The 144,179-nt window shown below is 43.8% G+C and overlaps 1 protein-coding gene across 2 annotated transcripts; it reads left to right on the top strand.

The window, feature by feature from the left end:
- The first annotated feature begins 24,467 nt into the window (after positions 1-24,467).
- On the top strand, positions 24,468-81,823 carry NPR3 (natriuretic peptide receptor 3). Of its 2 annotated transcripts, none has more exons than XM_066616889.1 (8): positions 24,468-25,264; positions 35,269-35,391; positions 36,247-36,413; positions 60,724-60,859; positions 69,485-69,579; positions 73,919-74,051; positions 75,768-75,855; positions 77,448-81,823. In XM_066616889.1, exons 1-8 carry the CDS (start codon positions 24,583-24,585, stop codon positions 77,557-77,559), a joined length of 1,536 nt encoding a protein of 511 aa, XP_066472986.1. In that variant the 5' UTR covers positions 24,468-24,582; the 3' UTR covers positions 77,560-81,823. The 2 variants fall into 2 exon arrangements, with proteins under 2 accessions (XP_066472986.1, XP_066472987.1); XM_066616890.1 differs by having other exon boundaries at positions 24,469-25,264; positions 75,771-75,855.
- Positions 81,824-144,179: the final 62,356 nt, after the last annotated feature.

Below are 144,179 nucleotides of genomic sequence, written 5' to 3'. Positions count from 1 at the left end.
CCCCCGAGGGCCACAAATGGCCCCTGGACCAGGGTTTGGGCACCCCTGCTTATGAGGAAAGGCTACGGCATTTGGGCCTCTTCAGCCTAGAAAAGAGACGCTTGAGGGGGGACATGATTTACAAAATTATGCATGGGAAAGATAAAGTGGATAGAGAGATGCTCTTTACATTCTCACATAACACCAGAACCAGGGGACATCCACTAAAATTGAGTGTTGGGAGAGTTAGACAAAAGAAAATATTTCTTTACTCAGCGTGTGGTTGGTCTGTGGAACTCCTTGCCACAGGATGTGGTGACGGCATCTGACCTGGATGCCTTTAAAAGGGAATTGGACAAGTTTCTGGAGGAAAAATCCATTGCGGGTTACAAGCCATGATGCATATGTGCAACCTCCTGATTTTAGAAATGGGCTATGTCAGATGCAAGGGAGGGCTGCCAGGATACAGGTCTCTTGTTGTCTTGTGTGCTCCCTGGGGCATTTGGTGGGCCACTGTGAGATACAGGAAGCTGGACTAGATGGGCCTATGGCCTGATCCAGTGGGGCTGTTCTTATGTTCTTATTGATCATTCAGGATTAACAAATATGTCTCTGCTATAAACTGTATTGCCTGATTAACCCTTTCTTTTGCAGAGAGCATCTGCCCTCTTTTGGTGAAGTCTGTGGATTCCAACCATGCGTACTGCTAAACAAAACACTCATCTGACAGCCCAAGCCTATGCAAGTCTACTCAGAGGTAAGTCTTATTAGAGTCAAAGGGGCTTTATCCCAGAAAACTGTGGATAGGATTGGGCTGTGAATCCCTAATACAATTTCCTATAGGAGTCGTCATATAAGTATTCTTTATAAATAAAACTGCATCTGTTTGTTACATTGCAGAATACAAAGATCATATACTGGTATTTTAAAACAAACAAATATTTAGTGCAAAAGCCAGGAAATAAAATCTATTAAGAGAGAAACATACAATTTGTGGACTCTGGAAAGAGACCAATTTATTAACAGAACTGACAGGTATATATCAACTGTTAACCAGAAGATGGCAGCAAAATTACAAATTTCAGGGTGCAGTCTTCCATGACCTTAAATCTAGTTAATCATATGACCATTTTTCATTATAAAATTTGGGAAAGGGGGTGAACTCCCCTTGTAGTGACACTTCGCAAGAAACTAGCTATTGGAATGCACCTGACACAAATTGGAATTGTGTGTAGTCTCAAGTTTATTGAACTTATTCTGACTTGCAATCCTAATGTGTTATGAACCTGCAATGTTCAATTGATCAAGCCATGTTTAGTCAGAAGTAAAGCTTACTGATTTTAATGGAACTTTACCAAAGCAAGTATATGTAGGATTTCAAGCCTAGTGTTACACTGATTTTTGATATAACCCAACTGCAAAATATCATCTTACACAGGGGTGTCAAACGTAAGGCCTGTGGGCCAGACATGGCCCCTGAAAGCTCTTTATCCAGCTTTTGTGATAATTTGGTGCTCTCTGTGCTACCCTAAAAGGGCAGATGCTGCTACTGAGGCATCACTTCACAGACCACCTCTCAGCTGCCAAACTGTGAAGTGATGCTTCGGCAGAAGTGGCGCTGCTGAAAGGGTGGCCCACGTGATATTTGGTCTCTCCCAGTGTGATAATTGGGATCTCCCATATCTTGAAAATAAGATTCAGATTTGCATCGAGTGGGCCCTTGGTAACTGTAGGGATCCACTCCAGGACCCCCTGCAGATACTATTTCTGCAGATACTGGAGTCAGTGGAAAGACCTTAAAGGACCTCCTGGATGCAACTGGAAGGCGGTTTCGGTCACATCTGGGAGATCAAGTGATGCCCTCCAGGCTAGGTCAGCAACCAATCTGGGTCTGTGGATAACCCGTGGATAACCTGGGTCCACTTTTTTTTTTGTCATTTGCAGCTGATATGTTCCTATGTGAAAACAAAGTGCTTATTTCAGGCCATCATCTGCTTAATGATGTCACTTCCTGCTTAATGATGTCACTTCCACCCCCAGCAGATTTCATGAATGCTATTTGGCCTGCTGTATAAAATAGGTTTGACACACCTGACAGTTAAGAAAAACAATGGAGTGAATGAATTCGGTTGTATTGGTTTATTAAATGATTAAGAGCGCAATCCTAACTCCTTATGTCAGTGCTTTCCAGCACTGACATAAGGGCAATGCAGCTCTGAGGTAAGGGAACAAACATTCCCTTACTTTGAGGAGGCCTCTGTGAGTGACACCCAACTGCAGGATGCAGCACATGTCCCACTGGCACCGCTATGCCAGTGCTGGAAAGCACTGACATATGCGGTTAGGATTGTGCCCTAATTCTTTATTTCCATTTCATTCTCCAACCATTGCTATGGCACGTAGAAAAGTCCATCTGTACCTATTTCTGTCCATAGTGTTGGCATGACCAATCCTACTTGCAGAATCTGTTAAAAAGTAGCCTGACTCATTTGTCAGGCTAAAGAAGTGTTGTTGGGACAGTGCTGCATACAGGTAAATGCCTTGGGTCAAATCCTAAATGAATGTGATGTGCTATAAATATTGAAATGTGTCCATTTCCATCCCTTGACGGTCTGGTTTGTTTGGTCTCGTGTTAAATTTACTTGAAAATTGTGGTTGGAAAGATTGACTGGAATTAGAATGTTATTGAGTTCACATTCTTTTTAAAAAAGACTGTAAAGAAAGCAGCCAGGAAAATACAATCCAAGGAAATAGTGTGAAAAATGGCAACTTGTGGGCCAGAGAATGCCAAGGGCTTGAAGTGGGGCAATGGGATGTTGTAGAAATGGGGTAAGAAGCCATGATGGAAGTCAATATTACATACATAGTTTGGAAGACCCTCTCATATCAACTTTTCTGACATTCAATTTAGCTTACATCATCCTAGGAAGAGCTTCCTTTAGCTACCAGAAAAAGTGAATTTTAATGTTTGTTTTCTTTTGTAGAGACATCATCAGGAAATTCAGAACTAGAGCTTTTTGATCTCAGACCGATTTCTCAAACCCCAAAACTAGTTGGGACGTTTGTAAGACTTCACTGCCTGTGTCTATCTAGTGTTATAGAAGTTTAATCTGACAGGCATTTTTCCTTTGGTTTTAAAATATTACAAGTAGTCTAGCTGGGTTTCTGAAAAAAGACTCCGGAAAACAGATCAAGGGGCATTTGGGGTAAAAATAGAGTGCATACGAGTGTAACATTAAAACAGGAGTCACAGTGGAGTTTTCTACCAGGGCTGAACCAGTTTCCACCAGTCTTCAGAACGTAAATGAGGGAAAGACATGCCAGCCAAGGAAACACTAGTCTTTGGTCATGCCCTTCCCGTTACTCTTCATTTGGGTGGTCTGCCTTAAAAAAAAAATTGTTAGTCATGTTTTATAAACAGATATATATCTTAATTACTGATAGTATAACTAAAGCCTGGATTTTGTGATCCTGATTGTTATAATGTTTATCTCAAAAACTCAACATTCTGATTGGAAATAATAATTATTAATTTAAAGGTTCATTCACATTTTTTTTTAAATAAAACACTATTCAAAATGAGTATTATAATGGGACAGGCAACTCTGTGATGGGGAGATGCGTTTGTTACTAGCAGAACTATTTTTTTTCTAAGGTCAGCCCTGGAGAGAAAATGGTTCATTTGAACAGATTATACAGGTTGAGCCTCATTATTTGCATGGGTTCTGTTCCAAGCACTCATGCAAAAAATGCACTATAGCAAATCAATTTAAAAAACAAAGTTTCTTTGCTCCGTGATTTAAAAACAGCCTTGCTGACCTTTGTGATGTAAGATAAGAGTCATTAACAAGACAATCCATCAATCAGTTCTCCTAGCTTCACTCAGCCTTCACCAATGCAAATTGATCACCTTTCTTTCACTTGCTCAGGCAGAAGGGAGGGGTCCCCTGGAGAGAGGATTGATGGATTAGCCAGCCAGCTGCCTCTCTCTCTCTCTCTCTCTCTCTCTCTCTCTCTCTCTCTCTCTCTCTCTCATTAAGGAGGCTATTACTAAAGGACTGTTCAGTTTTTTTAACTGATTTCAAAAGGATGCATTTTTCCCCTTCTCCAGGGATCAGCACATTCTTTCTCATTTGCAGGGGCCATTTGTGTTGAGTCAAATCAGTGTATAAAAAATCTGTGTATAAATAGGCTGGACCTGTATAGTGAGCGAACTTCCAAAATGGTCCCATTGCTCAAATAATGTATGTCTGCATGAACTCTTGGTGCCATGGAAGGCTCATGTGAGGATTTGCTCCAGGGCCCTCAGCAGCCTGAAGCCTGCACTGGCTGGGACACAGCAACAATCAGGACAAGGTAATCAATGTGCTGTGCCTCAGTTTCCCCCTGAGGAATCCTGCCAAGTCTGATGCACAGTGCTTGTGCCCATTTCCCCTTCACCTCAGGACTCTATGGAGATTCTCCAGAGAAGTCATCATGGGGTAGAGTTCTAAAAGTCTGGAGATAGTATCTGGATCCAGCCTTCTTGGATAGGGGCTAGTACAACTATAGAAACTCTGGATGTCGGATAATACTGTAGTGTTAGTCAAAGCTGCCATCTTGTCATGTCAAATCCAGGGACAGGACTGGCCCTTCTCACCCAGGTAGTCACCTCCATCTCATGGATTTGAGTATTGGCAAATAGGAAGACTTGCATTCATTTCGCAGTTTGAATAGACTGCTGTTTGGGCACAGAATCCGGTATTATGTTGGCCTCCTTGGGCTTGAAATTTTCAGGCGCTGGCAGTTTTGGAAAGGAGGGTGGCAAAAGAGGGTGTGACATGGCAACTTATTTGCAAAACTCCTTTTGGTATGCGCCTGCATACCACCAGATCCCTTTAACCCTGCAGCTGGAACACAGAAGAGACTTCATGAGCTTTTGTCATGGGAATTACACAAGCATGTCCTACATTAGCTAATGTTGCTGAAATCTCCCTTCGGAAGGTTTCCAACAGGCGGCCTTATGATTGCCAGGAACGCATGGGGGGTTGCAACAAAAAGAATTCCTGGTGTGAGTATTTCTGCCAATTTGCAGTTTCTTGTAGGCCAAAGTTCTGATTCTGGAAGTGGAAAAATCTGTTAAGGATTTGATGTTACTTGGTGTCCTTTCTGCTCTTTCACCTATTCCTCCAATATCAACTAGGCCTTCCAATGGAGGAAAGCCTTCCCCCTTGCCAGCATAGCTATAGATGGAAGTCTACAGAATTTTTCATTTTACTTTTTAGAGCATAGGCCAACCATTTCTCCATCAAGCAGACACAAAGAAAAGAAAAGAAAAACTTTTAAGTAACTGGCAAGGAGAGTTTGGATTAAATTTGGTTCTATGCCAGTCATTTGTCTTTGGGCACAATTCTATCCTCCCACCACCACCACCCCCCGCCACTGGTGCAGCTGCGCCAAAAAAGGGTGCACTGTATTCATTACAAGGGGGTATATTGGGGGTATTTGGAGGGGAAAGTAAATCTCTTTTCCCTTTCATCAGCCTCCTGCTCTTCACACCTGCATCAGCTCTTTAGCTCTAGTTCAAGAAGAGAAGGGGGCAGGGAAGCTGCAAAATGAGAGGATAGGATCCGCTGTGTGCCATCACTGCTGGATCCACCCCTCCTGCAGTCTCCCTGACCCTATTCCTCCCCTTCCCCACCTCACTGTGCACTCTGTTGGCCGCCATTTTAAAACAGCGGAACTCTATTCCATTGTCAAAAATGCTTCCATGTGACAGGCCAATCTGCAATACGACTGGGCTCAAAAGTTACTGGAGTGTCCTTTACAGTGGTTTCTGTATGCACCACACTGTTCTGTCCAGAACTACAGAATCCTAAAGAGCAGGGGTGCCCAAACCCCAGCCCTGGGGCCACTTGCAGCCTTCGAGGCCTCTCAATGCGGCCCTCAGGGAGCCCCCAGTCTCCAATGAGCCTCTGGCCCTACGGAGATTTGTTGGAGCCCACACTGGCCCGACGCAACTGCTCTCAGCGTGAGGGTGACTGTTCGACCTCTTGCGTGAGCTGTGGGACGAGGGCTCCCTCCACTGCTTGTTGTTTCACATCTGTGATGCAGTAGCAGCAGCAAAGGAAAGGCCAGCCTTGCTTTGTGCAAGGCCTTTTATAGGCCGTGAGCTATTTCAAGACATTCATTCATATAAGTTCATCTTTAATATATTCATTTATGTAAACTTATGTAAATTTATTCAAATTTAAATGTAAATTAATTCTTCCCCCCCCCCCAACACAGTGTCAGAGAGACGATGTGGCCCTCCTGCCAAAAACTTTGGACACCCCTGCTATAGAGCAGCAGTTCTCAAACTCACAGGAAATTTGAGCCACAAGTAAGTCTTGGCCCGGGTGGGTGGAAGGCAGTGATGTGCTCTGCAGGATCACATCACTGCTGGTATCACAGGGGCTTTTTTCAAACTTACCCCTGCCTGCAGCAGCCTCCTGGGGGTGCAGGGAGCACCACAGAGCCCTCTGCAAGGCTCCCCATGCCTCAAGAAAAAAAATGCAATCACAACTCACTTCCGGGTTGTGATCGCAAAACCGAAAGTGGGTTGTGATTGCATTTTTTTTATTATTTTGAGGTGTGAGGAGCCTTGCAGAGGGATCCGTGGGGCTCCCTGCATCCCCAGGAGGCTGATGAGGGCAGGGGTAAGTTTGAAAAAAGACCCTGCGACCCCTACAGCGATGCGATCCTGCAGATTGGGTCGCTGCCTTCCACCCACCCCCACCCCTTGAAGTGTCTGTGGCACTTGTTCTCAAGCTGGTAGGTCACAACCCACCAGTTTAAGAACCACTGCTCTGGAGGTAGCTAGCAAATGCGCAGTTTGGCCACTCCCTTCAGCAGCAGTCTGCCATTTCCCCTCTTGTTGAGTTTCTTTACAGTCATTGTTTAAAGCAGCAACATGAAAAAAAATCTCTCAGAATTTGCCTCTACAGAGGCATTTTTGTAGATTAAATTTTCTGTCCTTGGGTTTGCAGTTTAAATAGGTTTCAACTATTCCTTCCTGAACTTTCTGAGAACTGTCTGATTCTCCACTTCTTAGATCCTTAGCCCGCCTACCCTCCCTCCATCAATCTGCCTGCACAGCTGCTCATCCTGTGTGTCCCTTATATCTTTTGCAACATATGTTTTTTTCTCACGCTATAGACAGCAATTTGGAAATTACTGCCACATGAGAACATCTTCCTTAACATTTTGGTGTCAAGTTGACAGTGTTTTCTGCGCAATTAAGATCTCCTTAGAGATGCAGCTCTATAGATAACATTGGATCAATTGCTATTCTCTTGACCTAACCTACTTTACAGGGTTGTTGTGAGGATAACATTGGGGAAAAGAGATGTGACCATGTATACCAATCTGAGTTCCATGGTGGAAAGGCAGAATAAAAACTCAGTAAATGAGAAGAGCCTTGGTTTAGTGGTACAGCACATTCTTTGCAAGCAAAAGGTTCTAGTTTCAATCCCTAGAGCCTCCATGTATTTATTTAAAAGATTTTTATCCTGCTTTTCCCATCTCAGAGCAGTGTACAACACAGTAAAACATAATTTTAAATTACGAAAAACAAAATATATAAAATAAATACAGGGGCAGGGAAAATTCCAGGGATGGGAGCTCAAGTCAGGTAACTCGAATCTGAGTCACAAACACACACATTTTTCACTGACTTGTGCAGACTCAAGTCACCTGCATTGATGACTCCGGCATTGACTCGATTCTGAGGCCACTGACCTGACCCTCAGTCCCCACACATGCAGACTCAAGTCTATCTGGGTGTGCTTGCTCACTTTTTTCATGGTGTGAAACACCTCATGGGGCCATCATGCAGAAAAGGCAAGCAGCAAGGAAGTTCCAGGCAGGAGGCAGGGAAGAATTACGGTAATGTTTAGGTTTTGCATTGAGCGGGGTGGGGAGAGTGGAAGCAGGCTCTCTTGTCCATCTCTGAAGGAACTGATGGTTACACAGGCCAACACACATTTTGCTTCCTTAAACGTTACACCAATTCCTGGGTATATTTGGGGTGCCGATTCCAAAAATGACATCCATTTTGCCCTATCACGTCTAGTTTTAGAGATATAGTATAGCCTCTTTAGTGAATGGTTCAAGCAGCTTCCTCATGAGTCGCCAAAATGCTCTGGGCAACTTGAAAAGTCTGCCAGGACTCATTTTCGAGTTGAGTTGTGGGCAGTGGAGACTCGTGATTTGACTTGAGTCAAGTCACTCTTGACTCACCCACCCGTGGAGTATTCCTGTCTGAAACTCTGGAGAACTGCTGTCATCATATTGTGACATTACTGACCTAGATTGAACGGTGGTCTGCTTTCAGTTCCCTTTGATGAGAATGAAGGCCTGACCTGTCTGAAACAGAGCCCAGTAGAACACACAGGTGGGAGCCCTTTTGCCAACACAAACTGCCAAAAAGGCATAACTCTCCCAGCTATGTACCACAACATAGTGCTCTCATGGGACAAACTAGCTGTAAATGCCTTCCTTCTACCTCCCCCCTCATTTTAAAGGAGTACTTCATCACTGCATTTTTCTTTTATTATATTTAGTTTTCCAACCAGGAACCCTTAGGAACTCTTTTTTTTTTTGTCCCCAAAACATTTTAAATTAAGAAATAAGCAATAAACAGAAAGAGAATGAGAAGAAAATATTTGTTTATTGGAAAACATCTGTTTTCCTTTACAGTAATGTACCAATGTAAAGGGGATCACTAAGCCTTCTTCGTGCCGTCTGTATTTATAGTTCTGTTTCATTTTCCATTCACGTATATGACATAAGGGATTCCGTGACAAATGCCACAACTGTGTTTATAGATGGAGTTTGTTTCCACCCTGACCTGAATTTCAGCAAGATTTAAAATAAATAAATAAATAAATAAGCAAGCCATCCACAGAATGGCACATCTGTTGAAACTGCCTGCAGACAAGTTGTTTGATAAATGCCTACATTTTCTCAGACGTGGGAACTCTGGAAAGAAGTAGGATGCCTGGTATGGCCATTTGCATGCCAGGACTCAGAGTGCTTTTTCAGCTTATAGCTACAAGATGGTTGTGCCTGAATTTTGAGGACAAAGCAAAACGTTCAGGCTTGCTTGTGTTGTGTGGGCACTGAATGGTTTTCAACAGTGTAGCCTTTTTAATGTATGGGAGGGTTACACTACTGGAGAAGCGCTCTTAAACTGGCTGCATCATTTCAAATCTATTTTGCGGATGGCCTGCCTGAAAAATCACCAGAAAGCTGGAGCTGTCGAGAACATTTTCACTAGAACAGCCACCTCCTTCCTAAGTGTGATGTGCCAGTTTGAATCAAGCCATAATCAGCTGGAATGTGCTTAGGGCTCTTGTCTGGGAGAAGGAGTCATCAGTTGCCAAACTTTAGGACTGGGAGGGACAAAAAGCCATCCACTGGAGACAGGAAAAGTACTCGGGGCCTTTTGTATTGATTGCATTTATGTTCTGTCTTTCTGCCAATTCATCCATAGTAGTTTACAATTTAAAGTACTAAAACAAAACAAAAAGATTGCAAAAGTGGAATTGTTCAGGCCCTTGGAATGGGCTTCACTTCTTTGGCCTTCACTTCTTTGGCTTCACTTCTTCGGCCACTTCTTCGGACTTTCTTCAAAAGCCATAGTTTAAATTGTGTATTTGGTAACAACTTCTAATCTGTTTGGGGAAATAGACATGAGATTCCAGAGTCCTCTGGGACTCTTGGAAATCATCACCACTTCATTTGCATTTTAGAGAGAATCATTATAAAGCACTGAATTGTTACCTTTGGGTAGCTTCTTCGGGGAGAAAGACAGGATAAAAATACTGCAAATGAATGAATGAATGAATGTATACCTCCCATCATACAAAATAGTCAATATTTATAGAACTTAAATGTCATAAGGTCACTACAAAGCAGATTTTTTTCCCCATATTTGGTGGGAATGTAAATTCTTTACTATATCTGGGAGAAAAATCCAACTGCTAGTTCCTAGCATGATTCGAGAGTGTGGAAAACAGAGATTCCTTACCTGGGAAACTGATGTTCTTGGTAGATGAAGGGAGCATTCCTTGGTAGTGGGAGTCTGGCATTCCTTGTCATGTGGTCTTCCTCATGTGGCAGCTCCAGAACCCAAACCAATTTGCAGAGCTGGAAATCTGTCTCCCTTCTTGTGATCATTTCTTGATGTCATTGCAGTATGCACAACTCATCCACTAGGAAGAAGAAATGGGGAGAGTTAGTTCAAGGCATAAACCCACCCAACACAGATGACCTTGCAGTATTGATGGAGATACAAGGGAGCCCTACCTACCTCCCCCCATATGGTCGACCACCCAGAAGAGTGGGGTGCTCAGCATGAGTCATGGGGGCAGAATGTCCTCTTTCTCTACCATGAACATCAGTTCGTCGGTAAGGAATCTCAGTTTCCTCAGGTAGAGGAAGGGGGCAGTCCTCAGTAGTGGGATGTACCACAGTAGTGCCCCAACAGAGGGTGGGTATGTGGAGCACCCCAGTTCATCTCTTTACCACCTTCTGTAACATTCTCCAGCCAAAGCTGTCACATGCAATTTGTAGTGTCTTGTGAAAGTGTTAAGGGAGGCCCAGGTCACCGCCCTACATACTTTTGGTAGGGACGATATCCTGTGAAGGCTTCTGATGTTGTAGCACTCCCCAAAGAATGCTGAAATCCTTCAGGTGGTGTTAAACCTGCTGCCTGATAGCACATGACTGTGGAACTCCTAAGCTAGCAGCTACCAAGGGTAATGAAGCCTTTCTCCCTGTAGCCTTCCTGTTTCCTAATTGGCTGAGTGAATTTAGTGTAGAAACATAAAGCTCTCCTCACATCTAAGGTGTGCAACACTTTCTCTCTAGGATGTGTAGAATTTGTACAAAATGAAGGTAAAACTGGTTCCCATTGACAATGGAACACTGAGTTTACCTTGGGAATAAAGGCTGGATCCATTCTCAGTACTATTGTATCTTTGTGAAACATTCTCAACTCTGACAGCTGCTAACACTGTGTTCCATCAGTGTTCCATCAGTTGTTAGTGTGTTTGTAGACAAGTTTAGAATCCCAAGTGATGACTGAGTGGCATATCACTTTGATAACTGAAAGGTCCCCTCATATTTTCAAACAATCATAATTAACTGATAAGAGGCATTCATTGTTCTTAGGGGGAAATAAAACAAATGTAGTTTGGGGATGTTCTCAATTCAGTGAAGGATCCCAGCTCTTCAGCCCATGTTGATCAGTTCCAGGATAAATTGAAAACAGGTTTCAAAGTCTCATATTAGAATATTGTGTTGCTCTTGAACTGTAAATCAAAATTAACATCAAAAGTGCCCTGAAAGCAAGATTTGGCTTGCTTTAATTCTGACATGACACCATATGGCATTTTAGACCACAATCCTTGTGTTCAGTGGGGCTTACTCCTAGGAAAGTTTGTATAGGATTTGCAACCTTAGACTGCAATCCTATGCACAGTTTCCTGGGAATAAGCCCCATTGATCTCAATGGGACTTACTTCTGCTCAGACATGCATAGAATTGGGCTGCTAATCTACTCAGGGCCCAATTCTATCCAACTTTCTATCGCTGATGCAGCCATATGCAGCCCCAAGGTAAGGAAACAAATGTTCCTTTATCTTAAGGAGGTCTTCTGTGACTGCCCCTTACCACCTCAGGATTAGGGTGAGATGTCATAACCACAAAAAGGGACAAGACACCCCAAAATGTAGGACATAAAAAAAACCTAGGACACGACAAAATAAAAGCTAAATACACTCATATATTGATTCATGTGATTAATTTAAACATTATATTATAGTTTTAAATGTAGCAATATTACATATATTATATATAATTGACTATATGCTGCCTGCAGGGATCCTCTGACAGGGAAAAGGAGACATAAGTTCTTTTCCAGGACACAAGGCTAAAAAAGAGGACATGCCCTGGAACAAAAGAACATCTGGTCACCCTGCCCAGGATGCAGGAACACAGCCCATGGGCACAGCTGTCCTGGTGCTGGAAAGTTGGATAGGATTGGGCCCTAACTTACAGGTACAAAATGGGACCAGGTACAGAAAGGGACCAAGTACCAGCCTGGAAAGAGCATCAGGTTCTGTTTGTGTTGGTCTGTCCTCCCCCTCCAGACATTGGGAATTCTTGTCAAATCAAATCAATCTTTATTGGCATACTAACAGACAACTCCCAGGGGAATCTTGTCCCCTCCCAGCTCAGGTTAGGCCAAGTGGAATACAGGCTCTCGGCCGAGTCCAGCAGGACCTGCACATGTGAGGCTTCCCTGCAGAGCCAGCACCATTCAGGGGACGTTTATCTGTGAGAAACCAAACCTATTTACATATTTTTCTTTCAACAAACCTTTTTGTTTAAAATCTCTGCCCTGTTCTGGGTTCAGTGGATTTGTCAGCCTCCCCGGTACTACTGTCAAATTTTTACAACCTTAAATAGCATTCTTGGGGAAGGGTTTTGCCCAGGGAACCCCTCTGGGAACCAGATCACTTGGGCTGCTGACAGCGAACTAGATCTACCAAGTCTTGTCCCACCAAACTGCACTTCCAAACTAACTAGAAAAGTGAGGGTAGGGAAGGGAGTGAATGCTTGACACTAGGCATCACTGCCCTGGATCAGCAGGTGGTGGCTAAAAGTCCCTGTTCTCTTTCATGACAGCGCCCAAAGCTGCCTCTGTCCCAAAGCCCAGCCTGAAGCTGGATTGAAAGGGATCCAGGTAATCTGTCTCATCTAGGATCCCCTGGAGCCGGTGGCATAGCTGGAGGGGGGCAGAGCAGCCAGTCTGGCAGGGAGGCTCAGCGCGGCAGGCGAGCGGCCCCTCCCTTTGGAGCCATATGGCTCTGTTTTGCTCCCCCCACTAGGAATGGCTCCAGAGGGAAGGGCCGCTCACCCGCCACGCTGAGCCTCCCTGCCAGACTGGCTACTCTGCCCCCCCTCCAGCTACGCCACCTCCTGGAGCTGAGATGCCACCACCCACTCACCTTACCCAAGAAAAGAAGATTGAAAACTGGTCAATTATTATTTAAATTGATGGAATACTCAGATGGGTTTTTGTTTTTTTTAAAGAGATGGATGCACAATTGCAGACCTTAGGATGCTAGGTAAGTCTCCCTCCTATAAAGATGAATTCACAATGGGTTCCACCTAATCGACCAGACCAGACATCCTGTGCAGACATATGACCCACCTGACTGTCCCCTCTGCAGGTCTGGCTCCAACTGTAATATCTCTCTTCGAATGTCACAATTGGAATTTAGGGGTCAGCCCTCAAAGGAACTGAGGGATTCGCCATTTTTCCTGCCTTCACACAATCTGTAAGGCATTTTCCCCACTTGAGGGCAGAACGTTTGACAAGGCTCTGAAATCTTCTGAAGTTGGCTCCGTGCATATGCAGACCTTTGCTATGTATGTCTGCACGGATAACCACTCCAAGAACTAGTGTTCAGGTAAGCAACTTGTCCTTAGTAACACACATGTAAACAGAGGCATGATTTGTGTAAGGATGGACAATGTTCCGGACTGCGAGAAAACTAGTAGGCTTGCTCTTTATTACAACCTTTTTTCTCATTGGCCTCTTGGTGGAGCTCTCTTTTCAGGTAATGTCTTAATCTAAAGCTCTGCACTCCCAACATTAAATTAAGAAAACTGAAAAATGTAGAAAAAAATGGGTCAGGTCACATCCCATTGACACGAATGACAGTATTATTTTCATATGGATTGAACTCACTGGCCTTTAGTGTGTGTGTGCATGAATATGTGGGTGCATAGGAAATCTACTAAAGACACCCTCATCCCCACCTTCCAGAAGTTGCAGCTAGCTAGAGCTAATGAGCCATGTTGTCGCACTTCACTTGATAGTGGCAACAGCTTATCAGTGCGTGTTCTGGAATGAGTCTGACAGTAAGTGGTTCATGAATTATTATGCTTTGGCAGCCTGATGAGAAAAGCATTCATTTTTAAGAAAGTCTCATTGATTTCAATAAAACGTGCCATTAGCGACATTTAAGATCTTTGCTTAAACGAGTGGTGAATGGATGGGTCAGTATTGATTCATAAGCTAAGTTAAACTGCTATAAAGAATTGTTGCATTAAAAATTGGTTCTGTAAAGAGCTAAACTTCAATTTCCTGCTGTCAAGTTACTCTGGAAGGCTTCAGTCAGTTTCAGGTCTTATATATATGATGATACTTGATAGTATTCATAACACTGGTTTTATACCACTACTGCTATCAATTTTCTTCTGCACAGAACAAATACCTTAGGGCCCAATCCTATCCAATTTTTCAGTGCTAGTGCAGCTGTGCCAATGGGGTATGCGCTGCATCTTGTGGTGGGGCAGCAGTCACAGAGGCCCCCTTAAGGTATGGGAACATTTGTTCCCTTACCTTGGGGCTGCATTGCGGTTGCACCAGTGATGGAAAATTGGATAGGATTGGACCCTAAGGGCACGATCCTATCCAACTGTCCAGCACCGGTGCAGCTGCAATGCAGTTCAGAGACAAGGGAACAAATATTTCCTTACCTTGTGGAGACCTCCATAACTACCCTCCCACCACAAGATGCAGTGCACACCCCACTGGCACAGCTACACCAAGTTTATTTACTACATTCATGTCCTGTTTCTTCAGTGGAACTCAAGCCACCATTCACAGGGTTCTCATATGGTGCCCCACTCAGGCAATTGACTATGCCTGCTTACTTTGAGGTAGGTTGCTGTACCATTGTGTCTTGAACATGCAACCATTGAAGGTTGTGTCTTGAACATGCAAATAACCATGTATCCCTAGAGATAAGAAAATATCACTATTCACATGAATATTCACTCTTCACAGAATATCACACAACCAGTTGCCACAGATTTTATACTATGTTTGGTGTTCATTTGGCACTACAAGAGCAAGTCCACCATAGAGTGTTCTCATACTAATTTTACACCTCTCTCATTGTTAATGGAGAGAAGGAAGTGAGAGGAGCATTTGTAATGCAAATTACCACTCTGGCCAGTGTAGTCTTACATTTGCATTACAAACTGAGGCAAGAATTCATTAAAGCCTCCCATGAGAAAACTTCCAGTGTCTGATATTTAGCTCCAGCATGTCAAGTAGGGAGACACTTTGCAGATTTACACATTTGAATGCACATACATGGCAAAGGAAAATCAACTCCATATGGTATTGATATGTCAACTTGTATATATCAAGATATTCATATTGCCTTTCTGCTATTATTATTAGCTGTGATTTGTATATTATTTTGATGGGTATTTATATTATAATGTTTTCTTCTGTACTGGATTTTATATAGATTTTTATTACTACTTATTAGCCTCCTTGAGCTGTAATTACAGGTACGTCAGGATGTAAATCCATAAAACAAAATAGATTTCCTTTTAAGCAATGATATTACACTGAACACATGCAGCTTGATAATCCTCCAACATAGCAGGATGAAGCTGAACTGGCAAGAGCCTGTATTTAACAGAGGAGCCAGCACTGGGCCCAATCCTTTGCTTCCTGCAAGTCTTCAGGGAAGCATGCTGATGGGCAGCCCATCAGGGAGACATTTGTCCTCTTATCCTGGGTAAATCCCCAGCCTACCCAGTGGGGCTTCTTGGATCTGCACTGTCTAAATAGCTGGCACAAGTCTGAGAAGCCCGTGTCAGGGGAAAAGGCTCAGGAAGGGGGCACAGGATATGGCGTAAGTCTGATTCCACCCCCACCGGGCCTTATCCACCCCTGCTCTGCCCTTCCCCCACCCAGAAACACCCCCTTCATGCCTCCATTCTGCCCTTTCCCATCTTTGCACTACATAGAGCAGTACCTACTTACTCTGATGGGTGCAGATTTGGATCAGTGCATGCCTTCCCATCAGTGCATTTCTAACAGCACATTTGTGACACTCTAGGCTAGGATTGCGCTTTTAGAGAGATTGACAGCTTTACAGTGCAGAGCTATCATCCTTCCCTCCTTTCCTGCCTTGTGTGTGGCACTAAAACATCCTTTTGGATAACTTCTGTGCAAGTTCTGCTGAGCCAAGAGGACAACAGAATAAGATCTATTCTGGATGTTCTGGCTCTGAAGAGGCATTTCAATGGAGCAAATAGTGCTGTTGGACTCCCTCATTTCCACAGGTCTGTTTCTGAAACACTCCTGCAGACGCATGAATCTGTAAGTGCAGTAGGGTAAGCAGAACTTGTGAAACTGGCAAATAAGAGCCACTGCCAACCTGATTCTGATGTAACTTTTTTTTGCTTTGTGGGAGAAAATGCATGGAAGAGTCAGTGGCTGACCTCCCCAGTCCCATGTTCTGGTGCAAAGGTCCATGATGGCGCCCCCGCAGGATGTCGCCATCCCCCCCACACAAATCCACCCCCCCTTCACCACAATGTTCCAGAGCCTCACATGATTCCAGAATGCACTGGGGTAGCCTCCTGAGGTTTCCCCGCACTCTTAAACTGTGCTTCCGGCAAACTGGAAGCACAATTTCCAACCATGTCAGGAGCCCCAGTGAGGCTTCCACACAGTTCTAGAGGTGTGCAAGGCTCCATGCCCGGGGCATTGGCCCCTTTCACTTAATGACAGGTCCGCCCTGGGAAGAGCGACTTAGAAAACACAATTCAATTCTCTGTACGCCAGTGTGGTTGTATGAATTGACCCTTTCTTAATAAATCTGTCATACTTCTGTTTCTTATTCTAATTTACCCACTTTTTCCAATTAAGACACTGTGGTAGAATGTAGTACTCTTCCACATATGCCCCAACCACACTATTCATCATGTGCAGAGTTACAAAGCAGACACATGGTAAGCACTCCAATGATGCTGAACTTTGCATAGGGACAATTCCAAAACTTAATGCATGTGACTGCAAGTATGCTTCATTGAAATCAATGGGACTTATTTCAACTTAATGTGAGTAGGACCAGGGTGTAAATTGGTTTCCCCAATAAATCAGTTAAATACATCAACAAGAAAATCCAGGAACCTTTTACTATTGATGGAAACAAGAAGCAGACCAAGCATTTTCTAATTTTATAATCAGAAAAATACTCTCTCTCTCTCTCTCTCTCTCTCTCTCTCTCTCTCCAGCTCAATTGAAGCACCAGATTTTAAACGGATGTAGGATGCTTCTTCTTGTCACTCATATCTGAGATGATAAAGGCAAACAGGAAATAACTCACTGAAGAGATACTTGTTCCATATCGCAGGGACTCAGAACTAATGTGGTCACAGAAGGAACTTTGTCTCCTTATATAATCTTGCTGCAGTAAAATGAGGATAATCTCCAAGCTTCTGGATGGCAAGTGAACAAAGCCTATATGAAAGTGCCCTGATCAGAAGATATTATTGACTTCAGTTCAAGAAACATTTTCCAATTTTATGATCATACACACACACACACTCTCTCTCTCTCTCTCTCTCATGTTGTGTTCATATCAGGCAGTGGTGAGAAAAATCAGTTTTAATTTAGACTGAAATCCTATGAACATTGTCACTTACATGGCAGTAAACTCCTCTGATCACAATGGGATGGACCCAATCCTAAGGGCGCCGAAATGGCCACCACTGCATCCTGCTAGGCCGGAACAGTCACTGGAGCCTCCTTGGGTTAAAGGGAACAAATATTCTCTTACCCTGTGTAAGAGCAGCTCTGCTGCCACCAATGAGTCTCCTCGGATCTGTGCCTGCTGTTTAGTGGGTGCAGAACTGAGGAAGCCCATGTCAGGCAGAGCAGCTTGGGAGGGGCCACTAGATTTGGTGGCAGACTTTGCAGCCATCCCCACCTCCCTCAGGCCTGATCCTCCCTCCAGCTCTCCCTACCTCCACCCAGTTCTGCAGTCTCCCCACCTTCTCCCTGCCCTACAAAAGCCTCTCCGCCAGTTGGTGGGGGAACTTAGTGCCAGCCACCCCAGCATCACGTGATCCTGACACTGAGGCCCAGTGTCAACTGTGTTGGGTCTGTCTGCCAGCACAATGGCCTTACTGCCGCCGGCAATATGTCCGACGGCACATTTGCAACAGCCATTGCCAGGACAGTGCACTGGCCACCAGCTCTGCCCTGATTTAGAATTCGGCCCTTACTTCCATGTAATTGTATGGATTGCATCATTGGATAGATTGGATGAGTCTGCACAGAAACATTGTTGCTGGTATGACATTTTGTGTTACATTTTTCACTATAACATCTGAACTGATAATGTATTTAGGAAAATATTGGAAATGAATTCCATTTGTTTCAGTGTTTTAGCATATTCCTAGAGGATTTTTGGAATAATCCAAAGTTTAAAATGCTGAAACTTCATTCCTCAAAGTACTTTTGACCTTTGAATTTCTACATCTTATTGTATATCTTTGTCCATTATTCCAATATTTATGATCTTACTCTATTGGGATTTCATTATGTTCTGCATATAAGAAAGCCAAATCTTTATTTGATTTAGAACTGCATTAAAATACCTTTTTGTGGTGCTTCAACTCTGTTTTGCAGCCTGATCTACTGATTTCAGTGGAAACAAGGGCCTAACTGCACATGCTTCTTCCTCCAAGATCTCTCCAAGGCATTTGCTACTATAAATCACCAAATTGTTGTGGGCCATCTGAGACTACTGGCAGTGGGGGCAGTGCTTTGCAGTGGTTCTACTTCTATCTATCAGATTTGTACCAGAAGAAAGCACTGGGTGACTACTGCTCTACCCTATATGGTGTTGTTTGCCTGTGAAATCCTGCCAGATTCCATCTAGTCCCTGGTGCTTTTTAGTGTTTGCGTGTTTGCAACTGCTGAGTGTTTGCAACCTTTTGGCAGCCTAGAGCAGGGGTGTCCAAAGTTTTTGGCAGGAGGGCCACATCGTCTCTCTGACACTGTGTTGGGGGCTGGGGGAAAAAAACTAATTTACATTTAAAAAATTGAATGAATTTACATAAGTTTACATAAATGAATATATTAAAGATAGAACTTATGTAAATGAATGAAGGTCTTGCAATAGCTCATAAAAGGCCTTGCACAAAGCAAGGCTGGCCTTTCCTTTGCTGCTGCTGCTGCATCACAGATGTGAAACAACAAGCAGTGGAGGGAAACCTCATCCACAGCTCACGTAAGACGTCAAACAGTTGCCCTCATGCTGAGAGCAGTTGCGTCGGGCCAGTGTGGGCTCCAACAAATCTCCAGAGGGCCAGAGGCTCATTGGAGACTGGGGGCTCCCTGAGGGCCACATTGAGAGGCCTCGAGGGCCGCAAGTGGCCCCAGGGCCGGGGTTTGGGCACCCCTGGCCTAGAGCATAGTGCCACCAGTATGCTCTCCTCTGTTTTTTTTTTTCATCAACTCGAGGAACAGCAGGAGATTCAGGGAATCCCCTGAGCATATACGGTACCAGTGCTAGATTAGAGCTAGCAAACTGAAGTTTAAGCCAGATTCCTAATGATGCTGGTTGGCCAATAAAAACCAGTGAGACTGTAGTTTTGACTGCCTCACAGACTGAGGCTACACTCCCCATAAAGGCCAGCGTTCACAGCTTCTGTGCTCCTGGATCCTGCATTGCTGGCTGGACCTTCAGGTTGCAGAGGGGTTGGGAGTGCCCTTTACTAGTCTAGGAAGATAGCTGTGGCCATTCCTCTCAGAAAAGGATTTGGCTGCAGTCATCAGATTTGGTCTTTGGTAACCACTTGAATGGATTATTACAGCCTGTTCTGTGCAGAGCTCCTTTTGAAAAATGTTTGCATGCTGCAGCTCACCTCTTGAAAGGGACAGGTCTCGGGAAAGCATGTTACTCTCACTGTAGTTCCTCTGCACCAGCTGTTTCTAAATCCAATCCAATGCTGCTGATTTTTTAAGCCCTCCCTACAAGATCTAGGGCAGTGGGGGAAAAGAAGAATAGGATCTACTGTTAGACTTCTGGGTGATTTGCACTAGAAACAGAAGCGTTTCTGACTTCCAGTTGTTAGGAACAATAAAATGACTGTTCACACACACACTCACACACACACACACAGAGAGAGAGAGAGAGAGAGAGAGAGAGAGAGAGAGAGAGAGAGAGAGAGAGAGACCCCTGCTTAAATTAGGTTGCTGTAACTAGGCTTGGGGGAAAAACAGGAGTGAATTGCTGTGTGACTGAATAGTGAGCTCAGTTCTGGTGCTGAAAACAAACTCCTGAGTTAATCCTTCATCCTAAGTGTAGGTCTGCTCACTATTTTTTCCTTGACTCCAGCTTGTGAACTTTGGTAAAAACGAACAACCCCCCCTCCCCACACAAGTAAATTCTACCCCTGGCACAGGTTCCTGGGAGCCTTCTGTGTGTACCTTCCTGTTCCAAGGAGGAGACTATGCTCTATGTCCCTCTTTCTCAGTAGCCAGGCTTCGTCTGTGATGGCATCCACACTGTGGAACATCCATCCAAGTGGGGCTTTTCTGATCTCTGTGTTGTAAGCTTTTTGGCACAAGGATTTGCCCGTTTCAGAAGGCATTCCTCACCAGTTAACAGGACGTTTTTGGAACAGTGGCTGTTTTAATAAGGTTGTGGAGTTTTCGATCTGCTATTTTGCAGGTGTTTAATGGATTATTGTAAAGCTGTTGCTTTAATGAATTTAGGGTATCAATTTTTGATTTGTTGTACACTTCTTTGAATGTCATTTTTTTTTCACCTGTGAATGCAGTTCACACTAAACCATTTCAGTGCAGAGAAGCATCAGGCAGGTATGCTCTTAACCCTTTCCTTATGTGCTCCTCTGCACTCCAAACTGAACTTGAAGGTGCTTCCCTTGCACAGGATTCCAAATGCATGAACTAATGACAAATTCATGATTTGATCACTTGAAGCAGAAGTCCAAACTGGTTTCATATTGGCTGTGAGGTGAGGTGACAAGAAAGCTATCAAAGTATTTGATCAGTCACTGTCACATCAACACTTGATGCTGCAGTCACCATTGGATTAAAACTGATGTGTGAACATAAGTGTCACACACTTTTTGTCTTCCATCATAAACTAGGCAATTAGCAGATCCAAATGCTCTCTTCCATTGCATTTTCACTGTTACTGCTATAATAGGAGTAGCTTTCAGAAGACCAACAGCCCAATCCTATGCACGTCTACTCAGAAGTAAGTCTCACTGAATTCAATGGGGCATACTTCCAGGAAAGCGTGCACAGGATTGTAGTTCAAATTAGTATGCTGAAAATGTGGGAGGAACAGTACGTGATTCATTTCAGAGTGCATACAGTCCTGTTTCTGGAGATTTCCTTCATGAAGTAGAAAGTATTTCTAGAGCCAATAATTTGTGTTCACTTCCCCCCATGTTCTAAAGGGGAGAAGGAGAGAATTTACTCAGGGATTTTTGGCCCATCATAGTGGAGATCTGTAACAGACTGTAGTCCTGGCACAGTGATTTGGGAAGGTTTCACTGTGACACACAACTGAGTTCAGGTGCACTTGTAAGTAGTCATTAGTCAAGCTAGCCTTAGCCACTCAATTTACTCAAGGAACAGCAAAACATTTCAAAGCTGTATATCTTCATGCACAAAGTATAACTCTTTACACAATACGACACACATACAAATGTTCTTCATTACAGATTAATAGTCAAACAACGTACTCTGAAGGAGACGGACAGATTCCAATGGTCTCCCATAGTTCTTATTTTGTGAACTGCTTCGGGCATTTTGTATAAACTGGAAAGGCTAAGGATGTGAGTAAATAAATCCATAGCCCACTATAAAAGTTGGCTATAAACTTCCTATTGTTTTCACAGTAGATTAGGACAGAAATAATACACCCTTTGAGAATTGCAGCTTGAAATGCTTACAACATTGTAGCTAAAAGTACTCCAAATTGGATGTTTTTCCTTTATGGAAAATATCGATTTAAAAATAAAACATAAGCTCTTTCAAACAGGAAAGAAACACTTGAAGACTCGTTGTGTACTGCTTTTAATTAGATACTCACTAAAAATAAATACAGAAAATGTCAATCGTGCACAATAAATACTAAGAATGTCAAAAATGGTCTTCACTCTTCATGTGTTTACTTCAGGAAATAGATCTGTTGTGCAGTGTGGTCACACCTCATTTCCCTCCCTCCCCACTGCATTCCATTGGATCTACTACTCAGAGGTGCATCTTGGAAGGAACTACTATACATATGCTTTCCATGAAATAAATTTCCATAAATTTCCATTTGTTTATACCTTTCTACCTTCAAAAAGGCAATCAAAAAGGCCTTTCTACCTTCAAAAAGGCAATCAAAGAGGTTTTTGATACATAATAATACTACCACCTTAAAACACAAAAATGATTAATCATTCTGTGGCCCACCTCCTGCCATGCAGAAGTATTTTTTATCCTCATTCCTGTACTTGTAACATTTGGAATTGGACTATTGTTGGTCCATAATTGTTATAACTTCATTTACACCTAATAGTAACTTACAACTCGATTCGTATTCAGTGCTCAGCAGACAGGTGTCCTTATTCTCTATACACAGGAGGTATTCATCTGGATGGAAGTGGTTTTAGCTCAGCACTGAAGGCTACAAATGAGGGTACCAGCAGCTCCTAGTGCTTCAACATGCAGATGAAAATAAAATAATACTTTACATTTGTATAGTGCTTTTTCAGGGCCCAGTCCTATCCAATTTTCCAGCACTGGTGCAATTGCAATGCAGCCCCAAGGTAAAGGAACAAATGTTCCCATATCTTAAGGAGGCCTCTGTGACTGCTGCCCCACCACAAGATGCAGTGCATGCCCCATTGGCACAGCTACACTGGCAATGGAAAATTGGATAGGATTGGGCCCTCAGTGTGCAAAGTGTTTCCTGTGTTATCTTTACACTGTCCTTACAACAACCCTGTAAAATAAGTGAATATTATTATCCTCATATTGAAGGTGGGGAGTCAAGGCTAAGAGCAACCTGTCCACTTAGGGAGTTCATGGCAGAGGCAAGATTTGGACCAAAGAAGTCCTCTGATATGTCCCACCTATAATACAAAGGGGTTGCACATTACTGCTACTACCTATAGAAATTTTGTAATGTTTGTGGAGCAGTCCTTATTTGTAGTACATTTCACGGAAATTGTTTGAGAACTTCTAGACAAGTGTGGGCTTGAGGTCTGTCAGCCTTTCCATCAGTCTCAAAATTCATGCACTGCATGCTGTTTATTAAATTCTTTAAAATAGGTGCAAACATCTAATGCTCTTGTCCCAAGGAAAATGACACTAAACACTTGCTGTCTCAAGAGCCAGTATGATGTAGTGGTGTTGGACTATGAGTGGGAAGACCTGGGTTCAAATCCTCACCCAGTCAGAAAGTTCACAGAGTTCATCTTTGGCCAAGCACTTTTTTCTCAGCGTTACCTACCTCACAGGGTTGCTGTGAGGGGGGCAGGTAACCCATATATTGTATGCCACTCAGAAGAACTGCTGAGAATGTAAGCTTTGGGAGATGAAGCAACTGCTTCCTTAGCACTCCTGTCCTGTCCCTCCTTCCTATACCTAGGGTTGTACTGATCAGTGACCATAATAAAAGATTCTTCTTCTTCTATACCTAGGTATGCTATCTATTGATGCCTACTCCTTGGGACACTCCTTTTGGATGATTAACTACTATTGTGTTAGCCCTTCCTTCTCCACTAGAGATACCAACATTCTGCTCTGACAAGCCTGCCTTTTTGGTTGGTTGGTTGGTTTGCACAGTCCATAAACAGGCAGTGATCCAGCCAGTGGTGTAGCTAGAGGGGGTGAAAAGCAGTCAGTTTTGCAGGGAGAGTCACTTGGTACTTGTTTGGTGATGGCATGGATTGGTGGTGTAGCTGGGGGGCAAAGCACTCGGTTTTGCAGGGAGCCTGACTGGTACTCGCTTGGTGATGGCATGGATCAGTGCCGTAGCTAGAGGGGGTGCGAAGCTCTCAGCTTTGCAGGGAGCCTCACTCGGTCCTTGCTTGGTGGTGGCATGTATCAGTGGTGTAGCTGGGGGGCAAAGCACTCAGTTTTGCAAGGAGTCTCTCCGTGCAGTGCAAGCGGCCTCTCTCCTTCGGAGCCATTCTGGGTGGTGGGTGCAAAACGAGGCGTGCGCCCGGAATAGCTCCAAAGGGAGGGTCAGCTTGCACGCCGCAGGGAGGCTCCCTGGGAAACTGAGTGCTTTGCCCCCTCTAGCTGTGCCACTGACCCATGCCCTCGCCGAGCGCATCTCTCGCACCGGGCTCGGAGCGCACCTTTCACAGCCCCCAGGCTCAGTGGGGAGGCGCCACCTGGGACGCCCAAGCACCTGGATCCCTGCGGGGAGTAGGGCGCCCAGCGTCTTGGCCTGCGGGTCGCCCCCGGGCGAGGGGCTGGCGGGGCGGGGCGGAGCCGGGACGGGGCGGGGCCGGGACCCACCAAGCAGGGACGGGGCAGACGGCTCCTCCCCGGCGCAGAGCGCCCCGTGTGTGGCGGGCTGCTATTTAAACGGAGGCTATGCGCCCGGGAGGAGCGCCCGGCCCGCGCAGGAGAGGGATGCCCCAGCAGCGGCACCGGCGGCAGGGTCCCCCCTGCAGGAAGCGCCCCACCTGAGCGTCCCGGCGCCCACCATGCGGCCGCTCCCGCTGCTGGCCTGGCTGCTGCTGGCGTGCGCCGCGGAGGAGCCCTCGCCCGCGCCCGGGGAGACGGAGCTGCGCGTGCTGGTGCTGCTGCCCGCCGACGACGCGTACCTGTTCTCGCTGGCGCGCGTGCGGCCGGCCGTGGAGTACGCGGTGCGCAGCGTGGAGGCGAACGGGACGCTGCTGCCCGCCGGCTACCGCTTCCGCCTGCGCTACGCCGACTCCGAGTGCGGCAACGCGGCGCTGTTCCGCCTGGCCGACGCGGTGGCGCTGCGCGGGCAGCGGCCCGACCTGCTGCTGGGGCCGGCCTGCGAGTACGCGGCGGCGATGGTGGCGCGCCTCGCCTCGCACTGGAACCTGCCGCTGCTGTCGGCCGGCGCGCTGGCCGCGGGCTTCGGCGCGCGCCCCGCCGAGTACTCGCACCTGGTGCGCCTGGCGCCCGGCTACGCGCGGCTGGGCGAGGCGCTGCTGGCGCTCTTCCGCCGGCGCCGCTGGGGCCGCGCGCTGCTCGCCTACCACGACGACCGCGAGCGCCGCGACTGCTTCTTCGCCGCCGAGGGCGTGCACCTCGCCTTCCGCCAGGCCGCGCTGCACACCGACGAGCTGGGCTTCGACGAGGCCGCCGGCAAGTACGAGGACGAGGTCGTGCGCGCCGTCCAGGGCCGCGAGCCGGGTGAGCCTCCCGCGCCGCCGGGCGAGGCAGTGCCTCCCCGCCGAGGTCCTTCAGGACGCTGCCCCCGGACACGCGGTGGGTGGGGAGGCAGGTGAGGCGGAGCCGCCCCACCAGAGGCCTTCGAAAAGTGCCGCCCCCATGCGAGGCACCCACAACTCTTGCTCTCTAGTGAGGCAGAGCCTCCCCACCAGAGTCCTTCGAAAAGCAGCACCGGCACCGTGGGGGTGCGGCAGAGCTTTCCCGCCGGGGACCTTCAAAACGTTCGCCCACTGTGCACCTGCTGCACCGTACCCAGGGTGGGCAAGTAGGTGAGGCAGAGCCTCTCCACTAAAGTCTTTCAAAAAGTGCCACCACCCAAGGAGGTGCCCAAGCGCACCCACAACCATGCTCTCTGGAAAGGCAGGTGAGGCAGGGCCTCTCCTCCAAAGTCCTTTGAAAGCCAAGCACCCACAACCCACATACTCTGCCCGTCTGCCATCTCTTCTCTGCTTGTGGGTTGTGGGGGCTTGGGTACCGCACAGTGCTTTTCAGAGGACTCTGGTGAGGAGACTCTGGTGAGGAGACTCTGTCTCACCTTCCTCCCCACCCACCACAGGTCCCTGCGGTGCAGCCAGTGGATGATGGGGGGGGGAGCATCTGGGCTCAACAGGCTTCTACAGGAGTGGCACGGTGCTTACAGGGATTAGGAGCAGTTGCAGTGGGGACTGTGTGACACAATGAGCTGCTGTCACTCCAAAACTCTGGGCTACCTGGATGTGCATCTTCCTGCAGGCTCCCTTTCCAGTTTAGCATTGTATTTGCTCAGGGAGGCACTGTCTGGGCACAGCCCTCATGAATGCTCTCCAAGTCTATCCAGGTGTACTCAGGAATAAGAGCCCAATCCTTGGCTTGTCTACTCAGAAGTAAGTCCCAGTATAGTCAATACAGTTTACTCCCACAAAAATATGGATAGAATTGCAGCCTAAATCCTACTGAATTAAGCTTCCTGCCAGGAGCACATGCTTAGGGATTGTGGCTGAACCAGGCTTGCCATTGAATTAAATGGGACTGACAGAGGACTGCAGCTAGGTTTACCTGACCATCCTCCCATAAGAACATACAAAAAGCCAGGCTGGATCAGCCCCAAATCCCATCTCGTCCAGCTTCTCATATCTCACAGTGGCTCACCAGATGACTCGAGGAGCGCACAAGACAGCAGGAGACCTGCATCCTGGTGCATTCCCTCGCATCTGGCATTCTGAGGTAGCCTACACGATCAGGAGGTTGCACATGCTCCTCACACCTTGTAACCCACAATGGACTTTTTCTCCAGAAATTTGTCTAATCCCCTTTTCACAGTGTCCCTGTGGTGTAGCAGGGACACTGTGGCTGAGTCCAAGATGGCATGATTTGTCCAAGGCAAAACAATGAGTCTTTGGAATAGTTGTAACTGAAACCCAGGTTTCCAGAAACACTGAACTATCCTGATTGCTGATGGGGGCCTCCTATTGTTTTTGTTCCACTCTTGCTGTAGACATTTTGGTTTATTTTCTAGGGTTGTTGTCTTGGTGAGTGGAGAACATCTCTTTTGCCTTGAGCATGTGTTAAAGTAGCTTAATTATTCATATCTGTTAAAATTTGTCTATTGACTAGGAATAAGGTTGGATCAACAACCAAGCTCCTGATTGTCTGGAGATCAGGTTGGCACAGGACTACATTTTTAAAAGGCAGGGGAATTATGGGGGAGGGGACAGTGCTGCAGGTTTTCATCAGTGTTTTCCAAAGTTAAATTGTCGCTAGGTACTAGCCATTAGGCGTCAGTGACACCCTTGCAATTGCGGTGCTTCCAGCACTCTAGACTTCAGCAGGTATGTTGTAAAAACAAAATTCCATCCCCTAGCTGAGAGAAAGATGTTTTGTTCCCTGAAGTAGTGACGTATAACAGTACATTTATTACACAGTTGTCTGGAAAGGCACTGAGATGGCCAATGTGGCGCTGTACTATGTAGGCAACTGCTGCTAGATCATGCATGGAAAGAATAAATAATGGACCCCAAGGAATAATTCCAGCAGGGCATCTTCTAGATGAATGACTCATCATCTCCTTTCCTCTGCACATTAGCCTGTCCTTACAGCATTCTTCAGTAACAATTATATGTTTTTTGCTCTGGTATTACTGCACAAAAGAGTGCCTGCAATTTTGGAGATCCTAATCTTGCACCTTCCAGGTTCTGCTCTCAACTTAACCTGCACCTCCCTTTATCTTGTTTGTGGCAGACCTGGATAGAAATCATTGTTGATAAAATAGCTGAAGATAATAATAATTTCCCTACCTAACAGATGTGGTTAATTTCTTCTCTACCTCCAAATGCCAGGCTGTAGTTGGCAATTACATATTCCCCATATCCCCCCCCCCGTGCAGTTCTTCTTATATTGGATCTTCTCATATGCTGTGAGGGGATTTGCTGTACATGTTTTCTTTTTCATATTATTAGACAGCAGTTTGGAAAAAAGTATGGTTGTTCACCCGTTTTTGTGTGAATTGGAAGGTCCTTTGTGAACAGGGAATATCAAGAGTGTAGCAGGAATGTGGAGTGAAACTTTCTTGATGCTTAGATAGCCCAAGACTATGAACTGCACATCTGGAAGTTGACAGTTTGAACTTTGCCTCTTGACTTGAACTTGCTAGGTTACCATAGGCGAGCTACTTAACCTCAGCCCTACATCTGTAACATGGAGATTTGGAGCCTTGCCTATCATATGTTTAAGTATTACTTAGCACTTAAACGATGTTCTGCTTGAAATAATTGTTTAATGCCGAGATTCACAAACTGAGACGTTGCAGTGCCCCAACCAGAGAACCTCAGTATCTGGCCTCTAAAGGGGCAGGGAAGGGAGGAGGCAGTGACGCGACCCCCAGGATCACACTGTTTTGGGGGCAGAGGGGGCTTTTTTAAAATGTGCTCTACCTGCTGCCAAGGTCTGGAGGGTGCGGGGAGCCCCACAGCTGGTGAACAGTAAAAAAAGAATTGATTGTGACCCACTTCTGGGTTGTGATTGATTTTTTAAAAAACATTTTTAGCATTCACAAGCTCCCTGCACCCCCCCACCCCAGCAGCAGGTAGGGCAAGTTAGAAAAAAGAGACATGGTACCATTGGTAGAGGTATGATTTCTTTAGGATTGGGTTATTAATCTAATAAAAACATTTTGGTTGGGGTGAACATTTCTGTGCAATCTTTACAATCCTTACATCTCAGTGACACTATGGGTTTGATTGTGTATGAACTGCAAACAAGTGAGGAAAATGGGAACCTTGTTTTTCAGAATTCAGCTCAAAATATTCACTCAGTGTGCATTTGACTGTTCTTTTTTGTGGCTAGTCTTAGCAATGCTTATAAGTGCTTTTCAGCACATGCAGTCCTCCCTCCCATTCATTTAGAGCAGCCATTTTCAACCACTGTGCCATGGCACACTGGTGTGCCGCGAATGGTCCCCAGGTGTGCCGTGGGGATTTGGGAGAGGGTCATTTATTAGTAGGGCCATTGGGAGATGTGAGCCCCCCATTGGCAGCACAATTGACATTGTCCAAAAACTGGTGGTGTGCCTTGACCATTTTTGTGCCTTGCCAGTATGCCATGAGATGAGAAAGTTTGAAAATCTCTGATCTAGAGACTAGAATTTGTGCTGTTTTCCCACTTACTTTTGCTTCTTCCTCATTTTTGCTTGCAATTTCAATTTAAGAGCACCTGACCTTTGAGAGGTAGGCTAGGCAGGATGTGTAAAGGGATTGCCAGGACTAATGGGACAGTCTGCAGCACAAGCTGTCACCTGTGGATACAAATGACTACTATATTGGACTGTTGAAGGTGGTAAAGCTTGATGGTTATGTTTAAGTGTATTGTACCTTATCTAAGGGCCAAAAGGGTCACCAAGAAATTAAAAACATGAATGCCTTGGAAAATAAGGCATTTTAGTTAAGAATAACTTAATTTCATGGTCCTTCATGTCTTTCTATGCTACACTCTCAGAATTTTCCTGCTTCTGCCAATCCCTCTCATTTCCATTTTCTGTTTCCTTGTTTATATCTGCCAGTAAAGAACTGGCAAGGGTCTCCCTGCATTTTCTCCCTTGTGACCTTCCCAGCCTCTGGCACATTTAACCTGTTCATATAAATGATGAATGAGTTAATGTTTTCTGGGCCTCTCTTGATTGTGTTTTCAGTCTATTTCATGTTCAGAGCTTTCAGGCTGACCACTCTCAATATCAGCAGAATCTATCTTTTGTTGTGTTTCCTGTTTTTATTCAGAAAAGGAAGTTTTTCTTTGGTGGGCCATTCACTGATGGCTTTTGAACTCCTTTAGTTCAGCAGGGGTAAAAATGCCAAATTTAGGATGAATGGGTGTTGGGATGTACTCCAAGGAAACTTCCAATTGATATTGCTGAACTATTTATTGCATGTACTTGTGATCTCTTACATGGAAAAAAAAAACATGGCAAAGGGCAGATTTTACAGTTCTGGGATATTTATTAAAACGTACACTGGCTCATACTTACTTATTCCTGATCACTCACTCTTTCTGTGATGGATTCCACTTCCATCTCTTCTGAAAACACGTGTAAGCAGTACAATTAAAAAAACTTCCACCATTGCCTTAATACATGAAAGATGCAAATTTTTGCATTATATATTTGCTTCTAACAGCATCACTAAGAATTTTCTGTAGTTTCAGAACAAGATGCTTGAAATAATTTGGAGGGAACCTTCCCAGACTTCATATGTGATGGAATCCACAGCCATTGCAATCAAAGTTTCACAACTTCTTGCAGTGGGATTTGGTTTATTTATCTATTCACATGTGTTTCCTTAAAACAATCTTGAATATAGCATGTCCACTTCCTCCAAAACTGTGCAAACTGCCTCTTAATCACTGCAGTGCAATCAATTTGTAGGATGCATTGCAAGCAAATGTTGAGATAAGGTATATAATTTAAAATAAAACAACTTTCTCTACCAATTTTTTCCTGTTGCATGGGAATAGGCATTGGAGGATAAAAAGTGTTTGCATTCTCAGGTTTGGAAGGCTTTCCATTTGTGTATATATCTGCAGGTTTACTAAAGCACCATCATAGGCATACATTTGTGCAATGTCTATCTTGGTTTCCAGAAGGGAGTGAAACACTGGTGAGGTGGGACTAGCCTAGAGCAGAACCTGCATTTAAAACCTGCAAGGGAACCCTGTTCAAGATGGTTGCTCAAATGGTACCTCGATCAGTCCTTGTGATCAGCACATAGTCCATGCATTCCACTGATACGCATACTGTGCTGTGGCAAATAATTATATTGGACACACAAACTGGCAGCAGTGCAGTTCTATGCATGTCACTGAGTTCAATGGAACTTAATCCCTAAAAAATTGTAGCAGGATGCTTCTGTAGACCACTCATATATAGGACAAACAACCTTCTTTTATTATAACTGGTATTCTGAAAAGGCACCGTAACTAGTAATTCAGGGCAGAGCTAGATGTTTATTGGTAAACATGAGATTTCCAATGCTGTATTTGGTGCTGAACTGTGATGGGAAAAGAGAGGCAATTACAGGAGAGAAATGGCAGGTGGAGGAGTGTTAACTTTCCCCTTTAATGCTACGTTTGCTTTCCAGCTCTCCAGCCACAGTAGGAATTGAAGACCAGTTATGTTTCCCAGATAGCTGAGGAAAAGCCACTGGGGAGACCAGTTGCACTGGAAAAATGACAGGTGGGAGAAGAATTAAGCTCTTGTTTCTGCAAATACTTTGCACAGCAAGCAGAAGATTCCTAAAAATGTTTAGTTTCCCTGTTATGCAGGCAAAGTATTATGCGGGAAGGGATTCGCCTAAGGCTGCAATCCTAACCACAGTGTCTTGAGAGTAAGCCCCATTGAACAAAACAGGACTTACTACTTAGTAGACTTGATTAAGATTGCGCCCTAAGTGTGATAGGGAGGCAAAACCTACCCTTTTGCTGAAGTTAGGGGCACCTCCTGCTTGACATGCCGTTCAATTCTATCCTCCATGCTATAGCATGGAGGCATGCCCAAATATGCAGTACTATTTGCTATGGTGGTGATGGGTTGATTGGGAGAGCTGGCGCAAGTCCAAGGAGAGAGAGAGAGGTTATGTTCGGGGGACTTCAGAGGAATAGCATCCCAGCACATGTTGCTCACACCAAGACACCTCCCTCCTTCCCTCCCCCCACCGTCTGCCCAGGAATGCTCCCTCCCCACCCACTGTATATTTCCTGGCATTGGTCTAACCTTGATGGGGTCCAAGCAATCTGTTGGCAAATGCCAGGAGCAGCTGGCAGCTTCTGCCATTTCCTGGGCACTTCACAGCAGCATGCATTTTGTGGCATCACTGCTGCAGTTACAGCAGCATAAGGGAACTTTTGCTGTCATAACAGGCCCATAGGATTGAACCATTAAGCCATTCATTTTTTTAAGCCATTCCATTCCAGTGACAGTTCCTTACATAAGAATGAGCCTTCTTTTCAAGATCTTTAGTCCTAAGAGTGTAAATTTTGCCCTCCCCAAGTGTATCTAAAATAAAATGTTGGAAGGACACCATCAAATCTCATGCTTAACCTTTCATTCTTTTATAGTGACATTGCATATATTAGGAGTCAGAGAGATGTTTACTTTTGGCTGAATCGAGTGTCTCTTCCCCCTCAACCTTGGAGAGATCCCTTTGAGTACTGCATAAATAATAAAGGCATTCTGTAGAAGCAGCTATCAAGGGAGCATGTGAATTCCTAAGACTCGTGTTTATTCAGTAATATAGCCATTGGTTTAGCAAAACAAGCAAACTGGGGATAAATAGCTTGTACTACGCTTTTTGAAATAACTGATTTAAGAATCATGTGTTGGTGTAATGCTTATTTTATATTAGTACCATTGGCATCCTTCAGTCTCGGAAGACTATGGTATCACGCTCTGAATGGTGGTTCTAGAACAGTGTCCTCTCCAGTACACGAAGCCTGGGTAAAGTAGGTATGGAGGATAGGCTCTTACCCACGCAGCAAATCCCCCCTTTCCACGTCGCTGAAATGGTGCAGTAGAAAGGCAGAAGCCAATACGGTTGGTTCCAGCGGCGTCGCAGGAGTTACTAGAACGTGACTGTGTTTCAGCCATGAACTGCTTCAGGGACTCCGGCTCCGGATTTTGCCTCGAGGTTGACTCCTGAAGCCTTTTCCATAACTGGATGTAGCCACAAGGCAGTGGAGGTTTGGGATCAGAGTTTTCCTTCTCTCAGATGAGCTGCCTTCCCAGGCTAACGAGTCCCATCTACCTGTTTAGTCGCCTCTTACGACAAGCACAGTCAAACTGTAGGCCTATTCTTATCCCCAGCCCCCAGGGAATGGGGATAATATTATATTAGTAATTATTATTAGTAACTAATATTATTATATTAGTAATATTAGGAAAACAATTCTACATCAAGATGGAAGAAACAACCTTAATTGCAAGATCTCATGCTGAAATGATGCATGACAGTGTGGGAAACCCATTTGTTTAAATCTAGGTCTGTCACAGCTACTTATAAAGTGAGGGGTGAGTGGGGGTGATTTTTAGGACAAAGGGGATATGTGAGCAAGGGGAGCTGGATTCTCCCCAGGCCAGCCACTAAGCTCAGCTGCTCCCCGCAATAGTTTTTCTTCCAGCCACTAAGTATCGCTCAAGAGAAAAAGCTGGGGGTGGGCATTGGGAAGGAGGGTTTAGCTCCTTTGAGATTCTACACCTTTTAATCTAAAATCGGATATATACAGCCTGCTCTATATGTGATTGGAACGTATGCCAGATTTAAGCGAACCAATCTGTTGCCACGTTCAAGGTTTGAATCTGTTCAACCTAATTAGCTGGTTCATTTATATGCAGTACAAAATAGGTAAGCATTAACTTTTATTAGACTATGACTGTCAGTGTTCCTGTTTAAGTTGTGCAATCACACAGCTCCAAGCTGAGCTCCACACCGCATGGCGCTCAGCAAATTGATGCTGCTGCATGATGTCGTCACCAGGCGTTCGGAGACAGCATCCCCACACGTGTGACACTCTGCACCCAAAGAAGAAATGCGTGGTCATTTGTTAAGATAAAACTTACAGCCCAATCCTATGGTCTGGCTGTGCTGCTGGAACTTGTGTTTCAGCAGCACAGCCTGACTGGTGGCTTTGCAAAATTCAGTGCTTGACAGCACGCTGCTGGAAATGGTGAGCACCAGCCATGAGGCAGTGGCCCTGCTGGAGTCTCTAGTGTAGGTAAGGTAGTGGCAGGGCAGATCATGGGCAGGAGGGCGTGGATCGAGGCATTCCATGGGAAGAACTAGGAGGGAGGAGCCAGGGCCATGGTATATGCCTAGCCCCTCTTTTACAAACCCCCCTGCCATTTTTCCTAGCCCCTCTTTTACAAACCCCCCTGCCATTTTTCCTAGCCCCTCTTTTACAAACCCCCCTGCCATTTTTCTCTCCTTGGACATATGCTTCCAAAAGAAATGGTGTATGTCTGAGGAAACTCATAGGTGTTAAGTAAAAATTTTTACTTGCCTCCATTTTCCTTCAGGTCACCACACCACCATTGGATCTTTCTCTTTCTCTTTCTCTTATCTTTTTAGTGCAGCTGCATCGGTGCTGGTGGCAGGAGATAGGATTGGGGCCTTAATCTGTGCCTTGGTTACTTATTCATTGGTATATCTGGATTATTGTACTAATTTCATTTAATCAGTTTGATAGGTCTCTTGCATGCGTAGCTATTTTAGGGTTCCATCAAACACATTTCAGTCCTAATTTCTGATTTTGGTTTCAAACATATGGATGAAGCAGTTGGGTTAATCAAACAACTTTTCTTATGCTGTAGGTTTTAAAGAAAGCAAGTACTACTCTAGAATGACTGGCTTTGTTATAACTGATTTTTGTGGAAAGTTTTCTCATTATGATCCAGGAATGCATCTTTCTGAACCGAATTACTGTTTTCTTAATATTATGTCATGGTAACACAGCTAAATGGGCCAGGAGTCCAGTGCCACTCAGAATCTCCATTCAGTTTTGTTGCTTGGTAACGAATACTGGGTCTTTAATAATCGCAACACTCCTCATTTTCTGCACATTGTTAATCTTATGGGCGTGATCCTGCCAAAGTCAAGCATTTTTATGCGCTTTTAGTGGGAAAGATTTAAGCAAGTGCTGCATTCAGTGTTTGAAATCAGTGAAGCTTAAAAGCATGTAACTTTGGCCAGATTGTAACATATATAGTAGGGAGGTGCTGTAATGGGGAGATGCCATCACTCAGTGATGATAGAGCATTTGTTTTGCATGGAGAGGGTTCAAGGTTCAATCCCTAGCAACTCCAAGGTAGGATAGAGAATGTTCAAAACCCTGGAGAGTCTGCATCAAGCCCGATTGTTAAATGGTCTGATTCAGTATAATGCACTTTCTCTGTCTTCTTACATTTGCTGATATACAGTATTTGTCTTTTTTCCAAAAGCAGCTAGTAATAGTAGTAGTAATAGTAGGGAAATATTACAAAGTGTGAATGGTGAAAAGGAAAAAAAGTCCCACAAATTATATGAATGGAAAGTCTGTTAATACTGAAATGCTCTTTCACTTGCATCCGGTGATTTAGGCTGCAATCCTATCCACACTTTCCTGGGAGTAAGTCCTATTGAACACAATGGATGTTACTTCTGAGTAGATACGCATAGAATTGTGCTCTTAAGTCATTGACTTCCATGTTTTAATAAGCCTTTGGGAATGGTATTTTCTAAGGAGTACAGTGCAATTTGGAACTGGACTTGTGTGCAATTTCATTTATATTTGTCCCTTCAGCTGTTGTGTTCTCCTTTGAAAATTCCAACGTTATTTGCCTTCTGTCCATAAATCTAAAAACAACTGGAGGATGGTTTATGTCACTATCTCCAGCTGTGCTTAAGTTTGACAATCTGTTTTCAGTTATTTGACTAACAGCTTCTTATCTGTTTTCCATTTATTTCCACCAGTTGTGATAATGTGTGCTAGCAGTGACGCAATAAGGAACATCATGTTGGCTGCACATCGTCAAGGATTGACCAATGGAGACTATGTTTTCTTTAACATTGACCTCTTCAACAGCTCATCATATGGTAATGTGGTTTTCTGTTACAAGACTCTTATAAACGTAATAACATTTAAGGAAAAGCTCAAACCTTAAAATGGGCACCATAAGTTTTAAATAAGCTGCTCTTACCTTATGACTAGAGGCAGGTTTTTTTAGGTGATAACAAGATAAAACACATAACGCAACTTTCTGCACTTCTCATTTTGGGGGAAGAAAAACCCAAATCTTCAAAAAATACTTTGCTTTTCAAGTAAACTTCCAGTAATATATTTAGTTCAAGTTAGTATTTCAGATCCTACCCCAATATAGGAGTTGTACATAAAATCCCACCAGACTGCATGCAAAGGTATATATTTTTCCCCCTTCTAATATTCTTTTTAATTCTTGAAAGTTTCCAAATGTAAAAACAGAAATGATTGCTCTAAGCAGAAACTGTTATTCCCACAGGTTATGTATTTCATTTTTGTTCAGAAAGTCCTGAAAATAATTCCAGACTTTCCTTATGTATTTCACCCTCTAAAACACAAGTTCCTTTTTATAATATGATGTTTAACCCTTTTATAAAAAAAAGCACCAACAAGACAACAACAAAAACAATCAGGATGCAATCCAGCCCTGGTTAAAGACTCCTAACCCTTATTAATATCAACAGGAAAGACCTGAATGTATGCTTAATGCTTCCACTGACACCAGTGAGATTTAAAAGTGCTTAAATTTGGGTGGATTGTGCTTTTAGCACAAACCCATTGTCTTGGTAGGATGACATGTTCCATCTTTGCTAGCTACACCCCGCAACACATAGGGAATGCAGCAGCAGAAAAGGGGTAAGTGAGCTATTTCTGGTGGCTTAGAATTAGAAATATGTTCATTTATCCCTTAGGAAATGGCTCATGGAAGAGAGGAGACAAATATGACCTTGAGGCAAAGCAAGCTTACTCATCCCTCCAGACAGTCACACTACTGAGGACAGTGAAACCTGAGTTTGAGAAGTTTGCCATGGAGGTGAAAAGTTCTGTCCAGAAACAAGGAATCAATGATGATGATTACGTAAGTGCCTGATTATGAGGCTAGGACTGTTAGCGTCTTTAAAAGACCCCTCTAATTAAATCCAGGGTGACAGTGTGGCCTTTTCTGAATTGGACCAAAATATCTGGGTGCTCACAGCTGCTTTTTGAGAACTTTTTCTAGTTGCATGTTTAAAAACCAGTTGCAAAAGAAAATTGCTCTGTTTATTCACAGTGGAATAGAGTCCCTTTTGTTTTCATCATCTTGCTCAGCATAGGGCATTTAAGGTACGAAGTGGCAAAGGGGATTCCATAACTCTTAATGCTTTTCTGAAACACTCCTTCCTTAGCTTTCCTTTAGCTTCAAGGTTTTCCAAATTATCTCTATAGCAGTAAATGGGGAGATTTGAGCTTACATGTGAATTCCCCTTCTCAGTGGTCTCCAAGGCAAGATCAGTCTTTGTCATCTTTGAAGCTCCTCCCTCTCAGGCAGGCAGGTCAGTTACAAAGTCTTCCTGATGAATGAGGCTCCCTCAATTCCCCCAGACTACAAAATCTGTAAAGGACAGGTAATCATGAGCTCGAAAGAAGGCCATTTTAATGCCTTGAGAACTAAACCTATTTCCCACAAAGGAGCCTTGGTCACCTTGGTTGATCAAGGCCATTCCCCTGATGAATTTTCTAACATGAGATGGCAAGACAGGAACCAACCTTTTGGGATATCCCAGGATAGATGAAATTGCCAATACTTATCTTTTCAGAGTGGCTGTACTCAGACTCTTATCCAGACCCAACTAAAGGAACTCTAAGAGCTCCCTCATCTTAATTTCTGTGGTTGGACCAGGTTTTGGGAACACCAGCCTACCAAAACCCTTCATGTAGAGTTATAAACCCTGTAGATAGTAGCCCTCCTATCAGCTAGCAGGGTTTTGAAAACTGGCTCTGAATATCCAAATTTAGACAGTGTTGATCGCTTAACCTCTATACAGTTAGCTGCAGCATTGCTATCTGAGGCTGAATGATGGTACCCTGAGATAGCAGGTCTGAGTGGAAAGTGAAATTGTTGGTGTACTGAGAACTCTTTGAGGTCGGAAACCCCTTCTAGCCTTATCTTTAGTAAAATCTTTGGAAGAAGTCTGATTGGAAGGAAGGCATACAGAACACTTCTGAGCCATGTGAGATGAAGGATGTCCATCCTGTTTTGGCATCTCCCCCGGAAAAGAATCTCATCAGCTGGCTGTAGTGCTGGCTTACAAACAGGTCTAGCGGCAGTGACCCGAACCTCCTGTTCAGCAGTGAGAATACCTGGGGGATAATTTGCCATTCAGACTGGTCTATCTTCTGGCAACTCAGCCAGTCTGCTTTGCCCTTAGAGGGAGTAACCCACTCCTTGTCTGTCAGCAGCCTGCATGGCTGAGGGACAGGAAAACCCTGAAGTGCTTCCTGATATGTTGGAAAAACTGCTGAAGCACCCCATTGATTACCATGAGAAGACTCGCTCTTAACCTCTGTTTTCCCATCAGTGCAAGAAAACCTGTGATAGGGTCCTATTGATCTGCTTGGGCCAGCTCCAAGGTAAGCCCAGCATCAGGTGTTGCGTCCTCTGTTGGACTTTAAGCCCTGGCTGAAGGATGCAGGGTTTGGAGACTTGCCAGAGGGATGATGGAGTTTAAATTTGGACCACTGGAATCTTAACTTGGCTTGGCCCTTGGGATGAAAGGATTGCTTGTGACCATGAAAGAACTGGCATGTTTCAATTTGTAATTGTCCATTTGTAGTGTGGGCAAAAAACTTCTTTTATCCCTGTTCTCAATGGGATCTAGTGCCTCCCCCAAAAGCTTTATTTTCCTCAAAGAGGAGAGGGCCCATCTGGCCTAAGAGTCTGCATCTATATTCCAGTGTTGGAGCCAGATGTTTTCCTAGCCACTAAGGCTGAGGCTATGGATCTTGCAGTAAATTGTAAAGAATCAAGAGAGGCATTTGTGGAAAAGGCCACTGACAGAGCAATTTTTTTCAGGGTATCCTTGGCACTCTTGGATAGGTTGAGGTCTGTATTGGCCAGCTCTTCCACCCAAAAATAGGTTGATTTAGACTTCAGGGCTACCCTCAGAGCATAAGAAGAGCTCAGGAGAGCATTCTAAGGCCTCTGTCCCTTTTATCACAAGCTCCTCCTTTCATCCTCTGATGGTATCACAGCATGTGGAGACAAAGCAGCAATGGGCACATCGACTTGGAGACCCTCCGGCTTTGCAGAGTATTCTGAGACAGAGAATAAAGCTTGCAAGCAATTTGGGGGTATGCTTCTTCTGAAATGACATCACCCACTCTGCTTCCAAGATGGACTTAAATGCCTGCAGAAAGGAAAGCTCAGGTGACTTGGTGGGACCATGAGGAAAAACAGACACTTGGCCCCTGGCCTAGTTAGAGTGGCATCGGCAGAAGGTAACCCAGCCTCTGCGCAAAATTCAGAGACCTAATTGCCTTGGGTAACATTTTAGGAAATATGTCCACCAGTAATAGTCTGTCCAGGTTGTTCACTGTGTTGTCAGCTTCTTCCCCCAACAGTTTTTTCCTCCATAGAGAATGTGGAGTCTAAGGTGTTCATTTCAAGAAGCCAGTTACCTTTATTAGGGAATCCCTCTTATGATGACTGTGCCTGTACACCTTAGAGCTTTGAGGTGGCAGGGAAGATGAAGGGATGATTGCAACTTGCACCTCTTAGGTGGGACCCCTCTGCGTCGGAGAACATGGAACCCAGTGAAGATGGGGGGAAGGTGAATGCTGGTGCTTGAACCTATGGGACTTAAAGTTCTGTCCTGTCACCCCGTTGCTGAGTCCCCATGAGCTGCCCCAATTTGTCAGTCACCGTCTTGTCCACAAGCCCTTCAACTCAGCCTTGCACTAAATTTTGTGCTTTCTGGGACACTGGCAAAGCAGCCTGTGCCTGGGGAATCTTGTCCAGGGGAAAAACAGCTGCCCACAGGGGCATTCCAAAATCCTCCTCAGGCTGAACTCCAGCCAAACTAGCACTTTCCCCAATGCCATGGAGAAAGAGAACTTGTCTCTGTATAGAGGGAAGCAGAGACTTCAGGTGTGCTGTTGCATCTTTGAGAGAACCATGACTCATAAAATGGCATCCTCAAGGCACTCCTCAGCAAACGCTGTGGAGAAAGGCAAAGCTCAGGACACTGGAACAGACTGGGCTTGAGATTTCTTTTAAGCCTGCCTGACCCTCAACATACTGAAGCAAGGAATGTGGCCAACAGGAGGCCTGTAAACTCCTGAACCCTTTGCCTCCCTTCAACAAGACATGAAGTGGTAACACAGTTCCAGCCAGGATGTGCCGCATGAGTTAAGGATACCTAGGTTGGCAGCCTCATGGTTTCTCAGGACTGCTGCCTCCATGCCTGATGGAACAGACTGAAAACCCCCGTCAGCTTGCTTGCTTGTGAATTTATACCCCACTTTATATCCCTAATGGGCATTCAAAGCAGCACTTCTAATGCTTTTATGCTGAGGTCCATAATGTGTATCATGAATCCTTGCAGCTTTGCAAATTGCTGTCTCTGGGTCTGGCTAGAGAGGGAGAGTTTGGACCGCTGTACGTCCTTGCAGGGCGGGGAGGGGACTGTGATGCGATCACTGCACTTGCACTGCCACCAGGAACAAGAGGGATTTTTTAGACTTACTGGGAGGGGGTTGCTATGGCCCTCTGGAATGTCTGGTGAGCCCACAGTCCCCTCAATAGGCATCCCTGTCCCTCTAAACTGCACTCCCAATCCACTTCCGGATTAGCGAACTGGAAAAGTTTGCAAAGTATATAGTTCACAGAAATTCTGTCTGATGATGATTCTTCTGGCAACGTCAGTCTTGGATACTTCATCACAGGGGCAGTCCTGGGACATGAACCTGAGTAAGGAAGAAACTTCTGTGTCCATCTCAAGAAGCACCTTCTGAGGCAAGCACTCTGGCAGAGTCTTCCTCAGGTGTGTGCATGCGCGTGCACACACACGCACAGAGGAAGCACAGTTGTTCTATCTTCTTGCCAGCACTCTTCCAGACTGAGAACTCTTCCTTCAACTCTGTGCATCCCATCTTTGCTACTACAACAGTCCTAGAAGAAGCAGGAGACATACTGGTTCACCGGAGTTCCTGCCTGAGAAACAAAGTGTTGTTCCTTTAGCTGAGGACTCGAGAGAGTAGGGCATAGCACAAGCCTCCCTGTAGGGGAGGTTGCAGTGGACTTAAGGCTACTGTGGACCAGCATTTCAAGTTACCTATAATTTGGCCTAAGGCTGGTGTAACCTTAGTCTTGCCTCCAACTCCAACAGTGCGCTGTCCCAGGTACTGACATCAAACTGTGTTCTTCCCTATTGCTGACATGCTTGCCTGCCTCTCTCTGCAACCTATTTATGGCTGAGTCTGCAGGTACCCCATTACCTTATTCCCCACTGGCTTCAGTCACAAATAGAAAAACTTTAAGAAAACAAACTTAGCTTGGTCAGTGCAACCCCTAGATCAGTGTTTCTCAAACTGTGGGTTTGAGAATTTCAGGTGGGTCCCCATTCATTTCAATATTTTATTTTTAATATATTAGAATTGATGCTCCCATGGTATGTGATTGCATTTGGGGAAATGTTACATACCTGTGCTTCTAATAAGCGACTATGTATATTCTTTTAACATTGATAGTAAATTGGACTTATCTGGGTAAGTGTGGGTAGGATTGCAGCCTAGGATTGTTAAAATTTTTCTGCTTGATGATGTCACTTCTGGTCATGACATCACTTCCTGTGGGTCCTGACAGATTCTCTTTCTAAAAAGTGGGTCCCTGTGCTAAATGTGTGAGAACCACTGTCCTAGATTATCTGAAGACACCAGAGAATAATGGCTATGGGAATAATGCAGAAGAAATTATTGAAAGGGAAGCAATTCCAGGTTAAAGAGGCAAACATGCAGATGGTTCCAGAACAAAGAAATGACACATTGGCAATAACAGCCATTGTTACAAATATCTACTGTGTGTATAATTTTTTTTTTTATTGTAGGAGACAGTTTCCCCTGGATTAATTCAACATGTTTTTTCTTGTGAATATTTTATACAGGAAATGTAAATAAATTTTATGCAGGAAAAAAAGTAAAACAGCAAAAACAGGCAGAGGAAAGAGGAACTCCTCTCCTCCAAGCAGTAGCTGCTTGAAACATCCATGAAACATCTCCTGAGGGTTGGGGGGGCTCTGTGAGAAGGAGTGTGGTAAGGTTGCGGGGGTGAGGGACCTGCAAGGGAGGAAGAGCTGCAACTGAGACATTACTGGGATGTCCCTTCAGCAATTTTTCCTTCCCCCTACAGTCCCACATCATCCTATGCCTTTTGAGATGATCTGTCAAACCTCAGATGAGGCTTTTGGAAGGATACAGGGAGCACCCAGGGGATGACCAGGAAGGTGGAAAAGTTCTGTTGTGAGAACTTCCACTTGTGCAAGGACTGGATCTAGTCCATGAAGTAACTTAACAGACAACTGTTAGAAATGGAGACTTCTCCTATCATAGCTGTGGCTCAAATAAAAATATTGCATAGTATATTAGTAAATAAAGACTTTTTTCTCGGATCATGGAATCTTTTCGTAAATGATAGATTTTAAGTATTTGCCACCTTGGGTGCCCTTCTGGTAGAAAGGCGGATTACAAATCAAATAAATAGATAAATATTTGGTGTTAAATTCATTCATTGTTAATAGTGCTACTTAGCACTGATGCGGCTGGCATACTCTGTCTTAACTTTGTATTAAGCAGCGTTTGACTGACAGTGTCAAACACCCCCACCAAAGTTTTGGACTGTTCAGAGGTACTGAACTGTAATTTCGGCTGTTTTACCTTCTTTTCCTCATGAGAACACCCTCTAAGGAGCTCTTCTAGAAATAAAAGTCTTGTGTCAATTGTGACACAGCCTGCATTGAAAGTCTACCAAGTCCCTGCAGTTGCAGCTAGAGAACTAAAAGCCATTGTATATGGCATCCGCAAAAGGTCAGTGGGACACAGTACATCCAGTAATTTCTGATGCTTCTCTCCAAATGCAAATCCATTTGAGTAGGAACCCTTGAGATTTGTTTTAGTAAGTAAAATGCTACAACAAGTTTTGGTTTTAAAAGTAGAAGCAAATTGAAAGGTTGCCTAAGAAGTGATTTCTTTTCCTTTTTGAAAAATGATCTCCTCTTGAGATCATAGACAACAGTGGTGTCTAAAAATGTAGATCTGTTTAATAGCTATTCTCCTAACATTTGTAGTCAAATCATCACAAAAGCTAGTTACCTCCATTGTAGAAAACCGAAGGAATTGAGGAGTTCAGCCATAGTGTTCAGAGTGAATCCGAAGTAGAAAGATAAAGTCAGCTGTATTTGGGACCTGTGTGAGCAATAAGACCTGCTTTGAGAAGCAAATGCCCTCTACATCTTCACCAAGAACTGTATTCCTATGGGTGAATTTTTTTCAGTGACCAACACAGAATATGAAATAATGAGAATTTCTGCTGAAATATGATATAAAACGATATTAAGATCAAAACACGAAAAACCACTCATTTCACAAAATAACACCACTTTTGCTTAATTTTGAGGAATCCACAAGCAGTTTTCACTAAGGCAGCGAACCCCTGAACATTTCTAATGCTGGAGCAGCTGAGTAAATGCATCTGCCATCCACTTATAACTTTCCATTGTTTTCTTATCTCCCTCCCAGCTTCTACTCTTTGTTCTTTAATTGTTCTCCTTCTGTGGATCCTGCAGAAGGAGAACTATTGTACGCAGATTGCTGAAAGAATGCTTGGAACAGCCAGACCTGCAAGGCATTATAGGGCGCTACCTGGAAGCTGCAAGGCATTTTGGGGTGCAGCGTGATGCCCAGAAAGGTGTGTCTGAGATTGTGGCCTTTTAACATTCTTAGCTAACTAGAAGCAGGCAGGGTAAAGGTTCTTTCACCCTTGACAGCAGTGGAGTCAAGTGGCAATAAGTCAAGGCAGAAGTGTGGCTTAGGGGTGGACAGACTGCATCCTTTCCAGCATGGCAGCTGGGCAGAAGTAACACAAGAGCTGCTGGTACCTGTGCTGCACAGGTGCCCAGAGAAGCACTCCTGGCCCTGGGGAACCCAAGGTGTGTGTCATGCAGCTACTGTTGCCAGCTTGCTCTGCCAGTGCAAACCTTGGTTAGGATTGTGCCCTTAGAGTGCTCAAAAGTAATAGCTTGAGGACTCAGACAAGTGATTTTTCTTCAATATATAGCAATTGGATCAATATCTCATTCCTACCTCTTCCATGAGAACACAGCTTCTTGTGCAGTCAGATCTCCACTAAGAAGGTAGTAATGTTTTCCTAGCTTTCAAAGTGTGCAGAGTTGGAACTTTAAAACCAATACAGGGTTATTGCCGCTACAAATGCATAGATATTTGCTTTTGGGCACAATCCTAACCCCTTATGTCAGTGCTTTCCAACACTGGCATAGTGGTGCCAGTGGACTGTGTGCAGCATCCTGCAGTTGGGTGTCGCTCACGGAGGCCTCCTTAAAGTAAGGGAATGTTTGTTCCCTTACCTTGCAGCTCCGTTGCCCTTATATCAGTGCTGGAAAGCACTGACATAAGGGGTTAAGATTGCAACCTTTATGTCATTTACAGTGAGCTGAACAGATAACCTCCCATGTGTTCTTACATTGTTTCTATCCCATCCTAGTCTGGGAAGTCTAGGCCAAGTTATAAAACTCAGTTTTGTTATTTGTGCAATGCGTTTCCCAATGACTCAAAACAGGGAACAAAAAGAGTGGCAAAGACCATGGCATTTGGTGTTCTGTACCATGTTATCACATAGTAAGCACTAGGTAAACGTGAAGTTGTAATAATTTTAGGAACTTAAATATGTACATTTTTTATAAACGCTTGTTGCAGGATTTTAAAAACTTTGTATTAAAAAAAACAATTTAACATGCTGTACTGATGTCTGATTTAAGAATATGAAAGATTGATCTCGTTCAGTGTTCTCATTCACAATACAGGGGTCCCCCATATCCACAGATCCTGTATCTATGGTTTTAGTTAACCGCAGATCAAGTCCATGGCCCCCCCATGTTCCCCCTCCAGAGGTGAAGGGAGCTCTGCTCGCCTTGCCTCCGGCGGGTCTTCTGAGCCCAGCAGAGACTGCATGCGTCCACTCGTGGCCTTGATGTGTTTATGCTTTTTATAAACATTATAAGGGCTGGGGAATCCCTCAGTGGCTAATACCTTTTAAAGGCATAAAAATGTCACTTCTGGATTTTTAACAAAAACTGGACTCGGAAGGCCTTCCAGAAGCAATGGGGGTGGGTGGGGGCATTCCCTGGTATCTGCAGTTTCACTTAATCATGGATACTGGGGCACACCTGTAATCAGTTTTATCATGTCTCTTGAATTTCAGGTGATCATGCAATTATAATTGCCTCATGATAAAAAGTATGGTCTCCAGTTCTGCTAACGTAACGAGAGATGTTGAGCTGTGTTGACTGAGGTCTTTGCTTACTTTGATAATAATTTTGTTATGTCCTGATAACAGAGACGTGGAAAGTCAATTTAATTTTCATCATCTGACATCACTGCCCACATTTCATGGCTCTGTTTCCAGAAAAATACAATCTTAGCCTTGAAAGGAAACTCTGCCCAGCAGGACAGAAAGCAGTTACGGTTCTCCAAAACCATCTGCTCCTTCCTGTAATACGTGCTAAACAGCAGAAAGTGCTCCTGGATCACCCAGTGAACTATAACCTCATGCTACAGCGTTGCAAAACCTGCAGTAGTGGGAACAAGTCCCACAACAGTAAACTATCAATGAGAACACATCTTCAGACAAACCAGCAGGAAATCAGATAGAGCCAAAATGCCTCCTCTTCAATTTGTTCACCCTTTGTGGGGTCATTTCAGAGAGTTTTCACTACAACATTACACATTGAGGGGGCTACTGGGTAAAAAAAAAAAAAAGCTGCCAAGAGGAGCACCTCCACTAGTGTGGAAAGATGCTGTTAAAGTTGTGAGCTGGCGGTGATTTGGGAATCGCTTCTGTTTCCCCTGCCCAATTTCAAGCTGCCAACCTTTTGTGCAAACTTTAGGTTAAGTGGTAAGAGGAAAATGTAGCAGGTGGCAGAGGCTTCCTGAACATTCTAGCCATCTGCTTGGTTCTGCCAATTCTGCTAATTCACATTTGCTTAGCAAATATTGGTGATGCTGAGTAATGATGCAACATAATATATATTTTCTGATACCTCCGTGGGATAGGAAACAAAAATGTGTTTGCTTCTAAGAGAAGTTTTCTGATCCATTGTAGAAGCCTGTCATTTATGACACATTTTCCCTGGGGTTGTGGGTTTACCGCACATAGTCTCGGAAACAGTCTTGTTCCTACCAACAGTGGGGCTGGAGTCCTAGGCTTGCAATCACTGGCATCCCTGGGGCACGACTCAGAAGGGGTGCTGCTGCAACTTCCCTCACAACCCCATGTTTTTTTACAGGCCTTTTCAAGGTCTTTTGAGGTTTAGGGAGGCCACCCACAGCCTGCACTACCTCCATTAAGCCTTTTGAGGACTCCAGAGGGCCTTCTAAGGCTTCTGAATGGCTTAAAAATGTCACTTGCGGTTTTCAGCAAATATCAGCCAGGTGGACTCATCCATATGTTTTGCCATTGATGGTGCACGCACCATTGTTTTATTCCAGCCTATGCCAAGAAACAACTACTGTTCTAGTCAGCAGAAAAACGGATAGAAGTGCAGAAAAACTGCAAACAGAAAAGTGGCAAAAGCTATATAGCATAACAGGTATTTCCCAAGTCAATGGATGAATCCTGAATATACAGTAGATGCTTCTTATTTAAAGTCTACAGAATTTAATCCTGAACATATGCAACTTCTTCTCTGTACACTATTAATTGGGTTGAGAAATAGGACTGGAATGGCTTTACAAATCTGGTTCCCTATCCTTTCCTGCCCCCTGCTGATACAGCCATTCCAAAAATGCGTGCACTGTATCCAGTGGAGGGGGTGCAGCAGACTGGGAGGCTTCAGAGGCAAAAGGGGATTTAAATCCTCTTACACCTTTAGATAAGCCTCCCAACCTGCAGTGGGTTTCCTTAGACCTGCACTTATAATTTCACTAGCACAAGACTGAGGAGAGAGGGGTTGGGGCTGCAGAGAAGGGGGACAGGATTTGGTGCATGCCATTGCTGCTATCCTTCCTGCCAGCATCCCCAGCAGTGCATTGCTGAGCCCACTGTTAGAGTACCTTTTATGATGGTGCAGCACCAGCAGAAGAGACTCTGAGACTTCAGTTGGTAAGTATAGGTTGTGTTTCAGCATCCGCGGGGGTTCAGTTCCCATCCCCAGGGATGCCAAAAATCACGTTAAATGAAATCAATTTTTCAAAAAGTTTCCTTTACCCAGCAGTTTAAAAATAGCCTAGCTTACCATTGTAATGCAGGAGAGTGGCAGTAGGCAGGCAATCAATCAATCAACAGCTTAGTTTCAGTTCACTCGAAGTGACCCCTTCCTCTGCCCCCCCCAGCATGGGAAAGGATGCAAAGCAGAGGTGATAATCACTTCCTTTGAGAAACACTTTCATGCATTCTTTCATGTGCTTCAGGGGGAAGGGAGGGGGTCACTTTTCTTGGCTCTAGGGCAGGGGTCTCCAACAGAGGGCCACATCAAATACCTGGCACTGTGTAGAGGGCCAGAAAAAAATTTAAATATAAAATTTATATACATAAATTAGAGATGGAACTTAGATGAATGAATGAATGGGCTCATTCATTCAACCTCTCTGGCCTTCAGAACACCCTCTAGATGCAACCAGAGCACATCTCCAATCATGTTTGGCCAAGCGGGCCAGAGGCTTTTAGGGACAAGAGGCTGGCCACAGGCTGGACAGAGGCTGCAGGCCGCATCTGGCCCCCGGGCCAGGGTTTAGAGACCCCTGCTCTAGGGGAAAGAGGAGTCTTGCCTTGAACTGAAACTTAGCTGTTCTAACCCCTGGAGAGAATTTGATTGATTACCTTCCTGCCTGCCTGTTGCTGCACCCCTTCATTACAGTGGTAAGCAAGGCTGAGTAAAGGAAAGTTTTTCCTTTAATTTAAAGGGCCCTTCTCATTGTGTTGAGATAAAACTGAGGGTGAAATATCCATGAATAATTAGGTTATCCCTGTATAGGGTTGGGCCATCAATAATCAAAACTGATCTTTTCAGAATATGGCCTAAGCACCTGTAAGAGATTTTAAAACCAGAGATTACACAAGGTATATGAACAGCAGATATGTCCAGCTACTTGAAAGCTGTTCAGATTTACCAAGACTAAGATCCAGTTGTCTTTAGTTAATGAAAACGATGTACCTTTCAGGTATGTTTGAAATTGTAATTATGTAAACTCATAATTTTCTGACTCTTTGGGATGTTAGGGAAGATACACATATTTATTGATAGCAAAGTTCAATTTTCTTGCAAAAGAAATAGTAACTGTGCATAGATATTTAGATCTCTCCACATTGGACATGCTAACTGTAGACCAGCTGTATGAATCCCTTGCAACAGCTGGGTAAAGTTTGCCCATTACTTGTGCAATAAAACCACAATTTGGAGAACAAATGCTTCCTATCAAAACATACGAATACCAAAAAGGAGAAATTCCTTCAAGACAGAAATATGCTAACAAAATAATGCACAATTAAGTTAGCACACATTGCAGGCATTGTTCACTACAAGGTAAGAACAAACCTAGAGTAAAAATATATCCAAACATATTTTAGTTTACCAAAAATTGTTTTTCAGTTAAAGTTGAGACACGGTCCACTTTTTTAAATTAAATCTAAACTCTTACAGGAAATTGGCTTAGACTTTGCTTTTCAAAATTCTTAATGTGACCTCTGTTACTGGTTTGGGGGGGTAGAATTTAATAAATGCTGCTTTTATTTCTGACGCAGTATTCTGAGCTGTGATGATTTTATAACTTTGGGTATTTGGTCTTTTGAGGTTAGCAGGCCACCCATAGCTTGTTTTTTCTTCTCATTTTAAAAGCTTGGAAAAAAATTAACTAATTTAACAAACATTCCAGCAGGGTTGGTTGGAGGGAGGGAGTGTATTGTTTGGTGGGATTAGAGTTTGTCATTCTAAAAGGCCTTTCTTCAGTCCTCAGTGTTCATGATGGTTGGATTAAAGCACAAGCCTTGCTATGTAATTGGCCTCTGCCAAAAAATGTGAAGCAATGTATTAGTTAAATGAGTGGTTTAGATCAGGTCAACTTTTTAAATGAGCAGATTGGTTATATACAGCATTCCTAGACAAGAGATGGAGGAACTGGTAGTCCTCTGAATTTGAGCATTGTGTTGATTGTCTGCAAAAGCTACAAGGGAAACAGCAGAAATTGGAATACTCCTTATCTGATTCATGCCAGACATTCTCACTTTCTCTCTCTCTCTCTCTCTCTCTCTCTCTCGTACACCACATTACCCTTTAATTGGGACTGTACAGTCACAGAGACTGGAAGGGGAAAGAGGATGGTTAAGTGCTTTAGTAAAATCACTGAAAGGGAAGACAAAAATGTGAAATGCTTAATGGTGTGTGTCCCACTTGTCTTTCTCCAGACCAGCCAAATACAATTAATGACAAGCAGGCTTTAGAGTCCTCTTTTAAATGCATCAGAAGGAGAAGAAAAAATAAAAAACCTGCTGCCAAGGAATAATTTGTAGAAATGAATAGAGCTATTCAGTGGCTGGAGTGCTTTGCTAATTGTCTTTGAAGGCATAAAAGGAAACCGCAAGTTGCCTTTTTGTGGCAAGAAAAAAATAAAATTCACATGTCAGCTGATGTTTTGCTGATAGAATTGATCCACTATTAATTAGAAACTTTGCTCTGCCAGATCCAGAACCCTGCATTGGGCCTTCCGGACCGACAAGAGGCCGCTCAACTCTGCACCAGCTAAACAGGCATTGCAGGGCTTGGACCTTCCCTGAGGAGCTGGCGGCGGCTGCCCAAAGCCCCTAGGATGCAGTGGTCACTATTTTCGTGCCGCTGCTCCTCTGGGCACCAGGCAGCTCAGGATTGGGCTGTAAGTCAGGCCTGACCCAAGCCCCCTGGCACCAGAAATCAAGGTCTGTTGCTGCCCCCTACAACACCTGCCCTTGCCAGCTTCTGTATTGCTTTTCTTACCACTGCCACCACTTCTTCCTCCTCCTCCTCTCCTTCCTCTTGTTGCCATTGCCCTTTGCCTTACTGCACTCTGCCATTTGAAGAGAGAGGAAACTGGCAACCTAAAGTAATTTCTCTCTTGACTTCTTCCCTGCCTTCTTTGCCTTTTCAAATGGCAGGAAGGAGATGGTCAACAGCAGCTCTTTTTTCACCATGCCATCTGTGCATCCAGGCTGTCCTCCCCTCCACTGTGACAGCAGGGACACATGGCCTCACCAGGGCTCATTAGAGGACCATCTCTGAGTGAAGTACTGAACCAGTTTGCCTTTCTACAATGGCTTGCCTTTATTGTCTCTGTCCCTTTCCTTGCTATAAAGGGAAGGTGTGGGTAAGACAGGCTCTAGGAATAATTGTGCATGCAGATGGAATGTGTAGAAATGTGTGGTGTAGAATGTGTGGAGGTTGTTGCAGCTAGATAGATGGGATGAGGATGAATTCTGCACCTAATGCTTAATGTTTACTCCACGCGTCACATGGTTACTTGAATGGATCCTTTTTACACCCTAATAGGAAAGTGCAGGTTGTCAGATTGTCTATCAATTTAGTTCGGTAGATCTATGGCAAGTATGCTTTGTTTTGATTCATTTTTAAATGTATCCTCTTCAGTTTGGTTAATATTCAGCATAGTCAACCAATTTTTTTTCTCCAAAATTTGAAGCTTCTGCATAGAACTCCTATTCAAGTATGGATCCATGTGCATTCCAAACATCCATTCCTGGATGTTGTTAAAAACCAACATCAAGCACTTTTACTGTTGGGAAATGCTTTCCTAGTACACAAACCACAATACAAAATTGTTTAAGAAAATGCCACCCCCCCTATTGCTGTGTGGATGGAGACTGTACAAGTACCAGACTGATTATCCTCAGATCTGGAATCCATAGTTTTATCTAACCACAAGTTCCGAACCCACGAGTTCAGCTAGACCTGGTACCTCCAAATGGAGAACCTTCTGAGGGCCAGGGAAGCCGTGTGTGGCTTCCCCAATCAGAAAGCCTTCTAAGGCTTCTGGAAAGCCGAAAATAGCAACTTCTAGTTTTCAGCCTTCTGGAGGCCTTAGAAGGCTTTCTGAGGGTTATGGAGGCTTCCCCAGCCAGCAGAAGGCCCTCTGGACATGACCAGAGTGCAGCGTTGGTTGCATTTGGAGGATGACAGTGTGCCTGACCCACATATTTCATTATCTGCTGGAACCCCCGCAGATACCGAGCCACAACTGTATCACAGGCCACCCTTGGAAGGTGCCTATGACATAATTGTAATTGTACAGTCTCACCTTCCCTACAGTGCAATTTTGGAATTTCTATCCACTCACTGTATCACCAAACCTTGTTTATTTTATTCTAGATGGTTTTTCTTTCAGAATGTGTGCCCTTTTCCTTTTGGTTTTAAAAGTAAACAACAAAAGCTCAACTATTTCCCCTATAGCAAGGCTATTCAACCCTTGTAATTGTTGTGAGACAGGATATAGTGTCACTGATGTTAAGGCAACAAGCAAACAGATTCAGGAGCATTTGTGGGGTTTGCATTGTTCCCACTCCCCCAAGTTGGAATCGGAGTGGCACAATATTATTTGCCTTTGAACATAAGACTTGGATGCAATCAGAGCAAGTCTCAGAAAGGGAATTTAACACTGCAAAAAGAAAGTAACCAGATGTTATATCGTTGTAAGGCAGTTGTTCTCAGACCTTTAGCACCAGGACCCACTTTTAAAAATGAGAATCTGTCTGGACCCACCAGAAGTGCTGTCATGACCAGAAGTGACATCATCAAGCAGGAAAATTTTTAACAATCCTAGGCTGCAATCCTACCCACACTTACCCAGGAGTAAGTCCCATTTACTATCATTGTTAAAAGAATATATATAGTAGCCTATAAAAAGTACAGGTGTCTGCAGCCTTCCACTTAACAACAGACCATATATACAATGGTGGTCAAAGCACAACGAAGAGGCTCTTAATGAGGCAATTTGATCTCCCATATCCTGCAGCAGAGTGTCTGTTTACACAACAAAGAGGCTCGTAATGCAAAGAAGAGGCAATCTATCTCCAGTACCCTGTACAGCCAGTGAGTGTCTGGCAGGGAGTATCTGTTTACACCACATAGGCACTAGATTGGGCTGAATGTTTGCTTAACAACCTAATCACAGAACAACATGGTTTGGAGAACATATCCCCGTTGTTAAGTGGCGTACACCTGTACAGATCTGTAACATTTCCCCAAATGCAGTCACATACCATGGTAGCATCAAGTCTAATATATTAAAAATAAAATATTGAAATGAGTGGGGACCCACCTGAAATTTGCTCCGGACCCACCTAGTCGGTTCCAACCCACAGTTTGAGAAACACTGTTATAAGGTATTGTTGAGGCTTATTCATTTATGGTGAGGTGACGAAGTGATAATTTATATATGCTGTTGGAGCAAAGGGGCTTATAAACGTTTGGGAGATGGGCAGTAATGAATTTCCTTTTGAGTGCTGGTTAAACCATAGCTTTTTAATTTCATTTTCCAAGGAAACATGTATTTTGATGGGTTTACATACTGCAGAAATTGATCTGTAATCTTATGCATATCTACTCCGACGTCTCACTGAATTCATGAGGCTTCCTCCCAGAAGTACGTTCTTGATTGCAGTCTCAATCAACTTCGTTCGTATTAGTGAATTAAATCTATGGCAATGCCAGTTCCTTGGTATCTGTTTCACCATGCTTAGCATTTTTTTTCTTTTATTTATTTATTTATTTATAATTAACACACACATAGTTCTGGCTCCTAGTCATGCTTAAATAAAAGGGTTTCTGTTTGGGGGGAAAATTGTCAAATGCCCATATTCTGACAAAAATGCGAAGCATGTGTTAATTAAAAACCATGCTTAGCCTTTTTGTCAGAATATGGGTATTTGACAATTTCCCCCCCCCCAAACAGAAACCTTTTTATTTAAGCATGACTAGGAGCCAGAACTAGATGCCACAAGAGCCACATATCAACTGCTGAACAGTGCAAGTTTGCCCACTCCACTCCACTCCATTGTCTGTTGCTTGTAGGCTGGGAAAACTAGCAGTACCGTGACCTCATGTCACACATTGTGTAGTACAAAACATTTTGGAGATGGGTGGAGGAAATGCAAGCCTGCTGCTTTGCCTGCAGTCAACTGTTCCCATAATGTTTACTTCTGGTCTAGTTGGACTTTTTTAACCAGCTCTATGGTCATAGATTTGTTTCTGTTCTTGGAAGGAAGCCTTGTTTGTGGTCAGCCAGTCCTTTAAGAAGACATTTGCTCACAACCCCCTAAAAATACCTGTGATGAGGGGCATGCAAAGTATCACACAAATGGTTCTGGTTGAGCTTTGTGAAATAGTTCATGGGAATGCTTTGTTGCAAATAAACAGGGGCAAAGGAATAGATCCTATCATAAAATCATATTTAATAAAATCCTGTGTTTTTCAGTCCTGCCATATCCCCTCAGTTATATTCTTTATGAAAATGCAACTGACCTACATACACTTTTGATAGTTTATATAACCGTGCAATTCTGTACATGTTTACTCAGAAGTAAGTCCCACTCAGTGGCGTCACCAGGGTTCGCGTCACCCGGTGCGGGAGGCCAGCATGTCACCCCCATGTAATGGGGGGCAACGCCCCAGGTGGTGGGCGTGGTGATCTACCATTTCCCCGCCCCCACTGGGTTTTTTGGCTGTACCTTTTGATAGAATAAAGATATTTCAACGCAGTTTGTTTCATCGCATTCTGCATGAAATTACACATTGATTGATATATAACATGATGGTATTATTTTTGCAAACTGATTTTGGTCACTAGTGGTCTCACCTCCCCCCAGGGTGTCAACTTACTAACACCTTATTGGAGCAGTTCTGAAAACCTTTAGCACCGGGGACCCACTTTTTAGAATGACAATCTGTCCAGGACCCATCATAAAGCAAATTAAAATAATTATAAATAAATTAAAGTAAAATAAATAAATAAGGGAAAGACAGCCCTGTTCGGCCAAGTGAATTTTCTCTGTAGCCTGCCTGCAATAACACCCCCCCCCCAAAAAAAAAGAATTAGTAAGATTTTCACCTCTACCCAGTTCAATTTAAGTTCTTATATTTCAAGCATATCACTATCAGGACCTACCTGGCTTTACAAGCCAGAGAGCCCAATCCTATGCCTGTCTACTCAGAAGTAAGTCCCATTATAGTCAGTGGGGCTTACTCCCAGGAAAGTGTGGATAGGATTGCAGCCTAAAACAAAAAGATTCACCTTATCCTGTCAAGCCTCTGTTTCATTCTTTTGGGGGGGGGGGCTGCCTTCTAGAGCATTTTTGAGCTCCATTTGCATTAAATCAGGACCATTCTGGTGGCCTTACATTTCCCTTTGCCTGAACTGCCCAGGAGCCAAGGCACGTTTGCTTACTTGAGAGTAAACGCGACCATGTGGCTTAGTTTCGCTTTCCATAGAGCTTAATACATTCGCTAGCTTGGAGGGAGGGACCTCCTTCTCGGGTGTTTTTTGGGGGCTACATTCATTGGATCAGGACCATCTTGGTGTTGTTGGATTCCTCTTAGCCTGTCCTTTCAGACAGACTAAGGCACATTCACCTACTCCCGAGTAAACGCATGATACGGCTCGGTTTCACTTTCCATTGGGCTCCATGCATTTTTTCCCCCAGTTTTTTGCCAATAACTTTTGATAGCAAGGAGATATATCATTACTGTTTTTTGCATTGCATTCTGCTGGAAATTCTGCATCCAACGGTATATAACATGATGGGGTTACACCTAACCACCGTGATTTTAGCGCATCACCCTCCCAGTGTGCATCACCCCCCTTGCACATCACCTGGTGTGGCCCGCACCACCCTATCGATGCCACTGGTCCCACTATATAAGTGTGCATAGGCTTGCAACCTCACCAGTTTCCAAAAAAAAAGAGCAATCAACCTCACCAATCTTAAAGAAATGTGGAAGCAAAGGCCAGGACCCCGAGAGGACTGTGTACATGAGGGTTTGGGGAAGGGGACACAGAGAGGAGGGACGGTTGCTAGTTTTCCCTTTTGGTGGTGGCTCTTCATGCCTGGTCAGGTACTGCTCCAGAAGGTGCTCTGACTACAGGAGGGGGAACGACTGCCCCTGGAATTAAGAGGCAAAAAATCCTTCGTATGTTTATAGAAGACTGTGGCCCTTTCAATCCTCACCATACAACAAATGTTGCAGCCATTAGTGCCACATAACATCAAGCTTTAAAAGTGAGTGTGGCTGTATATCCCAATATGTGTAGTTTTTAACCCTTGTGGTTGAAAGGATGTGATGATACAAAAGCTTAATTTGTTTTGTAAGTACAAGTATATTGTGGACCCACTGAAATTTTTCACATGTAAAGATCTTTAATTATTTTATTATCAAAGTTGCAGAATAGCTTAAATGCATCATGTTCACCAGATTATACTTTGCCATCAGCCTCATGAAAATGTTGAGCAAGTGATATTGCTCATGAAATAAAAATATGCAGACCTGACGTGGTCTCCCACTTACAGTAGAGAATATACCAAATGTAGCCTCTAGTGCTGAACAACTTGTACCTCGAATGAAGGTATTTTAGCCCATACTGTGGTCTGATTCTCTGTAATGAAAAGCTGTATGTTTTGAGCTCCTTGTTTCTATTAGATGCTAAGAAAATCTGTCTAAAGATAAATCTCCCAAGGGCAATGAGACCTTCCCAGTACTGTGAACTTTTACAGATGTGATGAAGCTTATATATTTCCATTTCTGAAAACTGGAAGTAGGTGTGGAATCTAGTACTGCCTCGTTTAAATATATAGCTGCCATCTTAAAAATTATATTGATATTTTAAAAGTTAAAATAGTGCATTTCCAGGCATGGAAAATTAATTTTGAGTTGTAGCATAGTGCTGTATGTCCTACACTGTTGTGAGAGCATATAAGAAGTGCTGTACTGGATCAGACAACTGGCTTGCCACTAAGTTCCAGGTAGCTACAAGCAGAGCATAAAGGCCCTCCCTTGTTTCTTGGAAAGCATCAGTGGCTAAAAGTGCAACCTTCTTTCCATTACATATCTGACTGATGGATGTTTGCAATTAAAAATGCATATACTGTAATGATCATGCCCTGCTTAGAACCCTTGCTGAGTATCTGGCTGGCAACTGATACTAGAATCAAAATAAGTGGAATAAATCTGTCTCATGCATGTTATAACAAAAAGCCACATTACCTTAATTCTTGCAGCTCTAGGGAGCAATGGGATATCTGATGTGGAGCCAAGGAGCTTGTCTTTCTTAGAGCTTGATTCACCACCTATTTAAATCTATTAAAGAAACCTCCCATTGACTTTGTATCTGGTCCTAAATTGTGGCGGTTCTGTTTTCAATAGTATGAAGACCATTTAAGAAACCCTTTAGGGCATTATATTTATAGGGTTTATTGTTTTGGTAAGTTGGCAAGCAACCACTTACCAGGAACTAAAGGCCATTAATTTTCTAGCTAATCACTTCAGAAAGAATGTGGCAGTAAAAAAGGACACAATGGGGAACCCTAATAAGAGCTACTGTGTGTGGAGAAGAGAATTTGCTTCCTTGTTTGTAAGCCATTTGTCTTTGTGATATATCATCTGTTTTACTGCAGTGGTGTTCTGCAGGTCAGTGGCAGATTTATGCTTCTGTGTCAAAAGGGCAACCAACCTGTGTGAATTTTGAATTTAAAAACCACACGCAAAAGTATCAAGGCATCAAAATTTTTCTCCTACAGCTACAACACAGGTGAATACAGGCGTCTGCCACTTAACTACGGTTCACTTAATGACAGACCGCATATGTGATGTTCTTAATGAGGTAGTTGCATCTCACATAGCCTGCAGCAGAGTGTCTTTACACAACAGAGAGGCTCTTAATGCAAAGAAGAGACAATCTATCTCCAGTAGCCTGTAAGCCAGCTAGTGTCTGGCAGGGAGTGTCTGTTTACACAACAAAGGCAATAGATTGGACTGAATGTTTACTTATTGACCTAATCGCATAACAACGGGAATTGGACAACATATCCCTGTCAGTAAGTGGTGCATACCTGTCATCAAATAAAGGGCAGGTCTGCTGTAGAAATAAAAATGTTTCATATAGCTCTTTCATAGATCCTAAATCCTTAAGAGAGAGCTCAGCACCTTACAGAACTACCAATAAACTGGTGCACAATTCACTTTAACATTGATGTTGTGTAGACATGTCCTTAATTTGCACTTTTCTCAAGCATTCTACAGTACACGGATATCACAGGAACCAAAAATCCAAACAACCATACCACAACCATACCACAACTACACTACACTAATAGCTATGCTTCCCACCGCTGATGGACTCCAAAATGGCTAACTCTGCATCCGGGGGGGGGGGAGTAGTGGAATTATCCTGTGGGTAAGGGACCATTTGTTCCCTTACCTGGAGCTAAGCATCCATAGCACGGGGAGGTCTACCGACCTGCACTAGTAAATTTGCTGACTCAGGTCCTTGTGGACCTATACCGTGGGATCGGGTTCAGGAAGGAGGTTAGGATGCAGCCACTGCTGCTGAACCCGCCTTCTTCCCAGACACGGTCTGCCCTCCCCTACCCCCCATTCCACTGTCCCCAGTGCTTGCCTTGGCAGATCTAAGAACACTGGATCAGGCCATAGGCCCATCTAGTCCAGCTTCCTGTATCTCACGGCGGCCCACCAAATGCCCCAGGAAGCACACCAGATAACAAGATCTGTTATCTGTTAACAGATCTGGAGCACCGTTCCAGCAAGCATGAGAAGGCTCCAGCCTTCCCCCTGGCATTCCTGCATAGTGCTATTCTGAGCGCTGCTGAAGCGTCTTTTACACCTTCTTGTCAGTGGAACACACGTTCCGCTGTTAACTGCCTCAAATAGAACTGGGCCAAAACTAAAGCTGCAGTGTTTAATTGGCGAGATTGGTTGATCAAAAATCATTCATCAACCAAACTAATACTCCTGATTAACAAAGAAGATTTTAAACAGAAATATTCTAAAAGTAATTTGTAGAGGGATGAGATTGTGAAGGACTCTGTGCCTTCCCTACCAACTAGCAAGACATCTAAATACAAAATCTAAATACTGTTAATAATGATATATGATTATCATTTTAAGTAAACAATGGCCCAATCATATTTGTGGGACGCACTGGTGAACTGTGAGTCTGCCTTAGAATCCCATGGTTCACCATCGCAGCCGCTGCTCTGATGGCCACAAGGCCATGCACAGGCACCAGAGCTATGCAGTCCAGCTGTTGGCATGTTCATGGTGATGATAGGGACAGATCTTGGCAGCACCTGCCAAATCTGGAGCTCTCACCCCAGGCCTGACATCTATGCCAACATCTATGTCCTAACATCTATGCCAACAAAACAGCTGGTGTAGATCTGAGTAGGCCCAAAGAGCACCAGGAAGTGGTGGACGAGGTAAGTAAACATTTTCTTTATTTACCTCTCCCACCTAGCATAGTCCCCAGCTGGCCCACAGGAAGCAATGGATGGTGCATCACTGTCCCTGCACCATGCAGACCGGTCCTGGTTAGATTTGGGCAGTGTTTCTTCCATGTTCAGAGACTGATTCTCAAAACATTCAATTGCCATTTAAATCTGTGAGCCTTGCGAGCATCCAGCACTCAGAAAATCAAGCCAGTTAAGTAAAGCACCACTCTGTTAGGACTGGGGCCTGAATGTTGTTGCTTGACTATGGAGGGAACCAAGAGAGTAATCGCTCAATTGTCTTAGACTGTGAACTTTCCTAGGATCCCTCTTTCTCCTCTGTGCTTGCTTTTCCTTTGGCAGCCAGTGACTGGCTCCTGGTTCCAAACTGAAACCAGAGTAACCTGTGGCTGAGGAAACTCTGTGCCACCAGAGGATGCCTTTTCTTAGGGAATTCTGTGAAACAACCATGAATCTTTCAGTTCTATTCAAATAAAAGACATAGGAATCAAGCTTTAATTAACATCTCTGCGGCAAATTTCTTGGATATCTTTGGGCAATTCATACATACTCAGTGTTTATATTGTAATGAATAAAACAGGAATATGAAGAATGTCCTTGACCTCTGCTTAGCTACCTGATTCTAAATGATATTGAGGCATTGTGTGTTGATTTATTTATATAGTTTCACCTACGTACATGCCACTTTATACAGAATGAAAGGACAAGTTCCTACCCCAACCCTTATCACTCTCAACATATAGGATAGTGGAATGGAGGAAAGGAAAAATATGTGATTATTTCAATTATTTATACAAACTTAGTTACAGTACAGCTGGGGCCTCTGTATCCGCAGATTCCACATCCATGGATGTGGTTCAGAGCAGTCCCCTGGACCACATTGGGCCAGACTTGTCCCAACCTGAGCCCTCCAGAGGCGAATCCAGAGTGGTGCTCCGTTTGCTTCTGGAGCACTTAAAGGGGCAAAAACTGCAGATTTGATTATCTGTGGTTTTAGTTATCCACGGGGGATCCAAGAATGGATCCAAGGATACCAAGGAGGCCCCACCTGTACATAGGGTGGGCAAAGGAAAGGAGGCACCATGCAGGAATTTTAGGGGCAATTTCAGGCATAAGGGACAGCAAGGAAGCAAGAATGGAGACTTTTGAACAGGCAAGAGTCCTTTGGACAAAGGTCTCTTGCAAGGTCATGAGCAGGAATGTCTGATATGAGGTCAAAAGGGAGGGAGGGACAAGACCACTGAGAGCTCTGAAGATAAGGACAAGGAGCTTGTGTTGGGTTTGGGAGTTGATGGGGAATCATTTAAGTGATTTTAGGAGGGAGAGACATGGTTGGAGACAGAATAGGCAGAATGCTAACCAGTTTTATTTTACCATTATCTGAGACATGCATGCATTATTTTGTTCAGCTTTGTTCTGTAACAATTGTCAGATATTAATTGGTTTACATCAAACTGTGGTTTTGCTACTTTGTAAATAGCACCTTTGTGAAGACAAATTTCAGCACCATTATGGTGGTCCAGTGAAGCCTTGCAAGCCACTGGGCAGGGGTTATTGTTCATATCAAATATCTTGGAAGATTTGCTATCACCAGGAAGGCCAGTTTGCAAGGATAAAGCTGGGGGCCCTTTTTCACCACTCTTGCCATTTAGGGTGCACCCTAAGGCTTGGGTTCCTTAAGCACAGAAACCAGTGCATTGAGGAGTGATCCATGGAGCCAGCTGACCAGTGGAATCCCAACTCATTAGCCCCCACATATACCCTGGGTAGTGGAAGCCCTGAGTGACCATGAGGGATGAGGGGAGATTGCTCTTTGCTAGTTAGAGTGGGTAAGTAACCTTTATCCCAAGTTAGAGGGATGGTGGCGTGGGGGCAAGCCTTCCCTGTAGTGGCACCACAACTATGGAATTCCCTACAAGCAGAACTAAGAACTTCCCATTCTTCATGATCTTTCAGCAAGGGCTCCAAACCTTTTTGTTCCATCTTGAGTTTGGGTGATGTGTCGTTGTCTGTCCCCTGTGTCTCTATAGCAGTGCTTTGAGTATAAATAGTACCCTTCCTCCAATTTGTTGTTGCCCTTATGATTTTATCTATTGTTTTATCTATTGTATATTTTTAGTTCTTGAATTTGCTACAGCATAGAAAAGGCGGAAAATTAATTAATTAATTAAAAATGACAAGAATTTATTACTAAAAGTAAAAATAAAATGAAGAAAAGATAATGGAAAAGACAGGAAGAGCATGCACTTGTAATTTGATTTAAAAAACCAAAACAGGTATTTGCGTTAGAGAAAAACTGAAGACAATATCTAGTGCACCTTATTAGAAATAAGTCTGCCTTGGAAGGTATTTGCTTAGTTGCAATTTCTCCATTTGTCTCCAGGCCAGAATGGAAAGGTACCTGCTATTATTTTTTCTCCTGATCCTTTGTTTTCCCCTGGCCAGATGCAGACCCCAATCAATATCCTAATCAAATCTTTTCCTCTGCATATACGGAGATCACAGTGTCAGAGATGAGCTGACTCCCCCTGCCCAGTGCCATTTTACACAAACTATGAGGTTTTTTCTTTGGGTGAAGGGGGTCCCCATTCACTGCAATAATAATGAAATTTTGCTTTGCATTTAGGTTAACATGTTTGTGGAAGGATTCCATGATGCAATTATCCTTTATGTTCTGGCTTTGCGGGAAGTTTTGAAGAATGGCTTCACGAAGAAAGATGGAGACAAGATTGTCCATCAGACATGGAATCGGACCTATGAAGGTAGGAATCTTCTTCATTTGGCTTTATTATAGCTCCATCTTGGCAAAAGCTGAAACTTTTGGAAGCATAATTGAGGGAATGGTTCCAAGATTATATTGGTCCTGTTGATAATGAAAATATCATACCTCTTTCTGGTTGGTGTCCTGCTGTGTGATAAAAATAGCCATATCTCTCCCTAGAAGAAAATCCCTCCTTTTATTGTACCATAAAGCACAAGAAGGAAGATTAAAGAAAACCTATTACCATTGTGGCCACTTGATAGGAGAAATACACACATACTACCTTTAACTATTGGTTTATAATTATTTGTTCACAAAAAAAGAGCTAACTTGCAAGAAGGACGTAAGAAGCTCCTGCTTTCCCCAAATGCAGTAAGAGCTTTTTATCACCTATTTTACTCCTTAACCTACCTCCTCTTGCCTCTTGTGGTTTGTTGTCTTTGGAAAGTTCCCTTCTGCCTCTGGCTATCTGCACAGATAAAAGGGCAGCATACACAGAAAAATGGAAGACTGTGACATATTAAGTTTAAACAGGGCCTGTAGATAACATGTACACACATGGCATCTTAAAACACTATAAAACTCTGTAAAACTCATCACAGTTGGTAATTTTCTGAACAAAGAGAGTCCTTAATTATAATAGCTGAGCAGCTGTCATTAAGGATTCTTGGCTCCTTCCATGTTTTTGAAGAGAAGGCAACCATTTGCAGTCTTTTTCATGTGCATATATTAGCTGGCTTCATTACATTGCTTCATTTTTTCCATGGAGCTTTTTTATCTTCAAAGCTGGGTTTGATAAAAATGTGCTAATGCCAATTTTTTTTCTTCCTTGTTACTGCTGTGTTAAATTTGAACTGCTCTGTTCCATGTGCTCCTGTGTGTGCATTTGCAGGCATTTCAGAACCTCCATTTGCTATTTCAGACTCTGAATGCCACACAAGGCCATAGTTCTCTATGCCCAACTGGTGGATCCCCATCCTGAAAAATTTAGAATCAATACATTCAGCTGGTTCTCTTTGTATGTGAGTTGTCCCTTTTTATGTCCCTTTGTATGTAAGTTGTCCCTTAGACAACTTTGTATGTCCCTTTGTATGTAAGTTGTCCCTTAGACAACTGCAGGAGAAATGCAGGGAACAACGACAGCCACTCTATAGCCTTCATAGATCTCACGAAGGCTTTCGACCTGGTCAGCAGGGACGGCCTCTTCAAGATTCTCCCCAAGATCGGATGTCCACCCAGGCTCCTCAGCATCATCAGATCCTTCCACAAGGACATGAAGGGCACTGTTGTCTTCGATGGCTCCACACCAGACCCCTTTGACATCCGAAGCAGCATGAAGCAGGGCTGTGTTCTTGCACCAACCATGTTTGGGATTTTCTTCGCTGTTCTGCTGAAGCAGGCCTTTGGAACTGCAACAGAAGGCATCTGTCTCCGGACCAGATCAGATGGAAAGCTCTTCAACCTCTCCAGACTGAGAGCAAAGTCCAAAGTCCAGCTGAAATGTCTGCGTGACTTCCTCTTTGCTAACGATGCAGCTGTCACTACCCACTCTGCCAAAGATCTCCAGCAGCTCATGGATCGTTTTAGCAAGGCCTGCCAAGATTTTGGACTGACGATCAGCCTAAAGAAAACACAGGTCATGGTTCAGGATGTGGTCTCGCCTCCCTGCATTACAATCTCTGCGCATGAACTGGAGGTTGTCCATAACTTTGTGTACCTTGGCTCAACGATCTCCGACACTCTTTCTCTCGATACTGAGCTAAACAAACGCATTGGTAAAGCAGCTACCACGTTTTCCAGACTCACAAAGAGAGTCTGGTCCAACAAGAAGCTGACAGAACATACCAAGATCCAAGTCTACATAGCTTGCGTCCTGAGTACACTTCTGTAATGCAGCGAGTCATGGACTCTCCGCTCACAACAGGAGAGGAAACCGAACGCTTTCCACATGCGCTGCCTCCGACGCATTCTCGGCATCACCTGGCAGGACAAAGTTCCTAACAACACAGTCCTGGAACGTGCTGGAATCCCTAGCATGTATGCACTGCTGAAACAGAGACGCCTGCGTTGGCTCGGTCATGTCGTGAGAATGGATGATGACCAGATCCCAAAGGATCTCCTCTATGGAGAACTCATGCAAGGAAAGCGCCCTACAGGTAGACCACAGCTGCGATACAAGGGCATCTGCAAGAGGGATCTGAAGGCCTTAGGGATGGACCTCAACAAGTGGGAAACCCTGGCCTCTGAGTGGCCCGCTTGGAGGCAGGCTGTGCAGCATGGCCTTTCCCAGTTTGAAGAGACACTTTGGCAACAGTCTGAGGCAAAGAGGCAAAGAAGGAAGGCCCATAGCCAGGGAGACAGACCAGGGACAGACTGCACTTGCTCCCAGTGTGGAAGGGATTGTCACTCCCGGATTGGCCTTTTCAGCCACACTAGACGCTGTGCCAGAACCACCTTTCAGAGCGCGATACCATAGTCTTTCGAGACTGAAGGTTGCCAATACTATACTAGCTATCTACAAATTTGTTGATCTGTGAGGGGCAGAATTGCCATGTACCACTTATTTTTTGAAACTCTGTTTTCTTTATCTGCAAATACTGTGCTGAACTACAGATGTAGGGGGCTTGGAGAAGCTACAAACAGGCAGGTAATGGTGAGAAAGGTTGCAGGAGGAGTAGAAAAGGGACAGTTGTTTCCCCCTAAGCACAAGGCAGTGCTGGTGCTTTGCAGGGAAGGAGACAAAGAGATACCTATACTAGTGTTTCTCAAACTGTGGGTTGGGACCCATTAGGTGGATTGTGAGCCAATTTCAGGTGCGTCCCCATTCATTTCAATATTTTATTTTTAATATATTAGACTTGATGCTACTATGGTTTGTGAGTGACTACATTTGGGGAAATGTTACAGGTCTGTACTTTTAACAAGCTACTATGTATATTCTTTTAAAATGATAGTAAATGGGACTTACTCCTGAGTAAGTGTGGGTAGGATTGCAACCTAGAATTGTCAAAAAACCTTCCTGCTTGATGATGTCACTTCTGGTCATGACATCACTTCCATTGGGTCCTGACAGATTCTCATTCTAAAAAGTGGAACTCGGTGCTAAATGTGTGAGAACCACTGACATATACAGTATACAGCTAGTGGGGGAGGGAGTTGCTGTAATTGCATCCAGCCAATTATACTTATTTTTGGGAAAATTGTCTGGATTGGGTCAATTTTCCACATTAAACAGACATTGGTACTGGCCCATGGAGAATCGTCAGACACATTTGTGCCCGTTTCCACATTTGCCCCACCATCTTGGGCACCATCTTGGGGACTCCAACTGAACCTTCGCAACCCTGACAACCATGAGAGGCAGATGATGAGAGGCCTCTGGAAGGTTATGTGAGAGCTGCTCTGTGGCTGGGGCAAGCCCAGGGAAGGAGCCAAGAGGCAGGTAGAGGAGGAGGTCGGGTGAAGCAACCCCCTTCCCAGTCCCACAGACTTCAAGTTAAGATTCACGTTCATAAAGTGCATAGAGTGTACAGTGAAGAGGGTCCCCTGGAACCTAATCCCATTTTTCCCATAGGCTCAGTGATTCCATATTTGCTAATTCAGTATCCACTAGATTTTTCCAGGAACTTGACCCTAGTGGATCTTGTTATCCACTAGGGTCAAGTTCCTGGAAAAATTCTTGACTGTACATTCAAGTACATATCTTGACTGTACAATCTTGACTGTACATACATGCAGTTCTTGACTGTACATTCAAGATCTAGAATATAAGAACACATGGGCATTAGATTTACCAGCTCAGCAGGACTTTGCTGGTAAGACCAAGTTGCTCTTGCCAGATGTGTCATTTCTTACAGTATAAGATTACCAAAGTTTCTTTTCCCTTAGTTAAGAACCCAACAATGAGTTCAGAAATTGGAATAGCGATGAAAAACATAATGGGCCCTTTTCTCAGCAACAGCAAGTTTTTTTCCTTACCGAATTGAGGAAAGCCATTGGGTTTGTAGCACAAAGAAAGTAACCTATTCCATGTGGTTATACAGAGCCAGTATTTGCCACACATTGGCCTTCTAAATTGATCCACAGTCTAGACCAGAGTGTTACAACTGAGAGAGAGAGAGAGAGAGAGAGAGACCATAGTTATGACTGTTGATTCTGGTTCTGAGCTATTTCCGCAACACTAGCAGTACCAAATACACGAAGCAGTCTATGAAGACAGGCAGTGTGGTATAGTGGCTGTAGTGTTGGACATAGAATGAGTCAGGTACTGGGGTGTGTGTCTTAAGTGGGTATCTCTGCAGTCATTCTTCAGCATCTTACCTCCAGTGGCACCCACACCATGATCTATTTGCAATCCATGCCAAGTACATACCCTAGAGCAGCGGTTCTAAGAGAGTTTGAGCCGCTGTAAGTCTTGGCAGGGAAGGGCAGCAAGGTGATCCCCAGTATTGCTTTGCAGCGGGGGCTTTTCCCAACCAAGCCTACCTCCTGCCAGGGTCTGGAGGGTCTGGGGAGCCCCGCAGGGGGCTCTGCAGGGCTCCCCACAGCATGGAATGAGTGAAAAACACAGTCACAACTCACTTCCAGTTTCTCATTCGCAACCTAGAAGTAGGTCACAATCACGTTTTTTTTATTGTTTCCCAGCTGTGGGGAGCCTTGCAGAGCCCCCCACAGGACTCCCCAGACCCCCCCGGACCACAGCAGCAGATAAGGCTTGATAGAGAAAAACCCACTCTGCGCCCGCAGCAGTACAATTCTGTGGATCACATAGCTGCCTTCCCCCTGCTCCTGCCCCATAAGGTCACAGAGCTCAGGGCTCTCAGACAGGGGTGTCACGACACCCCAGTTTGAGAACCACTGCGAGGAAGGGTGCTCGCTAGAGGGAAATGCTGGGCTGGATGCATTCAGCTGACTCTTAGGCAATAATAATATTAAATGTATTTATATACTACTTTTTAACAAAAACACAGTATAATAGGGGCCTTCTGCAACATCTTTGGATGTTTTCCTGTTGTTTCACTGAAGTGAAATTTGAAGCAAGGATTTCTGGTCTCACTGATTACTTTTAGCCACAATAATATGCCAGCTCTCTCATTAAGGGTATGGATATTGCATTAGAAGTCCTTTCTTGCCTTTCGGCTTTAGACAAGCAGTACCTGATGATATAAGCTTCCTCAGATCTTTCAGAACCCAGACTTCTCTATATAAATTAAATTTTACCCTTAATGACTTTAAAAAAAATATTCATTTTTTTGAATGCCAGGTCGGTGAATAATAAGACCTGTATCATCCAGGATTTGATTCTGGATGAGAAAGCCGACCTGGTATGCATTACGGAGACCTAGCTGGACGTGGAGGGAGGCGTTAGTCTCTCTGAACTTTGTCCGCCAGGCTTCCAGGTGTTGCAGCAGCCAAGATTGCAGGGACGGGGAGGGGGAGTTGCAATGGTCTATCGTGAGTCCATCTCCCTCACCAGGTGCCCTGTCCAGCAGTCTGCTGGGTTCGAGTGCCTGCATGTTGTGTTGAGAGGACCGGACAGGATTGGGATTCTGTTGGTGTACCGCCCGCCCTGCTGCCCAACAGTCTCCCTGCCTGAGCTGACTGGAGTGATCTCGGGGGTGGCATTAAAGGCCTCCCGCCTGTTAGTGCTGGGGGACTTCAATGTTCATGCCGAGGCCCCTGCGTCAGGTGCAGCTCAGGATTTCATGGCCGCCATGACAACCATGGGCCTGTCCCAGAAGATCTTGGCCCCGACACATACTGCAGGACATGTGCTGGACCTGGTGTTTACAGCTGGGCATGGGGGCAGTGATCTGGATGTAGAGGAGATCAAGATCACTCCGTTGTCATGGACAGATCACTTCCTGGTAAGGTTTAGACTGGTTGCGACTTCCTACCTCTGCAGAGGCGGGGGACCATTTTCTATGGTCCGCCCCCGGAGGCTAATGGATCCTGAAGGTTTCCTGAGGGCTCTGGGGGATTTCCCCACTGCCAAGACTGGCGTCTCATCTGAGGCCCTGGTTGACCTCTGGAACAGGGAAATGTCCAGGGCAATGGATGAGATTGCTCCGGAGCGACCTCTGCCACGTCGCAGACTCGGAGCGGCTCCTTGGTTCACTGAGGAGCTGCGACTGATGAAGCGGCAGGGCAGGCGTCTAGAGCGACGGTGGCAGAAAACTCGTGATGAATCCGATCGGACACGGAGTAGAGCTCATTACAGAGCCTACTCCGTGGCGGTGGTAGCAACGAAGAAATCATTCTTCTCTGCTACCATTGCGTCTGCTGATAACCGTCCGGCAGAGCTGTTCCGTGTGGTGCGGGGCCTCCTCCATCAGGCCCCGCCAGTGGACCAGGAGGAATACACGGTCAGCCGCTGTGACGTGTTTGCACAACATTTTGCAGATAAAATCGATCGTATTCGTCACAACTTGGATGCCACATTGACAGTGTCTGACGATGTCCCCCTGGCAACTGCTTGTCCAGTGTTGTGGGATTCTTTTCAGCTTGTGCAGCCTGAGGATGTGGACAGACTCCTTTGGAGTGTGAGGCCGTCTGCCTGCCTGTTTGACCCTTGCCCAGCTTGGCTGATAAGAGCTGCCCGGGGGGGACTGGCTGAGTGGACGGGGAGGGTGGTCAACTCTTCTTTGGGGGAGGGGACACTGCCGCTTGCTTTGAAGCGGGCGGTGGTTCGCCCCCTCCTGAAGAAGCCCTCCCTGGATTCCAATGTGTTGAACAACTATCGGCCAGTCTCCAACATCCCGTTTCTGGGCAAGGTAATTGAGCGGGTGGTGGCGGCCCAACTCCAGAGGGTCTTGGATGAAGCGGATTATCTGGATCCTTTTCAATCTGGTTTCAGGCCGGGCTTTGGGACGGAAACTGCCTTGGTCGCCTTGGTGGATGACCTACGCCGGGGACTGGACAGGGGGAGTGCGTCCCTGTTGGTCCTGCTGGACCTCTCGGCGGCTTTCGATACCATCGACCATGGTATCCTTCTGGGCCGATTGGCCGAGTTGGGAGTTGGAGGCACTGTTTTGCGGTGGTTCCGCTCCTACTTGGAAGGTCGGTCCCAGATGGTGGTGCTGGGGGATGCCTGTTCGACACCCTGGCCATTGAGGTGCGGGGTGCCGCAGGGCTCAATTCTGTCCCCCATGCTATTTAATATCTACATGAAACCGCTGGGAGAGGTCATCCGGGGGTTTGGAGTGGGGTGTCATCAATATGCTGATGACACCCAGCTTTATCTCTCCTTTCCTCCAGACTCCAGGGTGGCGGTTGAGGGCCTGGAGCACTGTCTGGAAGCAGTGAGGATCTGGATGGGGGCTAACAAGCTGAAATTAAATCCGGATAAGACAGAGGCTCTCCTGGTTCGGAAATCCTCGATGCAGGTGCTGGATTATCAGCTTGCTCTGAATGGGGTTGCACTCCCTCTGAAGGAGCAGGTCCGCAGCTTGGGGGTCCACCTGGACTCGCAGCTGCTCCTGGATTCCCAGGTGGCGGCTGTGGCTAGGGGGGCCTTTGCTCAGCTTCGGCTGGTGCGCCAGCTGCGTCCGTACTTGGATCGTGCAGACCTGGCCACGGTGATCCATGCTACGGTGACATCGAGGTTAGATTATTGTAACGCGCTTTATGTGGGGCTGCCCCTGAAGACGGTTCGGAAACTGCAATTAGTGCAGAATGCGGCGGCCCGTGTGGTCACTGGAGCTAGGCGGTTCGACTCTGTCAGCCCGCTTCTCCGGGGGCTACATTGGCTGCCCATTCGTTTCCGGGCCCAATTCAAGGTGCTGGTTTTGACCTTTAAAGCCCTATACTGCTCTGGGCCAGGTTATCTTAGAGATCGCCTACTCCCATACAATCCGGCTCGTCCTCTCAGGTCATCAGAGAAGGCCTTTTTGCAAGTGCCGCCGCCTAAGGAGGTACGTGGGGCGGCGGCAAGAAATAGGGCCTTCTCAGTAGTGGCACCAACGTTGTGGAACTCCCTTCCCCTTGACTTGAGAATGGCTCCCTCTCTTGAGTCCTTTCGGCGAGGCCTGAAGACCTTGTTGTTTAACCAAGCCTTCTGACGTTCTGGCCTTTTTAACATCTTTTATATATCTTTTAGTTGCTTTTTTACAGGCCCGATTCCTCTAAGAACTGCTGTTTTATGCTCTTTTATTCTGACTCTTCTGACTACTGTTTTTATGGGTTCTGCTAATGTGTTTTTTAATATGTTTTTATCTGTGAAATTATGTTTTAATTTGTTTTATATGTTGTTAGCCGCCCTGGGTCCCTTTTTGGGAGAAGGGCGGGATAAAAATAAAGTTTTATTATTATTATTATTATTTTATTATTTTAGCACTATAATCCAATTATTCTGGAACTGGGCTTTATTATAGTTTTCCCCCGTTTGCTCTCCTGAACAGACTCACACTATTTTATATTTTTTAAAGAAGAAATGTTTGGAATTTTAGGAATGCAGACACAGAGGTGAAATTACAATTTCTTTTGGAATGTCAACAAAAGTGCTGGAAGACTGATGAGATTTCCTGCTATATCAGTCTCTAAAAAATCTGCCCTCTTTTGTTTTTCTTGAAAACATTCTGTATTTTCAGCTCATTAATTTTCTAATTCCTCATATGCTTCTTCTTAGGCATTGCAGGACCTGTGTCCATAGATGGCAGTGGAGAAAGATTTGGTGATTTCTCTATAATTGCAATGACTGATCTAGAAACTGGAACACAGCAGGTGAGGAACTATATTTAATTCGAAATGCTACTGACTGGTACAAGAAGCACATGGTCAGGAAAGTACAAGAGCATGTCAGAGAACACTTGAATAATTTGAGTGAAGAAGTCAATAGAGTCTGATTATATTAAATCAAATCAAATCACTAAAGCCAGCTTTGGAGCCAGCTTTGTCAATTTCTAAATGACTGGAAATTTTTATGCCCTTCCCTCAGTAAGGTCAGGGTGATGTACATAGATATGGGTTGCCCCAATTCATTCTCACAACAAACCTATGAGGTAGCTTAGATTAAATGAAAGTGACTGGCCTAAGACCATTTTGTGAGCCTCTAGGTGAGTGAGATTTGAACTCTGATATTCACAGCCAGTGACCAGAACTCTTAACCACAACAATGCATTGGATCATAGAGATTGCATTTGACAACTCATAGAAGACAGGCCTTGATGTTAGAAAAGACTGAAGAACAGCAGACATAGGATCCATCTTTAAAGAAGGAGGCTTTGGGGATTGAAGTTCCAATCCTCCTTGAATTTTTGAGACTTGAGAGCAAAATTTGTAAACCTGTCATCAAAAATGCAAATACAGTGGTACCTCGCATAACGAATGCCCCGTGCAGTGAAAAACTCGCAGAACGAAAGTGTTTGCAAAGTTTGGTAACTCGCACAATGAATTTTTATGACCTATGCTTCGCAAAACAAATTTTTTTTTTGTTTTGCTTTGGTTTGTCTTAAGGGGGGGATCTTCATGTCCGTTTATGATCCCGTTCACCCTAGTAAGGGGAGGATCTTCATGTCAGTTTATTATCCCTTTCACCCTAGTAAGGGGAGGATCTTCATGTCAGTTTATGATCCCTTTCACCCTAGTAAGGGGAGGATCTTCATGTCAGTTTATGATCCCTTTCACCCTAGTAAGGGGAGGATCTTCATGTCAGTTTATGTAAGTAAGTCCCATTGTGCTTGCTCCCAGGAAAGTGTGCACAGGATTACAGCCTTCAAACTCCCCACTCAGCATCGCCCCCATCGCTCATTCACCCTCTCACTGCCCCATTTCCTTCACGTTTCCCCCCATGATCACGGCAAAAGCAAGCAATTGAGTGCAGCTGCTCTGTCCTCCCCAGCTTAGAGCACAATCCTGTGCGTGTCTCCTCAGAAGTAAGTCCCATTGTGCTTGCTCCCAGGAAAGTGTGCACAGGATTACAGCCTTCAAGCTCCCCACTCAGCATCCCCCCCGTTTTTGAAATCCTCTGTACAGTATGTATGCCTTTAAAGAGCACTTAATAAACACTTTGTAAACCAAATTTGACTTTGTTCTGACTTTTCTTGCCCATAGGAACGCATTAATTAAATTTCAATGCATTCCTATGGGAAAACGCGCTTCACAAAACGAAAAACTCGCATAACGAAAGGACTCACGGAACGGATTAATTTCGTTATGCGAGGCACCACTGTAAACAGTTTGTCAGACAACACCAGCCTTGCACACAAGTTTGCATCTCTTCGTCTCTGGCTGATGGTAAGGACCAAAGTGTTCTATTTGACAGCATCTGAACAATTGGAGCAGTAAAGCAGAGTTATTTCCAGCAGAAGAGAGAAAGTGAGCTCCCTGCAGCTGCTCTTTCACTGGCCAAAGGCGAAAGCCAGGTTGGTCTTCCCTTTCCTGTGATGCCCATTCTGTTTGACAGGGTGCAACCTCCCTGGGATCTTTGACTGATGGTAGAGTATGCTCCCTTTCTAGTCTGTGTCTCAAGGCAACCAACGGTTGGAACAGAGCGCAGCATCAGCACAATCTTTCCTGCTGTTTCTAAAATTCCAATGGGACCACACATAAGGAAGATGGGTTTTGAGGGTACACCCTGAATTCTGGAGAAATTTGAAACTTAAAAACTCAAGAGAGGGAAAAAGCCTCAAAATGCTTTGCTTCCCGAGGAATCTAAGGGTTAAAATCTGATGACCTAATCCTATTGTTGCCATACACCACCAAAACAAGCATTTGGGCAGTGTATGGCACTTTCTGGCTATTGCAAAAGGTGATATGCCAAAGGGTGGGGACTGGCCGCCACTAGTGAGCAGCTGACTCCACCCATCAGCAGACTCTGGATGCCCACTAGCCCAGGTAGGTCCATGCAAGGGATGGGAGGGAGGCGGAAGGTAGAAAAGAGCAGTGACAGGAGAGGAGGAGAGCAAATTGAGACCAGGAAAGGGGCAGATTCAGCAGCACCTGCTGAATCCAAACCCTCTTCCCAGGCTTGATTTGCCTTTGCGGATCCATGTGAATCTTAATCAGTTATATTGCTGGCGCAGGTCCAAGGTGACCCATCAGGCTGGCATGTTCAATTCTGAAAACTCTCAACCAGACTTAACAGTGTGGTTCAGGGCATCCTTACTCTTAGATAAACCCCTTTTATTCCAGTAGGACTAAAGAATGTGCATACAAATCCACATTCAAATCCAAAGAGTGTGCATACTGCAACATTTTGTTGCTGGAAACCTCTGATCTGCTACATATTAATACCTAGCTCAGATGGTTTTATGTCTCATTTGTATGAGAAATGAGGCTATTCACACACAGGGTAATAGTTTTACATACTCAGAGGACACCCTAGGTGTACAGAAATAGATAAGTTTGCAAATAAAAAGATAACAGCCCCTTAGAAAAGTCTGGCATGAACTGAGCATGTTCAATAGTTTCAAGAGGCATGACATGGGGAAAAAACTAAAGGATAATACATGTAAAACTACAGCCTAAAAAAAATAAGAGTTAGCAGGAAGGATTTCCCAGTTGCTGCCGATGTTCTTGTGCAATTTTCTTACTGGACAGGAAGTCTAACTTTTGCATGCTTCGTCCTTTTGTATATTTGGATGTTCTTTCCGTTTCCCTTAAATGCCTCCTTTTTCGGGTCCTGGTTTCTTTTCCTTTTGCTATTGTTCATGTCATTCATTTTGTTGCGATTACCCCTTTCCTGATGCAGAACACTGACCTCTCTTTGATGAAGCTGGTGGCAGTGTTTGTTTATTTCATTGGTTCCTTCCCACTGATCATGACAACTTTAACTTAGACAAATCAATTTTAACATGACAGCAAATCCTGACCTGACAAGTTAGAATGTGAAGTTTACTTCAAAAATAAAAACAAACATTAAAAATAAACGTATTTTAGAAGAGCTTGAAATACAGCTGCAGGAAAAGCAGAATGGTTTGGAAAAGCAAAAACAAGAATTAACCCTATGTAACCCAAACAGATCTTGCAGCCAGATACAAATTACAGAGTTACATCACAGACCGCTCAAGTGACAGACCTGCTAAGCCCTACTTGGAGCAAATTTGTGATTGGCTTCACAAACACAGGGAGTTGGTGGGCTCAGAACGTGGTTCCCTCTCAAAATCTTTTTTAATGCATGCACACTACTTCAGTGTTGTTAGTTTTCCTCAAAGTAAAACTTAAAAGTTTTGAACTAGCAGCTGGGATACTTATTATTGTTATCTCACTCCCTCCTCCAGAAAGTTTCAGGAAGTATATATAGTGTGCCCCCTCTTTTATATTTTACTTTTACAGTCTGTGATGTTTTTAAAGTGCTGCTATCCTCAAGATTTCAGAGCAGTCCAGAAGGGGGAAGTCCCACAGGGTTTAATAAATGAATACAGTTAATTTCATGTTTTGATTTGGGAAAGGGGTTAATATTATTTAGGGTCAGCCTTCTAAGAACATAAGAAGAGCCCCGCTGGATCAGGCCAAAGGCCCATCTAGTCCAGCTTCCTGTATCTCACAGTGGCCCACCAAATGCTTCAGGGAGCACAAAAGACAGCAAGACACAACCTGCATCCTGCGGCCCTCTCCTGCATCTGGCATTCCGAGGTAGCCTACTTCTGAAATCAGGAGCTTGTACATACCTATCATGACTTATTACCCATGATGGACTTTTTCTCCAGAAATTTGTCCAATCCATCTAAAGGCATCTAGGCAAGATGTCATCACCACATCCTGTGGCAAGGAGTTCCACAGGAACTACATAACCTATGGATTCCATGAACACATTCAGCAGATACAGCAAAGCCAGAAGAGCCCAAGAACTTGTGCACAACTTCCTCTCATGGAAAATATTAAAAAGGCACAACCTTTGTGTTTCCTTTATGTATTCATAATTTAGTTTGACTTTTAAAGAAGAAAAGATTTGAAATGCTATATGCCTGAGATTTATGGAGTTCTGCCCCACAGCGATAAGCATTTTTGTTTGATAGCATTGTTTGTGATGGGTTCATGCTATATGCAGTTGATATAACCCAGTTATTTTTCTTCTCCTGGAGTAAGTTGGTTGGAAATATGTTGTCATTTCTCTGCACAGGTTATTGGGAACTATTATGGAAAGCAGGGGCAACTTGAAATGCTTCCAAATGTAAATTACCTGTGGGAAAATAAAATGAGAACAGATGACATTCGAAGTTTGGAGCATTCAAATAACACGCCCTGCAAATCATGTAAGTTTACCAAGTTTTATTTCTGCTTTTCAAAACCATAACAGACAGCAGTCCAAGCTAGGAAACTGCTTGATTTGTGGATAGTTAAAGCGCATGGGAGCATTTGTGAGTGTTTCTCAGACTGTAGATGAGAGACACCAGGAGTACGGATCTGTGCAAATGACATAGCGTATTGAATTGACAATATCAGAATTTTCCCAACAGTGGATGGTTGCACTGCGGGGGAGGAATGGGTCATAATTCCCTTTGAAGATCCACTCACCTCAGGCTGTAGATGGAGCTAAGGGGCTGCATGGGAGGAGATAAGACACATGAGGAGGAGAGCAACCACCTGACAGCAATGTTCCCCTAAAATGTGTGGTAGTGCGGCCACAGACCTCCCAACAGAACTCTGCACAGTTTGGAGTTTGGCAACCTGGAAGTTCAGCGATGATGTCATTGCCAAACATCTGGAGGCATCATTGTGATGCTGTACAGCTGCTGACAGGTTCCAGTCACTGGTGTGGAGCTCTTGGAGAGGGCGCTCTGCCTGCCAGTAGGATGAAACAATTGTGGAGTGGAGGTGGACAGGTGCTGCACAAATGAGAAGGGACAGAAAGTGGTTAGGATCAAGTTAGTACACTTAGAACTAACAATGTTCAGTGGTATGTGAAGTGTAGAAAACCTAGCAAATTTTTTAAAAGGATGCAATTCCATAAATTGGAGTACTGAGCTAGAAACTCATTGCACAGGTGACCCATCCTGATGCTTCATATGGGAATCACTTTGAAGTAGCCCATGGATACAGAAAGTTACTGGAGGACTTCTCCTAAATTAACTGTCATTGTCTGCCTAAGAGCCTAGTCCTATTCTCTTCGGCCCCACACTGACGCAGCAGTGCACCAAAATGGCTAACGCTGCATCCTGCAGGGAGGCATTTGGGGAGGTCTCCTCCTCCTCTGTTCCCTTATCTGGGAATAAGCTTCTCTGGCACAGTGGGTGGGGGTCTACTTGAACCTGCAGTAACTAAATGGCTCACGCAGGTCCACATGGACCCATGTCACGGGTTTGAGTCTGGGAAGGGGGTTAGGATTCAGCTGCCACCTCTGCCGTTGAACCCACTCCCTTCCTGGACCTGAACCACCACTCCCCACCCAGTTTCGCCCCATTCCACCCCACTCATTCTGCTCTCCCACCACTCCTCCCACTTTTCCTGCTGACTTACCGGCTCCGTTGGATGGTGAGAGCTGATGACGTGGGCAGGAAGGCTCCAGTGCCCCTAGCAGCATGCTACTGAGCGTGCTGCTTGAGCAGCTTTTACAACAATGCAGACTGCTTTACAGCAGTCAGCACCAGTGGAAGAGGTGCTAGAATGTCATCTGGTGAGTATAGGATTGGGCCATAACTTATAATTCTACAGTATATTTGAAGCATCTCATGTCATTTGAGAAGCATATGCATGCCTTTTCCTTAAAAGCACTTTGGTGTGGTCCATTTCTGTTACAGTTGTGATGGAGTTTCGCATTGATTTTGGAGAATTGTTTCAAACTGAACATAAAACATAAAGAAAGAGCACAAAAGGAAGTGAAGCTAAAGAAAAGCACTTTTGAAACCTAGCCAAAATGGATTTTGAGCGGACTTGGCCATATATTACACTAGTCATTTATTCAATGGTTTTATGAGCATGAACATTTTTCTGTGTGAATGGCCATTGCTTACTTCTTTGTTTATTCCAAGCAGGTGGCCTTGGAGAGTCAGCAGTTACAGGAATCGTTGTGGGTGCCTTGCTGGGAGCGGGACTGTTGATGGCATTCTACTTTTTCAGGTTGGCTCAGATTTGGAAAAACATTTCTTCCAATTATTCACCATACTTGGCCTCACTTGTAATTTGTTGTTCCACAAAGGAGGATAGAAAAAGGCAGCTGTCAAAACTAAAAATGTATGTTCTTTTTTCATGTGGAATAAAACTCTTACTGGTGTCAACTACAGTTTGCATTCTCTATGTGATCATTTCCAGCTGCTCAGGGTCTATTGCTGCAGCTCTTTACATATAGTAATGATAGAGTGCATCAGTCTATACACAGAAACTGCCTCAGTGATTCCCATGATTGTGTCAGGTGTAGAACATGTGGCTTTAATCATTGGGACTGTTTTCAGCTAGATCAGTGTAGAGCCAAAATTGCCATTCACACTTTTCTAAGAAGTCATAAGCATATATATGATGGAAGAAAGGCCAGCCTCTGTGGAAACAATCTTGCCATCATTTTCTTCTTTTGGTTGCAAGATAGAATCAGCAGCTAAATAAAGAAATATCATTTGGAACCTTTGTTGAGGTTGGGCTGCCATTCAGTTGACCAGTTAGATGTTGTCAACTTGCAACTTGTTGTCTGATCACTGTCAAATATTGTACAATATTCCATGGAGCCAAGAATGCCACTAAAAAGCTAAGGTGGCAGCTTAATGAAATAAAATTCATGATCACCAAGAGCAGGAGTGAGAAACGCTTGCCCCTTAGTCCTCTAACAGCCAAGGGCAATTTTTAATATAGCTTCTTCTGCTGGCTACCTGATATAACTGCAGGCATCTCCAAAAAAGGAATAAGAAGTACTGCCTCCCATAACACTACTTCCTTCAGTGCTGATGTTTTACAGTGCTTTTTGTCCCAACATGATTGACAGCTATTCAAGCCAATGGGAGGAGGGCATTCTTTAAATGTGGAGCTGATCAGTGCCAGTTTCCTTCCTCATAGACATCACTGACTGCATATACTACAGTTTCACACAGCACTTGAGTTTCCAGAATGGATTCTCTACATGAGGATTACATTTACAGGATCATATGGATCCTCCACTTGAGGTATTACTGTAATTGATAGGAAAGGTCATTGCCCAAGTCACTACCTATGACTCCAGCTTGTTTGAAGAAACCAGGGAGCTGATGTTGGTCGTGTTTGAGGAATTACTTGCTGCCTAATTAGCAGAGGAAATCTTGAAGGCCAAGAATGTACTTTTTTTAAATCAATGGGCAGTCACATGCTACAATTTAGACGCTACTTCCATACAAGTAGTTCCACATAATGTGTGAGAACCCTGACAAGCAAACTTTTCACTATCTGCAGCCATAACATCAAAGCATCCGTTGCACAACATACTGGCTTTCTGATCAATTACTTTGGAATTTGTGAAAGAAGGGGTAATTTGTCTAAAATCTCTGAATATGACTGTTGACATCTAGGCAGGCAAAAATGCTCCAAGGCACACCCTTTTAATCTTTTGGCAGTGGTATTCATCCATCTCGTTTATCATTAGAAACCCATTTGTCTTTCATGGAGCTCCCTTCACAAAAGAATGCCTATTACTTATCCTAAACAGAAGCAGGAGCTTTTCTTACTCTGTGCTGTTTATTCCCTTTATGCAGAAAAAAATACAAGATTACTATTGAGAGGCGAAATCAGCTGGAAGAATACAACATTGGCAAGCACTGGCAATTACGAGAAGAATCTATAAGATCTCATTTTTCTGCTGCATGAAGTATAGAGAAACATTGTTTTGTGGGGAAAATCTGTAGAAAAATGGATACTACCAAAGACAGCACCAGAAATGAAGCAGCTCATTAAGGACTCAGCATTTTAAAAGGAGAGTAATTTTGTTTTAATCTCTTTCAGAAACTCAGGAATGATTTATTAGCCACATGGCCTTTTTTCTTGTGGAAAGGAAAATGACAAAGTGCATTTTATCTGTGGCAAGATGTTCTGAACACTTAGTGTTGTTCTAAGACTGGTTGCTCTGGTTAACCATTTGTTTCTTGGAGATGTGAATGGTTTTTTCTGATGCCTTCTTTTGAATTTCAAGTGGGCCTTCTTTGCTGCATCTCACACCAGATGATACAAGAAATGTGATCTCAGGTATGCAGGTGCTGCTTTACAGTAGGAGCAGATATATATTCACTGCTGGATGACAGGGCTTACTGGGAAGGGAGTACATTGACAGTACAGTATGATAACATATGGAAAGAGGATGGACACCCATTAGTTCATGAAATATAAGAAATCCAAGGGCTGAGGAAAGAGTTCACAGAACATAATGTTCACACAACAATGTAATTCACACAACGTATTTTTTCCCAGTTATGAGATCACTCCCACAGAAATCCCCCTGAAAGGATTCCTTTGCTGATATGTTGTAGAATTGTTCTGTGCTGGGGGCTTGGGCAAAGCCCTACAGTGGTACCTCTGCCTCCCTTCCCCCATGACACACCGAACATTACCATTGCCTTTGGTACTGAAGGTTCTGGGGCCAGCCTAGTCAGCTGGGCCCTCTGATGGACATGGGCCCTTGGCCAGTACCTGACCTGGCCAACCCCAACACCATCCCTAGAGTTGGTGCGAGTAAGACAATTGTATGCCAGTGTTCTGAGGAAGAAAAAAGAGAATTTATTTTCCAGGAAGTTCATTCATTTATACAACCTATGTATAGTTTAGGAATCCTGCCATAGAGCTCACTCTATGATTCATCTTTCACTGGCACAGATTTCCTATTTAAGAGCAGATTTCCAATTCCCTAGAGCAGTGTTTCTCAAATGGTGGGTAAGGACCCATTTGGTGGGTCACGAGCCAATTTCATGTAGGTCCCCATTCATTTCAATATTTTATTTTTAATATATTAGAGTTGATGCTACTATTGTATGTGACTGCATTTGGGGGCATGTTACAGATCTGTACTTTTAACAGGCTACTATGTATATGCTTTTAACAATGATAGTCAATGGGACTTACTCCGGGTAAGTGTGGGTAGGATTGCAGCCTAGGATTGTTAAAAATTTTCCTGCTTGATAATGTCACTTCTGGTCATGACATCATTGGTCATGATATCATCATGACATCAGGGTCATGGGTCCCTACTGATTCTCATTCTAAAAAGTGCGTCCCAGTGCTAAACGTGAGAACCACTGCCCTAGAGCAGTGTTTCTCAGACTGTGGGTCGGGACCCACTAGGTGGGTCGTGAGCCAATTTCAGGTGGTTCCCCATTCATTTCAATATTTTATTTTTAATATATTAGACTTGATGCTACCTTGGTATGTGACTGCATTCGGGGAAATATTACAGATCTGTACTTTTAACAGGCTACTATGTACATGCTTTTAACAAAGATAGTAAATGGGACTTATTCCTGGGTAAGTGGGGGTAGGACTGCAGCCTAGAATTATTAAAAAAATTTCCTGCTGGATTATGTCACTTCTGGTCATGACATCACTTCTGGTCATGACATATGTGGTTCCCAACATATTCTCATTCAAAAAAGTGGGTCCCTGTGCTAAAAGTTTGAGAACCACTGCCCTAGAGACATTTCTTATACAATGTAAGCCCAAAGGGGGATACTGTTCATGAAGAAGTATGTGCTGGCAGAGTCCTGAGGTGGTCATGTGGACTGTATCACTTCAGCCATTTCTGAATGAGCACTTACAAAAACAAGAAAATCGCCATGCAAGTTAAAAAAGAAAACCTTTGCATACTGGGGAGAAACTTGCTAGTTTAGCCCTTCACTCTAGTTGCTAGGTTTGTTTTGTGCAGAAGTATTTAAAAATGTAATTCTCCCACCTGTCGTTCAAAGTGATTCAATCCATGCCACGGCAGGCCTCTCCCATCTCATTTTGCCGTCTTGTTTAGGCCAGGCCTTACTATTGCCAAGTACTGTAATTGAGGTTTCTGCTTCTGCTGAGGTGCCTTATGGTGATTTCTCTACACTGTGTTGGAAGCTCAGGCAAAGATCTGGGTCTTTGTCTGCAGCTCTCTCTTCCCACCAGGTTGCCCAGCTCCTTCAGCCTTTAGTTACCAGCACAGAAATTTACATGGGTGAAGAAGGCATGAGGTTTCAGCGCAGAGCTATGTGCACCAGGCATGCAGATGAGACTGTATAATGCAGCTGCTTTTGAAAACTAGACCATTACTCAGTAGTGTGTTCCACTGAAGCCTGTGATATTTACTTCTGAGTAAATGCATAGGAGGAAGCATCATAGCATCCCTGCTCTGAAGTACTTTAGAAAGGTAATGTCCCACTCCCACATTTCAACTCCCTTGTGTGGCCCAAACTATGTAAATATTAATTATCTGAGTGGTTTTGTACAGTCAAGTAAATTCAAAGCTTCTTTGTTACTGTATAAAGGGTGATTTGCTGGGTTGACATTTTATTTTTAGGTATTCTTATATTTTTCTATTAGACAATGTTTATTTTTGTTTGGTTTTGTTTTATTTCACTTTGTAAAATCAAGGTGAGAGCATATGAAGAGCTATTTTTTTAAAAGCATGAATAGTAATGAGTACCGAACCTCTTAGATATAACGTAGTATCCTTAGCCATTGAATATTCAGTGGGATCTTGCCCTCTCCTTTTTGAGGCTTGGCTCTTTTACAGCACAATCTTAACCTGCACCAGTACAGCCAAGCCACCGTGGCCTGCACTGTATTCAATGCAGGTTAGGAGCAGGCTGGAGGTCACCTCAGGGGCATCTTACCCCATGTACAACTCTAGCCTGCCCTATGAGGTTACTCAGATCTGCCCCAGCTATTTAACACCAGGCCAGCCAGGATAGGGGTTAGGAGATGGCGTGTGCAGCTGCCGCTGTTTCTGCCCCCATCCCAGGCTTGATTCTCCCCAGTTTTGCCCCCACCCAGAAACACCCCTCCCCACCCCCTGTACTGCCCAGTGCAAACCCACCTGTGCCAACTGGCACAGTATTGGGATCCTGCCCAACAGAGTTGGTGTGGGTGTACACACCAGCCCAACCGGTTCTTGAGTTGGCACAAATATACCTTATGGCACTTTTGCAAAACTTGGAGCCAGCGCAGGAAGGCATATGCTGGCTCAAGTGGCTGTTTGGTTGCCCATCAGTTACAAGATTCCATTGATCACAACAGGAGTTCTGAGTTCGTATAGCAATCTCTGCTACTGGAATTGTGCATGGTTCTTAAGGAATGTTGTTGTTTTTTTAATCCTTCATATTGATGTTGGCTTTTAAAGTGCGTTTAGATACGAGGTTTTTCAGACTTTCAACCATCCGGTTATGGTTTCTTTACACCAGCAGATCTGTCACAAAACCTCTGCATGCCTCCAGTGGAAATGCGCCTATTGGCCTACAGAGAGAGAGAGCATGCAAAACTGGAGAATTCTAGTCTTCCAAACAGCCACACACCTGCTTGAACCAAGCCACTACCTGCCACCATTACTGCCAGCTCATGTCTTTCATTAATAAGGTGTCATATTCCTACTCCATAGAGGTGGCCTCTTTCTGCCTTTTGCCACCCACAGTACCACCTCACTGGCTGTAACTGAACCAAGCAGATGGGAGAAGAGTCTGGCCATGTTAGGAATGCATTCAGTTAATGCAGGGCATGGGCCAGTCCTTTTGGGCCTCACCACTGCCCTCCATCAAATGGAGCAAGTGACCTAGTGATATAATACAATCAAACTACTCCTGTGGCTGTACATTACAGGGGAAGATCAGTAACAGAGGACCAGCTATCCTTCTGAGAAGCTTGACCCACCATTGCTGATCTTCTTATTTAAAAACCCACGATAATTTCAGGAAAACCTGGAACACAGATGGAAAACCACTGGTTTAGAGCGTTCAATGCAAAAAATGTTCCTTAAAAAACAATAATCTGCTGCTCCTTCCTTAAATAAATGTGTTTTACTTTTTGTAACTTTGTCAGCATTCAAAGTAGTTCTCTAGATTTAATGTGTTTCTGAAGTTTCAGATTCTTAAAGAGAACAAATAAAAATGAAATATCAACAAAATTCTGCTTCATCAAAGTAGATCACCCATGCATATATTCACACATCTACAATAAGATTTATCAAGTTTAGATGCGCTTAAGGGCTAAACTACATGGGATGTGAAATACGTCAGTGTAAAGTAACAGGCTCATGGTTACTTGGGAGTAGCAGCTATGCAGGGGTGCCAGTTTGTATCAGAACTGCATCATGGAAGTAGAGAGTATTGCAATTTGCTACATTGGCACTAAGTTAATATTGCTTTTCAGTGGACAAAACAGCAAGGAGGCAGAATGTAAATGCCCTGTAATGTTGCACTCCATTCCTAATTCAAACTGTAGCCCTGCACAGCTGATACTCTCAAGTAAATGTATGCCCGTAACTATACCCTGCTGCATTTAACCTCAGGTGTAGTTTGTCTTGAACAGCATTTGAAATAAAAACAGCCTAAGCAATGTATATAACTGTACATTGAATTCTTAACATTTCCGAATAGTATGCATCAAAACATGCTGAAATTTAATTTCAAAACTGTATAATAATTTAAATGCTCGCTGTGAGCCACTTGAACGGCGGACAGTAAATAAGGTTGAATACCCATTTTATTGAACCAACAACTGTTGATGGGGCTATTAGGTTTTTCAACTTCACTAAGCCCTTCAGGCTGTTCAGATCTTTACATTTGCCAGCAGAAGTTGGACCAATAAATTTTATCAATTTATTCTTTTTCATTCGCTAGTTGTCTTGAAGGCAAAACATTTCAAGCATATTGTAACCAACATACCATACTGCAGCCACTGACCTTTGTAGTGTGCAGGAATGATGGACATCTTATGCACAAATTTAGGAAATTAGGGGGAAAAAACCTTGTAGCACCTTGAACACTAGCACATTTTTGTTACAGTCCAATTCTTCAGCTGTATGAAACGTTATCCTTAGATGGGAAATATATACATGTTATATAACATGAAATATAACATATACATGCTATATAGGGTTAAATAAAAAAAGTATAAACAGTGGGGCTAAATGGCATGAAATGCAAGATGTACAGTTTGTGACAATACTGAAAGAATAATTCTGTTGTAGGCCACAGTAAGCCAGCTGAGCCAGGCCAATGCAGGGGGGTTGGGGCGGAGGGAAGGGCAGAAAGGAGGTGCTTCAGGGTAGAAGGAGGGTGGGTGGGCCCGTGGGAGGGCGGCGGGTAAGTGGGGGGGGGTAGGGCCAGGATCTGGCATTTGTGCCGGATCCTAACCCCAGTACTGGCAACCCAGAGCTCTGGGTTGCTCGGATCTGTGCCACCTCTTTAGGTGGCGCAGATCCACGTAGCCCCATTGGGGCTGCTGCGGCCTTGTCCGGGGTAAGGGGAAGGAATTCCCCTTGCCCCGGACTGAGCCGCAACTGACCCCAACTTGTTGGATATGGGGCAGGCCAGTTGGCCTCCCCATTTGTGTGGGTTAGGATTGGGCTGTTAATAACATCAGCTGTGCTATCGGTGCATTCACCTGCTTATTCTCCAGCCTATCAACAGTGCCTTTCTGCTGCCTACATAGGACAAACAAGACCAGGGTCTATGCAAAAGAGTAGTGACACAAATCTGACATTAAAAACGGCAACATTCAGAAACCGGTAGGTGAATATACCAGCCTCCCAGAACCTTCTCCTGAAAGTTGCCATTCTTTAACCAAGAGACTTCAAAGACAGACTCCAGCATGAAAGTTCTGAATCAGACTATACCAAGAGGTTTGATTCTATTTGTTAAGGACAGCAAGAAATGGGTTTCCCACAGGATTTTGTTATTCACCAATTACTGCTGTCATTGAGTTCTCATTGTGATTACCTTGTATACATTTAAGCATTACGTAAAATTGTCACAAACTATCTCTTTCATGTCATGACAGTTTGGCCCCACTACCTTCTCTCTCTCTCTCTCTCTCTCTCTCTCTCTCTCTCTCTCTCCCTCTCCTGACAATAATACTGCATGCATACAATGGTGGACTATTGTTTATGAAAATTTATGTTACTATAAATTTGTTGGTCTTTAACAAAGTTTGTTGTTTTTGCTGCATCAGATTGATATGTTCAATATCTATTATTGCCATTGTATTTAGAAACAATTTGTCACTAACAGTGTAATACATTTAATAATTATCACTAAAATGAAGTATTAGTTGTGTCAGAGAGCCTTCTGAGGCTTTGCCATGTCTCAGAAGTACTCCTGTATATGACTGGAAGGCACTTACGGTTTATGGGTGCACCCCCCCCAAATTTCATTATCTGTGGGGGGTCCTGGAATGAAACCCCCATGGATACTGAGGGCCTACCGTATATTACCAAAGCAAACTAATGGTAATTATTTGGTGCTAAATTATGTTGACAGCAGTGCTGCCAGCTAAGGCAGTTCGCACCCAGGGCCATGATGTTGGATATCACCCCTCCCCAAAGTGCCTAACCCAGAAGTAACTGCAGTGATGTAATGATGTCTCCACCAATGACTTCCAGGTTTACAGCACGCTCAGAATGGTTGTGAGCTGCCCTGAGTGGCTGATTTTCCCCCCACTTTTTTACAGAAATAAAAGGCAAAAAAAAAAAAGTGGTCGGTCACTTAGAGCGGCTCACAACTGCTCCTGTTGCCTGCAAGGGGGGAATGCAGGAGTAGGTACTGCGGTGGCAAGCTGGTGCTGTCACAACTGCAGTGCCTTCTCCTGCCAGCCCCCTTCGCCTTGGGATCCTCCAACAGGGGTGTGGGCTGGCACCCACTGAAGGCGTTGTACCCAGGGCAATGTACCCCCTGCCACCCGTAGCTATGCCACAGGTTGGCAACATTTCAGTTTGCTGATATATGATATAAAAGGTAGTTGTATAAAATGTAGATATTTGATATAAAAAGTCCATTAAATCTGGAGCTGATCAACTCAGCTACTATTTATTAATCTGAGATTGAAAATTACAGCACAAGCCTATGCATGTCTGCTCTGAAGTAAATTCCACTGTGTTCAATGGAGCTTACTCCCAGAAAAGTGAATTTAGATCTAAAGCCTAAGGACCCAATCCTATCCAATTTTCCAGTGCTGGTGCAGCTGTGCCAGTGGGGCCTGTGCTGCATCCTGCGGTGGGGAGGCAGTTACAGAGGCCTCCTCAAGGTATGGGAACATTTCTTCCCTTACCCTGGGGCTTCATTGCGGCTGCACCAGTGCTAGAAAGTTGGGTAGGATTGGGCCCTCAATAACCTATTTAAGGCTCAGTCCTATGCATTGGATCCTATTTAAGGCTCAATCCTATGCATATTTACCTGGGAGTAAGCCCCATCAAACAAAGTCAGACTTATGAGTAAACATGCATAGGATTGCACTCTTGGATGAGTAATGTTTTGTGGGTCATTTCTGTATGTGGGTTGGGCAAAGATAAATATGCAGAAAAGTTTGTGTGTGCCTACACACTTTGGCCACAACCAGTCTTTTGGGGGCACATCTACAACTGCAGTGGCTATTATGATTTCCCAAAAGTACCTTTGGACTTGTACTTTTGTGGATGTGTTGAGAATCCTGTTTGTTCCCTCACAGCTATAGTGACCCAAGAGTGGGGAAAGCGGTAAGTCTGCCCCGGATATCAAATCCACCTGGGGTGTCAAATACACCACTGACAGGCCAGTAGACCTGGTCTCACCCAGAGTTCTTGAGGCAGAGGCCAAGTCTACTCTCCAATTTGAATGGCTGGTAGCCCTGGCCTCCACCGGGGAATCCCAAGGTGGAGGCTAGGTCTACCCATGGCTTTCAGCAGTCCACCTTGGGTGTCAACTATCCTCATTACGCTACTGCCTCACAGGACTAAAATTCCTAATGTTTATAGAAACATTGGATGTATTTGTACGGTATACAGACCCACTTGCAACAGATTCAGTAGTTTATAACCACTTTCAGTAAACATCTGGAGCATGTAAACAATAGTTTTTGAGAGGTGTTCCTATCAAGTTTCATGTCAACCACTAATATATTAACATTCTACATCAGACCCAAAATATCTTAGAGAAACTGATACTGCTGAGATTCATATAATAAGCTACAGTACGTATACTATGGAAATGCGCTCAGTGATATTATCTATTAAAGAAATAAAGTGCCTGCTTGGTATTTCTGCTGTGTAATTTTTCCTAGAAGACACTTGAGCAAGTGAAGGAAATGTACCCAACATTATTTTTAGACCACAACACTAAATATACAGTGGTGGCAACTCATGGGTGCCAGAATAGTTATACTGTATTGGATGAATGGTTGGTTTTGCTAGAGAGTAAGTAGCATTTGTAAATTACTTGTTACAGAGCAGTTGTTGAGACATCAGTGTGGACTACAGTAGTGCACTGAAGGACTGCAGGGTGTTCTGAGATTGCCACACCTCTATTGTTGGGACAATGTTGTATCAACAATTGAAAATTGATTGCTAATTTAATAAGGATGACCACAAGAATTTTATTGTCACTTGTAGAACCTTTTGGGGCTTTGCACTGCCAGAACTCGCAGTTGCAGCAGTGCAAGACCTTCTACTAAGGGGCTGCTGTTGTGTGCGTCCAGGCTGCTGTTGCAAATGGTGAAAGGTGCTGTGTGTGCAGCAGTGGCTCCTGGAGGCTCTGCAGGTGCCAGAAATTTGGAAGTGGGGGCATGTCATGGGCAGGGAGGGAGGGAACAGGTAGGTTTCAGGGCATCAGCATGCACCAGGATCTTAGCCCCTCTTTTCCAACCCTCCCCACCCCTTTTGTCTGCTTGGGTTTACACCAGCTTTATAGCTGGTATATACAGCACTGGCAAAGCTAGAGGGGGGACAGGGCACTAAGTTTTGCAGGGAGCCTCCCCACAGCGTGCAAGCGGCCCCTCCCCTTGGGAGCCATGGAGGGGGAAAACAGGCGAATGGCTATATAGCTGGTGTGGTTTCAAGGAGACTCAGAGGCCATCCACCAGGAGGCCTATGCATAGGAAAGCAGAAAATATTTTTGCTTACCTCTGGCAGGCCTTCTGATCATCCCCCCTAGCACCACTGGATGCACTCCATCAGTACAGCTGCGTTGTCAGTAATGGTGGGGGATAGAATTGGACAGGAAGCATTATGAACTGCTTATGGGTGCTGTTTCTGGCAGTGCTGTTTGCAAATTATTCAACAAATAGAAATGTAGAAAAAGTCTGTGATAAGAAAAGACCTGACTATGCTCTGATAACTGGAATTAGTATTTTTGCCACTGACTTCGGTGAAAGAAGGGTCAAACTAAACCTTCAGATACCAGTGGAATTCCAAGATGCAATTCTCACACTGCCTTCAACCAAGAGGAGCCAAGTTCATAAGCTTAAGTGAAATGCATTTGCAATTCTAGCTTGTTTACTTTGATGTTCCAGTGTCAAATCTCTAAATCATTTTTCCTCCCTTGTGTTCTACAAAAAGAGGTTTGGCAAGCCAAATGGAAGGTGCCACCATAGTTGCCAGGGGGAAAAAATGAAGAAAATTCTGGTTAAAAAACAGCAGATCTGCCCATTACAGCCATTGTCATTTCCCCTCACAGGTAATTCATCTGTGCAAATACCTGATGTGTGTGGCTAATCAACAGTCAGAAAAGGGATGGCAAGGCCTGGCAACAACTTGACAAAGTGTGCCTTATTAATCACAGGTGCATGTTTCTAAAGTATTTGGGGAAACATTTTCATTAATGAGAATTGTAATATTAAATGCAGCTGTCAGAATACAATCCACAAGCCATTTAAACAGCTTTTGTTTTTCATCTCAACTTAAATGCAGTAAGACTTCATGAAGCAAAGTCATCTTCTAAATCATTTCCTTGTAATCACACAGTGTATTTTTCACCTACCTTAAACAGATCAACCTGGCCCCTTTTTGACAGCTATATTCACAACAGTTCTGTGTTTGGATTTTAAAATGCATTCACTCAAATTGCCACTCACAAGTTAATTTTGTTACTGTACTTTTTCCTAGATTAAACTATTCAATGCATATTCAATAAAAGTGGATTAAAATATTACCTTTTGAAATCATTATCGAAACATGAACAAACTTGACTGTTAATTGGTGCAGAAAACAAGTGAATTTTGGTCACAAGATGGATTTGGGGTGTTAGTTGTGTGAAGTATGCAGTTATCACAAAACTAAAAGGACTCAGGATAGAGAATGTGGAGGTTTACTTTGTCTCCTCTCCTTTTATTGTGGGCAATGTTATGGTTGTAGAAAAGAATATACTGGATAATCTAGAAGCGTAATATCAGTCTGTTAGAAAATGAATGGAAAGTTGCACAGTGTATATTGTACTGATGTAAGTAGAACTATATGCATATAATGTTCTTTTATTTATTGTTTATTGTATTTCTGTAGAGAACGAGAATTCATGATTGTGGCTATAACCTCTGTGTGAAGTACTTTTATTTCTTTTAGAAGTTACTCATTTAAACTATCATTGGTGTCAATTGACTATTATATGTGTACATTTCAAGTAGCTCCCATTAAAGAGACAAATCTATACACTCTCCTATTATTGATACGTTGTACTGAATATCTTTGCTCCAGGGATGGGGACTTGTGACTCACGGACTCAACTCGAATCGCGAAAACATGCATTTTTTGTGACTTGTGGGAACCTGAGTCATGTGCATCAGTGACTTGGGCACTGACTTGCAACTCAGGGTTTTTACATGGAAAGAGTCATGAGTCATATAAACTCATCATTTTGAGCCCAAATCCTAACCAACATTTCTTAAATCATTTTTTAATGTGCCTGAGCCTTGCATGCGCCTGAAACAGTTTGCTTGGACTGGAGGTTGTTGGTTGTAAGGCTTTCACGCTTGCAAGAGGTTGACTTGAATTCCTTCTGGTTTCTTTCTGGCATAAATATTGCTTAGCACTATGTTCCGGCATGACTACTCCACTTTCCCTAAGGTATGTATTTGCTATGCTAAAATTACAGCCCAGACCTATTTGGAAGCTTCTCCTACATTGCATGGATGCCAGTGCCAAGTTCATCATATCCTAAGCCCATCCTGGCAATGCCACACCAACAGCACACTGAAGCAGTGCACAGCAAGGGCCAAATGCCAACCTTGTCCTAACCCTTCCCAGTAATATTCCCAGTATCCATGGAAATACCAACATAACCTGTTAAGCATGGAGTGGCTGTCATCACTGTGACATCAGCATGACATCACCTTGACATCAGGTCATCACCTGTGTGACATCTATGTGTCATCGCTGTGAAGTCAATGATACATACCCATGTATCATCAGTATGATGTCCAAGGAGCCAATCACTGCATCCAATCAGGCACAACATTGGTGGCCAGTTGGTTAGGCATGAGCTATTAGATGAACAAGCCTTAGGAACATCTTCTTGGAAGTTCTACTGCCACCAATGGGATTTGCTTCTAAGAAAAAATGCTAAAAAATGGGCAGAATGCAGAAAAGAATAAAATCCAGGACCGAAATGAATTAACTCCTTCCAATTTAAATTACTGATTGCAAACATCCAAAGCTGGGACTTGCCATGCTACTGCTGAGGCTGCTGTCTACTTCCCTCTTTAGGTTTTCTGCAGCTGTCTTGGCTACAGACCCCTTTTTTGCCAATGGGAATTATTTGTTGGCCAATGCATTTGTCAAGCAATAGCTAGATACGAGGCTTCAGTTCATTTTATTTCCTAATCTCTCCCCCATGTGGAACAGTCTCATTTCTTCAACTAAGTAACGTGAAAGAAGAAAAGCTAAAGGATTTTAAATTAGCAGATCATCTGCTGGGAAGAGTTTGATATTTTCTCTGGAAAAAAAAAAATTAAATGGGCAGTTACTATCCTGACTATAATTTCTAAAGGCTAAACTACATGTTAGGACAATACTGTGTTTTGTTCCAAGGTTTTTCCTTTTTAAATATTGCAGGAGTGTGCAAAATTGGTCAAACCCAAGACAAGGGAGTAGGAGGCCTTTTATTATGTTGCCCCACCACAGCTGCTAAAAAAGAGTTTACTAGCTTCCCATTAAATTCAATTTATCTTTAAATAGTGCACAGAGAAGCACAATTACACTTGCACCTGTAGCCAGGGTAAAGCCCAGTTCGGTGACAGTGGCTGGAGAAACAGAGCCCCCATCTTTCCCCATCTAACAGACTGCAGCCTGCTAAAATGTTGGGGTCTGTAAGGTGATAACAGTGCAACAAAACAAAATGAGAGCATTTGTATTAAGAAAACCCAGACCAAAAGCTATAAATATTCAGCATTGTCTGGTTCTTATACAGCCTAATGCTATCCACAGGCCTCTGCTGGCAAAACACATGGAAGTGCCAGGATCCAGGCAGAAGTGCGTGGATCCTGGCACACATTGTGTTCACTGACAATGACAGCAAGCACAACGAGTCTGCCACTGAGACTCGACTCTGCCAGTAACTTACGTGTTACGTGTGTAACAGTATGGCAGTGGTAGGGACAGGCAGTGGAAGGGATAGCAGAGTAGGTGGGAAGAATGGGAGCATCTGTGGGCAGGGAGGGGGGAGTAACCATGAGTGGGAACGAAGTCAGATGGGTGAATCGAGCAGCAATGGGGCACTGCAGATCTTATCCATTGTTTTGAAAACCTCCCAGCCCTTTTCGCCTCCTTTAACATAAGCCACCAAAATAGGTGGTGGACATTCGAGGATATCCATCAGCTGACCCAGGGCTTATGCAGAGCTAAGTAAAAAATATTTTTGCTTACCTCCTGTTTGCCTTTGGATCACAACCCCCATCATAGGATGCCACACATGCCCTTTCAGTGTGGCTGCATCAAGACTGGTGGTGAGGAATATGACTGGGGCCAAAGTGAATGATATAATTCTGTCAGTAAGCTGAAGGAATTTTCAGTCTCCACTGTTACTGGACACCTTTTGAAGTACATTTTCTTAAAAACTATAACAATTACAGTACTGATTTTTTTTTCTGTATACTGAGTATATAACTCATACAATTATGCGATTGATGCAATTTGAAAGTTGGTTAAAATCTCCATGCGTTTATATTGAATGGCTGGAATTTAAACCAATACAATCTAACCATCTTCAATCAACTGTATACTTCCCCTAACAACCAGTCTACTGGTTGGGAGTCCTGGATTCAATGCTTCTCCTGGATCACCAGGTACATCTGTGGCTAGGGGGACTTAACACTGCTAAGGGCACATTCCTAACCCCTTATATCCGTGCTTTCCAGCACAGACATAAGGGCATTGGGGCAAAAAATCAAAACTTTACATATAGGCTGATGGGTTCTGAGCTGTCTGTGACAGATCAGGAGAGAGATCTTGGGGTGGTGGTGGACAGGTCGATGAAAGTGTCGACCCAATGTGTGGCGGCAGTGAAAAAGGCCAATTCTATGCTTGGGATCATTAGGAAAGGTATTGAGAACAAAATGGCTAATATTATAATGCCATTGTACAAATCTATGGTAAGGCCACACCTGGAATATTGCATCCAGCTCTGGTCGCCGCAGTTCTGGTCGCTGCAAAAAAGACATAGTGGAAATGGAAAAGGTACAAAAGAGAGCGACTAAGATGATAACTGGGCTGGGGCACCTTTCTTATGAGGAAAGGCTACGGCTTTTGGGCCTCTTCAGCCTAGAAAAGAGGCGCCTGAGGGGGAACATGATTGAGACATACAAAATTATGCAGGGGGTGGACAAAGTGGATAGGGAGATGCTCTTTACACTCTCACACAACACCAGAAACAGGGGACATCCGCTAAAATTGAGTGTTGGGAGAGTTAGAACAGACAAGAGAGAATATTTCTTTACTCAGCATGTGGTTGGTCTGTGGAACTCCTTGCCACAGGATGTGGCAATGGCTTCCGGCCTGGACGCCTTTAAAAGGGGATTGGACAAGTTTCTGGAGGAAAAATTCATTACAGGTTACAAGCCATGATGTGCATGTGCAACCTCCTGATTTTAGAAATGGGCTATGTCAGAATGCCAGATGCAAGGCAGGTTACCAGAATGAGGTCTCTTGTTATCTGGTGTACTCCCTGGGGCATTTGGTGGGCCGCTGTGAGATACAGGAAGCTGGACTAGATGGGCCTATGGCCTGATCCAGTGGGGCTGTTCTTATGTTCAATGCAGCTCTGAGATAAGTGAACAAACATTCCCTTACTAGGAAGAGGCCTCCATGAGTGACACCCAACTGCAGGATGTAGCACATGTCCCATTGGCACTGCTATGCCAGTGCTGGAAAGCACTGACATAAGGGGTTAGAATTGCGCCCTAAGTCTGGTTCCACAGTGGTAGCCATACTTGAGCCAGATGGACCTACCATGGTCATGCCTAAGAGATCTCAAAACCTGACCTTTGCAATGCATGACGATGTGGGGCTGACTCCGAAGATTGTTGAGAAACTGCAATTGGTGCACAATGTGATGGCCTGTGTGTGGCCAGGGCACAGCAGTTTGATTCTGTTGACCACTATCAGGCAGCTTCACTGGTTGCCAGTTCAATTCCAATCACAATTCAAGGTGCTGATTTTGCCCTTCAAAGCCCTCTGTGGTTTAGGACCATGGTATCTAAAAGCCTGTCTTCTTCTGTATCAACTGGCTTGCTTTCAAAGATCATTTGAAGGAAGCCCTGTTGTGGCTGCTGTTCCTGACTGAGACAGGACCTTAACTTTAGTGGCACTTTCACTCTGGAACGTCCTTGTCTTTGAATTAAGATCAGTACCCTCACTGTCCGCCCTTCAGCAAGGGTTATAGACTTTCCTTTTTCACAGGGCTATCCCCCCCTAGGCTTTTGTTTGTTTGTTTTTTAGTTGCTGTTTAGTAATTGGAACTATGTTTGTTACCATCCGCTGCTGTTTTTATTGCTTTTACTGCTTTATTGAACTGCTGCTCCGGACAACTTTTATCCCTGTTTTTTGTGATTTTTTGTTTGTGTATTGTATCATGTAAAGGGGAGCTGATAAAAAAAATTAGGCACCACTTCAGGCTCTGGTCTGGTCAATTATTTAGCATTAAAGCCCTGTTATATTATGCACTGAGATGCGGGGAAAATAGTAGTGCTGACAAAGGGTAGTGCAAAAGTATACAATAGATTTGGGTTGGAGGGAAGTTTATTTTTTAATGACGCAATTTTTTTTTTTTACCCAGCCAGTTTGCCCTGGCTAAGACCCATGAGACTGATGGCAGTGGAATTCCTGTGTTTATTTGGGAACTATTCATTTGAAAGAAAGTTCTTGCCATGCTTTCCTATTTTCAGAGTGAATCCCATACTTTAGCTTCCTAATCAAAAGAAATGTGGCATCATGCCATAGACCATATAGTTTTAACAAATTTAGGCTTGCCCATATTCACAATTTCTCTATAAGAATTTATTTTCCTTGGTGCTATAATGAACAATTTTCATCAAAGAAGAATAAATAATAATTGTTTTCAAAATGGGCAGCTTTTCTTAAAAATTGCGTATCGTAAAAAATGGGTATCATTTCTTACAATTTGTTATACTTAACTTCACGAGGGAAGAAAGAAAAGACATCACTATAAAATGTATTACTAGAGAACTTAATAGAATGAAAGGTGAACCAAAATGACATGCAACTTTTCAGTTTTCTCATTTATACATACTTGGTTATATTTTGACACCCCTTGAAAAAAGTTTATTACAGCCCAATCCAACAGGAAGCAACAGCAACAGATCTTGCAGTCTGCCCCGTATGTCCCAGGCAAGCATCATAAGTGCTGTACCACTATAATGAGCTAGAGGTCTCACCACATGCATGCCAGTGGTTCACCCAGTCCATACTGGAGCACTAAGGTGGTGGCAGTTTGGAGAGGTGCAGGACAATCTGGGGGTGGGAAGGGGATGATCTTAGCAACAGCTGTGCAAATCAAAATCCTCTCCCCCTTTTTCTCAGGCCCAACACACCCTGAGGCTCCTCAGACTTACAACAGCTGAATACAGGGCGTGCATTGCTTAACAACCGTTCGCATAACAATGGACCAAATATATGATGTCGGTCAAAGCACAATAAAGGTGCTCTTAATGATGCCATTGTATCTCCCATAGCCTGCGAAGAGTGTCTGTTTACACAACAGAGAGGCTCTTAATGCAAAGAAGACGAAATCTAGCTCCAGTAGCCTGTGCAGCCAGCTAGTGTCTGGCAGGGAGTGTCTGTTTACACAACAAAGGCAATAAATTGGACTGAAAGTTCACTTAATGATCTAATCACATAACAACAGGGATTGGAGAAGGTATCCCCATCAAGTGGCGCACTCCTGTAGCTGTCATAAGTCCAAGGAGACCCAAGGAAGCCAGGTGGCTTACTGAGAGGTAAGTAAAAAAGTTTTTTACTTACCTCTCCCAGGTTGTCTTTTCCCCTCCCCCCTCTCCACCATAGAATCCTATGGACTGGCAAGTGATAGGATTGTGCTTCCCATTCATCAAGGAAAGAGAGTTTCTTGATTGCTCTGGAGTCCTGTGCCCATCCTGACAGTCATGACTGACTTTCTAATCAAGTGTTGAAAAGATACTTCTTTTGTGACTATGAATGCTCTATCTATCTCAAAGTTACAAAATTCCCAGGATGTGGCATTGTGTAGAGGTTTAACTGGCTGACCAGCAAGATGTGACTTGTCATGGAATTTTCTAAGACAAGAACGCTCAGCAGCCAGTGATGGGAAGTTGCTCCAAAGGACCAAAATTTGGCCTTTAAAGGCCTGTGAGACCTGATGCTTTACTTCTATCAACCCAAGCAAAATAACACAAGACAGGCCTTGGCCATGTTTGTCTGCAATGCATCCAGCACTATGGACACATGTGTATAAACATGTTGGATAGCAGGGAAGGCAGGGTCACACCACCTCTCACAAACTGCCACTGTGCCCACTGTTCAAGAGGAGAGGCTATCCTCAAAGAATCTGGAATAAGGATCCAGCCTATCCTCTAGGAGTTCTAGGAGAAACAAAGGTCTCCTCTCAGTAGTTGTCTTTTAGACAAGATAAAACTTGCACTCATTTTTTTTTGTACATGTGATCTGTATTCAGCCATATTCTACCAAACCCAACAGCCTCAGACAATAGTTGACAGGAATCAAGGCAAGACAGGTTCATGCAAGGCTCACAAGTAAGGTCCCAGGCTGATTATAAATGGAAAAGGAAGCTGAATTATAACATGGACATTTCAGTATTACACTCAATAATAATCACGCATTACATTTGCAATGTTAAAAATGTTTCCAGTCTTTAGAACAACAATTACATAGCAAAACTGCCCACGTTCCTTTATAAACAATGTTGGAAAAGGATTAGGTATGATTGAGTAGCTGAAACGGCTTCCTTCGCCTCATCTTTGATGTTATGTAGTGTTTAGGAATCAGTCTTCCTTTGACAGGATAAACAGATGCAATGTTCACATAAAACTAATTTGCGTCAGTGAATCTCGTGAGCACTAACACTTTTCTTTTTTGTAATGTGAAAAAAGAATGAACATGTCAAAGTGATTTCAGATGTAGAGAACATTTTTCTGTTTCCAGAAAGGGAAGCTCAGGTGGCTTGGTGGGACCATGAGGAAAAACAGATAATTGGCCGCTGGCCTGGTTAGAGTGGTTAGAGGCAGAAGATAACCCAGCCTTTGTGCCAAGATTTAGAGACCTAGTATCCATATTTACATTGACACACATCTGTCATTTTGCTGCCTACTCCCCCAGTTTAGAAAGATCCTTTTGGAGCCTTTTACAATCCATTTTGAACTTCACTGCCCAGGAAAGTTTGGTTTCATCCACAAACTTAAGCCACCTTGCTGCTTATCCCCAAATTCAGATCATTTATGAACAAACAAGCACTGATCCCCATTTATGGAAAAACAAGCACTGATCCCAAGACTGATCCTCGAAGCATACTGTTTTCAACTATCTTCATTGTGAAAATTGCCCATTTACATCCATGCTGTTTTCTGTTCTTCAACCAGTTTCTAACCTAATCCATAAGAGGACTTGCCTTCGTCTCTGACAGTGGAGTTTTCTCAGGAGCCTATGGTGAGGGACTATGTCAAACACCTTCTGAAAGTCCAGATAAATAATATTGATGGATTCACTCACATCCACACAATTGACTTTTTCAAAGAATTCTAAAAGATTTGTGAAGCAAGACTTACCCTTGCAGAAAGCCATGCTGATTATTCCTCAGCAAAGTTTGTTCTGTGTGGTGTAGTTAAACATAAACAAAGATTATGTTTTATCTTTGCAAGAGTCGGGGCCAAATCTGTACTGTTGAGCTCCTACAGGCAGCCACATTCTGCACCAGGACTGTTTCAGTGGACTGTATCATACCAATCTTAGCAGGTGGACTAGCTATTTTCTATTGTTTTTCTGTTGCCACCTAAGGAAGACAAGCAATTCACAAAACAGCCTGTCTAGCTGGCCATGCAGCATTTCTGCAATGACAACAACCTCAAAGTGTCTCAGGAAAACAGATGGAAAAAAGAGGTCAATTTTCACAATATTATATAAATCTTATGTTCATATATGTTAGATATATTAGCTTGCATATGCTGACATTCTACATCTTTGGAGGGGTTGTACTCATACTGCATTCTAAAGTTAACAAGTTTTAGGACCACACTAGACAATACTTTAAATGTTACTGTCTCTCCCACATGTATAGAAATAGTGGTCTGGTGGGGCTAATTCAGACTTTGACCATAACATGTGGAGAGGGGTGACCATTTCTTAGAGAAAATCACCCACATGGCTGCTGTTTGCCTTTGAAGAGACCATTTGAGCAAATGGCATCTTTGGGAACAAATACCAGCTTTGGAGGACAATCTTCAGTGTGAAAATGGTGCCAAGGAAGGGTCAAACCCTCCTCTCCATACTTCAACTCTAGAGATTATATGTGATATGGCCTGTATCGTCTATATTCACAACATTTCTTGTACTGGAATGCAGCCTCCCAATATATTGTGGTTCAGCAGTGCAAGAAGTCTTTTACTGGCACTTGTGCAAAAGTTTATGGAATAATAGCAAGCAAGTGTCACCTTCTACTCATTTTTTCTTGGATCCAAGCCCTTGCATATTGTTCTGACTAGAAAACAGACAGTTTGAACACATCTAACAGCTCAGTCAACTACCAAAAACATTGTTCAGGAGGATGGTCATGCCACCCACTACGCTCCTGGGGGTTAAGTCCATGGCAATGATCTTAACCTTTTTCATGCATAAGGTCATGGGAAACAGTTGCAAATCTAGTTCCTAGGTCTGAGAAAGCTAGGACACAAAACATGTCTGATAGTTGCTGTTTCTTTGTTAATCAATAGATGTCTTTCAAAAAGCACAGGCTTAGAGCACAGGCAGGAATGTTCTAACTATCCCCAGTTTCCTTAATACTATCTTTATTTTCAATCTGCACATTCAATGTCTTTGATGCTAAGCTTTTCCCCCTCCTCAATAATAATTTCATCAGGTTGATTTCCCCCTAACCGTTAGTATTTTAACTGTTTATTAACTGATGCTAAAAACATAATTACCGAGCAGTTAGTGATACTCAGACCACTTACTCTGGTATAGTCTCACTGATGGTGAAGTCAGTGCAGCTACTCAACTGATTTGAGTTTTTTTGACAAATGCAATACAGCATCTTTTTAAAGAAAGACTATCAAATCAACATATTAAGTTCTGAACTGTACTTGATGACTCAGCAGCTTGGGTTAGTGCTAAAGAGTCAGAGAATCCCAGTTTGAGACCTACTTGCCCAACAGTACAAATGAATGATGGAATCAAAAATACTAAAATTAACTAGTGAAGTTTGAACTGAGAGAAATGTTTGTGATTGCATACAACTGAAAACCACTGCTCTGGAGCTGATCATTCATGTACAAGCATAATTCATGAACTTTTCAGGCAAGACCCATGTGGAGAATCCTAGATTCTTGGTGGCTTCTGCTTGAAGAGCTTTTCTAACGTACTGTTTCCAAGTCAGTGTTTCTCAAACCGTGGGTTGGGACCCACTAGGTGGGTTGCGAGCCAATTTCAAATAAGTCCCCATTCATCTCAGTATTTTATTTTTAATATATTAGACGATGCTACCATGGTACATGACTGCATCTGGAGAAATGTTACAGATCTATACTTTTAACAGGCTATTATGTATATGCTTTGAACACTGATAATCAATGGGGCTTATTCCTGGGTAAGTGTGGATAGGATTGCAATCTAGGACTGTTAAAAACTTCCCTGTTTGATGGTGTCACTTCTGGTCATGACATCACTTCCGGTGGGTCCTGACAAATTCTCATTCTAAAAAGTGGGTCCTGAAGCTGAAAGTTTGAAAACCACTGAAAAGTGATAAATTCCAGCTTAATGTTTATTGTACACATACTCTTTTCACCACAGGAATAATTCAAAAGCAAGAATGTAGGTACAAACATAAAGATACAAAGGCCTTCTGAATAGGCACATCTGATAGAGACTTCTGCACTTTCAAGAGACTATTACCTTGATCTGCTGTTCTCTTTACAGCACTCTCAAGCAAAGAAATTCTCTATTGAGTACAGAATGCTTATGATTGGAAAATAATGCTCTTGGTTTAACTGGCAGCTGATCTATTATGGTTCCAACCATATCAACACATTATTATAAAAACCCGTCTGAGGAATGAATAGGATAGTGGGAAAAAACATCTTGCAGATCACAAATCCTGCTGAGTGATCAACAAGAATGTACTCCACCCTTTGGAAACCAACAGAATGTTGAACACACGGAATAGTACATTTCCTAAAATGCTACATTCTTTCCTTTAATGTTCTCACATCTTATTTAGTTTCATTACGGGCCACATATATTAGGTTTTGGTCTTTGTGCAATACACTCACGGAAGTAACTTGGAATTATGAACAGAAACTGTAAAGGACCTATATGACCCAAATAATTAATGAAATTAGGGGGAAAAGTGCAAAACAGTTTTGCACATACACCAGTCAACATTACTATTAAAGACAAACCAGTTATATTATATACCATATTTTTTCTAAAGAATTTACAGGTGCCTGTCCAAATGTTTTGGTGGGTGTCCAGTGGAAGAATGTAGGCAGAACACAAGTCACGCCGGTCAGAAGCGTACCAGGACCCATCAGTGTTAAGTATGCCAAGCAGCACAGGGGTGTTCTGGGGCAGGAGAGGGTGGGGGGAAGGTGGAGGGGGGAGAAACTGGGTGAGGGGAGGGTAGTTCAGGCCCAGAAGGGGTCAGGGATGGTAGCAGACGCTAAAATATCTATTCCCCCCCTTACCTGAAAGCCCTACATAGGTTAACATGGATCTGCATCAGAGATTGAGCTTGTCCAGATGCAAGTCCGCCATTCTTGCCCATAGCCTGCATACCTGGTGTTGATGCCCTACAGGTCTTCACAGACAGCAGTTAGTGGCGGGAAAAGACAGAGCACTATCAAACAGATATTTGATAGTTATGTCACAAACAGTCTGAGACTACTTAACTCCACATGTGGCAGCACAGCAGTGCCAATGTGGCACCCATTCCCTGCATGGGAGTTTCAGCATCTGGAGACCTTTCTTGGGGAAAGGCCTTCACTTGGCCAAGGACAAATCTGTGCCGGACTGCCAGGTCTACTTGGACCTGTGCCAGCTCTAGAAGAGGCCAATCCTGAGCTCTTCAGCGCTGGTGGTATATCACTAGTACTGACTGTTGCAAATGTGCTGCAAAGCATGTTTACAGCACCCTCTGTGTACGGACTGCCGGCACCAGACCAACACCAGTTGGTGCTGAGCCAGGCACTAGACGGGCGCCTCCAAGGGCAAGGGAAGAGCTCTAGATAGCAGTAAGGTTTGTTGAATATCCCTTTTTCCGCGGAAACTCCAGCGGCTTCCGCACGCCCATAGGATGCGCCAGTAGCCATTTTGGTGCCACTGCTCCTCTGGGCACTAGGCAGCTCAAGATTGGGCTCTAAGTTGTGCAAGTCCACATGGACCTATCCTTGCCTCCCTCCAACCCCCTGCACTGTCTTAATGGCACCAGTGGTTTCCCCTAGTCCGCTGGTCCATAAACCCGGCTGCTCATCACTTGCGGCAGTGGTCAGACCACCCAAAATGTCTTGTTGCCTTTTGTAACATTACAAACTTCAGAACTGTATGTTGATCTTTCTGCAGTATTTCTTCATTAGACACAACTGAGCGGTATACCGAAACATAGAGGTACATGCCCATACATGATGGTCTAACGAGGAATCACTTAGGAATGGTGAGCTCCTTGAAGTACATTTATTCCCCCAATAGACAGTATTGGCAGTGGCATTTTAAGAACCTTTATTCCCATCAAAACATTAGCAGTTAAATAAAGAGTTTTACTTTAAATATGTAATATAAGCATGCACTGCATTGTTTAGGGCAGTGTTTCTCAAACTATGGGTCGGGACCCACGAGGTGGGTCATGATTCAATTTCAGGTGGGTCCCCATTCATTTCAATATTTCATTTTTAATATATTAGACTTCATGCTCCCATGGTATGTGTCTGCATTTGGGAAAATGTAACAGACCTGTACTTTTAACAAGCTACTATGTATATGCTCTGAACAATGATAGTCAATGGGACTTACTCCTGGGCAAGTGTGGGTAGGATTGCAGCCTAGGATTGTAAAAAGTTTTCCTGCTTGATGATGTCACTTCTGGTCATGACATCACTTCTGGTGGGTCTCATTCTAAAAAGTGGGCCCTAGTGCTAAATGTGTGAGAACCACTGGTTTAGGGCAACTATATATCTCAGAGAAAATCTTCAGGATTTTCTTTTCTTTTAAATATTTGCAAGAAATATACTTCAGGATAAATGTCAAAAATTGTGTTTTCCATTTACAATTTAGATTCAAGTGCTAGATGATCGTGAAGTCTCTTTCATTATAAAAACGATTGTTCCAAACAGACCAAACCCATCTTTCAGGACTTCTCTGTTTTGGAAGTGCAGTATCTTTGGTACAAAAATGCAGAAATAAGTCCAACACTGACATTTTTGGATTGATTTACTTCCACAAGATCCAGTTAAAAATTACACATGACATATTCCATATGTGATGATTCCAAAAAATTAGCAAATCCTTCCAAATATGGGGGCTTGGGGAATGCCTGTTGTTTCCACCAGCAAATGGAAACAAAAACTGTTTCATATTTTTGTGGAAGAACATTTAATATTGTCTATCACTTAACACACTGGCAGCACAAGCCAGACTGCATGTTGCAAGACCCTTCCGGCTTCAAGCCACTCCGCTCTCCTCAGACTTGTGCCACCTCAGGAGGTGGTGCAAGTCTGAGGAGATTCATGGAGGTTGGAGTTCCTTACCCAGAGGAAAGGGGAAAAATTTCCCCTTACCTCTGGCAGAGCCACTTTGGGTCCCTATCCTGCGCTGGATGCAGCACAAGCCTATTAGCTTGCCTGTTCCAGTGCAGGATAAGATTGCACCCTGGTACAGATTGTAAACCATATAACATCATTAAAATATAAGTTAAGCACTATTTCAGCTTAACAAAGGCCACAGTGCAGTCCAGTCTGATTAAAATAATCTTCCTCAACTTAAACCGATTGGCAAACTCTGAAAAGCAAAGTTACCATGTAAGGCATGTGTGTGTATGTGTGAGTGAACTGCACAAAAATCAATGGCATTTATACCAACAGAATATATCTCTGATCGGGATATTTGCTTAATTGTATTCAAGGCACAATCCAAACCTGTGCTGGAGCAGGCAAGCCAGGAGGCTTGCGCTGCATGCAATGCAGGTTCATTGGGTGCAGCAGCTCAGCCACGGGCAAGGGAAAGCTCTTCCCCTTACCCCTGGGTAAGGGCTGAGCACCCCAATGGGTCTCCTCCGTTCTCTCTGGGGACGGGGGTTGGGATCTGACATAACCGCCGGGTCCCAGCCCCTCCTCCGGCTCCCCACATGCCCGCCTCTGGGGCCGCCCATCGCCTGCCCTCCCCCTGCCCAGAAATGCCCCCTCCCGCCCCCACACCTACCTTTGCCACTTGTGTCAGTGCGAGCGCGCCAACACAAGCGGCAGTGCAGGAGCCGCCGTGGAGGCTTCTGCCTGCCTCCTCGCATCAGTGGATCTAAATGCACCAATGTGGCTCCCACCCACTGAGGCGCAAACGTGCTTTATGGCACATCTGTGACCCTCCAGGGCCTCCTATACAGGCATAACTGCTGGTTAGGATTGCGCCCTCAGTTAATTTAACACCCTGATCTCGAAAACATTAACTCAGAGGTCATGACACTCAAAGTGCAATCCTATATTTACCAGCTGTTGTTGTCACTGGTCCTTCTTACTGCCTGCTGTAGTCAGTGCCAGTTGTAAAAGGCACTCCGACAGGAGCATCCCATAGGCTGGTTCTTGGGTACTAGACAGGACAGGAGGGATAAGTGAAGAAATTTTTAACTTATCTTCTCTGCCACTCCCCGGTCCCCTGTAGTCCTGCACCTATTTTGCTGGTGTAAATCTGAACCACTGTAGGAGGCGTCAGGCCTAGGATGGGGGCTCTGGATCTCAAACTCACTGCTGCTGCTGAGATCCTGCCCATCCACCCCTGAATTACTCCAGCTCAGTCCAAACCCTGCAGTGGTTTGTTCCCACTGCCATTTTACCTGCCCTGATAGCTGTTCTCCAACTTGTTGCTAGCAGCATGAAGTTTACCAGCTGCCACACCTTTGGCAACAAGACGCATAGTGGCTCACCCTATGGCAGCATGCACAATGTGCTGGCAGATTATAAATTGTGAGGATTGGATTGGGCCAATAGGCATGGATACTATGTGGCTAGATCTGTTTGAGAAAAAACTGAATGCAGGTGACACATCCACTGAAGCTGAGCAAATGCATCCCTGGTCATAGCTGTCACCTACACATCCAGAAGTTTGGTCCAGGAGGACTCCAACGTTAATATTTGCATGGCCCTTGTATTGGAACCCCCTATTTTGAGAATGAGACTCCCATTGTTGTGAGAAATAATCTGTACAACGATGTTAAGATACTGTTTTGTGCTTTCTATTTTTTGAAGCAGCGAGAAGTTCTGGGGACCAGAGCTTCTAAAGAGCTTCCAAGGAGGGATGGTCCTGTCAGAGCGCCTTTCACAACTGGCACTGACTGCTTTATGGCAGGCAGCAGGGATGTGCCAGAGCCACCCCCCCTTCAAACTTGAGTTGAGTGCAGAGTCCCTGCCCCCACAACTCAATTTGCAAAGGAATCATAGCAGGCAGCCCTCGCAACTTGTCTGGTGCCGTTTTTAGAGTCACTTTGACTCAAGTTAGAATCTTTTTGAAAAGTGAGTCAAGCTGCAAGTCAGGTGTGGCTCCACAGAATAAACAAAGGTGCTGGCGGGGGTGGGATGTGTGTTGGAGTTCTCATTCACTCTGCGCTGATGTCCCCATTCCATCTGCTGTCAGCAATGTGCTTAAGTCAGTCATTTTTCAACCACCCTTTTTCATTTCATTGACAAACAAAAAAGCTTGCTCCACTGTTAAATGAGTGAGTGCAGAAGCAAACCCGCAGTGATGACCTGCCCCTGTTCACATCACAACTCCTGATTCTGCTCTCAGGAGGAGCACCAAGCATGGATAGGAGAGGTGTCAAAGCCTGGCAAAGTGGGAGGGGATAGGCAGTGCGAGTGAGGGGACAGAAGCTGCAGGCAGGCAGGTAGGAGGGGCAGTCACCCTCAGCAGCCTGGAGGCTTATGAGCCACTCCTTTGCAGCTCTACTCAGAAGTACCACTGCGGTCTATGGGGCTTCCTTCCTTCCTCCCAGGTTACTGTGGAGGAGGATATTAGGAAGCGCCAGCGGAAGGCCAGTGACTATGTCAGTTTTCCTAGTGGTTCTCACACATATAGCACCATTTTTAGACCCATTTTTTAGAATGAGAATCTGTCAGGAACCACCGGAAGTGATGTCATGACCGGAAGTGACATCATCAAGGAGTCCATTTTAGCAATCCTAGGATGCAATCCTACCCACACTTGCAATCCACAGGGGATGGACAGAGTGGATAGGGAGATGCTCTTTACACTTAACATAACACCAGAACCAGGGGACATCCACTAAAATTGAGTGTTGGGAGAGTTAGAACAGACAAGAGAAAATATTTCTTTACACAGCGTGTGGTTGGTCTGTGGAACTCCTTGCCACAGGATGTGGTGATGGCATCTGGCCTGGACGCCTTTAAAAGGGGAGTGGACAAGTTTCTGGAGGAAAAATCCATTATGGGGTACAAGCCATGATGTGTATGCGCAACCTCCTGATTTTAGAAATGGGCTATGTCAGAAGGCCAGATGCAAGGGAGGGCACCAAGATGAGGTCTCTTGTTATCTGGTGTGCTCCCTGGGGCATTTGGTGGGCCACTGTGAGATACAGGAAGCTGGACTAGATGGGCCTATGGCCTGATCCAGTGGGGCTGTTCTTATGTTCTTACACTTACCCAGGAGGAAGTTCCATTGACTAGCATTGTTGAAAGAATATACATAGTAGCTTGTTAAATGTATAGGTCTGTAACATTTCTCTCAATGCAGTCACATACCAAGGAAGCATCAAGTCTAATATATTAAAAATAAAACTTTGAAAGGAATGGGGACCCACCTGAAATTGGCTCATGACCCACAGTTTGAGAAACACTGTTAGAGCATGGGAAGAAGGTAGATGGGGGTCTACAAGATAGCAGTGTTACTGAAACAGAATGCTGGAGATACGTATTTGTGAAAAAACTAATTTTTCTTTCAGAGCACTGAAGGAAGCATGAGATGCATTATTGTCTGTAATATACATGTTTCATTCCATCATTGTTTCTAGAAGGCTTGGCAAGTTTTTACAGTGCTTCAAAAACTTCAAGACCTGTTTGCCAGTTATAACAGCAGAGAAAAAGAGTGCACACCATGGACACTCTTGTGTCTAGGTCTCCCACTTGCCTCTAGGTCTCAGAGACTGTATTAAAATCAGCCTCTACTCTGCCATGTCCTATTGAGGCAAAGTAGTAAGTTCTATTGGACTGTGTTGTTTGTGTGACCAAAAGGAGCTGTAAAATGTCTGCAGTAACAACTTTAGGTCCAACTACAAATAATTTTTTATAGCTTTTGTTATATACAGTATTGTTATAATCTTTTGAGAACTACAATAAAAGTCAGACCATGCTAATTTTTCTTTCTTACATGAAGTCACACACTGCTCACTAAATTTTACATTAGCTAAATAACAGACTCATCTTTAGCTATAAAGTGGTCAAAGAAATGTGGGTGTCATTCTAAAAGCAAATATTTGAAAATTTAAAACAGATGGTACTTTTGCCGGACTTGCCTTGGTGCTGCAGACAAGAGCCAGGAGTTCAGCTGAGATAAAGAGTAGAGAGGCTAACACTGCCACCCGCTCAACAATATGTAGCAGAGCTTTTGCAGAGAATGAAAGACAGTTCTGTGGCACTGAATCTTCATCTCATGATTCACAGATGAAAACCTTACTTCCAAAGAGATTCCTTAAAAGATATAGCCGTATGAAACTGCTGTAGGAAGTGTAAAAGAAATAGCAGTATGTGACTCACAGCACAATCCTATTAATGTCTACTCAGAAGTAAGTTCCACTGTGTTCAATGAGACTTGCTCACAGGTAAGTGTTATAGGTTTGCAACCTTTGTGACAATGCTGGTAACTGCATATGCCTTCGTAGACTCTGCTCTAAAATACGCCATTCATTTGACAAGAAAAGGTTTCGGAGACAGGGTGGAATGGGTAGTGGAATAAGGCCTGGAAGGCAGCAGCATCAGTGGAAATGGCTATATCCTATCCCCCTTCCTGGTCTCAATCCACCTTCCTGGTCAATTTGGACTTGTTCCAGCGGAATCACTGTTCTGGCCAGTTCTAGTCCTGGAGATTTACCAACCTTAACTAGAGGGAAACCTCTGGGGCTGCCCCCCCCCCCACAGGATATAGCATGTGCTCCAGCAGCATGGCTGCATCAGCAGAGGATAGAATAGATAGAATTGGCCCTTATTCTAGTAGTAGAAATATTTAGGCTTTAATCACACTGTCCTCCTCCTGTGTTGGATTCATGAGCTACTTTATCCCATGACTACTGCTTGCCTGCAAGTAGTAAATTACTCTATCATTTAAAACCATTTCCTGTGTCAAGCAAGCTTTGACCTATCTCAATGCCATTGGACTCTCCGAAAATGCTGTTGCATGGGTCAGGGCCAGGGGCTAATTTACTTAACTGGAAAAACCAAGAGAGTCCAAAATGCAGTTGCAGACTTCCGCAGATTTGCTGGAGACATTAAGTTTTTGCATACTAGTGAAGATGATTTCATAAGTGACTGCAGCTTCAACGTTATTGAAGAAACATTGTCGCCTGTAATGGATCCAGCCTGTCTGGAATATTTCAACCTTCCATCCAGGGAGGGAATGTATAGGCTTGAGAGTTGCCAATCAGTGAGTTGCATTTGAAGTTCTGAGGTGGGAGGGGGAAATGAGGAGAGAGAAAAAGTAATGTTAGAGAAGCTGGTGTTTAACTGGGGGGAGAGCGAGATGATTGTTGAAGGTTAGCTGGCATGAGAGTGGGAGAGTTTTAGATCTGTTGAAGCTGTGTGGAAACTGGAGTGAAGGAGACTCATGGTTTTCACAGACTTTGTCTTGGGCTGTTACTGTATCGTAAGTACAGGCTAGTGAAGAAAAATCACGTCCTGGAAAACAGACTAACTAGGTGAGGGGCAGAATGAAGTCTTGCCAAATCTAAACTCCCAAGGTGGTTATAAAGCTTAACAAAGACTGTAAGTTTCATAGTCCAAACCTATGGGCATCTTTCACTGATGGAATGAATGTTCCATCAGCAGAAGACCCACTCCATCAGTGCTACAGCTGCAGTGACAATGCATGCATTTGTGCACCACTTCCAGCAGGTTAAATCATACAGCAACAAGAGCCTGAGGGATGGGATAGCAACAATCTCTACCCCATGGGACTGACAGCCACAAAGAGCTTCCTGATTAACTTCCAGTTGAGCCACTACAAATCTTATGCAGATCTACTCAGAAGTAAACCCTACTCTGAGTTCAGTGAGACTTACTCCCAAGCAAGGAGGATAACACAGATACAAAATACTGGTGAAGAAAATGTTCAATGTGGGTATGCAGAGAGGTGGATTCTGCAAGAGATATGATGGCAGGAGCATATTGTATTATCATATGATGCAGATGAGAACCTCCCAGCAGGTCCCTGTCTCAAGGAGCTTATAAATAATTGTCATAGCAGAGACAACAGAGGACGGCAGGGACTTCCTGAGTCTATAATCTTATGCACACTTGCTTTTGTATAAATCCCATTTGTGAGACTTACAAGTGAATTTGCACACAACTGGGCTGCATAACACCCCTGGCAAAACTCCAGCTTTTTTTTTTTTTTTTTTACCTGAGAGTTAAATTTAGTAATTTAACTATTAGTATAATTTGATCTCATCTTTCCTCCACTTAGGTGAAGTGTAAATAGCCTACTGTGGATTCAAATATTGCTTGACTGCTTTTTCATTTGGCTTCTGGAATAGGAACAATACACTTCAAATGGGGCAGTCAGACTGCAGGTTGATCTTTTTTCTTTTTCTTAAGCAAATTATTGGGGGGAGGAGAATATCCATTCACACAAGTTGGAGCTGCAGTGTGATGCTGAGTGGTCCATGCTGTGACACTACCCCCTTTATCTGCCCACTGCTTTGCCTCCTCTCTCTTTCTGGTTCTTTCAAACCCCCCCCCCACCTCTGCAATGACTGAACCCTGCCCCCCAGCCCTTCTCATCCTTCTGTCCCCATACCCTTAGACTGCAATCCTATGCACACTTTCCTGGGGGTAAGGAGTAAGCCCAACTTAACACAGTGGAGCTTACTTTTGAGTAGACATGCATAGGATTGTCCTGTTAACACAACATGTGCATAGTATGCAATTTAACTCTAAGAGACTGGTTGATGACATTGTCAGAGATATATGTGGAAAGATGCATCTGTTGCAAAGAATGGTCTCTGAAATGCAAGGCAGGCAACAGTCCTCCCTTGGGCTCTCTTTGCAGCCTGCTGTTTGTTTGGCTTTTTTAGTTGTACTAAGCAAGACAGTTTTCTGAGCCTGATTTTCAGTTTGTGGCTTACTGTGCTCTGTGAAGCCATTTGGGGGGGGGGGGTAGAATTGGACATAGCTTCTGAGCTGCAATATTTTATTTTATCATTTGCAATTTGAGTTCCTAGGTGAGAACAGTGGTGTCACTTCCTGCTTGATGACATCATTTCAGACTCTGGCACAACAATGATGGCACTTCCTGTTTGATGATGTCACTTCTAGTCATGACATCACTTCCAGGTTGATGACATCACTTCCAGTGGGTCCCAGTCAGGTTGTCATTCTCATAAGTGGGTCCCGGCCTAAAACATGTGAGAACAACTGTCTTAGACAGAAGGAAGGGTGAGGAAGAGCACCTGGGGTATGCTATTGGGGGGAGCAATTCTCCTTCTGGTGGCAGCTTTCAAGGTTTTTGGAGGGTTAAAAGTTACCACCTGCCCAGTGAACTACAAAACTGAAATATAGCACTATAGAGTAACAAATCACAAAAAGTGCAAAAATGTTTAATATGATGTGGATAACAATTTATCTCAAAACATTTTGTGTCAAAAAAATGCTTCTTCAGGGGATGTGTGAATGTTACAGTTTTAAAACTGTTTATGATTTGTTTATGATCAATAAGAATATAAATCCACCCATTGGAGTAAAATCCTAATGATTTTAATTCCAGTTAAAATACAGGGTATTTGGGTCCAACTGAGGGTATTATATTTTGTTTACAGTTTATATATGAATTTGAAACCATTTAAAAATTGTCATTTTAACACATAGCATAATTATGGCTCAAAGTACATTGGGGATAAGTGATCTTCCACATCATTAGAAATATTTCCACACTTTTTTGCTATGCTTGCTTTTATTATTATTATTAACAGTATTTATATATACCGCTTTTCTTTATCTAAAAGTTTGGAAATAATGTAGCGCTAACAAGAAATGCCTATTACTAACCAGATGAACAGGCCATCATTGACCTTTCTATCATTTGCAGCCATTAAAACAATGAATCTCCCTCCCCTACAGATTAAGAGTTTAGGCTGTCATTTCCTCTAAGCACAGTGTATGCAATAATGCATAGATCTCCTCTGGTGGCATGTTTCATTCCTCTGCAAGGGCTTGAAGCAACAGGATATCAGGTCCATAAGGTCACATTACTGTTGCACTTGCATCTGTGCAACCCCACAGAGCGCATGGGAGTAAATCAACAACAAACACATCCTGATCCTTTCTCCAAAGGTTTGCACACTGTGCTTCACAAATATCTTTCCTTTACATGCAACTCATTATTCGCATTCTCTTTCTTTGCAATTCTTTATTTTTTAATGAGTTCTCAGAAATATCATATATAAAGATACAACAAAAACCACAGGTTAATAAGGAAACACCAGGACATTTCAAGGAACAAATAAATAGGGGTCACAAAGAGACAAGTTTAAAAATAAAAGGAGTGGAGCTATTTCAAGGATTCTTTTCAGAAAATTTCTCTGCGCACTGTGGTATTGGATGTTTGTTGATAAACAAAATGAAGGATACCAAGCCAAAAATGATGGGTTCATTGCCCTTTTATCCTTAGCAGATGTATCCTATGTGTTAGTTTTTCCAGTAGATATGGGGTCTGGTTTGCAGTGGAAAGCTATCTGCAATCACTACCAACATGAGTAACAGACCTTTATGCATTAAGTGGGTGTAAGCAACCAATCCTATCATGTATTCTTGAAAAACAGAAAGGCCTAAAAAACAAAAGGGTTTCAAATGAATATTTAGCCAGTAATGGTGATGGACAGAGAACCTGACATTCACCAAAAGAGAGCATTCACTCACTACTATTAGCTGTTGAAAAGTGGAGATTCCATTTGGGTGTTTGCGTGTAAAGTCCTCCTGGGGCAAAGTCCTTGCAGTAAGAATTGTGGGAAGAAAACAAAGTATCTTACCATATGTACTATGCTGTGAGGGCTCAGGCTGTTTGTGCCAAATGCTCTATTTGTGTGCAGTGTGCCCTTCTCCATCACCATAATTCCCACGTGTGTGTGAATTCAGGCAGACCTGCTATATTGCTGTTTGTTGATAACTTGCAAAGAAACACAGGGGTCTTAGGAGCTGCGGGGTCTAATTGGAAACATTTTTGCAGGGCCCAATCGGAAACATTTTTGTGGGGCCCTGGGCTCACAGCCTGTAGCATCTTAGAAATACAAATAAAATTTATTCTAGACTTTATATCTCTATGGTAGAATGGAAAGTAATCAAAATGTGCACTTAAAAAGTGTGTGTAAGTTAATGGACGGAATGTATCTAAGCATATTGTAATATAAAATTGCATATGACTAGATTACCTTAGCACAGGGGGGAGCCTTAAGTGCTGGGTCCATTTTGAGGCAGTTGATCCAATTGGCTTAAAGTCCGCCCTGAAGAGACAAGAGCCTGCTGGAATGAGATAGTTGGCCACTTATGTGTATCTCTTTCAAATGCTGCTTCGTCTTTGAGACTGATCAATAAAGACTTTGATTCAATCACACTTGTTGCTTTTTTAGCAGATACGGATCCCTTCCCCCCACCTAGTTGTTTTTTTTAACTCAGTTGGTATCAGGGTGGGATTCTGCAGGACAGGGAAAAGGGGCCTCTCTGCTACCAGGGCTCAGAGCCTGCAGCATCCTCACTGACACCTTGCTTCTGTGGTGGGGGAAAGTTCCTCAGAGGTCATGAACCACTTTTTCTTAGCTGCCATGATGTGAAAAGCAGATGGTTTGGTATGGTGGGGAGAGGGATGGCAGCATAATGACAGTTATGCTGGGACTACTATGTGGCAGGTACTAGCAATGATACAAAAGGCATGGGTTCTGTGGGTGGCTAAATGGGTTGGCTGCTGTAATAGGGGTCCTGTAACACATGCAAAGCCAATGTTTGGCCCATGCAATGCTCCTTCTGATTGGTCCATATCCTACAGTCTGCCAGTCAGACTATACAAATGTGTGCCCATTTGTGATCTGAGGGATGCTAAATGTTCTATGATAGAGTTTCTCAAACTTTGGGTCACAAGTCCACATGCAGTGGGTCGCGACCTGGGCCCTCCCACCTGCCCTTGCTCCCGTTTGGCTCCAAACCAGAGCCATTCCACTGGGAGGGTGGGGAGGCTCTTCTAGGTTGCACCAGTCTGGTGACCCACTCTACTGGCTTCTGTGGGCCTCAAAATGGCCCACAGAAGCCTCAGAAAGCCACTTCCAGTTTCCAGGAAGCCATTTCTGGTTTACAGTACATCTGAAAACTGCAAATGGTTTTCCAAGGCTTCTGCAGGTCATTCTGAGGCCCAAACAGGGCAATAGGGTGGGTCGCTGGCCTGGCATGACCCAGAAGAGCCTCCCCACTTTCCCAATAAGTCATTCCCACGTCACAACCCACCATGGAGATTGGGAAACACTTCTGTGAGCTACCCTTTCCCCTTATTAAATTGTGCATTCTCAAAGAAATGCTGCATGTCTGATATCTCTAATGTAGAGTTTCCCCCTCCAACCATGATCTCATATCTGCTAAAATGCTGTAAAAATCTTGTCCTCCTTGTCTGCTGCCTGTTACAGTCAACAATCCTGGAAGGTAAGGCTCCAGAAAGTGATGCTGGGGGGCTCCTGTTGTCATAGACATTTGGTCTATGAGGTCCTGCAGGTCCATTATGCCCCCCATGAAATCCCCATTATGCCATGGCATAAATATGAAAAAATAATAGCCTCAGATACTTGTAACTGGAAAGCCCAATTACAATACAACTTAAGGCAGGTCAATAAAAAAATTGTCATGAGAAGCAAACAGAGATGGCCTTGCCATTTGTTCACTTTATAACATTTAAAATCACTCCCGGATTGGCCTTTTCAGCCACACTAGACGCTGTGCCAGAACCACCTTTCAGAGCGCGATACCATAGTCTTTCGAGACTGAAGGTTGCCAATACAAAAAAAAAACATTTAAAATTACTATATCCACAACACAATCCACAAAATAATTTCCCTTATCCCTCTATAAGTCCCTCTAGGAGAAAACACGAAAGGCTCCCTCCCCAAGGAGATAGGGTGTGGTGCTAGCAGTGCCCCCTTGCTCAAGATCAGCCAGGAAACCATTACAGGATATAAGCAGCAGCTGGAGAAAGGAGAGTTGTCAGTAGTAGAAGGGCTGACTGCTGCTGAGTGATGGAGAACTGAGGGGGTGCTGCTGCACCTAGAAGAGCTGCTACTTTGAGGACTGGGAGGAGGACCCTGGCCTGCAGCCCCTACCTACTACAAGCTACCTACTAGTTACCTTCCTGTTGGTGCTGGGGTACAGTGGTAGTTTTGTATGCTGCTAGAGTTAGTGTGTTTGAGCCGGGGAACTAATTAGCTTAAAGTGGGCATAAGTTCTCTAGAACAAGCTTGGAAAGGGAATTGGACAAAACAGTCCCTTGACTGGCAATGGATTTCTTCGGACTTGTGCCAGCAATTTAGCTGGCACAAGTCTGAGAAGACAAAGGGAGTGTGTTGCCTCACTCCAAAGGGGGCAGCATTGGGCACAATTTGCTTTTGCCAGGTGCTGTAACCTCCTGTCTCTGATGAACCCCAACCCTCCCCTGTTCTACCCTGCCCCTCACCCTCCACCCCATGATGCTTACCCTTCTTTACTGTTATTGTATTCTGGACTGTATAGAGTTTATTGTACCAGTCAACATATAAGGGCATTTGACATTTTCCGAGGGAGAGCAAATTTTTTAAGTCTAGCAGAGAGAGATATATGCCTTAACTATCCGGTAGCCAAGGATACTGTACAAAAAATAAAATAAAAAACTAGACACAGTGTTTCATATACACAACATAGCCTGTCTCATAAAAACTGCATTTAAGCATTCTGCCTTAATAGATAGCTCTAAAATGCCGCGAGGTAATCAAACATACCAAATAACCTCCAACACCTGACTCAAGCCAAAATATATGTAATGCAACAGAATCAACATATGATTCAACACAAATCAAGTAAATGTTGAATCAGGAAGAAAGGAGAAGTTCAGGCTATGGAGCTTGTTACCAGCTCCTGAGAAACTTCCAAGTGCCCAATAAAAACATCATTTTTTAATGGCCCAATCTTATAGGGCTCTACTGCTGCTGAAACTAGCATTCTGGTAGTGGTAGAGGCTTTATGGCAACACAAAATGCTATCCAAAAGCACACAGAGCTATGCACTTCAAGGCCACCCATGAAGAAAATGGGGTGGTAGTGCATGCAGTGTGACAAAGAGAATCTCCACTGACACTGGTAAGTTGGTGGGGTAAGCATAACAGGGTGGGGAGTGGGGGAGGATCAGGGCAAAGTGAGGGAGGGTCAGGGGCATGTAAGAGGTGTCAGAGGACTGTATTATCCATTAGGCTAATGCCTATGGGCCCTGCAGGGACTAGGAGCCTGTCTGTTTGGGGCACAGGCAAACAAATAAGGGGCAAGGAGTCCCTGGACCCTGGGTACCGTAAGTGGGTGAATGACAGGCTACATGCCCCCCCCCATGCCCCCAATATGGTGGCGGCACATGGTGGGCATTCAAGCTGCAGCTAAGCAGCTTCAGACAGCCGCTGAAGCCTGCAGCTGTGCTCCCGGGTGGCCCCACTCTTACCACGTCCACTGCCTCTGTGCTGCCAAGCAGCAGCAGCCTGTGGAAGGGAGGGCCAGTTGGCCGGCCATCCAGTAGTCTCTTTGATCCAAAGATGAGGGGAGCCAGCTAGCAACTGCAGGGTAAGGGAGGGTGACCCTGGCTGGCACCAACCACATTCATTAGCCCGGCTGAAGGGGAAGGAGATAGGGAGCCGTGAGAGCCTATCCCTTCAAAGCATGGCCTCTTGCAGCACCCCTTGAGTGGCTGGTGCTGCTTTGCAGCTGAGGGGAGGAGGAAGAGGAGGAGGAAGGAAGGAACTCATGCCTCTTCTCCCTTTCCTCACAGTGGCTCGTTCAAGGAAGGGAACGTCCTGTTGCGCCGGAGAAAGGAGAAGCCATTGCGGGGCTACTCGGTTTACCCGGGGGAAGGGGACAAAAGTCCTCTTCTCCTGAGGAGCTGGCGGCGGCTGCCTGGAGTGCATAGGATGCTGCGGCAGCCATTTTCAACACCTCTGCAGCCCCGCACTCCAGGCAGCTCAGGATTGGGCTGCCAATGAGGCAAGATGAGGTCTGGGAAAAAGAACCAGGAGGTACCATTTGAACCAGAATGGAACCAGACTGCTGGCGCATAACATTAAAAAGGTGGCAGAGCAGCTTTTAAACTGATCCCTGGGGGAAGGCCGACAGGAGCCGAGGGGCATCTGGCTCGGGACTCCTCATCCCTATGGGATGAGGATGGGCAGGTTAGAGAACAACAAGACAAAGGCAGGGTAGGAGAAGAAATTGGGAAAGGTAGGGAGATGGGATGTGATAGACAGTTTGGCACAATGAGAGGATGCGGGGACAAAGGAGCGAATAAGCAGCCCATCCTGGGGCATTCCGTGTATAAATGCTTTTATGCGAATGCCCGAAGTCTACGAGCAAAGGTGGGAGAACTGGAATGTCTGGTGACAAGGGAAAATATTGACATAGTGGGCATGACGGAAACCTGGTGGAATGCGGAGAATCAGTGGGATACCACAATCCCGGGCTATAAACTCTACAGGAGGGACAGGCAGGGGCGTGTTGGAGGTGGGGTGGCCCTTTATGTTAAGGAAGGGATAGAATTCAGCAAAGTAGAGATTGAAGGTGGGTCCGACTCCACCGTAGAATCTCTGTGGGTTAAATTACCAGGCTTGAGCAGCGATGTAATACTGGGGGTGTGCTATCGTCCTCCAGACCAGAAATCTGATGGGGACCTTGAAATGAGGAAACAGATCATGGAGGTGACAAGGAAGGACAGGGTTGTAATCATGGGGGACTTCAATTATCCTCATATTGACTGGGTCAATTTGTGTTCTGGTCACGATAAGGAAACCGGATTTCTTGACGTGCTAAATGACTGTGGCTTAGATCAGCTAGTCACGGAGCCCACCAGAGGACAGGTGACTCTGGATTTAATTTTGTGCGGTACGCAGGACCTGGTTAGAGATGTAAACGTTACTGAGCCATTGGGGAACAGTGATCATGCTGCGATCCGTTTTGACGTGCACGTTGGGGGAAGAATACCAGGCAAATCTCTAACAAAAACCCTTGACTTCCGACAGGCGGACTTCCCTCAAATGAGGAGGCTGGTTAGAAGGAGGTTGAAAGGGAGGGTAAAAAGAGTCCAGTCTCTCCAGAGTGCATGGAGGCTGCTTAAAACAACAGTAATAGAGGCCCAGCAGAGGTGTATACCACAAAGAAAGAAGGGTTCCACTAAATCCAGGAGAGTGCCCGCATGGCTAACCAGCCAAGTTAGAGAGGCTGTGAAGGGCAAGGAAGCTTCCTTCCGTAAATGGAAGTCTTGCCCTAATGAAGAGAATAAAAAGGAACATAAACTGTGGCAAAAGAAATGTAAGAAGGTGATAGGGGAGGCCAAGCGAAACTATGAGGAACGCATGGCCAGCAACATTAAGGGGAATAATAAAAGCTTCTTCAAATATGTTAGAAGCAGGAAACCCGCCAGAGAAGCGGTTGGCCCTCTGGATGGTGAGGGAGGGAAAGGGGAGATAAAAGGAGACTTAGAGATGGCAGAGAAATTAAATGAGTTCTTTGCATCTGTCTTCACGGCAGAAGACCTCGGGCAGATACCGCTGCCCGAACGGCCCCTCCTAACCGAGGAGTTAAGTCAGATAGAGGTTAAAAGAGAAGATGTTTCAGACCTCATTGATAAATTAAAGATCAATAAGTCACCGGGCCCTGATGGCATACACCCAAGGGTTATTAAGGAATTGAAGAATGAAGTTGCAGATCTCTTGACTAAGGTATGCAACTTGTCCCTCAAAACGGCCACGGTACCAGAAGACTGGAGGATAGCAAATGTCACGCCTATTTTTAAAAAGGGAAAGAGGGGGGACCCGGGAAACTATAGGCCGGTCAGCCTAACATCTATACCGGGTAAGATGGTGGAATGCCTCATCAAAGATAGGATCTCAAAACACAGACGAACAGGCCTTGCTGAGGGAGAGTCAGCATGGCTTCTGTAAGGGTAAGTCTTGCCTCACAAACCTTATAGAATTCTTTGAAAAGGTCAACAGGCATGTGGATGCGGGAGAACCCGTGGACATTATATATCTGGACTTTCAGAAGGCGTTTGACACGGTCCCTCACCAAAGGCTACTGAAAAAACTCCACAGTCAGGGAATTAGAGGACAGGTCCTCTCCTGGACTGAGAACTGGTTGGAGGCCAGGAAGCAGAGAGTGGGTGTCAATGGGCAATTTTCACAATGGAGAGAGGTGAAAAGCGGTGTGCCCCAAGGATCTGTCCTGGGACCGGTGCTTTTCAACCTCTTCATAAATGACCTGGAGACAGGGTTGAGCAGTGAAGTGGCTAAGTTTGCAGATGACACCAAACTTTTCCGAGTGGTAAAGACCAGAAGTGATTGTGAGGAGCTCCAGAAGGATCTCTCCAGACTGGCAGAATGGGCAGCAAAATGGCAGATGCGCTTCAATGTCAGTAAGTGTAAAGTCATGCACATTGGGGCAAAAAATCAAAACTTTAGATATAGGCTGATGGGTTCTGAGCTGTCTGTGACAGATCAGGAGAGAGATCTTGGGGTGGTGGTGGACAGGTCGATGAAAGTGTCGACCCAATGTGCAGCAGCAGTGAAGAAGGCCAATTCTATGCTTGGGATCATTAGGAAGGGTATTGAGAACAAAACGGTTAGTATTATAATGCCGTTGTACAAATCGATGGTAAGGCCACACCTGGAGTATTGTGTCCAGTTCTGGTCGCCGCATCTCAAAAAAGACATAGTGGAAATGGAAAAGGTGCAAAAGAGAGCGACTAAGATGATTACGGGGCTGGGGCACCTTCCTTATGAGGAAAGGCTACGGCGTTTGGGCCTCTTCAGCCTAGAAAAGAGACGCTTGAGGGGGGACATGATTGAGACATACAAAATTATGCAGGGGATGGACAGAGTGGATAGGGAGATGCTCTTTACACTCTCACATAATACCAGAACCAGGGGACATCCACTAAAATTGAGTGTTGGGCGGGTTAGGACAGACAAAAGAAAATATTTCTTTACTCAGCGCGTGGTCGGTCTGTGGAACTCCTTGCCACAGGATGTGGTGCTGGCGTCTAGCCTAGACGCCTTTAAAAGGGGATTGGACAAGTTTCTGGAGGAAAAATCCATTATGGGGTACAAGCCATGATGTGTATGCGCAACCTCCTGATTTTAGGAATGGGTTAAGTCAGAATGCCAGATGTAGGGGAGAGCACCAGGATGAGGTCTCTTGTTATCTGGTGTGCTCCCTGGGGCATTTGGTGGGCCGCTGTGAGATACAGGAAGCTGGACTAGATGGGCCTATGGCCTGATCCAGTGGGGCTGTTCTTATGTTCTTATGTTCTTATGTTATGTAGTGCCCAACCTGGCAACCATCTCCTGTACAGGTGGACTTGGTTAAGAAGGCTGTTGGATTGTAAGTGGTAGCTGACAGTACTACAGCAAACCCAGTTGTCATATTGCCTAGGATGTTTGTGACATCTTCCTGCAAGAGCAGGAAAAGTAACTGACAATTGTGCTTTAGCTGAAAGAAGGATATATTGTATTGTCTTGGAACAGAGAATAGGATTAGATAATCCATTTGGGTCTGCTCAAACATATTCAATTAAATTCATCCCACTTGTAATATCTGAGAATAACTTTTTTCCCATTTAGAAAGGATTTTCCTTTTGGTTGAAGGAAGATTTTTAGGCCCAAGTTGATAAGGTCCAAACAATATTTGTCAACTACAGTTGAGAATTACACTACTGTGAAATGAAAAGTGGGAATTAAATGCAGGGCTCAGATAAATACATGTAGATCTAAAGTAAAACACTATAGTTGTCATAGAAATAAACCAAATCTGAGTTTGCACTCCAGACCTATACATAAAATGAAAAGTTCGCTTATTAGCTTTCTGCTACATCTTTCAATGTGAGCTTGTAGCCAGGAACACTCACTCTAACTTGTGAATCACAAATTTTCAGGAAAATATAGCATATGATCTGTAACCCTGAATCAGTGATGTCAGTCAGCATAGACAATACTGAGCTAGATGGACTAATGGTCTGATTCAATAGAAGGCAGTTTCCTCTATACCTGTAAGACATTTACTAGAAATATTATAAGCAACCCAAGGATACACACATACACCAAATTCGTAATTTTGTATTCTACTGAATAAAAAACATAGTATGTAAAACTAACAGCTCAATCCTATCCTGGGTCGCCCAGAATGGCAGCAATGCTGGCACAGCTTCCATTGCATGCTATGGGTCAGCCAAGGACCCAGACAGCAAAGGAGAGGTAAATTTCACCTACCTATTCTGCCCCTCTCTGGTCCCCAATGGCGCTACTTAGATCTGTACCAGCTCGTTGGCTGGCATAAATTCGAGTGGGTTCATAAGAACATAAGAACAGCCCCACTGGATCAGGCCATAGGCCCATCTAGTCCAGCTTCCTGTATCTCACAGCGGCCCACCAAATGCCCCAGGGAGCACACCAGATAACAACAGACCTCATCCTGGTGCCCTCCCCTACATCTGGCATTCTGACATAACCCATTTCTAAAATCAGGAGGTTGCGCATACACATCATGGCTTGTACCCCATAATGGATTTTTCCTCCAGAAACTTGTCCAATCCCCTTTTAAAGGCATCTAGGCTAGATGCCAGCACCACATCCTGTGGCAAGGAGTTCCACAGACCGTTCAAGGTTCAAAGGGGTATGTCAAGCCCAGGCTAGTGACATAGGATATTGGCACTACCTGTGCCACCTACATCCACCCCCAGCCTGCCCTCAACATATCCCCAGCCTTTGTCCCATCCCACCCCAATCCTTCCCTGGAATGCCTCACAAATGTCCCTCCACTGACCTACCTGCTCTGGCAGGGGCTTGGCATGCACGGGGTTGCAGACCCTTTCTGCTGGCAGTCCTGGCCCATTTGTTGTTGCAGTGGATGCCACACCAGCAGCCTGGAACTTGCACTGACAGAGCATGAGTTCAATCAGCACAAAACTTAGATAGGTTTGTGCCATAAAAAATACAGTAGAACAGAAGATTCAGAAGTATCAAGCTACTAAATAAACCTAATTGAAGATTCACATATGCACATTCAATATATGTACATAACAATACCTACGGCAAAGAACTATGTACTAGAGAGAAAACAGAACTCACACTCACCTGAATATAGCATAAATCTTTGTTTCAGATGTGTTAATACCTAGAAGTTCAAAAAGAGACAGGAACCTTATATGAATATAAATCAGGCTAAACCAAAGCAATCTTCTCTCCTCTCTACTTCTGCATTTCTGCCACCCTCCATGGATCTAGATGTATTTTGAATCCACAGGGGAAAACACCCTCTAGGGGCAAGGTAGATCAGGGAAACAGTGGCCAGGGGGTGTAGTTCTTTGTTCCACAGGACTATGGAAGACAACATTTTTCATGTTAAACAATCTGATCTAGCTCCTGCTATGGTGTGTTTAAAAAAAATTAATTCCCCTAATATTGAGCAGGGAGGCTTTGTTGTGCTCGGAACCCTTTCTAGTTCATAAACATCTTTCTTGAAGAATGGACCCAATGAGTCATAGCTGTTTTGTTTTGGAAAACCTGGCATTGAAGTGGCAGCTATGTTTTAGTCATTCCTGATGAATGATCAACAGAAACTGGGCTTTCAATTTGCTGGAAACACAGTTTAAAGCTTTGGAGAACCTTCAGGAGGCTTCCCCAACGCATCCTGGAGTCGCACAAGGCACCGTACGCTCCAGGTGAGGGGTGGTGGTTTTGCACATGGGGGGGGCAGCAGCATCCTGCAGGTGATGCCATCGTGGACCTTTGCCCAGCAGAAAGCTGGCAGTCTCCTCGGATAAGGGTTTGCCCTGAGTAACACAGCTGTGGCACCAATGGGTCTCCTCAGATCTGCACCCGCTTTTGAGCAGGTGCAGACACAAGGCTTGTGTAAGGCTGCCTGGGCCAGGTGGGAGGTTAGGATTCGGAAGCAGACCCTCCCACTGTCTCTGCCCCCCCTCCTGGGCCCGATCCTCCCCTCCCTCTCCCCTCGCTCCCCTCGCTCCCCACTTCCTGCCTTTTCCTGTCCTGAAAATACTCACCACTGACTGTCACAAGGTTGAGACCCCCAAGGATTAACCCACCAAACAGACACCAGATGAATAGAACAGGGGATTTACTGAGAGTTAAGATAATAAACACTCCAACTAAAAGGATGGATCGATCTTAAACCCACCTTGGAATAACAGTAAACAATAAATGCATAGGATGACAGCTGGAAAAAACCCTTCAGGATTTAAAAAATATCCCACCTCTGGGTTCCCCCTCATTATACATATGGCCTGCTGAACATTCCAAAAGGTCGACTAGTAACCGACAGTTGAACCTGACAGTTACCAGAACTTAACAGAGCCACAGTCCTGACAGCTGCAGTCCTCCTTCTGGTTCTCTGCCCACCAACATAAATTAACCCGTTCATAGACACAAGAATGTTTCATAACATTCTCCTGCCGCAAGCTGGTTTCCCTCTCCCAAAGGGGCTCATACCCTAAAAAGAAACACACCAGCAAAACCCACTGGTTGCTACATTATGCTGGATGAAAAGGGACAGTTGCAATCTCCTTTGTAAAAATACAAGAACCACCACTTTAAAGCTTGCCTCTTGGCTCAGCTTGCAGGGGCTGTTTAACAAATGTTCTCCTATAATTTTATTTTTTTATGGTTGTGTACCCTTGTATGCATAATCATCCACATGTATGAATAAATGTGTTTCTGTTTCTCCACACTGTCTCCAAGTTTGTTCCTAGATAAGCAAATCAATTTTCTTTTAACAATGAACAGTCCTGTCATTAACACTTCTGAAGCTTACTGTTCTGGTTCTGCTCCTTGTGTGATACAGTTGTCTTTGATATAAATCCTAAGGCTGAATGTGATATAAATACATGGCCAGTATTTGTGACATTGAAATTAGCAATGTTTGGGCTGATAGGCTTCGGTCAAACAAAACGGTTCTCACCTACTGTTTTGCCTACTGCTGTGGTAGGCATTCTCAAAGGATGAAGCTATAACAAGTAGCTCTTCAAACTATCCAGTATAACTAATTTAAATGATATTCTGATCTTAAAGTTCCAAGAACCTATTGTTCTACCTCAGTTCTTAAAGTCCCGGATACTTGTATTTTTGAGCGCTGGTAACCAAGCATCGTTTAAACTCAACATCTCCTCTCTCCTGTTCATGTTCCAATGTTGATAAATCTCTATGGCTTCTCTGTAAACCTGAGTGTGATAATGATAGGCAGTGAACAGTTGTCTGTCTCACAGCCATTCTTCTGTTCCCTGAATTCAAAATAAGAACCTCTCATCATTCATACACCAGCAAATGCAATTGATAATTAAGGTAAATCTACAAATGAAACCAGAAGTTTTTTTGTTGTTGTTGAGAATACTCAATGATTTGATTCAGAAAGATTTTGAAAATATATTTTTATATATGACAACTGCCGCAAGAATATTGTATGCTAAGTACTGGAAGGTTTCAGAGACCCGTTTAGTTGAAGAATGGTGGGTAAAGATATTGGATCTTGCTGAAATGGATAAACTTATGATTTTTCTTAAAGAGAAGTTAGTAAAGACTTTTATGGACAAGTGAAAACCATTCATGGACTTCCTGCGCATGAAGGGGAAAATGGGTCAAATGAATTATGGATTTGATAAATAGATAATTGATATATAGATAATTTTTCTCTGTTCTTGAAAATGTATTTTAGAATAACTTATAGACAGTTTAAGATATGATACATAATATATGATATTATAGAAGAACAAAGAAATGTAGATTTGAAACTCCGCACTTGCTACACAACTTTTAATACCTGTTTTTGTTTTTATTTCCAACTTTTTGAGCTTGTATTTGTTAATTTTTGGTGTTTTAACTTAAATTATAATTATATAATAAAAAATGAGAACCCCTCATTACATATCTTGTTTTCAACTTCTCTTGTCAGTCATACAAGCCTTTCTACCCAAAGCATCTATTTTGCCAATTATCCTTTTTGAGGCAGCTTCCTATATGTACATTTTCTTTCTTATCATCTTCACATCTAGTAGTGTCCTGACTTCACCTGCAACAGAACATGCTCAGTTAGTGTCCATGCTTTGTTCTGGTAACTTCTTCCTCAGAGTACATCCAGTTCCTCTGAAAAGCATTTCTATACTGCCTTTCTAGACTAGAAAACCTTTTTCTAGACTGCCTTGCTGGGCAGCCTGGCTTTCTTGAGGTGTTTCTTTTGAGGAAGGTACTTGTGTTCAACAGGTAACTTTTATTAAGAGAATAAAGACAAGAAAAAATGAATAACTTTCAAATTCTGCCAGCCCACCTGCTATTACCAACTGGCATTTTTTCTCTAGGGATTATTCCATGTACCTCTGCACAGTAAGTGGAGTGTACAATTTTTAAACCCAAGAAAGGGGAACAGCCTGGGCTTCATAGGACAATAGCCCCATTCCTGGAGTACCTAAAATATTAAAATATTAACATAATCCCTCTGAATATATGTAGAAGGCACTTCCTTCACCAGATACTGTTGAAGTTGCTCATTTTATTTTTTATTCTAGCACATCAGGTCAGGTGCTTGTGATCACATATGACTGTCTTTCTCTTTGTGAAAACAGCCTGCTTTCAATTGCCAAAAGAGACCTAAGAGAACTTCCGTGAATGAAAAGAGTGCCTTTCACTTCTGGCAGGAAGCAGTTTTGGGAAAATTAGTGTATGGGCAGTATCATTTTTTTATCTGTTATGAAGAGATGCTCTTTACCCTCTCACACAACACCAGAACCAGGGGACATCCACTAAAATTGAGCGTTGGAAGAGTTAGAACAGACAAAAGAAAATATTTCTTTACTCAGTGTGTAGTTGGTCTGTGGAACTCCTTGCCACAGGACGTGGTGACAGCTCTGGCCTAGATGTCTTTAAAGGGGGAATTGGACAGATTTCTGGAGGAAAAATCCATTACGGGTTATAAGCCATGATGTTTATGTGCAACCTCCTGATTTTAGAAATGGGCTATGTCAGAATGCCAGATGCAAGGGAGGGCACCAGGATGCAGGTCTCTTGTTGTCTTGTGTGCTCCCTGAGGCATTTGGTGGGCCACTTTGAGATACAGGAAGCTGGACTAGATGGGCCATTGGCCTGATCCAGCAGGGCTGTTCTTATGTTTTTTCAATGTATCTAATATAAAAACTAGTCAATAATAAATACAATGACACACATTTTGTTGCTGACTGCATCTTCCTCTTTGGGCTGCTGACAAGAGGAGAAAATTCTGGCCAGTTGGCAACCCTGTTCACCACGGGGTAACCACTGTACACTCCAACTCCTCAGAGATTTCGTGTTTTTAGAGAGCACAGGGGCTAGAGTGTTGGATTTGACCTGGAAAGACCTGGGCACAAATCTCCCCTCAGGGTCAAGCCAGACATAGCATGAAGTTGTTCATAAACATTTTGGTTTTTTTAACCTAAAGCTACCTCTGGAGGCTGTGAATATAACTAGAGGTACAGGAGGAGCAACTGGTTAAATTGAATTTTTCAGTTCAAAGTCCCCCAAGCAACTTCTTTCCCCAGGGAGAAAACCAGTTGGAGGGGAGAGTGTTTGAGCAGAAAAAGCACAGAGTGGAAACAGTTAAGCAATCACTTCTCTCCACTATTTATCTGTTTAAACTCTTAGTCTTCCAAAGACTGCTTCAGTAGAGAAGAGAACACGTGATATAGTCTCATGCTTAATATAAACCATCAGTAGGTATATCACATTAAATTGCTGCCTTTGAAGGAGTCTGATCAAGAATAAAGAAGTCATCTTATGATTCAGAATGTGATGCTATTTAGCAGAGTATAGTGTAGGTACTTCAGTAAACTGCTTTCTAGTTTCTGTGGTTTAGAGTGAACTCCAAAAACCACTGTGTAAACTCACCTAATGGCTGCCTAAAGTTACAGCTGGTACAATGTCACTTTCTTCCCTTTCCTACGCATCTGGAAGTAACACACAGGGTTGAAACATTCCAGGCATACTTCTATTCACTCCTGGTTCATGAACAGAAGAGGAATTTTTTTCTGATACAATTTTAAAATACCATATGAAATATTTTTCTTCTAGTCTTCACCATTTACACACAAACCACTCAAAAAGAAAATGAGGATGTCAAAGGGAAAACTGGCTTAAAAGATGTTAAATCTGTGGGGGGAAAAGAATCTGTTTTTCCAGCTTTTAAAATTATTATTAATAGAAACAACATACATGTCATATTTTTTTCTAAATTATATAAATACGGGGGGGTCATATCCACGGATCCTGTATCCACTGATTCAGTTATCTGTGGATCGGGTCCAGGCCACCCTGCACCTCTTCTAGAAAATAAGAACATAAGAACAGCCCCTCTGGATCAGGCCATAGGCCCATCTAGTCCAGCTTCCTGTATCTCACAGCGGCCCACCAAATGCCCCAGGGAGCACACCAGATAACAAGAGACCTGCATCCTGGTGCCCTCCCTTGCATCTGGCATTCTGACATAGCCCATTTCTAAAATCAGGAGGTTGCACATAAACATCATGGCTTATAACCCGTAATGGATTTTTCCTCCAGAAATCTGTCCAGTTCCCCCTTTAAAGACATCTAGGTCAGAGCCGTCACCACGTCCTGTGGCAAGGAGTTCTACAGACCAACTACACGCTGAGTAGAAGCGAGGAGCTCTGCTGTCCTCACCTCCAGAGGGGCTTCTGAGCCCAGCAGTAGCCGAGGACATCCAACCCAGGCCCCTACCGGGCTCAGACAGAGCAGTATGGCTCAAAACATGTGACTTCCAGTTTCATAGAGAAACCAGAAGTGACGTTTTTAATGTCTTCTAAGGCATTGGGAGGCCAGGCCCTAAAGGCATTAAAAAGTCATTTCTGGTTTCTCTTGAAACTGGGCTCAGAAGCCCCTCTGGAGTCAAGAGGAGCAGAGCTCCCCTCACTTTTGGAGGAGGGCAGCCCCCAGACCACAGGGATGGGAATTCATCCATATCTGCAGTTACAGGTATCCACAGAGAGTTCCAGAATGGAACTCCCACAGATAAGGGGGTATGTCTGAAAATTATTTTTCCTACTTATACAAAAAAATTGAAAGAATAGCAATGTCATCTTATAGCTTTAATGAGGTTAGGATTTACAACAAACATTGCCAAATTGCAAACTGCGTAAATACTAATTTCCTCTGCAGTTTGGCAATGTTTGTTGTAAATCCTAATCTCATTTATCCCTAAAGGTATTCTGAGGCTGCAAGCCTATACAAACTTATATGGGCGTAAAGCTACAATCCTATGCCCACTTTCTTGAGATTAGGCCCCACTGATCACAATGGGATTTACTTCTGAGTAGACATACATAGGCTTGGGCTATGAGTTAGCCATAACTGCAAGAGGTGACCAAGGCACAGGCAATAACTTCAAATGCCCCTCATGGTGAAACTACACATTGTAGTCAGTAAAACATAACAATAGCTCAGCAGGCTGAAGAAAGGTCAACATGGAGTCTCTTGAGTCTGTACTGGGAAAATAACTGACTCAAACTTGAGAAGCTCCATTGTGGGGCTTGGGGCTTTCCCTGGGGGAAGGGGACAAAAGTCCCCTTCCCCTAAGATTCTTGGCAGCTGCTGCAGGGTCACAGGATGCAACAGTAGCCGCTTTGGCGCCGCTGCACCCAGAGGCAGTACCACCTTTAGGTTTGGCTATCAATAGCTGGCATAGGTCCATGGAGACCCAATGGAGGCAGGCTGCCCACAGATTAAGTAAAATATTTTTACTTCCCTTTCCCACGTCTTTTGGTTGACCCCCCACCATAGTATGCAGCACAAGCTCTATTAGTGGCACATCATGCTGTGGGCTGACAGGGTCTAGAATTGGAATGTTAAACTTTTAAAAAATAACAAAGTGGGAGGAGCTACGCAATGGAACATAGTGAGTGTGCTACACTCTGGAGTAATTCCTCCAAAGTATTAGAAGGTTGATTCTAATAATTCTTGAACCATTAGTGCTTCAATATGCACATCAACTTCTTCCAATGTTACCTTAGTACATCATCCTTAACCACAATGGACTGCTGGAATCAATAGCAGACAATCCCGATGTGGAAGTGGCACCAAAATACTTCCACACGTGCCACCAGTGTTTCTTCAATTATCATATAAACTGTACTAGTAGGAAATTGTGGGAGGAGAGAACAAGAAATGCAATGCTACTCCCCAAGTACAGTACTGGTTGGGGATGAGACAGCTTATCCTCCTCTAATATACACTCAAAGCTTATCACAGGGAAAGGGCATGCTAGCCAAGGGTGCATTGTAGGATCCTCTCCTTGTGAACAGTACTCAAGCTGTAAGCTACCAAATAAAAAGGGTATCAGTTGGAAGGAACAAGGAATGAGTCTAGGCAGCAACATTTCATCAAAGTGCTTTATCTGTAACAAGGTAAGATACTATAGGAATACTTGAGATTTCATAAACATCAACATTATTATGCTTAGCAATAAGAATCTGTAATGCACAAAATTGTTTATTCTGGGCACCCAGAAAACTAAAATATATTCCCACCTGTGTGTACATGAAGAATAGGTTATATGCTAGAAGATAAATATCCTAATAGTGAGAGGAACTATCACAGTTCAAGTTTTTCTTTTTTCTCAAATGTCCAGTACTGCCATGAAAGTTATACTCTTGTGAGAGAGCCTTTCATCCTATACTTGTCACTTCTGTGGAAAGTACAATTTTATTTTTCTGTGAATATACAAGTTGGCTGTATAACTACGTTTTATACTGTATACACAAAACCAGGCCTCACACTTTGTAATTACATAGCTCTAAACAACATCCTTCTCACAGCAATGTACTTAGAATCGCCAGGATTAATGATCTTAAACTCTGTAGGCTAAATTCCGACCTCAATTATACACTAATGACGTCAATTGAGTTATTTGGAGTAACTGAGGACAGAATGTGGCCCCGGCTCTTACTCCCTTTAAATGATTACAGGCATTATTATTATCTTATCATCTTCTGCAGCCCAGAAAACATGCATAATGAGGATTCTGTTTCTCTTTCAATGTTCAGAAATTATGTAAGATATCCAGAAATCACTGAAAAATAAGTTGCACCCTTAATTATAGCAGAGGAATTTAGGAAAAAAATAGCTGAATCATTTGTTCAGTAACTTCCAAACAAAAAAAGAAACAAAGAATACAAAACAGCTACTTGGAAATTTCAAGTCCAATGTACCAGAAGGGCTTATAAATAATATTATTCTCTCCAAATGAAAACAGAATAATTTTATGTCTTCTAAAAAATAGACAGTCATTACATTGGACAGTTATTACATTAGAATACACAGATTCTCTGACACCTGACATTCTTCCACAACTTGAGATAGGCAATAAAAACGGGGTGGGATAAGACTCTAAAAAATGTCTTATTTCAGAGCTTAGGGCACTGCCTCCCTTCCCAATTAAAATCCTTCTACAAAACAAATGCATAACATGTAGAGTGCAATCCTAACCCCTTATGTCAGCGCTTTCCAGCACTGACATAGCAGTGCCAATGGGGTATATGCTGCATCCTAAAGTTGGGTGGCACTCAGGGAGGCCTCCTCAAAGTAAGGGAATGTTTGTTCCCTTACCTCAGAGCTGCATTGCCCTTATGTCAGTGCTGGAAAGCACTGACATAAGGGGTTAGGATTGCGCCCAGAATCAAATAAAATAATTATATGGCTATTGCTCCATATTTTCTTTCAAACCATTACACATTTTTTGCTTAAATCTATCCTGCATTTTATAAGGAAGAGAATGTCAACATGACAGATGGAGAACTTACAGATGATTGAACTGTAAAATATGATTTAATGTGGGGAAACAGTTTCCACACACAGTACCCATTTTTGCTTAGAGATAACAGTGGAACATTTCTTATTAATTTAAGGATGGAACCAATGAGTCATTGCAAAAGCAAAGGGGTCAAAATGAAGAAGAACGTTTAGCAAAATGTCACTAGGGTTCTGACCTTAAATTTCATTCTTTCTAGGCAGAGCTTTGCAAAGTAAAAATAATTTCTGAATTAATGAACCAGCATAATTTTTATTACAGAAAATGAGCTCTTGGTTCCTGGAAATTCTTGTCTCGGGTACCATCAGCTCAGAATTGATTGAATTGAATAACTTTAGCAATATGGATTTGGTTGGTGTTAGCAGGTATACAACTTGGAGCTCTGGATAGAATGGAGAATGTGATAAGCTGATTCCTAGGTCAGCTTCAGGTACACAGTGTGCTGTCATTGTCATTGGAAAAAAGAGGAGCTTCCTCTTGAATGGGGTGCTAGTTTGTGACATATGCTAAGGTAATTTCTGCATTCCCAGACCATCTCTGTTGGCCAGTCTCAAAAAAGCTAATTGCCTGTCACATGTAGGAATTGCTTTAAGGCAACCAGACAAGGAAAAAAAAAAAACTGTTATAGAGCTGATATTGTGCATGTTGATATGGTACAATGACTTATATTAGTGTGTGACGGGAAGCAGGCAGGCTAGTTAAATATTCTGTTGGCTAATACGTTTTGTGGACTTATTTAGAAGGTTTGTTAGCACAATCCTAAAATGCAGTACTAAGAGCTTATAAAGCAACTGCAAAACAGCAGAGTAGAATCCATGCCAGTATTGAATACTTTTGCATGTTGGGCAAAAAAGCGAAAGTGACAACCCCATCCCTGCAATTTTTTTTTGGTGTTGTAGAGACTAGAGGCAGGAAAATGGTTGCTTTTCTGGAATCTGCTTCCAGAAATTACTATTTTATAAGGAGAATCAGTTTGAAGCTGAGTGGGCAGTGACTGCACATGAAGATGACACCAGAACAAAAGTATTTTTGCCTTATATCCAGAACATCATGGATAAAATTGGGAAGATACTGGAGAAAGCCAACCTCAGACCCATTTATAGACCTACCAAAAAGATATCTCAGGCGTTGTGGTCCATGAAGGATAAAAGACCACCACTTTCCACGGATGGTGTATATCGTATTCCTTGCAAGCATGGGAAAGTCTACATAGGGACCACAAAAAGGAGCATGATACTAAGGAAACACAAATATCTAAGTTTTTCACAAAGTGAAAAATCAGCAGTGGCAGAGCATGCTGTGAGAACTGGTCATCAAATAAATGTCACCCTCAGGTTCTTTCTGCAGTGCAACAATACCACACTAGAATCTATAGAGAGGCCACTGAAATTTAAAAACATAAAAACAATATGAACAAAAAAAAGAAGAGACCATCAGTATATGTAAAGCCTCAAATATAATAGAATAAAAAACTTTGAGGAGAAACCTATGGTAATGGTTTCTGTGGTAATGTGTAATGAATGTGTAATGTGTAATGTGGACTGTGGTAATGATGAACAGGCAGAGTGTTCATGTGCCTTTAAAAATTCAAGCAGGAGCTAGCAATTAAGCCGGTGGCCAGCTAACAGATGAGAGGATGCAAATTCTTTGTAACCCCTTGAAGATGTTTTCCACAACTGAAAGTGAAATGTTGGGACAATGTTCCTACAGTGCGTTTTAATCCGTGGCTTAAAGACTTGAGCAACATTTTAAATTATGTTTTAAACTCATCCAGCCATGAAAGCCTTAACATTGCTGGCTATGAAAACCTACAAACATATATAAAGCCTTAGTATGTTTGTAGAGTGGGCAGTCTTTACTTGCTTCACATAGAATGTTGCTGTGGCAATGTCACAACTATGTTATCTGTTACTATTGTGGCGATATAGTCAGTCATCATCTGCAGGTTTGCGATCCTTCAATTTGACTCAGCATGGATCACAAGCCTGCAATGGAGGCCCTTAGAGGACCTCCCAGACATGACCTTTTAGCTAAACCAGTACCGCCTTTTAGAAGGCTCTGGCAGGCCTTTGAGACAGCCTCCCAACACCTCCAGATGCAACAGGAAAGCAGTTGTGGTCACATCCAGAGGCCCAATCGCAGATTTCATTATCCGTGGATTTGGAAACCATCGGAGGTCCGGAAACAGATACTCTGTAGATACTGAGGATCAACTGTCTATCTTCAGAACTGGATGCTCGGCCATGATCCTCACTTTTTCCTGAATGTCACAAATTGCTTTTTTTAAGTGACTTTTTAAATGTGTGGATTGAGAACTGCAGACATAGCAGGGTGTCATTCAACATTTTCATAACCTCCAAATTGCAGCAGTAGGGCATTTAATTTGAGATATTAAATAAATAGGTAATAAAAATGTCATATAACATTTACTTATTTTTTTACTCCTGCCATAATAAGGATTTATAGATAGAACAAAATGTAAAATGTAAATATTATTATAGCTGAAACCTTTCATAAATGTAAAGTGTTTGCATTTGCTGTGGTTCATGAAATTTTGCAAAATGACAGGTCATTTAGAACTGTTTATGCCCCAAGGAGGAAAGACCAGGAGGTGTCAAGTGATCCAAACAAGAAGTCCATATATTTAAGAATTCAGAGCCCTTTCTGGAAAATAACTCATCAGATCAATGGAATAAAACACCCAACTCATCTCTTCCCACAGAGCTTGGGATCCAGATTCCCTCCAGTTAGCCTGAGGTAAAACATTGTATTTAAGGGCTAAACTACATGTCACAAGGAGTTCCATGGAAGTTGCCCTCATTTTTTAATATGAAAAGCAACACTGAAGCCTGCGACCAGGAGCAAATCATGGGCACATGAGGAAAAGACTGTTCAGTGCTTTCACTGCCAGTCCTTTCAACTGTAAACATTGTCCCCTAAGTTGCTTTCTTCCCGGGGGGGGGGGGGGAGATACAAGTCCCTATTTCTTCCCCTCAGTGCAGGAAAGGCAGCTTTCCTGCAATGAGTGGCAATTATGAGAGAAAAAGATGTCTTCAGGAAAGGGGCTAAGTCCACCCAGCCCCACCTCACTTCCTTTGCTTCTGACTGAAGTCTGGGATGGCTGCAACTTTTGAGGAAAGCTACACAGAAAACGGTGCAACATGCAGTTTGGTTCCAAGTACCATCAGTTCACAAACAATCTGATTACATTTACCAGTTCCCATAAGAAGTGTCTATGCTTCTGGAAAACAATACAGAAAGTAGGTTCTCTGGGAGGTGGAAAGGGCAAAGAGTACTTTGGGGGGTCTCTGCAGGTCAGCGTGATGCAGCAGAAACCAACATAAATAGTATGACACAAGAAGGGTCCTGCAATAAAAGGCTGCAGTATGCACAAAACTGGAATGGGGGAGTGGGTTGGATTGGAGGGACTGGATCATGGATAGCTAATAGGATGCAGCCTGGAGAGAATGATTAAGGGCCCAATCCTATCCAACTTTCCAGCACTGGTGTAGCTGCAATGCAAACCCAAGGTAAGGGAATTAATGTTCCCATACCTTCAGGAGGCCTCTGTGACTATCTCCCCGCTACAGGACCAAGCACACGCCCCATTGGCACGGCTGCACCGACACCGGAAAAGTGGATAAGATTTGGTCCTAAGGCTACAATCCTAACTGCACTTTCCAGAGAGTAAGCTCCACTGAACAAAATAGGTCTTACCTGGTAGACCTGGTTAGGATTGTGCCCTAATTAAACAGAAATGTACAATTAAACAGAAATGTGCTGTTTAAATGTGCTGTTTAATTAGGATTGTGCCCTAATTAAACAGAAATGTACAATTAAACAGAAATGTGCTGTTTGTTATTAAAAAAATAAAATTCTATGACACCTAACACAATGTAGTGTAGCACAAGCTTTTGTGCACTACTGTTCACTACACCATATCCATGAAGTTTTACCTTTATGTGTATATAACCATGACAAAAAAGAGAAGAAAATTATTGTGGTTCTTAAGGTTCACATGAGCAATTCTATTTCATTTCATTTTTAGCACTTGTTTGAGCCTCAGGAAAACCAAACTGTTCAACACTTAAATTGTGAAGTCCCTGCTGTTCTTCCCTCTGCTGGCTCATTCTCACCACTGCAAGTGACAATTCTAAGAACACAACTACACCAGCTAAAGTCCTTTGTCTGTGAAAGAACTGGAGGCAGGGCATAAATGTAGAGAAGGTTGTGGGACTTGTATGGAACATCTTGGAAGGGCTTCGCTGTGCACCCTCCAAAACAAGACAAACATTTTCTTCTGCCACACATAATTGTAAAACACTGTGTAACAGAAAAACAGATAGAAAAGGTCCAATAAAGCAAGACTCATGGGAGGTAGATAGTAAAACTGAATTGCTTCAAGGAACTGGGTCTAACTAAACTCAATATGAATTTTACAGGTAGAAACACATTAAAATTATTATTCAGAGAATCACAATTACAGACCAATCTTATTGGAGCCAGGCAGCAGCAGAATAGAAGTTCTGCTGGCATTTACTACCATAAAGTACTGGCCATAAATGCTGGCCATAAAATGATCTCTGGCAGTGAGCTGCACTGCTGGGGTGCTGACAGGAAGGCCGCAGCCTTCCTGTCCATGCCAGTGGATACCCAGCTGCCTGCCAACAGATGGCAGAGAAGGCAGGAGGAAGCAAGGGGAGGACGGAACAGGGGTAGGGAGCAAGCAAAACTAGGTGGGGGGGTGTAATGGATGTGGGGAGGCTCTGGGAGGATGTGGATCCAGCAGTGATGGTGCATGCTGTATCCTATCACCTTTTCTTGCAGTCATCCTGCCCCCTTTCTCTCCTTGGATTTATGATAGTGAAATCACTTATGGAGGCTTATGGAGGTGCAAGGGGATTTAAATCCCCTTCATCTCCAAGGCCTCCCAATCCACCTGGATACAGCTGGCATGTTTTTACACAGCTGTTCCAGCGGGGGTGGGGGGAGAATAGGATTGGGCAATTAGAGCTGGAAGTGACTTTGGAGATCATCTAGTCCAACCTTTGTTTAGTCCAACCTTCTGTAGCAACCCTGACTGCAGCAGACAGGCTGAAGCTGACCAATGTTTGCTTGAACCTTTCTAGTGAGAGAAAGACCCCACTAATGCACAAAGTAAACTGTTTCTGTACTGGACAATTTTCAGTTAGGAAATTCTTCCCAATGTCTAGCCTTCATCTACTTCCCTACAACTACTTTCTACATGAACAGATTCAACTAATAAGTAGATTCCATCTCAGCAGCAAAGAGATGCATGACAACCCTTCAGACACTTGAAGACAACTGCAGTATTTCCCCTTAGTCTTGTCTTTTGTAGGCTAACATACCTAGCTCTTTTAATGCTCCTCACAGGACTTGGTTTAAACTGTGACAAGACGGTGAACATGATCTGTGCTTTTATAAGAAAGCATTTCTAGGAACTGGTAATGAGCTGAAAATATGTGATCAAATATTCTAAAATATATTTCTAAAATTTCTAAAATATATTTATGTCTACGCTTATCTTTGTCATGCTTGCCAGGGCCATGAGCAGTCAGGAAGGGGAGCTTCGGCTCAAGATTTTCTGGGCCTCCCCAGATGTGCATGCCAACTATGCCCAGCCCCTGCTTAGATGGAAAGAAAGCAGAAGGAAATTCTGCTCAGAGAATGAAGGAAAGAAAACCACCTTTGTGTTGCGACTACAACTGTGGCATGAAGGATAATTCTCATCTGCTTGCAGCTGCAGCTGCAACTTGCTTCACTGCAACTTGCTTCAACCTGCAATATGGATATTGCCCAGTAAGTGCCCCATGGTTTACCAGGCCATGGAGAAGATGGCAGTAACCTCAGCAATAGGTCAGATGTAGCTGGGCATGGATGTGACCCCTATCACTGCTGTGGGCCATCAGATTGTGCCCAGTCAGGTCTGTTGTATGACACTAGCCCTGATACTCGCCTTCAAATGATCATAATTCATGAATGGTTAATGCAAAGCACTAACAATAACATACCTAAAAACACATTATTTCCAAAAATTGAAACAATCGATGTTATAAGTCAACAATCAGAAAGGGTTCAAAAAGGAGAAACTTCTATTTGGTTGCAATCAACCTGCTTTCAAGGGAAATTGACACATTTTTCCCTAGGGCTGCAATCCTATGCACACTTACCTGAGAGTAGGCCCTATTAAATAAAATGTAACTTACTTCTAAGTAAACTTGTATAGGCTCACACTGTAACGGTCCAATCCCATTGAGCTGGTGCACTGGTGAAGTGTCCACCACAAAGCGTTTTGTGACAACACTTCTAGCTGGTGTGCTGGTGGGATGGCCAGAACATTTCCACAAGCACAAGTGCATGTGAGAAGGCCTGCCAGAGCACATAGTTAGGATTGTGCTATAAGTCAATGATCCAGTACATATAGCAAGAACTATATAAAACAAAACTGTTAATAATAGTCTGTTAATAAGGTTGTTGATAATAATAAATTTTAATAGGTGATTATAATGAAATAATGCACAGTAGCCCTTAAATACCAATAATGATTATATCAAATGTTTGTTTGCACCACTCAAAGCATGATGCAATCAAATAAGACAGAATTTAAAATAATTAAAATAATTAAAACATAAAAAACATAGAGCACAATCCTAATTAATCCAACCCAGGAGGGTGGCAAATATGCCCTAAAACATGTTTGTGCATCTGTGGGAGTAAGCTGTGCCGGTACACGGAGGTATGCCAGCCGGCGGAGGCCAAATTCAGCCTCCATGGTGGCAAGGAATGGTAAGTCCGTGGCTGGCTGGTGCAAGGGTCTAGAGCAGGGGTGCTCACACTTTTTTGGCTCGAGAGTTACTTTGAAACCCAGCAAGGCCCGGAGATCTACCAGAGTTTTTTTTACAATGTTCGCGCCATCATAACATATAACATTTATGTGTACAATGTATGTTGGTGTACCTTGAGCCCCACTGAGTATAACAGGACTTACTCCTGAGTAGACATGCCTAGGATTAGGCTGTGAGGCTGCAATCCTAGCCACACTTACCTGGGAGTAAGCCCCATTGAGTACAATGGGCCTTACTCCCGGCATTTCCTCCCAGAGGCACCTGAAGGGAGGGGTCGGCACTCCGCGATCTACTCATTTTGCCTCGCGATCTACCGGTAGATCGCGATCCACCTATTAAGCACCCCTGGTCTAGAGGATAGGTGGAGGGTGTGGAGGAGGCGGGAGGGAGGCGGGCCTGTCACGGCAGAGGAAGGTGAGCGGTGGGTGGGCAGGGAGTGGGAGGCAGGACCAGGACCCAGCAGTTATGCCAGAACCTAGCCCCCGTTCCTGGGCAGCGCAGAGTGGCTCCTGGCTGCTCCATTCTGCTTGGATCTGCATCACCTCGTCAGGTGGTGCAGATCCAAGTAGACCCATTGGGGCCACTGCGGCTTTCCTCAGGGTAAGGGGAAATGTTTCCCCTTGCCCCTGGCTGAGCCACAGTTGGCCTGCCTGTTCCAGCGCAAGTTAGGATGGCGCTAGAACTACTTAAAATTCAGTAAACACTTCTTAAATAGAAAAAAGATTTTAGTTGCTTCTAGATACAGCCAGCATCTTCAGACAAAGAATTCCATTAAGATCCCTGCCATGTGCTGCAGCAGATCATACCTAATGAATAAAAGAATACAAGAAGGTTCTCACCTCCACTATGGCGATGGTATATGAAGGTACACAGTCCTCAAAGCCACCACAGAATGATTCATTACATCGCCAGGTTCATGGTGGACTCCAGTGTGCTGTAGCTCAGGATGATCTACTTGTGAGCTTGTGACTAGCAGGTGACTCAGGACCATTTTACATATTACAAGTTAGATTATTACACTCATTCATCCATTCTTTGCTGCTCTTTCAATGTGCAAAGTAGCCACTTACCACAACTGGAATCTGCTAGTTGTATACAACTAGTGCAGATCACATCAATCCATGCCCCAGATGATAGGAAGAAAAGAGGCATCAGAAACACAGAGACCTGAACCAGGAGTCTCATGACTTGAAACTGGAACCAGCAGCCTAATCCTATCCACTACTGGTACAGTGGAGCCGCACTGGCCCACACTGTATCTAGCGCTGGAATTGAGCAGATTGGAGTTCTTCTTGGCTTAAGGGAACAAATGTTCTCTTACCCCATGTCAAGCCTGCTCAATGGGGTTACTCAGATCTGCACTAGCAAAATTGCTGGTGCAAATCTGAGAAGACAGCTATGTGGCTTTCAGACCTGAGAAGAGGCTCAGGATATGGCAGAGGCCTCCTTTGCTGATCCTACCCCGCCCCCCAGGCCTGATCCAACCCCCAATCCCCATTCTGCCCTCCCCTCTCCCCTCCCCACCATTACTCCCCTCTCACAACCCCTGTCCTAAACGCACCAATGCCAGTGGCTCGGCAATTTCCTGGGATCTTACATTTTCCTATCTCGCCCAGACTCGTTGCCTGCGTGGGAAGCTGGAGATTTTAGAGAGACTTAGGAGTGTGTTTGGTTTTATGTATTACTGTATCTAGCTGCTGATGCTGCATGGACAGGTGCACCCGGACACCACACTGGGAAGCCCAGTACACCTGGGGTCCAAAGACATTTCCAACTGCTGCTACCCTCCCTTCACTCTGTTTCACTCCCTCCCCACCCCCTTTGAGAAGGGGCACAAAAGAGACTTTTGTACCCTGTAATAAAATTTCTCTCAGAGGCTCTGCATGAGCCTGACAGGGTAAACTATGCCAGATTACATTATTTATTAATACAAGTAGGTTTTAGGGGCATGCAAATAGTTTCACTTGTAGCAATATCATTGTTGGAATTTGCTAAAGTTATTGCAGCCATGTAACTTGTTCAAGGGCCAAAATGTTCATACAAAATAGTAACCATAATGGCAATCATAGCATATTGGACCTTCCACATGCAAAGAGTTATCCATCACTGAGCTGACATTCTGAGTTCCAAAAGGAAACAGAAGCATGCTGAAATTCTTTAATTTTACAAGAAGGTGATTATACTGATAACAACTGACTGTGCACAGAAAGGACAACCATATCAATGGTACAATGAGCCTGAATTTTTCAATGTATATATACAGCCCAAGTAACTGAAGCTTACAAGCCAGATATTCCATACTTTTCCCCCCCAGAGGTTAGAGCAACCTCTCCATAATTCTGCCAGAGCAAACGAGGTCAGAGAGGTGACAATCCTCTTGGAATGCAGCACTTAAACACTACCCTGGTACTTGATAATTACAACATTCAAGCCTAAGGAGCCACAGAGTGAAACCCAAATATACTAGACAGGGGAAGTGAATGACTGGTCAACTGGAGTCCTAAATGAAAAGCGTCCATAGGGACATGACTGGGGTAAGTGAGGGAGTGTCGTCAGTTTCAGCCAGCTATCAAAAAGTAGAATTGTGCTAATATTTCCTAACTTATCTGAGTTCACTGATAGGTACTAATTACAACTACTAACTACTACCTCAAAAGTTGTTTCACTACTGTTTAGCTACATTTTAGTAAAAGCAATTGAAACTGCTTTTGTAACCATAGAAGTAATTTCTAAGTAGAAATTACTAAAAAGTAAAAAGAAGTAGTGGTTAAGTAGGTTCAAGTAGGTCCCAGTTCTCAAACTTTTTAGCACCGGGACCCACTTTTTAAAATGACATTCTATCGGGTCCCACCTAACTTTACAAGACTTTTAAAAAAGGTGATCTAGAAAGAAATAATATTTTATTTATTTACTTACAAGTAATATTTTGTTTATTGAGTTTATTTGCAAAAAACTTGATTCATTTCTCATGAGGAAGCCCTAATGAATAGCCTCAAGGCTTGAGGGGCTTAGTTATGTGACCCAGCCTGCTCTTGCCCCCACTACCTGTCATTGACAGACTTGGGAATAAAACACACCAGAAAAAAAAGACTCAGAGAAGACACTATCTCACTATATTTACACAAGTTTGCAAACTGCAGGAGCTCAGCTGTTTGCAAGGCAATTAGCAGCTATCATGCAAACTGCGGGAGCTCAGATCTTTGCAGCGCAGTGAGCAGTGATCTGATTTTTGAAGAGCCTCAGGTATTGAGGCAATTAGTTATCTGACCTTTCCATCACCCTGTTTTCAATGGAGGCTCTGTGGGACCCCACCAGAAATCGGTCATAACCCACCAAGTGGATCCTGACCCACAGTTTGAGAAATGCTGTAGTAAATTATAGCAGTTGTAAACACAAATATGTGATAATTTACTAACTTCTGTCCTGCATTTATTTAGTAATGTGTATGATTGAATGCAGTGTCTCACTGTTTAAAGACCCCAGGGTATTGGTAATATGTAGTACAGTTAATGAACAATCTCTTGGCCATGTTAGAAACATGGGTAAAATTATGCCTTGAGATTGAAAATACTCTCCAGCGCAGTATTTATTTGGTTGGAGAGAGAGAAAAGTACTGATGATTAAAAACCATTTTTTAAAAAATTATGAGGTGACCCTGGATAGCAAATTTGACATTACTTTATAGGGGTGCTATAGCAGGAACAAGGCGGTGTTGTAAACGGTATTCTTGAAATGTTCCCATCTGTTGGATGTGTTTGCGTCGGCTGGGCCTGGAAGAGATTCCTCAGCGCTTGTGCAAATTCCTCCACTTTTCTCTGATCCCGGGTCTTGCTGGTATCAATGCGAGGTCTTCCTTCCTTTTTCGTGTGATACAGTCGCTTTGTTCGCAGTTTCACTCTGCTGCACACCAGCGAGTGGTCAGTGTCGCAGGCAGCACCATGATAACTGCGTGTGATCTTGATGCTGGGAAGGCTGGAGCGTCTGGTGAGGATCAGGTCGAGCTGGTGCCAGTGCTTTGATCTTGGATGTCTCCAAGAGACTCTATGTTGGGGCTTTGTGTTGAAGAACGTGTTGCTGACACAGAGACCGTGATGACAGCAAAACTCTAGCAGGCGTTGGCCATTTTCGTTCATCCTCCCAGTGCCAAACCGACCTAAGCAAGTGGGCCATGAACTGTTATCAGCACCAACTCTAGCATTGAAATCGCCGAGAATGAACAATGGCTCTTTTACAGGGATTTTCTTGACAGTGGTGGCCAGGTCATCATAGAATTTGTCTTTGGCTTCTGCTGGAGACGACAGGGTGCATAAGCACTGATGAGAGTGACAGGTCCTGCTGATGACTGGAGCTGCAGGGACAAAATTCTTTCACTTCCCACAGTAGGTGGGATGATGGATTTCAGCAGGGTATTTCTGACCGCAAAGCCAACGCCATGTTCCCTGGTTTCGTTTGGTTGTTTTCCCTGCCAGAAAAATGAGAAATTTCTCTCCTTGACAGATCCAGAATCTGGCAGCCTAGTCTCTTGAAGGGCGACGATGTCCATCTGCAGACTGCTCAGCTCCATGTCGATGACAGCTGTTTTGCGTGCATCGTCTATTTCTTGCAGGTCATCAGAGAAGCCAGGTGTCATTGTTCTAACGTTCCAGGTGCCCAGCTTTAGGGCAGGAGTTTTCTGTTTTCTGGTCAGCAGAGACGGCCTCTTCAAGATTCTCCCCAAGATCGGATGTCCACCCAGGCTCCTCAGCATCATCAGATCCTTCCACAAGGACATGAAGGGCACTGTTGTCTTTGATGGCTCCACATCAGACCCTTTTGACATCCGAAGCAGCGTGAAGCAGGGCTGTGTTCTTGCGCCAACCTTGTTTGGGATTTTCTTCGCTGTCCTGCTGAAGCAGGCCTTTGGAACTGCAACAGAAGGCATCTATCTCCGGACCAGATCAGACGGAAAGCTCTTCAACCTCTCCAGACTGAGAGCAAAATCCAAAGTCCAGCTGAAATGTCTGCATGACTTCCTCTTTGCCAACAATGCAGCTGTCACTACCCACTCTGCCAAAGATCTCCAGCAGCTCATGGATCGTTTTAGCAAGGCCTGCCAAGATTTTGGACTGACAATCAGCCTGAAGAAAACACAGGTCATGGTTCAGGATGTGGACTCACCTCCCTGCATTACAATCTCTGCGCATGAACTGGAGGTTGTCCATGACTTTGTGTACCTTGGCTCAACGATCTCCGACACTCTTTCTCTCGATACCGAGCTAAACAAGTGCATCGGTAAAGCAGCTACCACGTTTTCCAGACTCACAAAGAGAGTCTGGTCCAACAAGAAGCTGACAGAATATACCAAGATTCAGGTCTACAGAGCTTGCGTCCTGAGTACACTTCTGTACTGCAGCGAGTCATGGACTCTTCGCTCACAACAGGAGAGGAAACTGAGCACTTTCCACATGCGCTGCCTCCGACGCATCCTCGGCATCACCTGGCAGGACAAAGTTCCAAACAACACAGTCCTGGAACGTGCTGGAATCCCTAGCGTGTATTCACTGCTGAAACAGAGATGCCTGTGTTGGCTCGGTCATGTCGTGAGAATGGATGATGGCCGGATCCCAAAGGATCTCCTCTATGGAGAACTCGTGCAAGGAAAGCGCCCTACAGGTAGACCACAGCTGCGATACAAGGACATCTGCAAGAGGGATCTGAAGGCCTTAAGGATGGACCTCAACAAGTGGGAAACCCTGGCCTCTGAGCGGCCCGCTTGGAGGCAGGCTGTGCAGCATGGCCTTTCCCAGTTTGAAGAGACACTTTGACAACAGTCTGAGGCTAAGAGGCAAAGAAGGAAGGCCCATAGCCAGGGAGACAGATCAGGGACAGACTGCACTTGCTCCCAGTGTGGAAGGGATTGTCACTCCCGGATTGGCCTTTTCAGCCACACTAGACGCTGTGCCAGAACCACCTTTCAGAGCGCGATACCATAGTCTTTCGAGACTGAAGGTTGCCAATACAAAAAATATAGCAGGAAGGAAGGTTATTGGCTGTGGAGACATAAGTAATGGAGCAAAAAAGTGATAATCCCTCACTACAAAATTTTGTTAAGAACACACCTAGAATATTATCATGGCATTTTAGTTAAGAGAAATTCTTATGACAAGTTTTGGCACCAAGTTGGACAAATAAAGAGAATTAATAAGATTAAGAAGCTAGCTATACAACTGATTATGAAAAGAATGAAATATGTATTCACTATGGCTGAGAGGCAGATAAATGGAGTTTTCCTGTGTGTGAATTTTGTGATCAAGAGCAGGATCACATCAAAGGACAAAGGCATAGTTTAATTGTGCCTCCACTGCAGGATAGATAAGCTAATTGAATATTGTTTTGATTGGCCTTGCTTACAGCACATCACTTGCATCTAGTCAAATAATCATTTCATGGTATCTGCACATGCTGGGCTATTATGCTGGTGTTTCTCAGCTGTTTCTGTGTATGCTACATCATTCTAAAGCAATCAGTGAGCAGGTAGCCCTGGCCGGCGTGCTGTCGCAGTGACTGTCACACCATTAGCACTGTTTCATGCACAAGGCCCAGATAGGATTGGGCCATAAGGTGTGCCTAGTAGTACCACTATGTGATATATAGACTGTAGATTCTGAATTGGTATAATGTTGTCACTCTCATCTGGAGTAAAAATGGACAAGTCACTAGTGCAGACTACATGTGAATCACATGTATTCAGGCATGCGATGAATGCTCCTTTCATCCGAGCTCAGCATGGAGGGAGGGGACAAACAGTGTGAGGGGTCAGAAGCAGTAGGCGGGAGAGAGGGTCACATGCAGCAGCCAGGAGGTTTACAACCCAATCATTTGCAGCTCTACTAAGAAGTCCCATTACAGTCAATGGGTTTCTTTCCTCCTTGTAATAGAAAATGCCTCACCCTGGTTTGCCAGCCTCCTTTGCCTCCTTCCTGACATATCCAGCCACTAGTTGCTATTGCAAGAACCCCGTCCCCCATCCATTGGGCTCCTCCTTCTCCCCTTCCTTGTCCAGAAAAAAAAAATTTTCATCCTTTGTTCAATGGATCGTCCATTCCATCCAAGATGGACAAGAGAGCCCGCTCTGTCCTCATGTCCTAGCTGCCCCACCTTCTCTCGGTGGTGCCCCACCTTCTCATTCCTCCTCCCAGCCTCTTTAAGCTTTCCTCCTCTCCTCCACACCCCAGCTCCTGCTTCCTGGAATCAACCTACCCTCCTCTCACCATGTCTGCTGCTGCTCACGCTGGTCTGAATGACGGCTTCTCGATCAACCCACAAGGTCTTTTGTGTGGTGTGAAAGCAGTGAAAAAATAGCAAGCAAACACACACAGACACAAAACCAAGTCTCAGGCACAAAAAACCCAAGTCTCCATTACTCGTGTCTATACGAGTCATGACTCTTTTCCAAGTCACTGCCCTGAGTTGCAAGTCAGGGTTGAAGTTGTGGAAAATGCGTGTTTTTGCAATGAGAGTTTTTGCAACAGGGACCAAGAGACCATCCCTGGAAAGTTCCTACCACTACCCTATACTATGCAGGAATAGACTAGCTATGAGCCAATTTAGGAATGCCTCAATTACAGGGACAGAAGCTACTTTAAAAGAAAGTACCAAGAAGGAGTCTACTAATTAAAGTGATAATATTCCATGTTTAAATAGTCTTTAGTGAGGCTACAACGGATTAGCCAGCAGTGTGTTTCAAGACAAAATTACCACAAATCAGGTCTAAAGAAAAGGACAACACAGAAAATGCTACAGTGAATCATTTTGGCAGTTCCATCTTCTGAATTCTCCTTAAAAACCAAGTGAACAAATTATTTCCACTCTGGAGAAAACAGGTAGTGTGGAAGCAAAGATGATATTGTCTTTTCTCTTTATCCAAGAGTCAGTGCTAGGAATTTTGTTCACCAGCAGTTTATCTTTGTTTCCATATGTGACAGATGAATTTGCCAAAAAAGGGGGGAAGAACAAGTCCATGGGTGCAGAGAAAAGTCAAATTTAAGCTGAAAGGAAATCCAACATGAACATATTCTGTGACACTTCAGGAATATTCTGTACCAATCAAAGAGGGATTGCTGGTAATGGAGGGCAAAAAAAGAGGGGGAAAAACCCACACAAAACTTACTCTCAGTGTGTCTGCTGATAGGTTTACCAAGCAAAGTCAACAAAGATTTTTCAAGGTTACCACCAAGAGTCAAACTGAGAGTATTAACAGAGCTTAAAAGAACCTTGAATTTTCTTAGTAAGACTACCGGTAAACATACTAAGTGCCAGAAAGACAACTAAATACTTGTTATACTATATTGGTATACAACATTGTGGAAGAGCACAACTCAAAATATGTGCATACTGAATTTCTTCAAGCTCTAAAGCTTCTTTAAGCTAGACTTCTTCAAAAGCATTTTTTCTTCACATGTATGCAATTATTCTTTACTTTTTGTGGTATTTGATGCATTGAAGTCTCATTTTTTCTTCATACTGTCAATGAAATTGCATGTGCATGAGGCCCCCAACCAGAAACACACTCACTGCCTATTTTGTATTTGGTAGGACGTCTGGTCTAGAGGGTAGAGCCTCTGTTAGCCCGAAGATAACATCGGAAGGTCGCCAGTTCGAGGCCACCGACAGCTCCCTGAACGGTGAGACCTTGAAGCAGCTGACAAACTGAGCTGAGTTATTCCATCTGCTCTTTGGTGTGAGCGAAGACGCGTATTGGCTGCCCTCCATGTGAGAGATGAAGGAGCTGCTTGTCAGCCTGTGTGGGAGACAACTGGAGGCCAGAAGTGAGATCAGACCAGGAAGATATATCTGAAATGTTGTGTGGTTCTTGAAAGAGAGAACCTTCTATGATTGTAAAAATCCCCTTAAGGGATTTCTTGTAATGTCTCTGTTTTCATCTGTACGTAACAAGGATTATCTGCTTCTAAAAATTATTACAAGAATAGGAATATGACAAGGACTGCCATAAAGGTCAGTGACAGTGCTATTTTTTTTTTAGTCCATCCTTGATGGCCTTGGTGGTGTGGTCAGAAGCTTCTAGCAGTTCTGCCCAGAGGAACTACACCAGTACACTAATACTTCACTAGTACTACACTACACTAGTACTAAAAATCCTGAAGGTCAAATGCTGCTTAAGATAGAAAACAGAACTACACGGGACACACAAGACACGCCAAATGCACTTAAAAAAACAGACAATGCAATGCAGCAGTGTAAGCCAAAAGGTGTGCTGCCCTGAGGCACATTTTCCAGGGCCACCCCTGACCTGGGCTGCACCTGTGCCCCCTCCAAATGTGACTGGAGCTATGCTCCGGTTGTTTCTGGAGGATGTTCTGAGATCTGGGGAGGCCATGCACCTCAGAAGGCCTTCTAAGGCCTCCAGAAGGCATTA

This window comes from Tiliqua scincoides, chromosome 2, assembly GCF_035046505.1.
Source record: "Tiliqua scincoides isolate rTilSci1 chromosome 2, rTilSci1.hap2, whole genome shotgun sequence".
Taxonomy (NCBI): domain Eukaryota; kingdom Metazoa; phylum Chordata; class Lepidosauria; order Squamata; family Scincidae; genus Tiliqua; species Tiliqua scincoides.
Note: the sequence above shows the minus strand (reverse complement) of the source record. Positions and strands in the feature narration are given on the sequence as shown.

Coding starts and splice junctions, on each gene's coding strand:
- NPR3 (XM_066616889.1), top strand. CDS start 24,583: ATGCGGCCGCTCCCGCTGCTGGCCTGGCTGCTGCTGGCGTGCGCCGCG. Junction 60,860..69,484: donor ATGGAATCGGACCTATGAAG/GTAGGAATCTTC, acceptor GCTTCTTCTTAG/GCATTGCAGGACCTGTGTCC. Junction 75,856..77,447: donor ATGGCATTCTACTTTTTCAG/GTTGGCTCAGAT, acceptor CCCTTTATGCAG/AAAAAAATACAAGATTACTA.